This window comes from Vipera ursinii (assembly GCF_947247035.1).
Source record: "Vipera ursinii genome assembly, chromosome: 4".
NCBI lineage: Eukaryota > Metazoa > Chordata > Lepidosauria > Squamata > Viperidae > Vipera > Vipera ursinii.
This window is the reverse complement of record NC_139514.1, coordinates 38398221-38513090: the sequence shown is the minus strand read 5'-3', so window position 1 is coordinate 38513090 and position 114870 is coordinate 38398221. Positions and strand designations below refer to the sequence as shown.

Below are 114870 nucleotides of genomic sequence, written 5' to 3'. Positions count from 1 at the left end.
AAAATAACACTGGCAAATCTCTCCGTTTTCTTTTCCTTGATAAAGCTAGCCTGCATTATGCCAGCACAGCTAACGCTGGAGGAGCTATGGCTAGTGACAGCAAGAGAAAAACCCCACTTGTTTTTTCTTTTTCAAGCTAAAATTAGCCTTAGCATCACCAGGCTAACGCTAGCACAGAGGACCTCTAGGTCTACGTATCATGCTACAACTCCTGTTTTGATGTGCACTTAGTAGTTCTTGCTGCCACCATCTGTTCTGTACCAGCTTGCTACCGGCCCTGCAGAAAAAGCAGGGACAACCCCTTTACAAACGGCAAGAGGCTGGAATAAAGCCTGCCAAATTTATTAACATAAAACAGACACCAACCATGAAACAGGAGCTATGAAACAGGACTATTCAAGCGGTTGCCTTCAGCAAACCAGCCCTCCCACACATTCCCCTTTTATACAGTTCAGGGCGTGGCTTCTCTCTGCCTCCTTCCGAGGTGCCCCATTGCCTTCCTCTGTTTATTCCTGATTGACTGCCTCCTGCGTCGGGCGTCCTTGAACAGGGCCAGCTGTGGGTCATCTTCATCCACGCTGTCAGGCTCACACAGCTGTGTCTCTGTCGTGACCAAGTGGGAGGGGCCTGGCTGAGGGCTCTGCGGAGCCTCAAGGCCATCATCAGCAAGCTCTTCAACACCCCCCTCCTCCTCCTCTGAGTCGTCTGACCCAACTGCCGAACCCACAGGCTGACCCTGAATCACAACAACCATCTTTCTTCTAGGGTGGATTTCACCCGGCACCCTCCTCCAAACTCTGATATGTGGGATAGGCTTTTACATTCTGTATAACTTTTTGGCCAATTAAAGAAAGAAAACAACAACAACACTATCTCCTTGCTCTGTAGTGTTACAGATATCAGCCTTTTCTCCCCCCCTCCCATTTTGGGGAAGGCTAACTACTTTCACAAGAGATAAATAACATCAAACTTTTTTTTGAAAAAATGAAATTAGAGTATAAAAATCTTTTTTTTAACAGGCACAAGCAAAATTCAGTGGCAAAATTGTACACATCTTAGAAACTTAATCTCACCTTATAAATATATAAAGGAAAATGTAAGTTCCTAGATACATCATAAAATGATGTTGTTCTATTTCTAATTTAAAGGGAACTTTGCTATAAGAGATTGCATAAAGTCCACAAGTACTCACTTTGCCTGGAGAACATAAATACCAAAGGTATTAAATTAGACTAAACACATGAAGACAATGTAAAGAAATACCCAAACATATGCAATATTTCTAGTTGATTGTTTTTCATGTATTCTTTCAAAGATAACTTTTTTTAAAAAACAGACTTTTCTTTGCCCCAAATGTTTCTGAATTTCTCTTCCAGATCCCTAAGAATTTTAGTCATTTAATTCTGAGGTAGTTGGGAATATATAACAAGTTTCTTTCTCTTGTTTTGATTCTCAACTTTTGCCTTTGCTTTAAAATGACAGCTTTTATCCTTAGGAGAAAGGAAGGGATTTGGGTTAATCCCCATTATCCAGTTCTCAAATCATACATTTGGTTAGAATAGGCTTTGAAACCCAGAAACTGCTGGCAAACAATGGATGTTGTGGGTAGGGTTACAGTATTAATGTGGTTTTGATATGTTTTCTAGATAGGAGGTCCCCAACCTTTTGGGCATCAGGGACCGGTTACACGAGAGAGGTTTTTCTGCGGACCGGAAGGGGCTGGTTTTGTGCGCTGCCAGCACCCTGCGGATGGGGTTTTGCTTGTTTGTGCGGACTGGTTGCTGGTATGCCGCGGCCAGGTACTGGTCCATGGACTGGGGGTTGGAGATCACTGTTCTAGATTGCCTTACCCCGTGTTGAAAAGTGAGTGATATTGTGTACGTTTTATGAATCTATCAATCACAGAACAAATCACAACAGCACAATGATTGTGGCCTTATGCATAAAATACACTACCTCAGTTAATTAAACCACGATTTGCTGGAATTAGCTCAATAATCTGCACTTCAGCAAAACACTAAATAGTAAACTAACCACAGTAGCTGGATTCATACAGCACACCAAATTAAGCAGCTACATTTTAATCAAGAGTATTATGTAGTGTTTGATGAAGTATTTTTTAATCGGGACATTTTAAATGTGCATAACAACTCTATAACAAGACATAATATAAATAGTGTCACATACTAAAACTCAGGTGTCCCTTTTCTGTTGTGATGCCTGCCTTCTGGAACAGCACATTCAAGACTTGGATGACCTTGATCCTGTTGACCTTCCATAAGGCCTGGAAAACCTGGTTTTTCTCCTGGTATTAGACCAGAATAATGGATGAGCCTGGATTGAAATTGAACTGATTTGGGGCTGCCCTTGTTTTCTTTTGTGCTGTTTTTCTTGTGTTGGTTTTGTTTCTTTTTAATCCTACATTAGCTGCCCAGAATTGTAATTTATGAGTTCAGTGGCTTTATATTTTGATTAAATAATTAATAAATATACAGTTTTTAATCTTGCAAATCAAACTATTAACAGTTTTAATATTTTCAACACTTGTAATAAATGGTTTAGATTTCACATTAATTTCTATATTCTCTCTTCTGGTAATCCTTTTGGGCTAGGACCACGGTTAGCTGTAGAAAGAAGCTAACTTTAGTTTGTGAATTCTTAAACTACACTGAATTCCTTAGCTTTTAAGACACTGAAAACTTAGTTTTCTGCATTATCTGGGACTATACAGGTGAGACAGAGAACAGAACCTGGCTAGGATGTAGTAGAATAACAAGAAAAACAGAATTGGATGAGACCTTCGAGGTCTTCTAGTCCAACCTCCTGCTCAAGCAGGAAAATCCATACCATTTCAGACGAATGGCAAAAAGAGAATATATTTAAAATAAGGTGGTTTTTTTTTTAATAAAAAAACGTATTTGCAAACCCTTTGCAAAGGGCTAAAAAATAAAGTCTCCGGAGGGGGTGGTGGTGCATTTCATCCTAAATCTGAGTATCTTCTTGAAGAGAGCATCTTTTTTTTTCCCTAGCCAACCACGGAAAAATGTATTGCCATTGTTTTTTCCGGGATATTTTTTGACTACTGGCAAGCTGATGGTTCCATCCAATACTGACCATTTCCAGAAGAGCGAAGGACAGGTCTACGTCGAGTTTTAAAAGGCAGAAATTCAAGTTTTAAAAGGCAGAAATTCCACCCGTGCTGGTTCTCTAAGCTAAAGAGCCTTGGTGGAGCAATGGGCTAATGCCTCCTTAAGTAACACCAGCTGCCTGCAATTAGCGCAGGTTCGAGTCCCACCAGGCTCAAGGTTGACTCAGCCTTCCATCCTTCCGAGGTAGGTAAAATGAGGACCCAGATTGTTAGGGGCAATAAGCTGAATTTGTAATAATGCCGCTGGGGGGGGGGGGGCGAAAGCTCTAATAAGCAGGCATATACATAGAATGAAGGCTATTGCTAAGCACATTTGATTTGTGCTTAGATTGTAAGCCGCCCTGAGTCTTCGGAGAAGGGCGGGATATAAATGGGGATTAAAATAAAAAAAATAAAGAAGGCGTGGCATAAGACAACAAGGCACTCCCAGAGGTCTTCAAACTCGGCCCTTTTATGACTCATGGACTTCAACTCCCAGAATTCCTCAGACAGGGTGCCTGGCTGAGGAATTCTGGGAGTTGAAGTCCATGAGTCATAAAAGGGCCGAGTTTGAAGACCCCAAGCCGAAGCTCTCGGTGCCACAGAAGACCGCGAAGGCGTCGCTCTCCCATCATTTGTCAGGAAAGCTAACGCCCCGCCTGGTCTCTTTGATAGGCGGGTAAAAGCAACAAGTCCGCTTCGAGTACGGGAGGGCGCGTCCACGCCTCCTCCTCCTTCCGAGCAGCGGCCTTTGCCAGCGTTTGCAGCCCACGTGGCTTGGCCGCCGGCGCCCTTCCATAGCCGAATGCTATAAGCGGCTCAGGTCGGGACGAAGTGGGCGCGAAGGGACCAGAAGCGGGAGCTGCTATTTTTGCCCGCTTCCCGAAAGGGAGGCTGGCGCTTCCTTCGTCCATTGCAGCTTGTGTGAGTCCGGTCCTTTTTGTCCTTTCCCCTGCCCCCCCCCCCACCCCGGCGAATGCTGCCAGACCTTGCTGTCGGATCGAGCGATGTTTTCTGCAAAGGGCCTCCCGCGCTTCTTTACCAGTTCAAGCCTCGTTCTTGAAATGGGCATGTTCGGAGCTTCCCGGGACGCCCGTGTTTCGGAGGGAGTTGGGAAGCTCCGAAGCTTGCTGTCCCAATTGGGGGACGGGAAGCGGCCTGCCAATCGACGTGGAAATCTGTTCTTCCCGGTAAGCCAGCGTTTCCCAACCTTAGGAACTTGAAGATGCGTGGACTTCAACTCCCAGAATTCCCCAGCCAGCTATGCTGGCTGGGGAATTCTGGGAGTTGAAGTCCACGCATCTTCAAGTTCCTAAGGTTGGGAAACGCTGCGGTAAACGTCGGTACCTATTGTAGGAAGGAAAACATACCTTTTGCTCATTCGGAGGAAGAGGAAGGAAAGGGACCTGGTGCAGAAGAATGAAGTCTGTTCTGCGAGTTTGGCCCTTTGCAGATCTTAGGAGTATTGGAGCCTAGGATATGAGGACGTGTCGCTCCCAGTAAAAGGGTCTTCCAGACTGTAGTATCCACCTCTCCCCAATCTTTGGGGTGTAGATTTCCATTAAAAGCAACACTGCTGCTGTGATTATAGTAGAAGGATAAGCCTAGGTGTTTTTTTTCGTTATTACTCACATTTAGTCTCTTCTCCATGAATTTGTGAGAAGCATGCTTGATTGAAAATGGAATACGTTCCTGCATTATTTATTTATTTATTTATTTATTTATTTATATATTTGATTTGTATACCGCCCTTTTCCCTAAGGACTCAGGGCGGTGAACAGTGACATAAATAACAGAATGCGCAAATACAGATATTGAAAACAAATTAAACCCTAATTTTGCCCAAATGCAGAAGATAGTTATCTTAAAACAATAATTAAAACAGAACCCCTCAGCCACCGACGCACTTATGGGGATTAGAAAAAAAAATGTTCTGATACCATTTCAAAATAGCATGCAGATCAGGTAAGATGATCAACAAGCAGGGGGGGTGGGAAAGGAGAAAGCCAAGGTCAGGGGTAGACAACCTCTGCTCTTTTATGACTCATGGACTTCAACTCCCAGAATTCCTCAGTCAGCTGTGCTGACTGAGGAATTCTGGGAGTTGAAGTCCATGAGTCATAAAAGAGCCGAGGTTGCTTACCCCTGGCCTAGGTAAACAGCCACTTTCCCCTCTCCCCCCCTTATCGATCATCTTGCCTGACCTGTATGCTATTTGGAAATGATATAAAAAAAATTCTTAACCCGATAAAGGTGTAGGTGTGTGTGTGTGTGTACTTTTCTGATGCACAAACTTGTTCCGTTTTCAATCAAGACAGCATGCCTGTCACAAACTCATGGAGAAGAGACTGGATTTAAGTATTAATGAAAACAACACTTAGTTTTATGTAGACTGAATGTAGCTGAAGTGAGTCTGTCTTACTTTACTACTGGATTAAAGCCATAGCCACTTCTTGAACCATCATAAAGCAACACTGGAATTTGATCCTAATTGCCAAACTGCTCTGCTTCTGTTACATCTGTGAGTTATTGCCAAATAGTGATTTTCTGATCTGTACAAGTGCCATAATTGGTTTTCTGGTTTTACTTCAGCATATCATCAGCCATCTGGAGTCCTCATCTTGCATTCCATATGGCATCTTATACTGTGAAATAAACAGATTGGAAAAGAGGGCAGCAAAAGCCCAGGAGGAAAGATACAGCCTCTGCCATGATTATGCAACTAATAAGGACCTGTATACTAGAACTATAGAAGCTGTATAGCTGTTGGGAACCACATATTTTTAAGGGATTTGTGAGAAGATGGTTGAAACTGACAAATACAGGGAACTTGTAAATAATGAACAATAACCAAGTTTATGTTTCTTTGTTATTTTCTTGACCTTGCAATAAGGAAAAGGATTCATTTATTTATGTAAAATATTTATATAGCCTCCCATCTTATAACTAACTATGGGTAGCTCCCAATCAAAAATTGTTCCATCTAAAGTTAACAGCCCAGGGTTGCCATTTCAGGTACTCTTTAATACAGAATTATGCTGATGTATTCTGCCTTTCTCCTGAGATTAAACAGCAGGGGTCTGCTGTTTTAATCCAGTGCCTTGTTAGAAGCCTAAAAAGGACTGACTACATACAATTACACACACATTCCAGTTCTTTGGTTTCTGAACAGGTAAGACTTGTAGGCTAAATGAAAAATACTGGTTATTACTTATAAAGCCCTTTATAACATTGCTTTGTGCTGTGTCAAGGACGATTTCTCCCAGAATGATTTTGCCGACCCTTTAGGTAATCTTGAGAGAGCCTGTTGAAGGTCCTATCCACTGGGTAAGTGAGGGAACTGTGGGCACAAAAGCAGGCCTTTATGCTAGCTCAGTGATGGCGAACCTTTTTGAAACCGAGTGCTCAAAACCCGCCCTGCCCCCCACCCTAACTCCACCCCAGCCACCCGCAGGGCCACTCATAGCCTCCACGGCCCGCTGTGGATCGCCGAAGCGGCCCAGCAGTACCATGGCAGCCACGCCCCGCGCCCTGCAGCATCAGCTGCATGCAACAGGGCATGAGGGTGGAGTCTTGACCCCCCGACAGGCTGCCATGTCCTTGGCTGCGCTGCTCCTTGTGCACAGGGGCGATTCTCCAGGGGGGCTTCTGGTGAGGGGGCCGCAGGGGGAGGCAAGGCTGGGGCGATGGCATGCGTCCCCATAGAGAGGGCTCTGAGTGCTGCCTCTGGCACGCGTGCCATAGGTTTGCCACCATTGTGGTAGCTAAAGTGTTGGTAAATGTCCCTGACACTTTCTCAAAGCTCTCAAAACAATTTTACTCAAGTGGGCTTTTGAAGCTTTATGTTACTGCCCTGTTTCTTATTTTATGTGCTTTTATGCTTCAAAGGATTTGTTCTCTGTGGTTGTATTTTGTGATGTTTTCTGCATTTTTTAAAAAAATGTTTCTATACACTTCCTTTAGTGGTAGGAGCAGTGTAATAATGATAATGATGGTGATAAAAATTAACACATATTTTTCTGCAAGCTTTTTTTCCCCTCTGTGGAGTATCATTCCAAAGAAGTATGTTTCATACAGCAATCTGTCATCACCTCTGTTAATACCTGGGATGATGACGTACTTTTAGATTAGTTGCGGGGTTCTCAGATTTGCAATATTGGGATTTCTGGTGATAAGTGAATTGGTGTGAGTGATTCCATGTGAATAAAACTTAAAGATTTCTTGGGGGGGACTAACTGGTTTTACAGATGTTGATACTATGTTCTAAATTTTATAATTAGGGTTTAAGTTTTATAAGCCTCCTTGTAGTTACATTAAAGGAACAACAAAATATAAAGCCAAAAAAAAATGTTGAACAGAATCTAACTGCTGGAAATTGAATCTAGTAGTGCGGCTATGCTTCCTGATCCTAAGCAACTTTGCACAGAAATAAAATCCACTGGTTTCAGTACATTATGTTATGTCATCCTATCTATGTGGAAAATTAACTTTGAATGTACTTGTTGGGTGTATTTTGTTGAAATAAGTATAAAATCAGGTGTTTATTTCTTTGTTTCTTGTATAGCATCATGCCCAAGAAAGGAGGAAGACGAGCTAAAATAGAGAAGGAACCAGATTTGCCAAGCAAGCAAGCAAGAACAGAAGCAGTTGGTCCTTTGCTTTGGAAATATGATAATCCAGAGAGCTTATTTGAGAGTTTGATTGCTCCTGTCAAAGAGGATGAATTTTTTAGAGAATATTGGGAACAGAAGCCACTGTTGCTTCAGAGAGATGACTCCTCCGTGGCCTCATATTATCAGTCTCTCTTTCAGTTAGCTGACTTGAAAGACCTAGTCAAACTAGGTTTGTATTATGGAAAAGACATCAATATTTGTAGATGTATGAATGGCAAAAAACTTATTTTTAATAAAGGTGGAAAAGTAACTTATGCACAACTGAAGAAACATTTCGATCAGAAAAAGGCTACAATACAATTTCACCAGCCACAGAGATTTAAGGTAAATAAAGAACAATGGTTTGCATTGCTGAGACTTATCATTTCACATTACAAGTAGTCCTTGGGTTATGATATCAAAGGGAACCCGGATAGCTGTTTTTAAGTAATGTAAAGTGCAACAATACATGAATTTATCATGTAATGACAACAATCCCAGCAGTTCTATTTGCCATCATAAGCCCAAGAGACATAGATTGTTAAGCAGCAGTTATCCTAGGGAAGGAGTATGAGGGTGCCATGGGTGGTGGGAGAGTCCTTGACCCAACACATGAGCCATGGCAAGGGGAAAGAGACCATGGGCTGGTGCAAGGGAGGTAGGGGGAAGGAGATCACAGTGCTGCAACAAGTGCAGAGAGGCCACAGGTGGCTGTGAGCACAGGGCAACTGAGGGAAAATGGCTGTGGGTTTGTGTGAATGCAGGGAAGCTTCATGAAGGATGCCTAATACTTTTTATGAATGAGAACCTATTTGAATTTTAGGATTGGTTAAATATAAGTTCAAAATTATAACCTCTGTATAAAGCCTTAATTCATTTCCAGTAGAGCTGAAGTAACTATGATATCATTGTTTCAATCCTTGGGATCCACCATGTAACATGATGTGGAGGGATCCTCTCCATTGTGCCCAGCCAGTTACATTTTTCCTTCTTATTCCAAAGGCATTCATTAATCTATAGCTATTATCTGATTTCGTTGGAATTATTTGCTGATCAACCTTTTCTCACAAGTAACCTTGTCATACACAGATCTTAGGTTTTCCTCAAATATGCTGATATTTCCATACGCTGAGGCTTCTTAGTAGCCTCATAACGATGAGGATAACATAATTGTATTAGGACTTTCCTTTCTTTAACCATTCTCAGTTGCTGTTCCTCGCTTGCTCTCTAGCCAAATGGAGTTAGATTGGCCAAGTCTTGGCGCGGTATATTTAAATGTCAGAAGAGTTTTGTATTGCCAGGGTCCTGAAAATGACCTACACAGAAGTTTGCTAAAGAAGATAAAGTTTACTATTTTTGCTTTAATTTTTGCTTGTTTGAACATTTGATTTGTCTCAGCTAATACAGGTATTGGTGAGCTTTATTTAGGCTCACTTCTCCTGAGTAATACACAATTTTTGTCTTATCTTGCCATATTTGGAATAGTAGAATGCAGATTTGTATGATAAATGATAGTTGCTTTTCCATTGTTAAAGTTATTTCTTTTGTATTAAAATAAGGATTTGCTCTGGAGGATACAAGAAAAACTGGAATGTTACTTTGGCTCATTGGTTGGATCTAATGTTTACATTACTCCTCCTGGATCTCAAGGCCTACCTCCACACTATGATGATGTTGAGGTAAAGAGACCCTTATTTGCGTGTAAATTTTCTGCTCAGGTATTTTCAAGAACAGAAATTTTAGGGGAGTTGTCACATATGCTCTGGACTGAAAAATATGGAAGTTGAATTGTAATAAATTAGATAATCTTCATGATAAAAACTGATATTGGATGCTGAGCATATGTCTACAAGCACATTTTGCTTTAAATGAAAAATTCTTGCTGTCTATTAAAATTTCCTTGTGGAATTTGGCTGCCATAAATGTGTATTCTTTAGAAAGAATAGGTAAAGGTACAATTTACTGTAGGGTATTCTGATGTGTGTTGACTTATGGCACTTGTAGGTGTTTATCTTACAACTTGAAGGGGAGAAACACTGGCGACTCTACCGCCCAACTGTACCTCTAGCTCAAGAATACAATGCTGAACCTGAAGAGAGAATTGGAACTCCAACTCATGATTTCATATTAAAGGTAGCATATGCAAAATCTCTCTTTTTATTCTTAAGCCATAAAAAAGAGAATAGACTTAATTTAATGTTTTCAGAATACATTTATACTCATGTAACAACATATCCCATTACTGTTCTTTTTCCTTTGCCTGTCACATATGTTCAGAGGATTTTCTAATTTCAAACATAAATTGAAAAAGCACGTTAAAAAAAGAAAAGGAATCTGTTCTGTATGTCCAGTGTAGTTAAGATGTAGAATTTGAAATCTGCTTTTATTCCAATATAGCGCTGCATGAAATGAGAGCTTATGTCATGACAAAAATATATATTCACCGTTTTGTTATTGTCAGTAGGTAGGCAAACATTACAACTTGGACATCAGCACTTACAGTTCCTATTATAACTACTATGCTTGCATTTCCTTTCAGCCAGGAGACATGTTGTATTTTCCAAGAGGAACAATTCATCAAGCTGACACTCCTCTTGGGATATCTCATTCTACTCATATTACCATTAGCACGTATCAGAACAAGTAAGCATCTTGTATTATATTTCTAGTATAATTTGGTTGATGATTTTACTGAAATTAAACAGTTGTTGGCATGTTGATACTGTAGTCATACCAGAAAAGTGTTAAAAACAAAACTTGGTAAGTTTTGCTATTATGTGCAGAAATTGCTTTATTATGTTTGGGTTTGTGTAGTACCCAGCAGCACAGGAAATACTGTACCATACAGGTGGTAGGAAGAATGGATTCAGCTAAGCATCAATGTATCCTAGAAGTTAGTGTCCCATGGTCATTGAAGAAATGGAACCTGGAAAGTGATTGGATGTTTCAGTAAGAATTACAGCCTGAAAAGTACCTCCAAATTATTGATGAAATAACTTTTGGAATGGACTTCATAGTCCCTCAGGTTGAATATTTCTGAAAATCTACGGGGAGACATCAGACATGTAGCATAGGCAAGAACACTTCAGAACATTTATTAACTCAGTTGTTTTTCTTGGGCCTTTCCTTGGCTTTTCATGTTCATGTACATTGAAAAATTAATTTTTTAGTGGGATTTGAGCACTTCACCACTTTCTATTTGGGGTCCCCTTAAAGGTCTCTTTGAAATTGCAAATTAATCGAAAGTTCGGCAGTCTGCCTCTTACGGAAGGAGACAACCAAGTTTTTAAGAAAATCACAAGGATGTTTTAACATTTTAGAACCATTTACAATACTTTGAATCTGGGAAACTGCCATGGAAGGTGTCATAAAATAGTGGCAGGGAGAAGTTGGACATGCACAAAGCATTCATTTCACAGAAAACTAAAATCAGGAATCTAAATGACATGAAGGTGCTCAAGACCTTGAGTACAAGGTAGAGGTGGATCCAGACAGTGCTGGGAGCCATAGGTTCGATGTCATCCTTTCTCCAAAACATGCTATCTGATACAGTCCAAGCACAATGGTAAAACTGAGTTCACTCTGATGTCAATGGGACTTCTGTGAAAGTCTGAATGTATGGTGTGAAGTTCTGAGTTTTGCTAGTTTGGCCCCTATGCTTTAGGTACATTTTATCTTCAATAAGAAACATTTCTGTAGATTGTTAATATCTTATTTGTTCTTAATAACTTTAATTTGTTTTGTGCATGCCAGCTCTTGGAGAGATTACTTACTGGACATGGTTCCTGGACTTCTTTTAGATATAGCAAAAGAAGATGCTGAGTTTCGAAAGAACATTCCAAGGCAATTGTTAATGGTAAAGCTGCGAGGCTAAAGGAAAAATAATTTGTTTGTCTGCTTTTAGAAGCAAATTTCGTAGCCACGGTGTCAATTGTAAAGTAATTCCTTTTAATCACCACTAAGAGTTCCATGATGCTATTTTTGTGAGAACTGTGAGCTTTGACTCTTAGCAAAAGATCTTAAAAATGTTTTTATTTTTAAATGCCTTTATGTGAAAGCAGTATGTTAACGAGTCCTCCATATTTCTAATGGGATATTTTTCATGCTGCTTTGTCAGCTTATGGCAGGATCATAGAACAATTATGTTCCAAATATATTTCTTACAAAAATTTAAAACTTAAAAATAATCTAAAACTGAATATGAAATGTACATTTTCATTTTAAAAAATATGTTGTGTTCTTGGATGTATGTATAAAGCATTCACAAGTCTCCTTTATCATTCCATGAATGGCCTCTGTAGTAATTAAGTTCTCATTTCAGGTTTTTAGCAAGTTATTCTTGTCTTTTTGTTTAGAAAATGGATTTATCTGATTCATCTAAGCAGTTAAGTAGCTTCCTGAAACGCCTTGAAGTCCATTTGAAAAATGGGAAGAAACTGAGATCATCCTATATGAAAAAAGATTTTATTACGAGCAGATTACCTCCGTTTATTGCAACTGATTTTGATTTTCTCACTCCAGGTGACATTTAAATTCCCTATGGATATATTTTCAAAAAATAAGGGGACAACTTTTATTGTGATCATAATTATAAAATATTTAAAAACCAACCACATGGAAGCAGCTTGCAAGAATTCATACTTAAAGAGACAACACAGTTACTACATTAAAAAATCCATGCTTCAATTTATATTTATTAATAAGGAGATTTGTGGAAGATTGCATTAGCAGCCTCTTGAGTCTCCACTACTCATCCAGGCAGACCACCTGAAGAAGACATTGTCTGTCTTTGTGGTAGCTGCAGCTGCTTTTCTTAGTTTGAGTGTGACAAGTAGTTAAATGTTGCCTAACAGCTTTTCTCTTCCAAATAATGTGGATGCTGTTTGTTTTTTTTAGATGGACCTCTACCAAAAGTTGATAGCACAATCAGGCTAAGGTTTAAAGACTACACAATAATTACAACAGAATTAGAACAAGATCTTCTGGTGAGTACAAAGGAGGAAGACAGAAAACATGTTTTCCCATGAGGCCATCTCTATGGTCAGCACGCTGTTCTTTGCATGCATAGTTGTGCCCAAAATCATCTAATTGAGCTGTGTAATTGTATTATAGTAATACTGTTGCTCTGTTCCATAAATAGAAAGTGCTAGCATTTAAGAAGGTTAAAAGGCTACACAGTGTAAAGTTGAATTATCAACTGAGATAAGGTCAGAAATCTCATTACATTTGTAAAAAATAATAATAATACCGAGTATAATTAAGAATCACCACAAATAATAAATGAAAGTTAGTTATTCACCCAGCCATGAAGAGGAGAAATGATTGTATGAAAATGCTTTTACGTTATATACTAGCTGGCTAATGTATAAAAACATATTTCTTATGTTTTTTCAGAATGATTCAGTCAGAGAAATGGTTTTTGTTTATCACTGCTTAAAGAATAAAAGGCAGATCCATATGATGGGGAATGACAATATGAATAAAGAAGAAACAGCAGAGGTTGGTTTTATTTCTGTTTAGCAGATCTAATAGTGCTACAGTCCATTTTTTATTATTTTTAAATCCTAAACATCTCTTCTCAAGTGGCATTGTTGTCTATATTTTCTCCTTTGCAGTTGTCAGGAGTACAGATAGTCCTCGACTTATAACCACAATTCAGATCAGAATTTTTGTTGCTAAGCAAAATGCTTATTAAGTGAGTCATGCCCAATTTTATGACCTTTTATTCCATGGTGGTTAAGCAAATCGCTACAATTGTCAAGTGAATGCAGTTGTCAAATGAATCCAGCTTCCCCCATTGACTCTGCATGTCAGTAGATGGCTGGTACGATTGCAAATGGTGATCATTTGACCCTGGGATATTGCAGCTGTCATAAATACATGCCCATTACCAAGCACCTGAATTTTGATCATGGGACCGTGAGGATGCTATGATGGTTGTAAGTGTGAGTTTCAGCTATAAGTCACTTTTGTCTATGCCATTGTAACTTTGAACAGTCACTAAATGAATGGGTTGTAAGTCGAGGACTAGCTGTACATACATCTTTTTACAAATTTCATATAGTTCATTTTTCCTCATTTTTCAAATTGCTTGAGATTCTTCTTCAGCCCTTTTTTGTAGATAAATGTAGTTCATAGATGCACCTTCTTTATGTTATGTGTGAATACATGATCTCAGGACGAATATGTAACCTTTATTTATACGTTTTGATTTATTTGGCTACCCTTCTTGCCAGAGTGACTTTGGGAGACAAAGTAAATTTATAATTGGAAGAATAAAAATAACTATAAAGCACTGTGTATAATCAAAGATTAAAAAAGAGATGGCAGCCACAAAGCAATGACAAATCACCCTGGCCTCATTAAGGTCTGACTCCTATGCCTGGTCAAACAACCACGTTTTCAATGCTATTGGAAGGCCAGCAAACTTGGGACCAATATAATTTCAGGAGGTTCTAGAGGGTGAGTGCCATGACAAAAAAAGAAAGTTCCATTTCTTTTTTAGAGGATGAGCATAGAAATAATAACTTATTTCAGGCTCAAATATTTAGGAGTATGGTTTTGTATATGCATTTATGTACATGTGTATATCAGTGTATGCTGGTTAGCTTACATACTGTAGCAGTTCTTAGAAGTCTTGGTAAGTCATATCTTTGGATGCTAATTTTCTTCTTAATTGAAATGGGGAAACACCATATGCTACCCAATCTTCTTTGGCATAAGGAGCAAACGTAATAAATGAAACTATAAGAATATTGTGTAAGTAATTTGAGTTGGGAAAGAAATTTAGTGTCTCTTCAACCGATTGTTAAACCCCCCCCAAAAAACAAAACAAAAACCCCCCCTCCAAACTCCAGGAAATAAATTCTCATAAACATGCTACTATATCATCATTTTGTGTTACCATTCTGCAAGTATGTTACACATTTTCTCCTCATTTGGAATAGTTTTCTAGAATTAGATCTATGATTGCATACTGTATCCTAAACATAATGGTAGTTTGATTTTGATTTGATATGTTATATGGATGTAGTCTTTGTAACTTGATTTATGGCTTGATGCAGTTTGTGATTCCAATGTCTTCAACTGTTACTTAGAAAATTGTGGTTTAATGTACTTCGTATGGACAACACATATATCATATAGTTCTCTTCCACTATAGCTTTATAAATTTTATGGGATATCTTGATACATGACACTTGGGTTCCTACAATAATTATAACCAGCATGAGCCTTAGCCAACTGAAACACTAGTTATACTAATAATTGTGTATAGAGTTACTATTAGGTCAGAGCACATATTGATATGTTCTGTAAATTTATATGTAACTAATGTTTAATTTTACTTGATTTTTTTAACAAGCATTTTTCTTCTTTAAGAAGGCACATGGATTACGATTTCCTCTTTCTCACATGGATGCACTGAAACAAATATGGAGCTGTGATGCTGTTTGCGTTAAGGACCTTAATCTTGATTCAGAAGCAGAAAAAGAGAACTTAGTGATATCATTGTGGACTGAATGCCTTGTTGAAGTAATCTAAAGACAGGTTCTCATCACAGTTATGAAACCTTATATATTTTGTATTTGTGTAGAAGAGTCTACTAAATTACCTTAAGGTAAATCACCTTAATGAACAAGGACTTGATAACTAGGCAAAGCATATTACATAGAAATTATTCCTAAAAGGCTTTCATACAAAGTCTTAGGCATTTAGTAAGATTGTGAAGCATCTGATGCTTTTCAAAATGCCAGATAGTTATGAATTTAGGGATGAAAACATATAAATCTGAAATATGAGCAGGAGTCTGCCTGATTTCTTAATGTGCAAAATAAGAACACATTTAAGGTAGTAAATATATAATTGGGGTCAGTGATGACTTTATACAGAAAGTTGTTTATTTGTGCTAATTAAATTTGCTTCCTAAAGTGTCATCTGATATTGTGAATAGTAGTGTGTTCTTTGAATGAAGCCAAGACATGCAGTATAATAAATTTAAGTGAAGAAAATTCTACAATTTGTGTAGCATCTTATCTTGTGTCCATGAATATCAGAAGCAGCATGTTGCTAACCATGTAAGCTTATGAGCAGGAGAATGAAAATTATGACTTTTAGTATCTTTTCCTTCTTAACCCAGTGTGGGAATAGTTGGAGTGTGTTTGATTGCTTTTTCATTGAGTGGAAACCTTTTGGCCGTATTCCCTATGCAGTTTTGAATCTACATATATTTTAGTCTAAAGTTCCAAGCCACCAATACGTCTCCCTTTTTCTTCTTCAGCATGTGTGTTACTTTGGTGACAAAGTTGGTTTGAAAAATATAGTGCAACTTATGGCATGGATAATTACTTATACATCCCATATATGAAGTCATTTGGAGGTAACGTTTGTAAACTAGCCTATTGATCTTTTAAAAAAATAATAGGAAGTTGTCTTTATAAAAACTCCCTTTGTGCTATTTTAAAGGATTATTTCATTTTAGCATAGAACAAAATGAGAAAATTCTTTTTAAAGTTCTGCATAACAGTAGCAAATAAAACTTCATAAAACCTTAGCATAGTTTAATTGCCATCATAAATATAGGGCATGAACCTGTGACAGTTCCCAAATGCCTTTTAAAAGCATGATGGTTCTTGTTCCCAAAAATCAACAGAAAAGAATGCCATGTTGAACTAGAACCCAACTAGTCCGCCCTGAGTCTTCGGAGAAGGGCGGGATATAAATGTAATAAAAATAAAATAAAATAAAAATAAAAATGCACTATGGTAGATTTCTTTCAAAGATAATTTTATGATAATCTCTTGAATAGATATCACTTCATTGTAAGGCTATAATCCTCAGCATATCCAGAAAAAACTAATTAAATAGTTTGCTTCCATAATCTGCATTGATTATGCTGAGTGTACAATCTTGCAGATATTTTCTCAGAAATAATTGTCACTGTATTTATCTAGTCTTTCTTATGTTTAGGATTACAGCTTTATGTAGTAATGAGTTTCAAGAAAGGAGACATAGGATTGGAGCTGTAGCTATAACATTGATGAATCAGATGATCTTATCAGAAAGGGAGTAAGGATAACTGCTGGAAAGAACAATTTATTTAAAAGGTGTGTTATCAAATATATCTATTGTTTTTAGTATACATATAAATCCATCTATTAAATGTTTTAGATTAAAATATCAATACCTTGGTTACATCAAATAAATGCAAAAAGTAAAAACATGATTTATTTTACAACAAAATGCTACAGGGTTGTAGCTCGTAGAGCTGAGCAGCATTGTACCTCATACTTTCCCTGGCAGCACGCATCAAGGTTTACTTTAGGATCTGGAACTTGATAGCTGTTTTTATTGATAGGACATGTGGCAAAACAACTTCTGGCTAGGAGGTAGAGACCCACGGATGTTATGAAAACGAACTGTTCTGAACCAGCCCTCTTCTCGCACCCCTAATCAAAAGAAGAGTCTGGAAAGCGTCCAAGACCAAAAGGCTTCTGCCAAGTTTTAATTACACTGTTACAAAAATACAAGAGCTTGACTTCTCAAACGGAAAAGTTGCTTTCAGCAACCAGCCCCTCCCCAAACACTTCTTTTATAGAGAGCTCAGGGCGTGGTCTCCCTGTGCCTCCTCCCGAGGAGTCCCATAGCCTTTCTTTGTTTGTCCCTGCTCGTCTGCCTCCTGCGTCGGGCGTCCTTGAACAGGGCCAGCTGTGGGTCATCATCCTCCGCACTCTCGGGCTCACACAGCTGAGAAGAGGTTCCCGGCTGAGGACTCTGCAAAGCCTCCAAATCATCATCAGCCGGTTCGTTTCCCTCCTCCCCCACATCTGAGTCCTCCGATACATCGGACCCGGCTGTCGGACCCACAGGCTGGCCCTGAGTCACAACACTATCCCGCACCGCAGGGCCCTTCCCCCGGGTCTGCCGATCCGGATGCGGTCGGGATGGGAACTGTTCGTGAAAAGCAGTCACCAACGCAGGGGCATGAACGGCGGTCGCGTCTTCCCATGTGAAGTCCTCCGGCCCGTACCCTTTCCACTCGATCAGGTACTGGAAGCGACCTTTCAGCCAGCGGGAATCCCTGATGCTGGCGACCTCGTACTCGGGGGGGCTGTCGCCATCACGAGGTCCTGATGGGGGAGGTTCCGCTTGGCGAAGTGGACAAGCCGGTTGTTCGGGGACCAACAAGGACCGATGGAAGACGGGGTGTACGCGCAGGGAACGTGGCAGAGTTAAACGATAGGCGACCGGGTTGATGACGGCCTCGACTGGGAACGGTCCAAGGTAACGGTGGTCCAGCTTCCTCGCCGGCCGAGTGGATGGTAGGTTCCTGGTGGACAACCAGACCCGATCCCCCACCGATAATGGAGGCGTATCCCTTCTCGACCGATCGGCGAACCTCTTGTAGTCGGCCTTGGCCTTCTCCAGCTGCCGTCGCACCAACCGATGGATTGCCTGTAACTCCGCCATGAATTCGTTCGCTGCCGGCTCCGGTGAGTCCACGGGAGAAAGGGGGAAAAACCGAGGGTGATAACCCACATTGGCCAAGAACGGTGTCATCTGCGTGGAGGTGTGCTGCGAGTTGTTAAAGGCAAACTCGGCTATGGCCAAATAGTCCACCCAATTGTCCTGCTGCAGGTTAACGTAGCAGCGCAGATACTGCTCCAAAATGCCGATGACCTTCTCGGTACCCCCGTCGGTCTGAGGATGATGCGCGGACGAGAGGCAAACCTTAATGTCCAACGCCCGCATCAACTCCTGCCAGAAGCGGGCTGTAAACTGGGCCCCCCTATCGGAGACGACTCTATCGGGAAGGCCGTGCAGCCGGAACACCTGTTGGATGAACATGCGACTAGTGGCGCGAGCTGACGGTAAGCCGCGACAGGGGATGAAGTGCGCCATCTTGGTCAACATGTCCACCACCACAAACACTGTCGTGAAGCCGGAGGATGGGGGTAGATCCGTCAGAAAGTCCATGGACACAGCCCCCCAGGGTCTCTTGGGCGTTGGCAAAGGCTGCAGTAAACCAGGCGGGGCCCCTGTCGCTGACTTGGCCTGCCTGCATGGGACGCAGGAGGTGACATAAGACTGGACATCGTGTCGGACTCGGGGCCACCAGAATGTACGGGAGACCAGGTTCAGAGTCTTGAACAGGCCAAAATGCCCCGCAGCCGGGTTATCATGACATTGGCTGAGGACGAGTCCCCTGAGTGGCCCTCCTGGAACATAGAGCCGGTCACGATAATAAAGGAGTCCATCCGTGACCGACCAAGGCGAATCTGGCCCCACCTCTTCCTTCCGCTGAGCCACCCACGCCTCCTGCTGCTGCGCCTCCCGGATCCGAGCCCGTATATCCACCGGCTCCCGCACCGCAGCAAAAGACTCGACGGGGATCACGGTCCTGGGCGGAAGCTTGTCTTCCACTCGGGTGTACTCGGGCTTCCTGGACAGAGCATCCGCTCTCTGGTTGTGCCCGCTTGGTATGTACCGCACCCGGAAGTCAAACCTCGCAAAGAAGAGGGACCACCGGATCTGGCGTTGGTTCAAATTCCGAGCGGTCTGCAGGCTTTCCAGATTCTTGTGGTCCGTCCGGACCTCGATTTGATGCCGCGCCCCCTCCAGATGATGCCTCCAAGCCTCGAACGCCGCCTTGATGGCCAGCAGCTCCTTCTCCCAGATGGTATAGTTGCGCTCCGAGGGATTCAATTTCCGTGAGTGATACGCGCAAGGGAAAAGGGTACCGTTGGGCGTCGCTGCCTGGAGTAACACGGCCCCAATGGCAATGTCGGAGGCGTCCGCCTCCACGACAAATGGCCGTTGCGGGTCAGGATGCTTCAAGATGGGCTCCTTCATGAAGGCGTCCTTCAAAGCTTGGAACGCCTGTTGTTCGGGGGCGTTCCACTGGAACCGAGTCTTCTTCTGCAGGAGCCGGGTGAGGGGGGCTGTCAAGGCAGCAAAGCCAGGGATGAATGTCCGATAGTAGTTGGCAAATCCAAGAAGTCGCTGAATATCCTTCACGCGACGCGGGGGTTGCCAACTCTGCAACGACTCAACTTTACTCGGTTCCATGGCGATGCCCTCAGGAGAAATGCGGTGACCCAAGAAATCAATGGTCACCTGGTAGAACTGGCACTTCTCCAACTTGGCAAACAGCCGATGTTTCCGGAGGCGCTGCAGGACCTGACGGAGATGCTGATGATGCGCTTCACGCGACGGGGAGTAAATCAGGATGTCGTCCAGGTAAATCACAACAAACTGGTCCAACAGATCCCGAAAGATGTCATTCATAAAATGCTGAAACACAGCGGGGGCGTTGGTCAGGCCAAACGGCATCACCGTGTACTCGAAATGTCCATAGCGAGTACCAAACGCCATCTTCCACTCATCACCCGGCCGAACCCTGACGAGGTTGTAAGCTCCACGCAGGTCCAGTTTCGTGAAGATCTTAGCCTCCCGGAGTCGGTCCAAGAGCTCGGGGATGAGGGGCAGCGGGTAGCGGTTACGCACCGTGATAGCGTTGAGTTTCCGGTAGTCACAGCAAAGCCGTAACTCGCCCGACTTCTTTTTGACGAAGAGCACGGGCGCAGACACTGGCGAGGACGAGGGCCGGATGAAACCACGAGCCAAGTTCTTTGTCAGGAAGTCCCGCAATGCAGCCAACTCGGGCTCCGACATGGAGTACAAACGCCCCACTGGGAGAGGCGCATCAGGGACTAGGTCAATGGAGCAGTCGTAGGGCCTGTGCGGGGGTAATTGGTCCGCCTCTGACTCGCTGAACACGTCAGCAAAGTCGGACAGTTCGGGAGGCAAGGAAACCCCTGGGGATCCCTCCACCTGGCCGGCACAGATATGGCGGGTGTGGTCCACGCACTGCAAACTTGGGAAGGTGACCAAGTTCTGAGACCAATAGATCTGTGGATCATGCGCCCGGAGCCACGCCAGTCCCAAGACCACGGGGAAGTGCAGATCCGAAGTGACGTAGAACTGAATGGCCTCCACATGGGTACTGATGGCCATACACACGGGTTGCGTGGCGGCCGTGATAGGCCCGGACAGGAGCACTCGACCATCGATGGTCTCCACAAGCATGGGCGGATCCACTGGACACTGGGGAACAGCCCATTTGGCCACAAAGGCCGAATCCATAAAGTTAGTGGTAGCCCCAGAGTCAATCAAGGCATGGACCGGAATCCCCTCTGGCTTGCCAGGGAGGATCAGTCGTGCCTCCAAAATCAAATGCCGCGGAGGTTCACAGGCACCGTCGGAACGGCGTCGCTCGGCGTGATCGTTGTGGGTCGCCCGATCTGTCACACCGTCTAGATCGGGCTCGGGCCGTTTCCCGATAGCAAAGCAGGGGACTTTCTCGGGGCAGGCTTGGTCACTGACGCCCGCTGACGCTTCTTCGGGCAAGAAGCAGCCAAATGTCCAGGGTCCCCACAGTAAAAACACAACCCCTCCGATCGTCGTCTGTCCATTTCCGTCACCGATAGACGGGACCTGGCGGCACCCAGCTCCATTGGCTCCTCCCTCTGGACTGGGGGCTCACGCACAACAGGGGCGGCAGGGGTCTGTGGGGTGGCACGGCGACTCTTACGCTGCTGCAGCCGGGCATCGATCCGCAGACAAAGATGGATCAGCCCATTCAGGTCTGAGGGAATGTCCACGCGAGCCAGCTCATCCAACATCTCCTCTGACAAGCCATCCTGAAAGGCATCCACGAGCGCAGCCTCATTCCAGGCGGAATCCTGGCTAAGCAGCCGGAAATCGCTGATATAGGCCTGTAGAGGGCGCTGACCCTGCCTCAAAGCTTTCAGGCGTCGGGTGGCCGTCTGCGCCTTAATCGGGTCCTCGTACATGAGGCGCATATGGTCACAAAACCCCCCAAAGTTATCCAACAAAGGGCTAGGCTGTGCCAACAGAGGCGTGCCCCAACGAGCTGCATCTCCCGACAGAAGGCTCAACACAAATCCCACCTTATCTCGGTCAGTGGGGAAATCAGCTGCTCTCACGCTGATATAAAGCTGGCATTGTCCCAGGAAGGCAGGAAACAGTTCTGGATTACCAGCAAATTTATCCGGCATAGCTATCTGACATTTCCTCCTGGGTGGGGGGGCAGCATGTACCTGAGCCTGCAGTTGTGCCACCTGAGTGGCCAGCAAGGTGAGTTGCTGGTTGAGCTGGGCATGCTCGGCAAGAAGCTGCTCCATCGTAGTATTAAGGGGTGGGTGGCTGAAAGCAAACTGTTCTGAACCAGCCCTCTTCTCGCACCCCTAATCAAAAGAAGAGTCTGGAAAGCGTCCAAGACCAAAAGGCTTCTGCCAAGTTTTAATTACACTGTTACAAAAATACAAGAGCTTGACTTCTCAAACGGAAAAGTTGCTTTCAGCAACCAGCCCCTCCCCAAACACTTCTTTTATAGAGAGCTCAGGGCGTGGTCTCCCTGTGCCTCCTCCCGAGGAGTCCCATAGCCTTTCTTTGTTTGTCCCTGCTCGTCTGCCTCCTGCGTCGGGCGTCCTTGAACAGGGCCAGCTGTGGGTCATCATCCTCCGCACTCTCGGGCTCACACAGCTGAGAAGAGGTTCCCGGCTGAGGACTCTGCAAAGCCTCCAAATCATCATCAGCCGGTTCGTTTCCCTCCTCCCCCACATCTGAGTCCTCCGATACATCGGACCCGGCTGTCGGACCCACAGGCTGGCCCTGAGTCACAACACGAACATAAGTTGCAACCGCTGCCTTTGGTTGTGCTTGAATAGCTGTGAATATTTGGACTATTCCAGTATTTTATTTTGAACTGCGGCTAAAAACTACAAGGAACACTTTTTTTTGTTATGATACTAGAAACTAAATTAAATCATATTCAAATTATGTGAAACAGTATTATTGAAGATGAAATGATGGATAGAAGATGAGGTTGAAAAAAGAAGAGAAACCCTAATCTGAATTCTGTTTTGACTAGGTTTCTTTTACTAGATAAGGGACACGGTGGCTCAGTGGGTTAAGACGCTGAGCTTGTCGATCAAAAGGTCGGAAGTTTGGCGGGTCAAATCCCGAGTGCCGCGTAACAGAGTGAGCGCCTGTTACTCGTCCCAGCTTCTGCCAACCTAGCAGTTCGAAAGCATGTAAAAATGCAAGTAGGAAAATAGGGACCACTACGGTGGGAAGGTAACAGCATTCCATGCGTCTTTGGCATCTAGTCATGCCGGCCACATGACCACGGAGACGTCTTCGGACAAGCGCTGGCTCTTCGGCTTTGAAACGAAGATGAGCACCGGCCCCTAGAGTTGGAAACGACTAGCACGCATGTGCGGGGGAACCTTTACCTTTTACTAGATACTGTAGATCAGGGGTGTCAAACTCAATTTCATTGAGGGCCACATCAGCATTGCGGTTGCCCTCAGGGGGCCGGGTGGGTATGGCCTGGGTGAGCGTGGCCTACTGGGTGGGCGTGGCTAGAGTGCGTATGGCCTACTGGGTGGGTGTGGCCAACTCTACATCGTTTGCATCAAGGGTGCCTATGGGGGCCTGGGCAGGAGTGGGACAGATCTGAGGGTCTCTGGCAGGAGGAGGGGCTCTGGGCGAGGGGCTCTGGGCCAGGGCCAAGGCAGTGCGGGTCGTTCCTTCACTGTTTCCAGGATGGCTTCGCGGGCCACATGAAACCACTTCACGGGCCGGATCTGGCCCCTGGGCCTTGTGTTTGACATGTCTGCTGTAGATATTTTGAAGCTCATATATAAAGATTTTTTTTAAAAAAAACCTGCATATAAATATCAGTTGTATAATAAATAATTGCCTATGGTTCCTTAGTTGTAGGTAAACAATATGGTAAATTTCCTGTGATACAGTGCTTCATAATGTTAATGACAAGATTTACCAATTCAAATTGCTAACTTTAAGCAATATTCAGTTGTCAAAGGAGAAACCAGATAAGATTCCCAACTTCTTGTTCCTTTCTTGGAAAGCAACTCTAGGGCCTTCCATCAGTTTTCCAGAAGAAGCAGTCCTAGGAGGAATCGGTTTTTTATAACCTCTTTCCCTATGACACTAGAATTTTGAATCCACACCAAAAAAATGGGCCTTGCCTGTGTAAGTTTGACATAATTTGGGAAAATACTAAGTATAGAGTTAATCACACATCATCACTTAGCCAGTTTTGGCTATTTGTAAAAATAAATGAGATCAATTACTTTTTTGACCTTTTGTTATTTTTAACATGCTTGTAACTGTTTTAATTAGAATTATACAAAATTCATCATGTTAAATACAAACTGGATTGACAAGTAATTTCATCCATTTTCTTAATCATTTTAGAGGGACTGTATCAAAGTATAGTATAAATTTCTAATATTTCAATGCATCAGTTCTGGAAAGTAATGATCTATAAAGTTGCATTTTAGGTTTTGGTTACCAACAACCCAAACTTGTTAAGAACATTTGGCATAAATTACCCTGCAATATTTTATGAATAACAATACTATTGAAAGTAGAAAATTAACAGTTTGGTTAAATTTAAATAAGCTGTTTTTTATTCTTTGGCAGTCTTGGTCAGATCTTTAACATATACCAATACTAAGGGTCTTCAGAAGTTCAAGTGTTTTCAGACAATTTAATGCATATTTTCAAATTAGTTTATCTTCAGAACATCCATTCATAATATTTCAAAGTTCCATTTCTGTGTACATTCACTGATGTTAAGTTGATTTACAATAATGTGGTTTCTGTCATAGTAATCTCCTCCTATAAGAGAAGTTTAAGAAATAAGTTACTTATTTTGTCCTAAAACACTGTACCTTAAAAATGTTACAAAATTATCACTTTAGGTTCACTTTTCAGCTTTAAAGAAAAAGAAATTCTACTTCAGAAACAGGAGGGTAGGCAAGAGAAATCAATTAACCATAACAGAATTTCAGGATTTGAATGACATTTTTTTTGTTTTTACATCATACCTTTCCCTTTTCTAACTGCATTGAATATCTTCCCTCTTTGACAAGCATTTGATGTAAAGTTTTCTTTATGAATGCAGTTATTTTGAAATTACAATATATTTGGATGGGTTAAGATGATATAGCACTAGCCAATTCAATGTTGCTGTAAGCCTCTTGGCAGCCTCTCAACCAGTTTCTGCTTTGTTTTTTATCAATTTTGAAGGAACATCCAGTTCTTGATAATGTCCGTGTTATGCCATATTTTCTTCACTTGTAGTGCTTTGGAAAATTGTGTGTACCCTTATCCTGACTGATATCTTCCAACAGGGATATCTCCCTGATGTTTTGTAAGCTCTTTGCAGACCATAAATTTTGATGTAAGAGGCAACTGTAAATTACAAAAAACCTGCTAGAACAGCTGAAGTTTATATGGGTTTGATCAGACTTCAATTATAGCAGGTGTGTACTGACTACTATTTAACATCAGTTTGAATGTGATTATGAACACACCCACATCCCTATTTATAAGAGGATGTGAACAATTATGCAACCATATTATTCTAGTTTTTATTGTTATTTTTTCTCCTAAAATATTTCAGTTCTTTTTTTCAATTGAAATGTGCAGCTTGTATATTATTTTAAGGGGGAAAGAATTCTGAAGTGATTTATCTTGGTCTGATTTTTTTTACACCTCAAAAACCTGGCATTTTAATGAGTGTGCAGACTTTCTATGCTACTACCTTTGATATCAAGAACAAGCTGATCGCTGAGATAAGTTGTGATGGTTCCATCTTTATTGAGTGTCCATTTTTGTCTTGGTTTTCCATGTTCTGCCCACAGTGCAACTTTTGCTCCAGGTATATCCCTGCCTCCAATGACATCAAGACAAGCATCATTGACCTAGATAAGTAGAGAGAAAAAATGAATTTGCTTATTGCCTTAAAAGGCTTAATTATGCATACACTTCTATCAGCGGTCTAAATTTGACTAGTTGTATTAAGGGTTAGGTATAAATTATGCCAGAAATTAAAAAAAAATATTTTCAAAAACATAATTTACCCTTCATACTCCACTTACAAGAACAATACTTTTCATGAATGACTGCAACAATAATTTGGATCCTGCAACAATTTTAGACAAGCATTTGGTGAAAGAATATTCCTTCAATTTGTGTAGCAGCAAAGGATAGGCAGAAATTTGATTTGGTCCATAAATAACAATTCCTACTGTGTTTTTTAAGAGTAAACACATTCAGAATTCCTAATAATTTGCCTAGTTTACCTTTGAAATAATGGAATGTGTGTGTATAGTAGAACTGATCACAGATTTTTAGAGAGGTGAAAGTGTTGGATTAAGAGTGGCGAGATGAAATTCAAGTCTACATTTGGGTCTCTACCTCACAGCAAAATCTCATAATAGTTTTGAAGAAACATTAGAGGACAGCGAATTGAGGACAATGACATGTATTATTTAGAGGATATAGATCTAACAGATAAAATATTCCTAGAATATATAAAAAGAGTAAGCACATGTAATAGGTTCTTGAAATTGCTTCAAATCTGCTTTCATGTCAGACTGACCGGCTGGTAGGGAATTATAGATAAGCAAATTCTCATTTTGAAAAAATACCAACAATTTAGGGAACTTTTTAATCTAGAAATATATCCATTATAATGATGATCACATTCAGAATGAATACTTCTGAAACTCTTAGAAGTGAAATAATTTGGTATTCCATGAAAGTTATTATAAACTCTCTAAAGATTTATTTCATTTGCTTTTAAAATATGGGCCATTTCTATCCTAAAGAACTTGCAGTTAAAAGTCACAGCAGACTGTAAGTGCAATGAAACATGGGTTTAAAACATTCAGTAGATAAGAAGCTAGTAAATAAGGAGGGGCTGAAAATCAATTAATCACCCTGCTCTTATTTAATTTGTCTGCTGCTTAGAAGTTGAGATGGGCGGCTATATAAATTTGATAAGTAAAGAAACTACCTTGGACTTGATGAGTCCACGAGTGTAATGCCAGATCTGAGTATTCTTGCCATTTTGTGGGAACAAACATACTGACATAGCTCTTCCGTCCATTAAAGTGCCAGCAACTGTCAAGTATTTTTCTTGCGATCTGTTCTTTATTTTGAAATACACTGCTGGCTGAAATAGAAAAGCACAAGTAACTAATACTTCACGAAGAAGCATGAATCCATATGATAAAAACTTGTATAGACAGAACCTTTTCCTCTAATAGTACAGACAGTCCTTGACTTACAATGATTGGTTTAATTAATATGAAGTTATGACAGTGCTGAAAAAATGATTTAAGACCTGTCTTCAAAGTTACAACTCTTACACCACCACTGGAGTCATAGGATCACAATTTGGATGCTTAGCAACCTGTTCATATTTACAGTGGTTGCAGCATCCTGCCGTCTTGATCACATACCTTACCAGCTGGCTTCCAACAAGCAAAGTCAATGAGGAATCTGGCAGAGAAGATTACAAATTGTAATCATGTGATTTTTCACTTAACTGCAGCAAATAGGACCATAAAATTAGGTGTGGTCAGGTGATGTCTCTTAATGACCATGTTGCCTAATGACAAATTTTCTGGTCCCAATTGTGGTCTCAAGTTGAAGACTATTTGTAGATTCATATTCAAATTTCATATATATGAACAAATGGGATGCGATGGGTAAAGTAGTGGATTAGTAATGGCATTTGAACAACAGGGATAGGCTTCTATGACTCAGGAATTGTTTCAATTCATTCTGATAGTTATTCTGAATTTTCTAAAGAAGAAGTAACAAACTGAGTGTAAAGAGTGATATTTGGGATTAAATTAGAGAAGTAACTGCCAGTGGTTAAGGCACCAGGTTAGAAAGCGGGAGACTGAGTTCTATTCCTGTCTAAGGCAAGAAAGCTGGCCAGGTGACTGGGTCAGTCACATTCTCTCAGCTCATCATGTCCGATTTAGGTGACAAGCTAGTTGATCAATTCCTGTCACAACCAATGGGTTAATACTTGCTTGGTCTGAAAAAAAATGGACTGTACACTTGTGGAAAAAAATTGTGGAAAGAAGAATTTGGAGTCACACTGTTTTGCTGATTGAAACCTGTAATTATGGTTTCTTACTACAATATTTATGAGATAGATATCAAACTCTAGTTATACATTAATCAATCTGTACTTTAATATAGTCCATATTTAATCATAGTACTACACCTGAACAGTACTGAAACTTTTAATTTCATGCTTCCAAGTGTACGTAAAATGCTAATGTTAGCCTTTGTAGATAGATCTGTGTATTTTTAGCCTTAAAACTGCAAGAACTCACTTTACCAATTTTCAGGGGTTGTCATCTAAGAACCTCAAATTCAGGTTTAGGGGAAAAAAATCACTTTTGCTCTAGTACCTGCTTTATGGGACGAAGAGAACCAATTGCTTTCCATCCACTAAATTGTGTCCAGTTTGAAATCTTGCTTGATTCAAGAAGAAACTGTTTCCCCAAGAAATTGCATCCTTCATAAGCAATCCATCTGTTTCAAAATGGTATATACATTAAATACAGTATGCTGAGTTCCAGAAACAGAAAACACAAAACAATTTAAACGTTCTAGCTTATGTTCATTTTTTGTTATGGCAAAGATTCATACACAGTGCGAAAGTTTTATTGTTCTAATTACAGGTAGTCCTCGACTTAAGAGTCATTCGTTTAGTGACCATTCAAAGTTGCAATGGCATGGAAAAAAGTGATTTATAACTGTTTTTCACACTTATGTGTGGCAGTATCCCCCTGGTCACATGATCAAAATTCAAACTCTTGGCAGCAGATTCATATATGTATGATGGTTGCAGTGTCCTGAGGTCATGTGATCACTTTCTGTGACCTGACAAGCAAAGTCAATGGGGAAACCGGATTCACTTAACTGTTACTAACTTAACAACTGCAGTGATTCACTTACTGTGGCAAGAAAGGTCATAAGATGGGGCAAAATTCACTTGACAAATGTCTCGCTTAACAACAGAAATTTTGGTCTCAATTGTGGTTGCAAATTGAGGACTATTTGTAGTTCTTTATTTTATTACAGCTGTTTTTACAAGTTTCCCCTACTTGTGTTGAGAGGAAAAAGTAGTGGCAAAGATACCATTTAACTCTGGAACTTTTCTTTCATATATAATTTCAAAGAAAATCATTTAGAAAATTCTAGACTCTAAATTTCTTAAATGTATCCAAGCATTGGTTATGGTCATGATTAGTTAAATATGAAGGCTCATGTTACTTAACACTTTTAAATATTTTTAGGCAAACTGCTTGTATACAGATGTATGAGACCATACACTTAAAATCAGCATATCTGTATAATGTTGTACAGTCTCTTATGTGAGTTAAAATACTGTATATGGTAATATTATAGCATAAAGGCAGAAAATCACTTTTTGTACTGTTTCTTTAATTCATAATATTTCTAATGCACAATAAGGATATTATGATAAATTATAAGTTCACAATTTATTTTACTGCTTCCTGTGAGGCTGCTAAAAGGCACCATAAATACTGTAGCAGTTGCAAATCAAGTTTTACTGTATTGCACATCATTAAGATTATCCTAAAATAAGATTGCATACTTCATGCTTTTCAGGTCAGAAGCTTTATTTAAAGCTGCAATTTAACTACACTTTTGCTAATTCCGCCTTGCTTGAAAGATAAAACAATTCCACATTATTTTTCATTTTTAATATTTCTTAATGTATTATCATGAAACTATCATATCTAGTTACATATGTTTTACTGTGTGTCAATTCATTTTTTGGAAAATATAATAATATGAAGTTGTCTCTACTGGAAAGTTTATCACTTTAATCAAGTACTTTAAATAACACATTATTCCTGATTCAGAAAATAATTTATTTTTATGAATTCTGTTCATTCGTAATCATAGGACACAAATACCCAGAGCAATTTTGTGTTAAACTTTCAATCCCAAAAATAATGTCTAGATTTTTATTTTAATATGAACCAAACAGTTTTGATATTGATATTTTGCAAAATAAGATAACTTTAGTTTTGAAACATTATTCTTGTTGCTTAGATCAATGGAAAAGAAACATAGAATGTATATCAAATATGAACATCTAGTGCAATGATGGGTCATATATTTTATGTAAATATCTTGAAAAGATAAATACAAAAATGTACCTCTAAACTGAGGTAAATTTTAGGTACCTCTAAAATTTAAATTGCCACTATAGAATAATTTTTTGAGTTCAAAATGGTCCACATAGGTATATTACATACATATTTGCCATATATAAAAACAATCCATATATTAATAAAATATTGTAGTATGTTGACAATTGTTTTGAAAAGATAAAATATACTGTAAATATAAAACCTGTATTTTGAAAAATAACAGGAGAAGATGAAAATTAAGGACAGGAACAGAAGAAAATATTGACATGTACAAAAATAATGTGGTTTAGGGTCAGGAGAAGTCTCACTGGTTGGAATGCTGAGGAGCTACTTATGTACTGATTGTAAGGGAATAAGACTGAAATACTACTACTATGAACAAGTAAAGCTGTTTGATGAAAAGCCTATGTAAAGCCAATCTGAACATTGCTTATTAATGTATAATTGATATAGAAATTAATTTAGAAAGAAACAACATCATGATTTTCAGGAGGAATTTTATGATAAAATTTAAAGAACAGTAAAGGAGAATTGGGTTCATTCTCCAAATAAGGATTCACACATTTCCAACCAGCTCAGCTATCTCTACCTATTTACAAAGCTGATAATGTTAACCAAATAATAGGGATGTATAAATGCATTGATTTGGCAATATAACAATTGCCTGAAATATTTTGTCCCACCCTACTGGACAGGATCAGATTCCCAGGATTGTCATTGCCATTTTATGGGATCCAGGAAACTGCCTTATTCATGGCAGCTCCTGCCCTATGGAACACCCTTCTGCTTGAAGTTCAGCAGGCCTCTATCCTCCTAGCCTTACAAAAAGCACTTAAGACCTTGTTTTTCCTCTAAGTGTTGGGATGTTGTTTTAATATGTTATTTAAATTATTGGTTGAGAGACATCTAGATTGGAAATAAGATGGAAAGCTATATAGATGTTTTAAATAAAAAATAAGTAAATATATTCACCTAAGTATGTGATTTTTCCATAGTGAGTAAAGAAATAAAACTCTCAGTACTTTATCTTATTATTATCATACTTACATGCCACTTTTTACCCATATTGACTGAGTAAGAAAGTGAAAATCTTTATTCAGAATTGAATTGGTAGCTTCTTGCAAGTGCAGCTCTTTGCCTTCACAATTCTCCAGTGCAAAAAGGCTGATCAATGGCTCAGCAAAAACCTGGAAGAAAGAAAAAGATTAGTTATATTTAGATTTTCTTTGGCTCTTCATCTGTGATGAAGCTTTTCCTTGATTTGGAGATGCTTATTTAGAAAATAACTTTGGCTTCATTATATTTCTGAAATTTTAATCAATAAACCAAAATTAGCATCAATCATGGTAACCGAAATCAGTACTTATCTACTTGCCTATTTAATATTATTTATTGAGTTCCCTAATCAACTACCTCTAGGCAATTTACTGTAAGTGATAAACAGATACAGATAAACAGTGATTATAGTTGCTGATCTTGAAATCTTACAAAATGAACTTTCATACATCTATCTCTATAGTGTCTTTAAAATAATACAAGGATGGGACAAAGACCCTAATCTTCTGAAGTAATTCAGAACATACAAGTCCTAATTAGTTACATTGTTTAGTACAAGGAAATTGAATTTAAAAAAAAACAATGCCCCAAGAAAAATTATCTCAGATCCAATAGATTTAAAGATAGGGATATAATAGTCAAATGTTGAATTTCAACTCTTAAAAACAGCTATGAAGGCAGAGAGTTGTGGGAACTAGCATCCAAGTAGATATGGAGCCAAAACATCTTCATACCAACAGTCGATAAGCCAAACCAATTAAAAGTTGGCTGTAATCACAGAAATAATTAAGTAATGTGAATTCCTTGTAAGAGGTCAACCAATAGTCATCCCTATTAAATACCTTGACTGAATGAATTTTGTTTACAAATGAACTCCATATTAAGTAAATTCAAATAAGTATACAGACTGAAATATTATATTTTGTTTACCTTTTAAATTTTGTACAAAGACACAGGCAAAAGAACCAATTTGCCAACTCCTTAAACAAATAAGGGTAATATTTTATATCTACATTGACCCAGATTTGGTATAATTGTGCACAAAAGTTTTTCATTATTGCTTTGAGTGTTTAACATCTAACATTACCTCCCTCCCACCTGAGAAAAAACAACAACCAAGAACACCATTCCGATAGACTAGTTTTGGAAGTATAATATGGAAAAATACATCCTTTACCCAAGGGACTTTATTTTCCATTACAACCTCCCCTAACCCTTTGCCAATTTCTTCGCAGTTTTCAGATGTTCTAATACATTTTCAAGAAGAAATATGAATTTACGCCAATTGCAATAGCAAAATAAATAGAAGGCCCAGAAAAAAAATGCTTTCTTTTAGAGAAAACAGAAACTATCGTGCTCTATGAGCACAGGCATGATTACAGATAGTTCTTTTTTGACAACTGTTTTGTACAACAACTGTTGGTAGTTATGGTAAAAAGTCACTTTGCAACCAGTCCTCAGATTTATGACCTTTACAAGTCTGTAAAACAAAGGAAAGCTGAAGTAAGTTCATTAGTACAGCTGGGGTTTCATTCAGCAACTGCTCTGCCTAAGGACCAAGCAACGGGTCCCAATTGCAGTCGCTAAATGAGCACAACCTGTAAAAAACCTAATTTTTCAAAGTGATCATTATTATCCCCTTTTATCTATGCTCTCCAAAGTAGATGCCCTATGTATACACAAAGATGAAATAAGGCAAATTAACTATTAATTTGTGAAAGTTAAAAAAAATTCAAAATATTTTAAAATACAATAGACAATATTAATATAGTACAATGGTGAAAACCAAGGAAACCATTTTCACAAATCTATATACCTAAACTGCCTAGTTTAGCTTAATTTATGAATCTGTCCATATTGCTCCAGTGGTTATCATTTCCTTTACAGTAAGTAAACTATCCATATAAGAAACATGAGTCAGGTAGTTCCTTCATAATTTTACCACAGCTTATGTGACCCTATATATGGATAGTGCAGAATGCGGCCGCGCGAGTTGTAATGGGGGTTTCCCGATACTCCCATGTAACACCTCTACTCCGCGAGCTGCATTGGCTTCCGGTTGCCCTCCGGGTGAAATTCAAGGTGCTGGTTATTACCTATAAAGCCCTACATGGCCTGGGTCCGGGGTATTTGAGGGAACACCTGCTGCCGGCTTCGAACGCCCTTCGCCCAGTGCGCTCCCACAGGGAGGGTCTGCTCAGGGTTCCGCCGGTAAGAGATTGCCGGCGGGTGACACCCAGGGATAGGGCCTTCTCAGTGGGAGCGCCTGCCCTCTGGAACCAGCTGCCGGTGGAGCTGAGGACTGCCCCCGACCTCCGATCATTCCGCCGGGGCCTGAAGACCTGGCTCTTTGAGCTCTCAGGCCCAGGCTGAGGAGAAAATTATTTTAATTGGGGTTTTTAATAGTACAGGGTTGATTTAATATTTTTTAACTTGGTTTTTAACTTTTGTATGTTTGATTTTTAACTCCCTGTAAACCGCCCTGAGTCCTCAGGGAAAGGGCGGTATATAAATGCAATAAAATAAATAAATAAATAAATAGTATTTCAGTATAAGATCTCTGTCAAGTTGTGTAAATCCTTTACTGGACTGCTTTTCATTTAATAAAAAGTTTCTTTATATGGATAAATGTGGCTTCTTACTAATATCTGTTAGAGGTGTATGGCTCAACTCTTGTAAAATTAAAAATATATAAATCAGAACCACAGTTGCTTGGTTATATTCTTTTGAGGGCACCACATTTTGGACTGTATAAAGCTTTTCTGAATATGGCTAGCTGGTAAGTTCTTACATGGTCAACAGGCTTAAGGGATTGGACTTTAGTTGCTGAACAGCCACAGGAAGCAAGGTCAGGATAGAGATCTTCTTCTAGCACACACTGTTCAAGAGCAGTTTTTCCCTGATAATAAAGCAACCAACTGAAAGACAAGAAAAAAGAATTCCACATGAAGTTGTATTGGTTTTTACCAAATAAAATAGCATAGCATAGAAATGTAGATTTATTATTATGAATTACAACTACACGTTGATGGATTGATGTGTAGAAACAAAAAATAAATATGGTAATGGATAGCATTCATCTCCAAAAGCCCTTGGTGAACTTCTCAAATGGCCTTGTTCCTAGAATTCCCTATTTCTGGTATTACTTCCATTCAGGAGATGGAACAGAGAAAACTGCAGCAGTTGTGAAAGTACTATTTTAATCGTCATCGTATCTCTAGCACTGACAGAAACTTGCAATTCAATATTATGTATTTCAGTGACACTGACAGGGTTGTTAACGATTGCATTGTTATCTGCAGAATCTCAAATAGGCTGTTTGAAAACACAAAAATTGGCAGACTGCCCTTAGATCTGAACTTTTAAATTAGCAAAAAGCAGTGAACTGGATTCCCTATAATTGCTGTTATTCAAATGCAATTAACAGACTACTTATAGTTTTAAAGGGTTTGCTATTATTAATTAAATTAAAATCATTCAATAATGATCTTCAGACTAAAAAAGTCAGATTTCAGTTTTCTGGAGCCTAACATGCAAACACATACCAAGCAATTTTACAAATTAATTCAACTGATTAATTAATCTAGCAGGATCTTCTCTATCAAATGTGTCAATATTATTTTACAGCATCTGGAAAGTGAAAAATATAGCAGTTGCAGCAGCCCTAGCGGCTGTAATACCAAATAGACTAGGGAAGCTCTTGGCTAGCCACAATTTCTGAAGTTTCCATAGATTTCTTGCTGACCACAAAAAAGCATTAATTTTAGTCCTTTTTAGGCAGATGGTCACAATACATTGAACACATATAACTTCAGAAGAAATAATCATTTAGCCTCAAATGTCTAAATGCACATATACATACTTGTGCCGCTCTTTCCTTAGAAGCAAGAAAACTTGCATTCTCTCCTTAGAAGCAAGAAAACTTGCATTTTAAACAAGACAGATAAATCATGTAGGGCATGACTTTTGGAAATGCTTATAATCCTTCCCAGCAATGGCAAAAAGAAGCACCTGAATATTATTCTATTTAACAAAATAATATCTTGCAGCTATCTATATGTGTACACTGCGAGTAGAAGCCTGCATACACTTTATTCTAGGCCATGTAGGCATAGAATAGAGCTTGTTCCAAAATTCTGCCCAACTGCCTCTCCATAGAGATGTTTGAAGAATTTGTTATGAATCTTTACCTCTGCAATTCTTGATTTTATCTGGCCTCTTTTTTTACCTTGACTTTTTGTTTGCCTGACAGGTACCAAGTCTGGCCTTATTCAGTTTTCAGGGAATTACTGTGCTGATGGCCATGTAATAAATCCTTGTATAACTCTTTACACAATATTTTTCTAAAAGTATATTGAGTTATAAAGCATAAAAAGAAACCAAAAATAAAAAAGCCTGCTCTGCTGTCTCATAGTGGCTGTTTGCCAGTGGGATGGTGGTGCTGGTGGTGGTCGGGGGGGGGGAGTTGTCCCTGGAATGTATATACTCCCAGCAACTTTAACGCATTAAAGTTATTCCGGCTGCCTAGTTAAGGCAAGCAGCCACCTATTTTGGGCAGCAACAATACAGGAAGATGCTAGGGACAGAGGATCACTTTAGGGACGGTGGAAAAGGCATAATTTCTTATTACATGCAGAAGACAATAATATACAACTTTTGTATTTTACCACAAAAACCTCCTGGATAGAAAATATAAAATGGTTGATGACATAGTGCTGCATTATATGCCCCTCAAGTTGGATGGCGCTCAACATGCCACTGAGGAAGAGTATAAATGATGTTTATGATGTGGCTAGATTAAAGTCCTCATGATATCCAAATGAAAATCTAAAGAGCAAAGATAGAACTACACTAGGAACATGGATCTTAAGAAGCTCAACACAGTGAAAGATGAAATAAAATATTACAAATCTTAGGAAACAACAACTTGAACTGGAAGAATTGGAAACTTTCAGTCAGAAGATCACTTTGTTTACTGCTTATATCACAAAACAAAGAATGGTGTGGCTTTCAAAGTCAGGAAGGATTATAGCAATACTTGGCTACAACTCACTCTATGACTAAATATCAATTAGTTTTTGCAGGCAATCCTTTAATACTATGGTTATTCAAATTTATGATTCAACCACTGATAGAAAAAGAAGACTGTAAGTTTTTTTTATAAGTTATCAAGTTAACTGATAGAATGTACAAGCAAAATGTGCTGTTCATGGCTGAAGGGTAGAATGCCAAAGTTGGAAACATTAAGAAGGGAAAAGTAGTTAAACTATATGCCTAGCAAACAGAAATAAAGCAGAACAACTTAGAAGTTTCCAACAAATCAATTATTTCTTCATTGCTAACGTAATCTTCATCAAACCAAAATACTATAAAACCTATAAAACTGCCTATGTTATGGTCACCACTAGATGGAATACACAGTAACTATATTATTGGTACATAATTGGTTCAAAGAAGTTTCAATCTTTGATTTTGAAAACAACAAAGGTGAAAGGAATATACTGAAATTGAGTATGGCAGATATGTCAACATCTGAGGTACTTTTGAAGACATTTTTTTGGTTATGTCTAATACTAATACTCCTTAGGGAGAAGGACGGCATATAAATTTGTTGTTGTTGTTAGTTGCGAAGTCGTGTCCGACCCATCGCGACCCTATGGACAATGTTCCTCCAGGCTTTCCTGTCCTCTACCATCTTCTGGAGTCCATTTAAGCTCATGCCTACTGCTTCAGTAACTCCATCCAGCCACCTCATTCTCTGTCGTCCTCTTCTTCTATTGCCCTCAATCTTTCCCAGCATTAGACTCTTCTCCAGTGAGTCCTTCCTCCTCATTAGGTGGCCAAAGTATTTGAGTTTTAGCTTCAGGATCTGGCCTTCTAAAGAGCAGTCAGGGTTGATCTCCTCTAGGACTGACCGGTTTGATCGCCTTGCAGTCCAAGGGACTCGCAGGAGTCTTCTCCAGCACCAGAGTTCAAAGGCCTCAATTCTTTTGCGCTCAGCCTTTCTTATGGTCCAACTTTCACTGCCATACATTGCAACTGGGAAGACCATAGCCTTGACTATACGCACTTTTGTTGACAGGGTGATGTCTCTGCTTTTTAGTGTGCTGTCTAGATTTGCCATGGCTTTCCTCCCGAGGAGCAAGCGTCTTTTAATTTCTTGACTACAGTCCCCATCTGCAGTGATCTTGGAGCCCAGGAAAATAAAATCTGTCACTACCTCCATTTCTTCCCCATCTATTTGCCAGGAATTGAGAGGGCCGGATGCCATGATCTTGGTTTTCTTAATGTTTAGTTTCAACCCAACTTTTGCACTCTCCTTCTTCACTCGCAACAAGAGACTCTTCAGTTCGTCTTCACTTTCTGCCATTAGAGTGGTATCATCTGCATATCTTAGGTTGTTGATATTTCTTCCAGCAATCTTAATTCCAACTTTTGATTCATCTAGCCCTGCCTTTCTCATGATGTGCTCTGCATATAAGTTAAATAGGCAAGGCGACAGTATACAGCCTTGCCGGACTCCTTTCCCAATTTTGAACCAATCAGTGGTTCCGTGTCCAGTTCTCACTGTTGCTTCTTGGCCCGCATATAGGTTTCTCAAGAGACAAATAAGATGTTCTGGTACTCCCATCTCCTTAAGAACTTGCCACAGTTTGTTATGATCCACATCATAAATTTAATAAATCCTAAATCCTAAAAAATGAAATTAACTTGCCACTCTGGTTTTCACCAGGTCAGATGTTGCAGAAATCATTGGAATATTTATAAAAATATGGTAAGCAACAAAAGAAGAATTTGCACTAGGCCAACAAACCTGGAAAATGATAGTGTCCAACAGATTTCAGGAAATCAGTCTACATACTAATACTATAGAAAGAAGGTTTAACAGTTTGTACAAATTATTGTACAGTATCTTTTATTTCACATGCTAGTAAAATAGAGGATAATCATCTTACACACCTTACAGCACTATATGGAAAGAGATTTTAGATGATTATGCTGGTTTTAGAAAAGGCTGAGAAACATTATTGCTGATTCAGCTGGATAACTGAAAAAACCAAAGAACAGCAAAAATAATATATGCTTCATTGATTCAAAAAAAAAACACCTTTCAAGGTGTGTAATGCACTTGGGCAAATGACAATTCCAGAATAACTCACTCTTATCATGTGTAAATCCCTAACAGGATAGGAAACCACAATCTGGATGGAACATGATGAAAGACTTATTTCAGATCAGCAAGGCAATAAATACACTGTTTCCTTACTTATTCAACCTATATGCTGAATCTATATTGAGGGCGGCTGGAGTGAAAGAAGATGAATGTGTTTTTAAATTGGAGGAAGAAACATCAGCTTTGTTGAAGACATTCTGAAAATGCAAATTATCTGCAAGGTTTAGCATATAAAGAAGCACAATGAAAAAATGATTAAATATAAGGAAAAGGGAGCTAATGACAACTGATACAACTAACAGCTTTAGAAATAACGATGAAAATATCAAAAATATAAGACCAGCTATCAACAATAAAGGAACCAGAAATCAATAAATATTTTACAGACTAGCACTTTGTAGGATAGCAATGAAAAGCTTAGAAAAGATAATTCAAATGCTATGATGTATCCCTGCTAAGATCAGAATTGTCTCAGTAATGATTTTTCTTCTGACAGTCTATGGAAGTGAAAGTTGGACTTTGAAGAAACAAGACAGAAAGCCTACTGACATTTCTGAACTTTTGTGTTGAAGATTCCTGAGAATACTATATGGATAGCTAAGAAAACAAAAGGCACAAGTGACCAGGCTTAATTTTAGAGACCTTATGTAAAAACCCATCTTCCTTGTTAAGTCCATAATGTTGAGAAAGATAAAAGAGAGAACCAGCAAAATGGATGGATTCAGTTACAATAGCGAAGAATATATTGACACATAATCAACTATATAATCCAGTGTTTGGGTGGAAGGCACTAATAGTGACAACACGGAATTCTGTTATGCCTAACAATTTGTCTGACCATGTTATGTGTTACATCAGGCCTCATTATGACGTATAAGGCTCAGGGTTTGTAGTCATATATAAGACCACTACACAATCTGCTTCTTAAATATGGTACAAATTTGACTGCATGTAAGAACAACTACATATAAGACACTTATCGGTTCTCTCTATTGTAAGAGAGAAATACTTCAAACAGTATAAAAATGCATAAGAACTAAATCACAGAAACAGATTGAAATAGTTTTCCAAAATGCTTTAAAAAGTATGCATAAATCAGCTCACCATCCCCGTAAAACCTTAAATGAGAGTGGCATGAATGATGTAAAATCAGCAGCTTCTTTTGTAAAATCAATACATGATCCCTGGAAGTGTATATTATCAAAAGCTTTGATCTGCAAAGAAGCAAAACACTGGAATAAAAAATGTATAAGAATCAGCTAGAAAACAAAACTATATAATGGAAGAGCTTTTGTCAGGTACTTCTCAATCAAACTAAAGTATAAAACATTTTTTTGTGTGTAAACTGCTAAATTTCTGGATTGTGGCAGGATAGAAATATGGTTAATAAATAATAAATTGTTCATATATGGTTCTGCCAAAAAGGTTGTTACAAGCACACACACATTGATCTAATAGCCTGCATGTTACTATTTAATTACTAAGATGCAGAAATCATTGCTAACTAAGGTTAAGATATTGCACATATAACACAAAACATATTATTGCTTTTCAGGAAATTATTTGTCAGCAACATAAAGATCTACCCTAAAAACTGATACAATGTGCAAGACTTTCATTACTAGTAAATTTAGCAGCAACTACAGAGGAAGGCATGGGTGGCAGGGGTGGGGTGTAAAATGATCTGGTGTAAAGTTTGCACGCACATGCAACTGAGATGTAGCTTGTAGCAGAACGCGACAATGCTGCTTTTGTCATTCTGATGAAACAGTAACTGCTATGATTAAAAAACAGTAGTTCTAATGAAGTTGGTAATACATTACTTCTGGATATTTGACAGATGAAAATTGTCATCTTGATCCATAGTAGCAAGAATATCTATCAAACAAGTATTTTTCAACTATCTCATCCTCTCACAAATTTAGAAGGTAGTGGAATTTATTCTAAATTCCTATCCAGAAAAGACAATTCCTACATAAAAGAAACTAAAAAAATTCAAGGATGGTTTCTTTTCAGAATTCTTAAGAATGCATTCATGGACTTTGAAACTGCCTAATAACCTTGAAAATTTTAAATGTCCTTCCACCCAGTGGGGAAGAAACTCTATAATAGAAAAGAGAAAATTATTAATAAAACAATATTTTAAAAAGTTGTTTTTAGAGAGGAAACCTCCAAAATTATAATAAACAAAATTTTAATATTTGAAATATTTTGCATGTGAAATTGATTAGACATGTTCAATCTATTCTAATCAAACATCCTGAGTTTGAAGAAGTTCCATTTTGAGTTTGAAACCCTTCTGTATGGTTAAAATTGCAATTTGCTATTTGTTCAAACTGTTTTGAACTTGAAACAGTTTGTTTGAAACTTGAAACATTTCGGCACTGAATTTTTTGCATACTACTTTCCAATATTAATAACCTGTGGTTAGGAAAAAATAACAGCAGAATATAGCAGCAACATGTTGTACCACAAAAGTATGACAAATATGTTAGATATGCCAAGATTCTACGTTTCAGGTATATAATGAAACTCAGATGCTACAATTTTCAAATGGCTTTAAATCATAGTCTTGGCTTGATAGGGCCTAGAGATAAACCTACATAAATTCATTTAGCAAAAAGGTTATAGCTGTCCAGTTTATGTTCTACAATCCAGCAGTAAATTGCTTCAGGCATGGTAGTAACAAATTGTTCTAAGACTATATATTCAAATGCATCTTGAAAAGTCTGTATTTCAAGAGACAGCAAGCTGTCTAGTACAGTTCAAGATGACCTTCCTCTAATTTGAACCTATATTATCCTTGGAAACAGTTGCTGATAGGCTCCAGCGTGGAGGTTCAATGGTTGTTGTATTGCAGCCCATATTAATTTATGGTCAGAATTCATTTAGGGTAGAACACTGCTAAGGACTTACAAGGCCTTCCCAGTTAGGTATGGAGGCAACCAAATCACCCATTCTTCTGGGCACCTATATCCTCATTCTGCCAGTTTTATTTTTAATGTGAGGCTGTGAAAAAAAGAAAGTTCTGTATTGCAGAGCTCCAAAATAGCTGACATATATTTGTGGAGATTCTGTCATCCAAGTCATAGTTTTCTCCAAAGGAAACTAGACTTTTTTTCCTTGAGGAAGAAGAAGAAAACATTTGGCTTTTCATCCAAGAAGCTTCATCAGTTCTGATGGAGGGGGATGGAAGGATAGGCACTGACAGTTGAGACCAGATGTTGGGAGGATGGAAGGATAGCTTCTGACAGGATGGTGGTAGCGGGGGGGGGGGGGGAAATGGAAGGATTATATTTCTTTGCATTCATCTGGTTGTTAGCACTCTCTTGAGAGCTGTTGAGGCAACTTGGGGGTTTATTGGTGCCCTCAGGTTCCAATTGGTTATGGAATCCTCTTGGAACTTCTGCAAAGGCTGCGTTGTAAACTAGAGATAGGTGGTGCCTTATTTCTTCTCCTTTGTTGAGGAAGGGGTGTTCAATTCTAACATACTGTAGATGGACTCTTTTACCCCTCTTTCAAATCAATAGTCCTCATTTTGGATAGAGTCCACATTTTGGCTACACAAGGTCCACATTTTGGATAGAGAGGACCATGTTTGTACCCCATGGGCACAGATAACCTCAACAGCTCTCAGAGAAACGACTACAAATATATAATATATATAATATAATATATATAATCCTTCCATCCTCCCCTACCATTCGATCAAAACCTATTCTTCCATCTCCCCACTATCCAGTCTCAGCTGTCAGTACCTATCCCTCCATCTCCCTGCCATGAGAATTGATGAAGCTTCTTGGATGAGAAGCGAAACATTTTCTTCTTCCTCAAGGAAAATACAGTCCAGTTGCCTTTTGAGGAAAAAAGCATGTTTCTGATAAGCTGATACATGCTATTGAAGCCTTTGCTCCTAATATGTGCTCATCTTTCTTTCTGATGCCTTGCATGTTTGTTTCCACCAGCATTGTTCTTCATCATCCTGAGCTTCTTGTTGTTATGCTGTGGCTTACAGAATGTACACAATGAAACTTACTTCACTCTTCTCAGCAGTCCAAATGAAGAATTTTGAAAATAACATTCAAAATACAACATTTAACCAAAGAAGTAAACTAAATAAATAGAAAGTGTTTGAGGCTCATTCTCCTGCTCTTGTACAAACAGTCTAAGTAAGTCTTTCAGCCTCGGCTGTCAGCCTATAAGTAATTCCTTACTTGACTGGTCTCTATTCCTTTCCTTACCTTCAGGGTTTTCAGCATACTGATCCTGCTGCAGCTTATACTCACGGGTAGCTGTTTTCCCGTCACCAAAATGAATAATATCTTATTACAAGAACTTACCCAGTGTATAGGTTGATGAACTCCTAATGGTTCCTGTAAAAAGAATATATATATATATATATGTGTGTATATATATCATAAACACAGAAATATGTTATTAAAGAAAAATCCAAAACACACAGAGAGAATAATTCAAGAACATCTAGTTTGAAGGTTTTCCTGGTGAGCTAAGCTTTGTGGAAGTTCTCTAAGTACTGAGGAATAACTGAAGTTGATTCATAGATTTTAAAAAATGACCTGGAAGCTCTTTGATAATAATACAGCTATTATGCCTAGGATAAATGACAACTTGATTATGCCTTTTATAAGTTGAATAATTGACTGTACTTCAATTTCCTATTCAAATAGCTTTCTTTAAACAAAATATATACATACATCCTTGGTTATAATTGTATGTTGTGTTCTATTTCAAATAACACTTTTTGTATGAAATTTGTTACAGCACTGTTTTTTCTTTTTCTTCTCTGAAATGTTTTCATAGTACTAATTAATTGTGTGTATTTATTTTGATGATGCTAGGAAGCAATAATAAAAATCCTAACAGATTTATAGAATATATTGTAAATGTATTTAAAAGAATAGGAAACCATAATTTCCACGCATGATTCAAACAGTTTATATAGGATTGTTTTACCACTTTGGGCACTGATTGATAAAATATTTATTTTATGTATTTATAAATATTACTAAAAATAACTTCGTTTATCGCACAGCTTACCAATTTAATGGGGCGAATTGACATAATAGTTTCACTGGTGCCACCCCAGTCCAAAAAACACTTATATTTTCCTTTCTCCAATATATATTGTTCTCCACAGAAATACTTCTGTTGATAAGCAACCCACCTAGATATAACATACAACAGATGTTTTTAAGACAAATCAAATATATATAAATAATCCATAAAACACCATAAAAGAACCATGAATTTTTCATCTGTTCAACTTTCATGGTTTTTTAAAAAAGGTATTAGGTAGAATGGAATGGAATGGAATGGATTAGGATAGGATAGGATAGGATAGGATAGGATAGGATAGGATAGGATAGGATAGGATAGAACAGAATCTGGAAGGACCTTGGAGGTCTTCAGTCCTCCTTATGCATCTCCTTTGACCAGGTTGCTCTAAAAGTTTCTTGCTATACTCTTACTTCATCTTGAAAAAGGAATGGCTGAGACATCCCAATTCTGGTTCCCTAGGTATAATGTAATGTGAATTCCCAGAGCTTTAGGCTGGAAAATGGGAAATGTAAGCCAGAAATGGCTGTTGCCAAGAAAACAATATAATGTCCATGTAGTTACCAATAGCCAAGCTACACTTGAGAAACAATTACTGAAATATAACATATACCATACATGGTGTTCCTATGATATATAAAGTGTTTCCAGATTCAATGAAGTTATAAGCATAAAAAGTTAAAAGAAAACCAGGAACTCGTATCAAACTATAATACTGAATTCTTAGTTTCCAAGTGTTACATTTCAGAATAATGGGTTAATTGTTTGACAAACATTTCAGTGTCATTTATGAAGTATGTAAGATTTTATATCATGGCTGAATGTTTTACTAAATCTAAGCTGTTTTTCTGATAAAAAGGGAGAAAAAATATTCTGTTCTTTATAAGTTTAAGACTACACCATGTACTCAAGTTCATCTTCTTAATATTAGAATCTATATATTAGCACATTAGAATCTATATATGCTATGCGTATGCATGTGTATGTGATTTATGTTTTTATTACTTGATTGTTCTGTGACCCTAGCTAAGCCCAGTCAGTCTTGTCTAAGTTAAGCAGGGATGGACCTGTGCAATACCTGTATGGGAGGCATCCCCCACCCAACATCCTAAGTAATTAATTTAGATTAGAATGGGAAGTTGAAAGTTAGAATGGGGAGTTGAAAAATATTTCTGCAGAGGATTGTGGCAAACCACTGCATAGTTGTATCTACAGGTAATCCCCAAGTTACGAGTGTTCACTTAATGTTTGTTCCAAGTTACGGGATAAGCGCCCCCTAGTGCTTACGAGAAAGTCCCAAAATTTTGAATATTGCAGCACCATGGCAGTTGTTTGCCCTTACAAGTGACCACAGAGGCTCTGCAACATTCACCCTGGTTATTCCTTCCTCCCCACCCCTGCCCCGGGTCTCCCTAGACACCAGGCCTTCAATACTCACCCTGTGAAGATAGAGATCCTTTGCTTTCTTGGCTGCTCCAGGCCTTTGGTGTACTTGCAGAGAATGGAGGCCTAAAGTAACATGCAAGATCAGTGGGGCGAGATCTCATGCTACTGATCTTTTGTGATCTCATGGTACTTTAGGGGATGCTTCCATGTGACTCCAGAGGCTGGATTGAGGTGGTGGAGGCCTTTTCCAGGCCGCTGCTGGCCAGATCTGAGGACAGGGGATGTTTCTGCGGCCCTCCAGTGGCCCAATCTGGGCGCTGGAGGCTTTCTCCGGGCTGCTGCTGCCCAGATCTAGCACCCAGATTGGAGCACCAGAGGGCCATGGAACTGTCCCCTGGACTCAGATCCGGGCGGCAGCAGGCACCATGGCAGAGAGGAGACAGATCTTTTCAAGGTGAGTTTGGCGCAGCAGGAAGAGAGGGGGAAGCATGAGGTATCTTACTGGGTTGGGGAGGCCTTGGGGGCCTGTTCCATCACTAGGCCCTCCATGGCCTTCCCCACTCTGAAATACCTCATGTTTACTTAACGAGCCACATGCGTCTTAATGAGCAAGGCAGTGATCTCATTCGAGGTATGAGATTCACTCCCACAAGTTTTCGAGTTACAAGTGGAATGGGCAGGCTCCATTACATTCCTAACTTGAGGACTACCTGTATATGGTCATTAGAAGTCAAGCTTAACCCAAAGGCAACTTTACTTTTAATTACTTATACCTTTTTATTTAATTTATTTATGGAGTTAAGACCGAAAAGGAATGATAACACAGGAAAATCAGGCAATTCATGCCACACAAAGATTTGAAATTCAACTTACACTCCACTTTTCACATTAACTGATCTTGTCACTAGGCCAAACCCTGCACATTCTAAATCAGGAATTTCTTGATTTACAACATCCAAAACTTTTTCATTTTCCTCCTCAGTTTCGAAAAGTTTTACTTCAGATTCCATAAAATCCTGTAATTTAAAAATTAAATTAGGAATATCTGTTACTACTAAAACTATCCTTCTGTTTGTAATCTTCAATTAGCCTGAACAGTGCCTAATAGTACAACTATTTTGGAATCAAGGTACTTCAATCTGTTAACTTAAAGAATGCTACAAAATGCAGGACCCATTATTCCTTGGGAATTGAAATTTCAAGGCTCTTCAGGCCTGTTGGATTTGCAAATTTGTGGCTGTTGCTGCAGTCAGCTGCAGTCACATGACTGTTTTCCAATACTCCCTGCATGTTTCCCACAAGCAAAAGCAATGGGGAAGCTGGCAGGAAGTTGGAAGTCACTCCTGCTCCCACCTATAGCCAATTCTCTTTATCTGTTTAGGTAAGTAAATACTGCTAAAAGGATGACCCAGAAGATCATGGGTTATGTGGTGCATCCACAAAATTCTTCAGCTAATAAATATAGAGATATTTTCCTCAAATTATTTGATTTGTTCTAGCCAAAATACTGGCATACGTCAATTCAGTATGCATATAATTTAATTCATTATTACAAAGTTTAGGCCCATCCAAAGTTAACATAAAGTTGTCTATCCTGAGAAAGTTATAATAAACAAATGACTACAATTATTTATAGCTGAATAGTGAAAATTTAATAGTGCTGCTTTTCTACATCCAGTACATTTTTAATCTGTTTTCCTTTGTCATAGAATTTAAGTAAAATAATCTGTAATATTCCCCCACTTTCCTTAAAATGTTGTGCTTAAAGGTTTGTCAACCCATCTGAATTTTCAATATGTATAAATATGATCTAAAGCATGATCTATTCTTCACACAACTCCTAAAACAAGATAAAGGGAATCCAAATAAACAAATGAGACAAAAACATTATATCTTGTTCATTTATATATTATGGAAAATGATTCAAAGATACTTATTTGTGTGTGGCCAAAGTTGTGTGAACTTCTAGGATTATTAGTTCATTTGAAGGAGAGATTAGAATCAGATGTTTCAATCAATGAGATGATTATTTGGTGTGAGTATGGGAGTATTCTGCCTTAAAGAGGAATTGAACTGACAATTAACAGCTTTTAATTTACTAATACATGTTCAATTCCAATTAAATGGAGAAATAAAATGTTGAAAAGTTATTGGCTTAAAGAATAAATTAAGTACTTACAGCTTGCAAAAATCTAACAGAGAGCAAAACGCTGCTGATTCCACCCCATGATTGCCAGTGTTCATATTCTCCCTCCTCTAGCAAGTATTGCCGGCCTTTATATCGTTCCTTGTCATAAGCAACCCATCTACAATGTTGATAACACAAATTTGACAAAGTTAGAGAATGAATGAATATTACAAATGTATTGATAAATATTAAAGCATATCATTTGGCACTTCTCCTCTATGGCATAAATTTAGTAGCTTCAGTTATAGGAGGCAAAACACATGATTCTCTATAACCTTTGCCCTATCCTTAATCCAAGCCATTCAACATAATCCACTGCAGTATATTCTATTAGAATTTCACTGCAATATTATTATACGTGTAGTTAGACCATTTATCTGTTGAGAAATCAATTCTACCTTTGGCAAAGTAAGTTTGGGGCTCGAGCATTGGCCAATGTTTTGAGCAAAAACAACTCCCCTTCAGGTTAAATAGCAAGGAAAGAATTTGCTGAATTATTTGAATTTTGAATTTCAATTTTCCCTGGGAACAGAGTACCTGTATGCTTCCATTTGTGGGATTCAAGGGAAATTCTCTAAAATATAACATTGTTTGTTACATATCTAATTTAGGATCCACCACTGCTTGTACTTTATTGGACTGAGAACAATTAAGCTGCCAATATTTGGTTTTACAGTACATATATTTGGATTCTGATTCCAGAATCCTGCTGAATTCTCTTCAATGAGAATTCCTGCTGAATTCTCTTCAATGACTTGTGAATACTATATATTTAATCTTCTCTGGAACAAATAATTAATGCCTTTCTACAAATAATTAAATTTTACTCCAATAGTAAGTTTAAACTCAAAAATTATTTTTTTGAATGTATAAGGTAAATTAATTAATAAGGATATTAATACATAGAGTTGGGCCCCTAGATGTCATTCTTTATTCTTGAAAAAAAAATCAATAATTTTATTAAGGATTATATTATATAAGTAAAATGTATACAACTGCAAAATAAAGATTTTTTCTCCATCGAAGAAAATAAAAAAGCAAAAAAGCAAAGAAAACTAAAACAGAGAAAAATCCCCAGCAAGTATAATCAACATTAAGAACATATCACTATATCTTAAAATAAAACCAAACATATCTTAATTCTATATCGTCCCCTAGTTTCTAAAAACCAATTCCTAAAACCTCATCATTCCCTATTAAGCAGAAAAGTCCAATAAGGCTTATCAGAAATGACAACAAAAGTATTACAAATTTTATCTACTATATCCAATCTGAATCCACCCATTTTCTTTAAATAAATCTCCCTTTTCTTCAAATAATAAAAATTCAGTCTCATTCAAAAATAATTAGACATCACCAAAAATATTCATTGTCATCCAGTCTTAATCAAGAAGCCATTAAATATTGCCCCAAATAACAGCTCTTTATTTAAACCTTGATCCAATAGATTAATTTTGTATTCTTTTTTCTTTCTGCAGAATGTCTTTAAAATCCTATAAGAAACTTCTAGCATCTGCTTGCTTATGCTCTTTTTCGAAGTTTTTTCTTCATCTTTTCAAGCCCTCCTTATACTTCTAACTTAGCAATTCCATCAAACACCTCTTGTACAGGTAGTCCTTGATTTACGACAATTCATTTAGTGACCATTCAAAGTTACAACAGCACTGAAAATAGTTACTTATGGCCATTTTTCACACTTATTGCAGCATTCCCATGATCATGTGATTTACATTCAAATGCTTGACAACTGGTTCATATTTATGATGGTTGCAGTGTCCCGGGGTCATGTGACCATCTTTTGAGAACTTCTGACAAGCAAGGTCAATGGGGAAGGTCAACAACTGCAGTGATTCACTTAACAAATGTGGCAAGAAAAGCTATAAAATGGGACAAAATTTCTCAGCAACATAAATTCTGGGATCAATTGTGGTCATAAATCGAGGAATACCTATAATTTTAGTATAAAGAAATAATCCAAATCACTGATATGGTTTATTATTTGTATTTCGTTTTCACATTTTGAGTCATCATTTGTACGTCCATTATTTCCATCTCCTTCTTGTAAACTGTGATTTTAAATTCTACCTCTTCAAGGTTGACTCAGCCTTCCATCCTTCTGAGGTAGGTAAAATGAGGACCCAGATTGTTGGGGGCAATAAGCTGACTTTGTAAAATGCCGCTTGGGGGGGGCGAAAGCCCTAATAAGCAGGCATATACATAGAATGAAGGCTATTGCTAAGCACATTGATTTGTGCTTCTTAGTTTGTAAGCCGCCCTGAGTCTTCGGAGAAGGGTGGGATATAAATGGGATTAATATAATAATATATAATATACCTGTAGTTTTATTCAATGAAACTTGATACTCTGTAGTTACACCAGTTGATGGTAATAAAGAGTTAAATAATTCAAAAATCTCCAGTTGCTATGAGTCAAATGTTTTTTTTTAAAACAGCCATCTGGTACCCACTAATGTCTAATCTTCAAATCTTTTCGTCATTATAGAGTGTAAACAGGTTTTTTTATAGGGTTTTTTCCATCCACATCAAAATCTTAAATCAAATCCATCTGAGCACCAAATCTGTGTGAAACTTTCCAAAACAATAATCATCCTCTTTGTTGTATATTCCAAAAAATAAAATCTTTACAAACTTATGAGGCTCACCCAGTGATTTCAATAAAATTTTCCAATCTGAAGGTTTTAATCTTTATAATCAAAGAATAAAAAAAGGAGTCCAAAATGGTTAAGAGGTGAACCAGTCAAACTCACGAGTCCATATAAGTGGCATTATTGGCTATATGCACAATGGAATCCCACAATTCTCAGCCGATTGTAAAAACACAGCTCCTGCCGTCCTTTCACAAACATGCAGCTGTATGGAACACATGTGAGTAATCTGACAATCTGTCTTTAACTCCAGAGAGATTAGCTGCCTGATTTCTGCAACTGGATGCTTTCTTGACCACAATACGTTTGTCTCTTTTAGAGAAATGTCAGTTTGTCATTCGGCTCACCAGAAGTGTGCTTTTTCTTGAAAGAATTCAATCCAAATTTTTGAGATCTATTCCTCAAGCACCTCACTATGTTCTGAATATGGTGCATTGCTGTAAATCTGGACTATTTAAAATAGAAACTTCTGCCAGGATTTTCATTTTCTCCTATAGGCTTAGGCATTCCTTTTTTTCCAGCCAGTTTAGCTCCTTTAATTATGATTGATAGCTTTTAGTCTTCCTGGTGCCAAGCAATACATGTCAGACTGCAGTTCTATGGCTTTTCATGGCTGGACATAACCTTGATAGGCTGATTTGCACACTATCTGATCTCAAACAATGGGTCTTCATTTAGAGTTCAAGCAAATTTATCAGTTGTACCTAGAAAAATGTTCTCGAGTCACTTTTCACATCTTCTCCAGCCAGCCAGACATCTTAGCTATATAATAATTCCAAGATTTACAGGGGTTTAACCTTGGCTATATTCAACAGATATTACTGAAGGGAGTTATTTAAGATCCCTTTTTACAGAGACTGTCCATGTAATGGAAGAATAGTTGGACTGCTAGAGTGTGAGGAAATGGTGTTGAAACTGTTGTCTGCTCTTTTCAATAGGAGCCGTGGTCATGCAAACATATTCTCTCAGGCAATTGTCCATTCCACCAGAACTGTACTCAGAGGCATTCAAGCTGGTGTTCCAACTGCCTGAATAATTGTGCAACACCTTTGTGTTTTCAAGTACATGCTGACAACAGAGGGATAGAATCAAGATCACGTGAAGTACTAATACCACTTTACAATGCCTTGTAAGGCCACACCTGGAATACTGCATCCAGTTTTGGTCACCATGATGTAAAAAAGATGTCGAGACTCTAGAAAGAGTACAGAGAAGAGCAACAAAGATGACAGAACAACTAACCAGTGGAACAACCTGCCTCCAGAAGTGGTGAATGCTCCAACACTGGAGGTTTTTAAGAAGAGACTGGCCAGCCATTTGTCTGAAATGGTATAGGGTTTCCTGCCTGAGCAGGGGGTTGCATTAGATGACCTCCAAGGTCCCTTCCAACTTCTTCTTCTTCTCTTCTTCTTCTTCTTCCTCTTCTTCTTCTTCTCCTCCTCCTTCTCCTCCTCCAGAGGCAGACTCATCCCACCTAGTCTTTTGAATGCTAAGACAGAGTAAGAAGAGGGGTAGGTCTAACAGAAATGATAGCAAATGGCATGCAGTTAAGGAAGCAGAGATGAGGGTCTGGAGACTGGCAGCTACCGGTATTACAAGTAGGCAAGAGGATTTTCATTGAATTGCTGGGATTACAAGCTATTGTGATCTGCATATGTGTGTTGTGCAATTAGCTCACACGGTGTAACAAGATGGTGGGTTTGTTGTCACTGTGAGTTGTGGGGGGGGGCACGAAGAGAGACTCAGCCAATCTCAATGTATACATAGTTGTACTTTTGACAATAAAGATTCATTCATTCATTCATTCATATTCTGGCGGGAGTCCTACCTGGATCTTGAAGTTTTTCCTGGAGCTCAGCAACAACTAGAAAAGGAGCAACCACCTCATCCCAACAATTACAGGAATATTTGGGAAAGGCAATGGTTATATATTACCTTAAAGACTCTGAGACTTTAGTCTGAACTGAGTACTAAAAGAATAATTATTAAAGGATTGCATATCAAAGATATAGTTATGTGGCAAAGTCACCTTGCAAAGTCATAGAAATGTGGAGTTGACCCAGAGCAATAACCTATTGTTGGGAAAGGTGTGTGTTGCAATAAAGGATGTGTATAGATTTGCCAGTCCTTAGAGAGCAAAGAACCCTCAAATGGAACACATTTTGTATTATCCCCTATACACAGAGGCTTGCCAGGAATTATGTATTCTTTACTGAACATCGTGGTCATTCTGACTTGTTTTAACTTGTTACTATCAGATCAATCTGATTTTATTTCTTTGTCCAAAGCTAAGTATTACTCTGTAGTTTGTGCAGTACGTTATAGTGTATCTTCTAATAATAACAATTATTATTTTCTTTTTATCCTAATTGTGATTTTCTTGTCTTATTTGTTGATTTATGACCAGAGGTAAAATGATTGAGCTATTTTCCTTTAATTTTTCAAAACAGCAAAAAATGATTCAAAGGTTTGCTACGTACATGACATATCTTTATTAAAAGATGCTTTAGAATGGATTCAGACTATGCACTCATACACAAACATGGAGAGATACATTCATCACCAACAAAAGAGCAAGAAAATAATCAAGGAAAACTGCATGCAAAGTAGAGTTAATTTATAATATTTGGTTATTAAGCTGGCTGTCTCTCTCTCTCTCTCTCTGTATATGTATGTATATGAATGCATCATCAGAAAACATTTTAAAGCATCTTTTAATAAAGATGTGTCATTTACATAGCAAATCTTGGAACCATTTTTTGCTGTTTTGACAAATGTGAAGGCATATTCCCAGCTCAGGCAGCTTTATGACTTGGGAGTGACATACGTAAATTACTCCCATTACACTTCACAGAAAAGGAATAAATTAAGGGAGAATAAACCAAGGAATGGCAGACTTATTTATAGTTGTAGCTGACATGAAGTTAACTTTGGCCACAGTCTATATTTTATCTTCCTACTGTCAGTTCACATAACATTAACATACTATCAATACAAAATATCTAGTTTTAAAAATTCTCTAGGGAATTCCCCATTCTGAAGCTCCTGAGATTTGTTTGATAAAAATTAGAGTTGTTTTTTTTAAAAAAGATAGTACTTGCACTTAGCTTTTTCACTGATAACTATCAACTAATACATTTATACAACCTTCTTTTTTATACAAGTTTTATTGATTTTTTAATATTTACATATACATATATTTGTGAACCAATACAGTGATTGGGTAGTCAAAACAACAAATAACAAGTTGTAAATAGTTCAGGTTGCATCAACAGGGATTCCCTCTCTAATTCCCTTAGTTATCACGTAGTCAAAATAGTCAAGTTAATACACTTCTAGTTGTAATCTAGTCAATTAACAAAATTTGCAATATATTTTCACTAATGCATATCAATATCCTGTTTTTAAATTTTATCTAATTGCAATAGAATATTCTAGAATAGCCTATAATATACAAGAGAAAGCTTAATTTTTGGGTAACCCACAATTCCCTATTTCAATAAAGAATAATTCTCTTGTCTGCAAAACTTACATTGTTCATTACAAAACATTCTTATATTTTACCATTAAAGTCTAGTTTTCATGTTAACAAATCACCATTAGAAAAATATTTTTGTCTTAACCATTCAACAATTATTAAAATACTATCTTTTATATATAAAATTCTAGATTCTGTAATATAGTTCAAAAGTAACAACTAGTATATTCTATAAGTCGTCTTAACCGTACATCAATTGTTAAAATACTATCTTTTGATGTATCATTCCAAATTCTACAATATAGTTCAGAATTATATTCTAAAAGCTTACTTTTGTTTTCCCTTACAGATCTAAAACCTAAATGTAAAATCAGTTATATTTTTTAGAGATTCCCCTTAATCCATTGAAAGGTATTTTTATACTCTATCTTTAGGAATCCCCCCCCAAAAAAAACCAAGTTCAGTTTTTTAAATCTAACTCTTGCCTTCCTTTTGTGCCAATCAGGCTTCCCTTTTGGTATCTTTAAATTCTCAAATGTATCTCCCTTTCTTCCTATACCCCTTATTTGAATCCAGTGAGCATATCCAAATATCAATTTTGCAAGGAAAGTGTCCCCTTTGTAACCATTGTTGTTTTGCTTTGATAATTCAGTTTTTGATGATTGATGTAATATAGTTGTCATTAGATCAGTCAAGTCTTTTTCTTCTTCCAATTCTATCTGGGTTAGGTAGAAAGTAGTAGCTGGTGTTATGGTTGTCATTTGATTAGTTGAATTCTCGATATAGTGTATTTGAAGGCCTTTAGTGACTTCACTCTTAGTATTGCTTTCTTCAGGTGCTGTTGCTTTTTGAGTTGTAAGTTTTGTAGTTGCCATTGAAGTTTGGACTTTAAGGTTTTCTGTAGGTTGCATTTGTTGTTCTTTGAAGTCTCCTATTTTAATGTTAGTTTCCACTTCTTCTATTTGGTTTTGGATTATCTTTTCCTCATTTAAAGTCAAAATTTGATTTGGTGGCTTTAAGTTGTCAGATTTTTCTTGCAGTTTGGCTTTAATTTGCTCCTTCATTGCCAAAATCGTGTCCAGTATCAGTTTATAGTCAAGTGGTGGGATATATTCATCCATTTTGTTATTGTTTCCAGCTAACTCTTCCATGGAGGCTATTTTAACAAGAGTCAAAGATTATCCACCTCCGAAAGAGTTGTTTTCAGTGCCAGGTGTTCCCACACTTATCTTTAAAAATAATGTCAAGGACAGCTCTGTTATTCAGTAAGCTCTCACAACAGAAAAAAGAAATTTACTTGCTGTACCAGGTTTCCCCACAAGATGTCATCAATAACATATAAAATGCAATGTAAAAAATTTCTTTCCCCCCCCCAAATATAGCTTTTGTAGCATTAAGTCCAATTTTTTCCTTAATTCACAGCATAGAGAGAAAATAGGATAATGGATCCTCAGCAAAAAAATAGGAGCTTTTTAGTAAATACAGATGAAATTACTTAATTTCTTTGCTGAATTACTTGAGTTTCTTTTAAAGCGTTAAGGCTTTAAGATTTGTTCCCAGAGTAGATATTCGCCGTTTTTTCAAAAAATGGGGAAGGATTTTCAGAAAAGTCCCACAGGAAGATGGTTAAGGGAATAGGAAAGGTAAAGACTCACCTAGGTCCTCCAGATTGCTTCTTAGTGCTAGGTAGTGCTTTTGGTTTTCAGCAGGGAGCGGCTTAGTGATCGGCCATCTTTATGGCCAGTCTCTTCTTCTTCAGGCCAAAGGAGATTGTCCCAGATTCAAGCGGAGGGCTGCTGCCCTTCCGCAATTGCAGGGAAGGCCTCCTCGCAGTAATTGCCCCTCCAGGGCGATTTTTGACCCTTTTCAGGGTCCTCCAAAAAAGAAACAGACGGCAGGAAGCGGACTGTCCCCTGTGTATCCAGAAGCGCCATGCACGCAAACTGGAAGTCCATTTATACAAGCTTCTGATTAGCAAGCTAAGATACTTATAGTGGACTGGTGTGGGCTTTTTATCTGTTTTAATGAAATACTGTTCTTTTTTTACCGATTTAGTTTCCAGTGGACAGGTATTTACATATTTTAATATTCTTAATAGTCTGTAAATCACAAAATTATACTTACATTCCACCAATGACACGTATTGATCCAATTCCCTGGAAAGTATCAGCATTTTCAAAAAGTATTGGAATGCAATCAGTATTTTCAGAAAGTTTTTTACACCATCCTCCAAAGTGTGGCCTTTCATATATTATCATCTGCAGAAAATGGGAAAATTGGTCTTTTAAAATACATTTCTTATCCTCTATTTGGTAGATTGAAAAAAGTTTAATTATAAAAGGCTAAAGAATTATACAATTTGAAGAAACTACAAAGCCTGTCTGATCAGCAGCTTCAGCTAGCATTCCATACTTATGATTTCAACCAGTTTCCTAAGAGACATTCCCACTGGAAGAAGGGCAAACAAGAACATTTTTGTTGGAATACTTCCCTCTGCAGAGCTGCCCCCTCAAATCTAAAAAAAAGCAAGAAAAGGAGATGGAGAAAATGTATTCCTGTTGCTGTTTTTTTTACTAGTTACTCTGATTTATATCATTTTAAGAAAGCATGCCTGAAATCAATGAGAACTTTAGTTTTGATTTTCCTAAATGTCTGAAGAGAGTTTTAAAGGGAAATTATGGATGGGATAGTAAGATTGGTTTAGTCAACACATATCTACTACAATTAATACTTCTAAAATAAATCTTAAAAAATTAGTGGTAAAGAAGACCAACGTGTTGTCTTTCACCCAAATAAATTCCTCTCCCTAAAAGGATACTGTGCTTACCATAGTATTCATAGGCATCTGCACCTTTAGGCCACCCTAAAGTACAAAATAAAATAAGAAATATGAAAACATACTTCCATATTAATACATAGTATAGAGTTAAGATGTATTGATTCTATGATACTTTATAAATTAATCAATCAATGAGTCATTCTTTACATTTCTTCTCTTTACTTTTACTGGTTTTAGGAAGCTGGTTTGATTTCATGAGTAAAAAAACTTCATCAGCATCACGGCTGACTAAATTAATTTGTTCTCTAATAGAGGACAGATATCCCTCGGATTATTTTTCTTTTAGTTTCTAATTCATAGCACCAACTTAAAGAGTTACTAAATACTAAATATTAAATACTTATAGGGGTTTAGGCAGTTCCAGATATGACTGTTATATAAACATACAACTACTTGTTTTCAAGGCAACAAATTTCTGTACCCATTAATTTGGATGGATGGGAGAAACGTTTGAGAATGTAGTCCTTACATCTTTACCCTAGTAGTAGGCAACCAACAGCCATGTCTGGCTTCAGTTTTGTTGCAATAACAATTTCAATTTAGTCAAATTGTACCTGAGATTTTCTAGTCTAATCAAGATAAACTGAACTAAACTGGTTAGGAGCCAGTGAGAGCTATATTTTATTACCAATTTTCCTAAGGGAATTGGTACTTCTTAAGAACCATGAATGCAAAATTTGTAGTGACATAATACTCTTTTCTTGATGTTTTTAGGGAGGGAGGAAACTGAAAGTGGCAAAATATATTTATACAGGTTATAAAGAAATATATTAGTACCAATCCAAACTGATTTTGCAGATATAGATTTCTACTATAGCAAAATCACTTCTGAGCACCTCCTGGAAATATTTATAGAGACATGGATTGATCTATAATAATAAGAGTATCAAGCCACTATGACTTTTTCAATCCTGATTTAGCAGACAGCATCCTATAACTAAAGCTGATAATGAGAGTTATTTATTTTTTCTTCAGTATTTCGACTTCGTAATATCTTCTAAGTCAAACATAAGTCCCTTTGTCAAGTCACTGGAAGTTTAATTTTAACAGACACAGATCCTTCATCAAAAGGTTAATTGCTTATTTCTGAACTCATAATAATATGACAAAATAAATACGAATTTTCAAGAATGGGCATGTTCAGACCTAGACTCAAAATTACAAAAAGACAGAATGGACTCTAGCAAATTAAATTGATTATGGGCATTAATATCACCTTACCATTTTCAATGGTCGAAGAGATTTTACATCAGTGGCTGAAAGTTTACATGGGCTTTGATTTTCTTCTAATACTGTTTTTTCTCCTTTATAATCAGTATCTGAATAAGCAAGCCATCTATTAAAATGAAGAATTAGCCTATTAACATGGTAATTAATGTGCAACTTTATTCATATATCTTGGATTAGCATTCATTATTCAAGGAGCATATGGTCTTTCAAAATATGGTATTTTATTTTGCTATCATAGGTTATAGGCACACCACACAAATAGACATAATTTTTGAATACATGGGTACATTTGGAATTTAAAAAGTATGGAAGTTTTAAAATTTGGCAATCATGGTAGGTTTTGCTAGCATCCATTTACCAAAAGCAAACTAAAAATATTGCTCTTAGTTGCTCTCTTCCTCCCCAAATGCTTTCTGCCATCTGGTTTTACGTTTTGCTTTTTTCTTTCCAAGCGAACATATTTATAAAGAACAATCATGGAATCCTAATAGGACACTCTTTAAATAATAGCCTGATAGCTTCCGATTTTTGTTTTTTTAATTAAAAGAATCTAAAAAGAAGGATCACCAAGTGGCATACTTTCCTCTATTCAGTATTAGAAGAATATCTATTATTTTAAAAGGTACTGGAACATGGGTACAATTGAGTTACAATTAGAAATGATGACATAAACTTTTGAGGTAATTGCAAAAATAAGCAGAAAATTTTCAGATTCAAAATAGTGAAATAAATATTTCACCTTTTTCTGTTACTTGTTACACATACAAGTATCATAGGCATATACTAGATATAAAAGTTCTAACATTAAAACTTAATTTTAGTAAACCATTTCATTTTATAGTATTTTGATAACTTCAGAAAGTCTAGGAAAGCTATTATTTGATAAATAGAACTGTATCTTGTGGATAATAATCTTCTGATAAAGATAACTTTGAAGGCATTGCAAGATAACAATTATTTTGCTTACTTTTTGCATGATGAACAAATAGCTATTGTTAACCTTTACTTATATAAGGTTAAATAAATATTTACTCACACTCCTGCTTTCACAGAGATGATAGGATTTTCAACTTCCAATTCATCTAAATTGGGTATGCCAGTCTGAATGCAGATTGGAAAATGACCTCTACTATTGTGTGAGCAAAGTTCAATTTCAGGAATACTACAATCCTATGAAGCAAATTAAACCAGAATAAAACAAATCAGATAAGAAATATTATATACATGTGGACATTAGCTCTCTCTGCCCCTGTCAGTTTTACAGGAAGAATGGCTAAATGAGCTAAACCTACTTGAGCTAAACCTACTTATTGTAAGATTACATTAACAGAATCTTGCGAGTCTGAAAGTACATTTCTCTCTTTATTAATATTGATAAAATTAGCATTAAAAACTTGCAAAAATAAAATATTTCCATACTTCTTCTTAAAAATAGTTGAAGAATTTAGAATATAATATATCTCTGGTTAATTAAAGGTATCTTAGAAGTAGGATGTACTTTTGCATAAGCATGCATCTAAGCATTCATAAATAGGATTGTATTCACAGATTTTAAGAACTTTTTTATGACAATAACTTTTCTAGACTGGAACCCACTTCATCATTGTTATTAAATATATCACTTGTTTTGTTTTCTTACTCTCAAAGAGTAATAAGAAAGGAAACAGTAGTTCTGTTTACTGTTAAGATAACCCCAAATTGCTAAATAATTTAACTTGCTTGTAGCACTACATTTCAGTTATTATTGTGAATTTATTTTATTTAAAGTTGATATAGTCATCTGAAGTTTCTCTTTAGTAGAAATTTTGAGAGGCTGCCTCATATTTTAAGAGCCAATTTATCTTTTTCAGAAATTTGGCACTTAAAAAAAAGCAAAGGTAGCATTTTATGGTTATACTTTAATTCACAACTTTAAAAATAACCTTTTGGATTGTTTAGAGTTAATAAAGCTAGGCAAAAATGCAAATTGAGAGTTGACGTTAAATGCCTGCAATTTGTTCTCACATGAAATCTATGAGTAAAGAAGAATTTCAACATTAGCTAATCACTTCCCCCTTTTCAACAATATTTTTGCTATTTTTATGGCTCTATTTTGCTGAATTTGATACCATTTGACCACATAAGCAGCACAATATGTAGCCAAGTCTCATGTACGTAGTATGTTCTAGTTTAGCATTCTTCAATTATCAAACATTAAACAAATGATAATACAGTGGTGTTTATACACTTTGATCTCATTCTGCCATTGTCATTATAATGTCACTCTTGCTCATTTTTAAAAGATTGGTAAACATTTGGTTTGTTAATAAGCAAAATAAAATATGATGATTAAAGCTTGCTATAGGAAAGACTGCTAAGCTTGTAAGCCGCCCTGAGTCTTCGGAGAAGGGCGGGATATAAATGGAATAAAAAAAAAAAATCTGGGACACAGAAGTAATTTCAAGAGTTACCAAAAACCAAAATGAAAATAGCTGAATCTTTGATAAATTCAACTATAATGTGTCAAACTGCTGGCCTGTGGGCCGGACACGTCATCTGGAAGCCGCGCCCACCCCATTGCCAGCAATGGCAAAACCGTCCCAATACGTTGCGCGATGTAATGTGATGTCGCGAGTTTGACATGTCTGCTCTAGGTAGAGAAACAAATAAAACATTGAGGAAAGATAAAGTAGAGTGACAGGGAAATATATATAAGGATACCCATTTGGTAACCACAAGTAGCATCTGATTTTCACAACAATAAACTATTCATTATAATTGTTATACCTTCATTATATGCCTGATGGAACCAATTGTGATTTTTTCTTGAGCTTTCTCTCTGTGAAGATTCAAGATGTCAGTCAGCATCCTTTCTCCTTCTTCTAGAACATATTTCTGACCTTCAAATGTTGGTTTCTCATATAAAATCCAGCTACATTAATGAATATATCAATATAAATATGCCACTCACATTGCAAGCACAACACCAATACTAATAAGGATCCATGTTTACAGTGATAATTATTTGCAGCCTCTCACATGTGTAAAATGAGCACACAATGCACACTGATGTATAATATGAGCAATGGCTTTTCCAGCAAGAAATTTCTATTGCACACTGCTACAAGAAATATCTGCCACTTAGCTACATTATTTTCATTTGTTAAACATATATGCCCTATTTTTAAAGATTTTAAAAATCAATATAAAAATATTGTAAGCCAATCTTTTTTCTTTTAGTTTCATATGGATTTTAAATTTCCCCAACATACCATTTTTAAATACTTTAGCTTGTCATTCAGAACTGGTAAGGGAATATATATTATTTTTCTAATGTTAGAATAACATAGGTTGGCAACAATGATCACAAAAAAATAATTTCATTCTAAATAAATAGAATAAATAGAAATAAATGATCTAGTGCTTGTCACTTAAACATTTTCTACACTTTGACTACTTTCAATATTGTTTAGAAAGCTTACATAATTGCTTATTATGTAAATTATTGTAGATTATTTATACTACTTGTCATTTGACTTTGCACCAGTGATTCTTTCTTCTTAATTCACCTCACATATTTGTTGTGGAAAATTGGAAGCAGGATCATTATGCATGCTGCCTTGAGTTGTATAAAATAAAGGTGCTATATAAAACTTACAATAAATATTATTTATTTTCTGATATCACAATTATTATAGACTGCCTGGAAATTACTTTAAACAATTTTTCCTGAACATTAAACCATAATGTTTCCACATCTATGTACGATTATTAATTGAGATGTTATGTCTGTAGTCTTATTCCTAATAAAATATATTTTCTTTGTTTTCTGTTTTTTTGCAATGAATATATTCTTTTAATTACCAACAAATACAGATTTCTGAAAAGTATACATTTACTTGCTTATCTTGTGTTTCAGTCTTCTTAAAGCTCTGACAAAATAGTCAAACTAAGGAAAATGCAAATTATTACTGATAAGTATTATATGGCCAAAATTATAGTGAATAAACTTTGCATAGTGTGTTGTCTTTTTTGCAGTTTCACATATATCTATTATCAACATTGTCATGATATTAGTCAAATGTGATTCCTGCTATAAGATATATTTTTCTTACCATCCTCTAACAACTCTGACTGATGCTTCTTTTGAAAATACCCAGACGGTAGCATCTACCACATCACGATAAATTTCTACCGGTAGTTTATTTGTGTTCCCATGAAAATCACAAATAAGCATCTGCAATGACATGCAATGGTTTAAAGCAAATTTGGTACATTCATTTTCTATTCCTTTTATATCAATTATACTGTTTTTGGCACAAACATAACATATTTGCATGACATAATCATTAAGCTAGGTTTGATGATTTGAATTTTATGGGTCTAGGCCAGGCTAACTTATCTAGCTCTTAAAATGAAACCATCACAAGAAGACTGTCTCAAAATTATCAACCTCTTTACTGCATTCCATTGTTGTAGCAGACAACTATGCTAGTTATATTAAGGAAAATACAGACGTCTTCATATATTCCACACTTTTGAGAAATGTTTATGACAAAGCAGACAATACTGAAATCTTATTGTCTTACATAAAATCACACTCACTTTTCCGGGTCTTGGACTGCACTTGTGTCTGACCCTATCAACAGGGCACTATAATCGGAAAAAAAGAAATAATTTTAATATTACAATAATCCAAGAAAAGATATTTTAAACATGTTTATGAAGCAAAACATAGCTTTTTAAAATAAAAGTCTATAAATATACTAACAAGCTAGTTCTGAGAATCTTAAAGACAAAAATCAAACTCATGGAAGAATACATTTTGTGTCTTCATTAAAAACTATAAGCAGTACATTCTGAGTCAATTCTTACAATTTCTATTAAAATATAAAAGGCTGTGTATAATACTACTTTTCTCATACTATTCATCAGAAGAAGATATCAACTATTATGTTTTAAGCAAATTTGGAAATGTGAGCATATGTGCTAATTTATCAAACATCACTGCAAGAAACAGAACTATTATATCAGCCTGCCTGATATCAAAAGCGATGGTAGCGTTTCAGCTAAGAATGTTCACTCTTCTCCACTTACAACTCATTTATGAAATAACTTTTCCTCACATCCGACCTAAAATTCCAGGAGAAAAAAATAGTAAAGGAGAAAAGTACTTTTCAATTCAAATTCTGCTAAAAATTGTGCTTTTTTTCATTTCATCTGCCTGGTATATTTTAGACTGTACAATATACAGACTGTATATTGGCTAAAGTACATTGAAAGAGTTGTGTACCAAATTATCACAGTAAATTAAGCAGAATCAATAGATTCAACATTTTGTTTATATGGGAAATTTATCACCATAATATATTTAGCCTAAAGAGGTGTGTATAGAAGAAATAAAATGTATAGATTATGTTCCTACTGTATATAAATTTAGTGAAAAGAATTACCTTTTGAGAGTTTACCAATTTCAGCAACTTTTTAGATTTAGATTGTGGGTCAGCTAGCAATGTCCTGTTTCCAAGGGTACTTCCTTTTTCAACTAAATAACTTAAGCCAGGCAGATTTTCAGAATATGTATACTTTAAAAAAGGCTTTATGCCAGGGTCAGCTTTTTGAATAAAATGAACTGCAAATGTTGAATTTAAAGATGAGGTCTCTTCCAAATGAAATACTTCCTTAGAAATAAATTGTCTACAAAAGTCTTCTGAGAATTCAGTATTTTTATTGTCTTGCCAAGTACTAGAAATAGAGGTTTCTTTTTCTTCCTCTTGATTTTTTCCTTCATAAAGTTTGTCTTCTCGTTCATCTTCATTATATTGATTACTAGACTTTAACTTTTCAGACACTGATTGCAAAAGTGATAAGACAGATAAAGATTGGTTTTCTCTTGGTGATCCACTATGGTGATTTCCTGGTGAGATATCAGTGGAAGGCAAGTCCTCTTGGGAACCATCATCTTCATATATAGGAGACAAAGCAAAGGGGTAAATCCTGTATCGCTTTGCTTCCACAGTCATGAAAGATTCTGAACAAAAATCACCTGGCATCTCATTCAACTGCTTGCTTTCATCATAAGAAGGAAAGAGCTCATCTTTGAATCTGGATGTTTCATGCATCTCATTACTGTTATCCAAGGATAAATCAGAATGGGATAAGGTATCCATTATTTTTTCTCCTGAAAGAGAGTAGCTTTCATCTTGAAGACTGTCTTCATACAAAATATTATAGGAAGAATTGTGTTCCCAGTGTTCTGGTGTATGAAAGGCAAAACAATTTGGGGATTTCTTTTCATTTTCACTGTCACCATCCAGATAATAATCCATTAGTACATTATCTGCTGTTAAACATGGGTCCTCATTTACGTCTTCTCCATGGACAAAACCAATGTTTGATGAGTTGCTCAACAGAGATGATTCAGATATACTAAAAAGGGCATTGAACCTAGTATCTTGCGCTATTTCTTCATTTCTCATTTTGCTACTGTCCCATTCACTATGTATTTCATAATATTTTTCATGTGCTTCCTTTCTTTCAGCAGTAATAGCTTTGCTGTTTCTTATCTCATAGTTTGGAAAATCATTCTCCATATTATGTCCAGGTGAATATAAGGATGTAAGTTCATCTTTATGTTTATCAGAAAAGTTACCATATGTATTGTTTGAGTTAAAGGGTAACACGTTCCTTGTTAAAACTGAGCATACTGAAAAATGCTCATAGTTCGTAACAGCCTCTTTTTTTACTAAATTACATTGATTCTCACATGTCCAGCTATTAGTGATATCACCAGCAATTGCCATATTTGTTGCACAATCATCATCTTTATTGTATTTGGAATTATTTTTGTCAGGACTAGAATCTAGTTTAGCTATGTCATCATACCATTCTTCACAAATTGTTTGGCCTGAACAGACATTCTTTGGCATAATTTCTCCAGAAACCTCTTTACTGTCTTTTTTGAAGTTAAAAGGAACTGAGACATTTGTTACACTCTCAACAGGGTGCTGCTCTTCAACTGGGGATACTGGACTTAAATTTAAGGGTATTTCAATTATTTCAGGAAGTTTAGCTGGTAATTCTGCATCCGTTATAGGTACCTCTGATGTTTTAGTGTAACATATACTATTTGTATTTTTAGAAAAATCCTTACTTAAATGTTCCTCATATGGCACAACTGTTGGATTTTGTTTGCCTGTTTTAATAATATTGTCAGTTATTTCCTTTGGTTTTACCAATACTGAATTGTATAAGTCAGTTTTCCCTGTGATATTCAATGGTTCCTTTTCATTCTGAGTAGCACTGTTAAATTTATCTATCCCCTTAACTCCAGAGAACTTTGTGATACAATTCCCATTAAAGGGCTTTAATGAAGAGTTCCTCGACTGTATTTCTTTAGATTCTGACCTCATTTTTCTATTATTCTGATCTTTTTGAAAGCTAGGACCTAATTCATTATTCTTAGTGTCATTATTTTGATAGATGCAAGCTGTTTGCTTTGATCTAATTTCTTCTATTGCTAAATGAAGAACTTCATCTACTATTTCATCTGCCTTTTTAAACAAGAGTGTTAAGTTTTGAGATTTAATTTGCAATTGCTTTCCTGTTTCAACATTTTTCAACAGTTCCTTAAAAAACTGGTTGTTTGATTTAGGAAATAAAGCAGCAATTGTTTGTTTATTCATTCTAGTAGCAATTTCTGAAGGCATAGCCATGAGGCCATTAGAATTCTGCCCTGAGGGAGTTGTATTAATTTCTTTGCTCTGCTGGGTAGTAACAGGCACTTCTGACACTATCTTTGAAGAACGTATAGCATCCATGTAATAGGAAACTGAGGCCAGTAATGGAGGTGAATAAGTAGTATCTGATATTGATTCAGAAGATAGACTACCTAATTTATCTTTAGATGACAATTCCACAGTATTTTCTTCAGAATTTATAGGAATAGAATTGGTTTTGTCAAAAACAGTCTCTATTGCTTCACATGCCGGAGAATAAAGATCTGAAGTATCTTTAAAAGAAATTGTAGGAATAGCAGACTTGGGTGCATGTACATTGTCAGATGTAAAATCAGGAAAGGTCTCTTTTATGAGAATGGATTCAGAATCCATTGAATAAGAACTAGTCAAATATTTTGTTTCATTAGAATGTGGCAAAGTCTTATTTCCAGAGTTATCTCTGTCAATAGTATCAGGGATAATCTGGGATTTAAAGTTGTTTCCAGATTCCAGAAAAAAATGTGACTTTAAGTCAGCTTTAGAGTTTTCAGACATAGAATCAGAGTAGCATATTTCACTAAAGTCTGTTTCTGCAGAATTTGCTCCAGTGGTGACTCTTGTAGGCTGCAAAATATTTTCCTGTTCATCAAGCAAAAAATATGAACCCTTCAAAAAATTCTGATCTTTTGCATGAGATGAAGATTTAGCCATAGTATCCAAATGAATATTATCTTCATAGATGTTAGCATTACTGATCAATACAGGTAAGAGAGAGGAAGCATTATCTGGTGGCGAGTTAGTTTTTTCAGGTTTCACAGGTAGAGAATTGTGAGTCAAGCACTCATTGTTGGAAGAAGAAATAAGAGACCGACAAGAGACTTCTTTATTTTCAGGATGCTTGACATGATTTCTTATGCTACTGAGCAATGAATTGCTTGTATTCTCAGAAATAATTGAAGTTTTAATTGCATCACTTTTTGTAGTTTTAAGAGATGACATATCTGTGTTATTTACATGTCTTACGTATTCCAATTCAAAGAACTTATTTTGTTTCTCAAGAGGAGATGGAGAAATATTTAAGTTGGTTAATGGCTGGATCAGAGTTTTATTCTCATCTTTCTTGGCAGGATGACAGTGACAATCATTTTCAGTTTTGAGACTTTGAGGGACATTATCTATATCTGGTTTGAAGGAGTCAACACATGTATATTCAGTATCTGACAAAGAAATGTTGGCTTCATTTTCCTCTTTACCCTTAGACAAACCTTGGACAAGTTCCACAACAGGTATTCCAACATTCTCCTCAATCACTTCACTAGTCCCAATATTAGACATTATGGATATCCTGGAATTATTTTGTACATCTCTAAGTAATAATGGCTCAATAGTTTCTTTACTCTCTAGGCCACTCTTGCTGCATAAGTGCAGCCCAGATCCATTTTCTGTGGAAAGGGCTAACATTCCTGATTTGAAAACTAATGGCAATTCTTCACTCTCTGCTGGTTTATGGAGAAGCAAGTGAGAATGATTTTCAGTCATCATATCTGTATTTAATTCTTCCTTGCCGTTTGTTCCATTATTTACTTGATCACTACAGTTATGGCTATTCATGTACAATAATGGATTAACTGATTCTAATTTGAACTGATCGTCAGTCCAAGAATATTTATCTTCTAACAATTGACCATTATTAGTTGACACTATTTTGGGATAAGATGAAAACTCGTTTTTTATTGCCTCTTTTGTTTCTGTGTTAGAAAAAGCACATAAATGTGTTTCTTTTTTACAACAAACAATGGAAGCAGTGTTTGACTGTAGCTGCATTTGTAGTTCTTCTAATGATTTTCTCTTTTCACCTAATCTACTGTTTTCTGAATTGATTTTTGCAGAATCTATATTTTGGTAGCTAGAACTGACTTGATTTGGTATCAATGCTGGTAGCTCCAACAAAAGCTTCCCATTAATTTCTGATTTGTCTGAAACTGATACACATTTTACACACTCAAGTTCTTCAGTGCAGTTTTTGATGGTTTCAATTTCTGTCAAAAAGGTAATTTTGTTGTTTAGTTCATTGTGTTCACTATCACCCTGAACATCCTCCTTCCAATTCATTTTTGACAAAAGCATGTTTTCTTGTGCACTTTGTCTGTCATCTTTAGTTTCAGGTTTTCTATTCTGCAGTAAGGATTTTGGTTCTGTTGTAGTTTTTGAGCTTAAAACATTTATGATTTCCTCTTTTTTGCTTTCCACAGGACAATTGCTGGTTCTGGTTACTTTTTCTTGCTCCAAGTCTGCTTGTTTCTTAAGCAACTGCTTAATTCTTGCAGAACCTCGGTAGGTTGCATAAGTAATTGCATGGGGCTCATTTTCTGTTTTTCTGGAATAGAAACATTGTTAATGGCATATTAGCAAATGTTTCTAGCTATACACAATTATAAATATACCTACTATTCAAATAGTTAACCTATATTATATAGAGAGGGAATGGTACTAAAAGTATAAGATGTGTAATACATTTAATAGTTATCTACATAATAATTGTAGAACTACTGAAAAATAATTATTTTTGGATTATTAAGGTCAAATCCCTGAACTAAGGAAGAATCCTAAGCAGAATATATTTTTGCCAAATACATGTGTATTAGAAATCTTGACCTTACACCCCACAGAAGGAGAGGCAAAATGCTACTTTAAAGCTGGAACAACTAAGGATGATTTTTGGCTGCCTTGTGTAAATGCTGGATATGAGGCAAAGGCAATATCATGAGAAAATGGCTGAAAAATATGGCATGCTTATACAGTAGATAGGTACAAATAAGGAAGAATCTTTGGAAAGATTTCTCTCCATGGGAATAAATATGTTAGCATTGAAACTACATTATTATGCTAACATGAATCGCAATAGCCAATGCTATTAGTGGAATGATGGTAGTTATATAACAAAACATCTGGAAGGTATTAAAGTTAGTTCTCAACTTATAACCACAACTGAGCCCAGAATTTCTGCTGCTAAGCAAGAAAGTTGTTAAGTGAGTTATTCCCCTTTTTATAACCTTTTTGCCACAGTTATTAGCAAATCACTGCCACTGTTCAGTGAATTATGCGGTTGTTAAGCAAATCTAGCTTCTCCCATTGACTTTGCTTCCCGGAAGCCAACTGCGAAGGTTGCAAATGGTGATTACATGACCCTGGGCCAGTGCAACTGTCCTAAACACATGCCAGTTGCCAAGCGTCCACGTTTTGCTCACGTGTCCAGGATGGTGCAACAGTCCTAAGTGTGAAAAACAGTCATAAGACACCTTTTACAGCGTCATTGTAACTTTGAACAATCACTAAAGAAATGGCTGTTTAGTGGACAAATGGACTACCTGTACATTGATAGAGGTTGTTTTACTTTATAAAACAGTGTACAAAATCCTCATATGCACTATTTTTAAAAATATGGGAACAGAAAATTCAAAGGCTAAGTATCAGCAATTACTTAAATTGTGCTTTAAAACAACAATTTATTATTAGACTTGGAAACAGTTTGAAAACTTCTTTCTTTTGGAGCAGTAGGACTTGAACAAATATAAGGCAGCCTACTTTCTGCTCATGTATTTTTGATTGACTTTTTTAAATATGAAGGCTATATTGACTTTGTGCCAATAAACTATTATTTACAATTCAATGAAGCTCAGTGCATAAATGCATGGATACCTCTTAGCATGCTTCCTCTGTAACATAATGTTCTATGATTTAAACTGAATATAACTCTACCTCCATTAAAAGCATTGTTAAAGCAATGAACCTTTAGTATTTGATTTATAAAACAGACAAGATTATTAGTAAGCATAAATGAGATCTAAACACATGTTGTACAAATGAAATTAAAGGCAGTTATTGACTGTAAAATCAGGTATGTAGATCATGTATTAGGCTACTATTGGGGTACAATAAGATGACTATGTCTCACTAGGAAGGTTGTATGATTCAGGTTTTAAAAACCTATAAAATATGGTATTGTGTCATGAATTATATATAATTTGGTATAATCTCTGCCTTAAATGTATTTTATAGAACTACAAGTGAATAGAAACTAAATGAATCTAAAATAAATACAAATTCTCTTGCACTTAGTAGCCTACATAATGCTAATGGAAGCTATAATAATGTTGCCAGGAGAGATTATTCTGATGCCATCCTTATTTTTATTTTTTTTATTTTTTGGGTGGGGAGGAAAGCAGATTATATATTCAAATAGTTCAATCTGGTATTTCAGAGCTCCTGATATGTTTGACAAATACTTTAATCCCTGTAACAGCTTTCACTGAAATAAAATATTTAGCATTTGAGAAAAAAAGAAGATAACGTTGTATAATATAGTATTGGCATGTTTGCTTTATATTTACAGAATTAATGATTTAGTTCACAGCGTATAACCCACTTTATTTTAAAAATTGTAATGGTAACAGAGAAAGTTTAGGTCAAACTAAGCTCTTTATTTCTGTTGTAACTTATAAAATTGTAATTGACTTCTTTTACTCAAATCAGTGGTATACTGACAAATAAATTACTGAAATTCTTGTAAAGTACATTTTTCTGCTTGCCTTAAGACAACTAAAATATAGAAAGCTAAATATGCTTACACTGACTTTATTTCCTAGAACATTTTACACTTAACAGTAGGTACAATCAATACCTGTTCTTGTTTACATTGTGGACTACAGTTCTATCTACTGAAATTGTTTCTGAACTTCTAAAAGATGAAAGAAGATAAAAGTTATTTCAGGCATGTGAAACAAATGAAATTATTTTCTCTCTCTCTAGCTCTGCAGTCCCTATTATTTTTATATTTTTGGCCTGGTTAATCCATAATATCATGAAAACTTGATCAGAACTTCTCTGGAAAGGAATGTGTAAGATTTACTTAAAATAAAATCTGCTTTTTTCACTTCAAGTATAATTAGTATTGATGAACATGACAGAAATTGTGCAGCTAGAGATATCTATGTCTAAATACGTTTATGCACGTTTATCCACAAATAGGAAACACATTTAATAATAGTATTGGAATCATACTTACTGTCTTGTAATAAAAATATTACCAAATATCTCACAGACATATTAATTTTATATCTTTCAAATATATTCTCAAGTTTAATAAAAAACTGAGTTCTGAGTAGCACAATATATGCTTACTGGAATCTGGCAGGAAGTTGTGAGGATTTCCTCATTTAATGACCTGTGATCCTTGCTTAATGATACCAATGGCTAGGATTACCATTGCTAAGTGATGTGGTCATGGGATATCATGCTTTATGATCTCACTGCTGAGTGACAGAAATTCCAATCCCAATTATCATCATTAAGTGAGGACTACTTGAAAGCACAAAAAAGACATATTTGAAAAAAACTGGTCATCCAAAACACTGTACTGAATTTTCTCAAAGCCCTTAAATTTATCTGCATAAAATAAGCCACTCACATTTCTCTACACATCTAGATTTTCATTGTGCAAAATGCATACATGAAGAAAAGGGATGTTCCATGGGAAGTCTAGGCTCATATTCAGATTTCATGTTTGTGAAACATAAAAGGATGACCCAGACATGATCAAATATAGGTTCCAATCTGCTCACTCTGTAGTCTGACTTTCCACTGAATAGCTATTACTGTTTTTATGTACTTTGCATTCTGATTGGTTTCATCTTTCTCTTCCTGCTATAGTAAAGGTGCTTTTTTGTTTCCTGTAAAAGGGAAACTGTTTTGTAATGTCAGTGATGTTGCAGAAGTAGATTCATTTGCGAATGTCTATATGTGAGACACAATTTGCTTTAAAGTCTAAGATGCTGGATTAAGATTGGGCAGATCTGAGTTTTAGTCTTGTCTTAGTTTAGTCTTGCCTGAGTTTTAGTAGCTTGCCAGTTACTTTCTCTAAGCCTTAAGGAGAAGGCAATGGCAAATCACTTCCAAAATGATTCCCTAAAAACTGTATGAATTTTCTCATGTAGTCTGTAAAAATCAAGACTCACTAAGGGCAAAAATAGATAGATAGATAGATAGATAGATAGATAGATAGATAGATAGATAGATAGATAGATTTGTGTAGCTACTGGAAGGAATGACATTTAATTTCCAGCTCCAGGATAATAAGACCATCTTAGTCCAGCATTTTGTTTTTCGCATTCACTAAATCAGATAGTAATATTTACCTCTGCAGAATTTATGTGATTCTCTTTCACTGAGGCTAATTCTGCTATATGCTTACTTCATTTTTTTCTTTTATTACTGTTTCTACAATTTGCCTGATAATGACATTAAAATGAGTGACATATAATTTTTACAAATTGGTATCATGCTAGCTACCTCTCCATCTTTTGATACATCCTTCATTATTAGATTCAACTGATAAGGAATATGTAAAATGTTTATAATCTCTCCTCAATCTTTGTTTTTAATTTTGTAAATTCAAAATTCTTACATATAAGACTATATATCTTTTGCATGATTCTCCCACTGATGAAAACAAATACATCATATAGGATGATAAGTAATTTATGTACATTGCACATTTTCAGTATGAATAACACTGAATTTTTTTTTATGATTGTATGAGCACAAATGAAAATATATATTTAGATACTATATTTGAACTCACTTGGCTGTTTCAGCAGATTCCTCTTGAGGTTTCTGTAAATGTTGTGGACTAGATTTCATTCTTAAGTTACTTTCTTCATCTTTGCTTGAAATTTTCTGTTCAGTTCCAAAATTTGAAATGACAAATATTTTTGATTTGAGATGCTCAGTGGGTCTTTTGTCTTCATGGCTATCTTGACTTGAAAAGCCTTTTTTAGTTTTGCAATGTCCATCTCCAAAATTAGAAGGTTCTTTTTCTTTGTATGATGATTTAGAAGAAATACCAAATAAACTCCCAAGATATTGGAAAAATCCTTCTTTAGACCGTTTATTGTTACTGTTTGCTTTGCTTTCATGAATCAAACTAGGAAGACTATTTGCTTTCCTTAATTCCTCTTGAGTGGTAGATCTATTCAGGTCTTCTGTAGAGAAATCCTTATTTTTACAGACTGAAGCCTACAAGGAAAGAAACAGATTATTTTATCAATTGTTGAAGAGAAAGCAAGATTTTACTCTTTATAGGAGGAATTGAATCACATTGTATCCCATCTTTCCTATGAGAAGCACAAGGTAGCACATACTCAGTTCTTTTCATTTTATTGTTCCTATGAGAGTATTAATGAGGCCAAGTCAGTTTCTTAACAGATGAAGATGATGGTCTTCCCAATCTAAGGCCAGAGCTCTTTCTGCTTAAGCATACTGGTTCTCATTAAGTGTACTGGAATACATTAATGTACAACTTTAATGCCAGTGCTTTACTCCAGGCATACATAATATGGATTATCTAAATCTACAGTACATTAAGCATGGCTCAGTATGCATAGCACTGATTCCATAAACGTGGAAAACTAGCTCTTTTACTAAAAGTTCACATGATAAAGAACCTCTATAAAATATGCCTTTTATTTTTTGAAATATATGTTCTTCATATGTAATGGATGTAATAGCATTACATAAAAATAAACAGTTGCAACATTAGCAGCTATTTTTAGTTAATAAATCTTTTTCCCCCCAGGAATGATTAATGTGGCATGTCTGGCAGGCTTCCTCCCCAAGAAAGCCTTTAAAAAAAAGTCAGTCTTTTTTCCTCTTTCTTTTTACCTATGGGCAGTAAAGCTGACTATTGCTTAGATAAGATGTATCTATTTCACCAATTCCTCAGACTATTAGTCATTCATGCAGAGTTTTTCCTTAGTATCTCTTATATAGTGGCTTTCTTTTCCCCTTACTCCTTGCAGGGAATTTTGCCTTAGTTCCCTGTGGAGAGTTTTTTATCCTTACAGTCTAAGGGAGAATTGTACACAAAGTACTAAGAAAGAAAAATTTATGTAACCTTTGCAGAAAGAATTCTCCCCCTTCCCCCCCAATCCCTTATGGACACTTTTTCTCAAGGATTAAGAAATGTTTTTTCCTCTGTGCTCCGTGAGGAAAGAGGTTTTTTTTCCCTTCCGTAATCCTGAAGCCCCATTCAGACCTATGTGGAACCCTATTCTAGACTATAACATTTGTGATGAGGTCAGAACAACAAAGATTATTCTCATCAATTTATGGCTTCTACTTGCAGATCTGACTTTCAGGAAGTGCTAACAGAATTTGTTGGTCTTTAATTCTTGCCTTGATAAAATACGAGGGCAATTCGGAAATAAACCTCCATTTGGTTATCAATGATTATACACATTAGAAAACTACAACATTACATTACTTTTTGACATAATCGCCATTTAAATTGAGGCACTTGTCATAACATCTTACAAGGTTTGAAATTCCTTGTTGTGATTCAGGGTCAGCCTGTGGGTTCGGCAGTTGGGTCGGATGATTCAGAGGAGGAGGAGGTGGGTGTTGTAGAGCCTGCAGAGGACAGCCCTGAGGCTTCACAGAGCCCTCAGCCAGGCCCCTCCCATCTGGTTACGACGCAGACCCAGCTGTGTGAGCCTGACAGCGTGGATGAAGATGACCCACAGCTGGCCCTGTTCAAGGACGCCCGACGCAGGAGGCAGTCAATCAGGAGTAAACAGAGGAAGGCAATGGGGCACCTCGGAAGGAGGCAGAGAGAAGCCACGCCTTGAACTGTTTAAAAGGGGAATGTGTGGGAGGGCTGGTTTGCTGAAGGCAACCGTTTGAAAAGCTCCTGTTTCATGGTTCGTGTTTTTATTTTGCTCTGTTTGCTCTGTTTTGTGTCAATAAATTTGGCAGGCTTAGTTCCAGCCTCTTGCCTTTTTGTAAAGGGGTTGTCCCTGCCTTTTCTGCAGGGCCGGTAGTAGGCTGGTACAGAACACTCAGCGCCAAATCTGGGCTATGTGTGATCAAAAACATCCCAATGGAACTGCTTCAAAAGTTCTTGGGTGCGTCTAGTGGTATGCGGGCGACCATTATCATGAACCAACACCACACCGGAGGTGGTGCGATAGAAATTCCCCCAAATGTGAAGATGCCAAAGGAATACTGCTAGAGAAGTTCATGGAGTGTGGTTTGACCATCAGTTCAGAAGTCTACTGTAAAATGTTACAAAAACTCAAATGAGCCATCCATAACAAGTGTTGGGGCATGCTGTGGTGTTGGTTCACGATAATGCTTGCCCGCACACCACTAGACGCACCCAAGAATTTTTGAAGCAGTTCCGTTCGGATGTTTTTGATCATCCCTCCAATAGCCCAGATTTGGTGCTGAGCGACTACTACTAAGGAATTTGAAACCTTTTAAAACTTTATGACAAGTTCCTCAATTTGAATGGCGATTATGTTGAAAAGTAATGTTGTAGTTTTCTAATGTGTATAATAAAAGTTCTGTATCTGTGAGCATCTTTCATTGGTAATCAAACGGAGGTTTATTTCCAAACTGCCCTTGTAGTTCCATGTAGCTTCCATTTCTTAATTTATGATTCTCCAATTAAAAATGTTAGTTGCAAGTATTTAGGGATTTTTTAAAAAATAGTCTCTTGTTTTGAAAGAATTAATTATCTTTATTTTCAAATGTGCAGACAAACCTTAGAAAAAATAATGGCATTTGAAAATAGACAGAAAACTTACAACCTGACAAATTAGAAGGACTGGAATATTTGTTCACCCATGGGCATGTTTTATCTAAACTATAGATTTAATTAGTCTTTGATTCTTATTAACAATTTTATAATAACAAAAGTGACACCAAATCAACAGATGAGTGTCCTGAATTATGTACGTGTTATATTTATGGTTTTCTTGGTTTGAATCTATAAAGAACTACACATACAAAGAACATACACATATGCTCAACATTCTACCACACAGAGGTTGTGCCACATTCCATTCACTATATACTTTGGCTGAAAATACCTAAACTTTTGTATATAGCAGAGTATATAATATATGACTAGGAAATATTTTCAAAATGACGTCTGTCAGTTGTGCAAAAAAATCCCAAGTTTTGGGAAGTGATGGGAGATGAGGCCAGAAAACACGTTTTTTCCATCATGACAGTTGTATTATTAAACAGCCTTTCTTCAAAATCCAGAATGGCCCCATCGTGATAGCTTTGCAGAAGGTAGCAAAGGCAGAGGACTATGCATCATCTGAGCCTGGATTTTTAAAATTAATGTATTATCTTATTGGCATTGTGTATTATTTGCACTAGTTTTATTTTATACGAATCTGTTGATATTCTAGTGGTTTTTATTGTGCTGTATGTTAGAAGTCACCATGAGCATATTGTGATTCTGGGACATTTAAATTCTATAAATAAATAAATAAATAATAATTCAAAAGGCATTTCATCTTCTAAGTATCATTACAAGCATACCTTAGATATAATGTATAGGCAAAACAGAGTACAGAGAAGTCCTATGATTTATAGATGCCACAATGCTTTACCGAAACGTGCACATTGTATAGCCATGTGCATATTTTTCTTATCTCATTATAACATTTAGTTTTGAAAAGCTAGAATTGTTACTCCTGGCATAATATATATTAATTCTATTTACGCTTGAATCATATCTAATTTCTTGCTTTTAAGTTTACATTTCATGCTATTAAACCTTTGAAATAATTATTTTATTAAAAACTATGTATAATTAAAAGATAACAAAGCCAGGGATCTTCAATTAGTCATAAAATGAATACTGTAATGATAACTGACTCTAATGTCATTATTTACAATTTCTATTCTCACAATCACATACGAATACACACACACACTAGTATTTCAGAACATTTACTGCATATAATGAAGCAGTCAAAAATACAGGAAAACCTAAATAAAAATAAACTGATAATTTTTAGAAAGTATAAGACATAATTCTGGTTCCTATTATAATAATAAATAGAAGGACCTTTAACAATTCTGGAAGAGGACTGCTTTCTTTTCTTGGACAAATCACATCTGTAGATTCATCTTCCTTAATTTCAAAACTGAAAAAAGAGAGAAAGAGATGTAACCTATTTGAAAGTCCAAGTTTATTTGAAGCATTTTTGAAAGAAAGTTCAGAAACCAAATGCTTTTATTTTGCCTGCTTGCTTTCTGTCATCTTGGCATTTCTTGTGTTTAGACAGCTTTTCTAAATCTGATCAAAGCGTTTCCTTTATTGTCATAAACTTTCTAAGTTCATTTTTTTAAACTCCAATATTTTTTCCTATCTATTTTTAACACAACTCTTCTGTAGTATATTTTCGAAACTAGTCAGTTAACTTGATTTTTACTTAAGGTTACTATCTGTTTAGTCTAGAATTTTGTCCCTTATCTTCACATAAAGGTAGCTGTAATTGTAACTGCCTTACAATGTTTTTTGCTTATTGATCAGATTTCTAGGCTACCTACCGTAATATCCAATGATACTGGATGGCTGATATAAAATGAAATTATAAATAAAGATGAATTTTCCAATAATCCTAAATCTTTGTATTTTAAGCCACGTATTTTAAATTATATAAAATTTAAATATCTTGATTTTATTGAATTTATTATAAATTTAGTATAAGATCATTTCTAAAAGTCTCTTGATTTTATAATTATAGAGACAGACACATGAGAAGTTTGTTTTTGCTCAGTTAAAATGCAATTAGCTTAACTAATTTCCAATTTAAATGATTAACAATTTATAATTTGAATAATTAGTAAAGAATGAGTTGAATTAAAAGATTTAATATGCTAGAAGGCTCAGATAACATTTATGTGTAGAGATAGTTGTTGAATATGCAGAATTAATAGCATCAACATGAGAGGAAATCAAGAGAATTTTGTCTACCTGGGAGCAACTCTATGTTATCTTTCTCAATAGGCAATTTATATTTCAATAGCTTTGGACCAAAAAGTATTTTTGGAAACTAATATGTAGTTTCAAATTCTGCTAAAACAAATTCTATGCTGGATTTCAGCTAACCTCCAGTGTATTTCCTCCGAATTTCCTCCAAAACAAAAGCATTGTTTTCAAATCAAGATCTTCCATAATGAAAGAAAACACACAATTATTAATTTTGTTTATTTATTTAAAATACTTATATGGCCATCCATTTTAAGAAACATAAATGTGGGCTCCACACAGCAATACCAAACCAACACACACACACACACATGCAAGAAGCTAAAATCTGGTGCCTTAGCCATTTTTCTCTGATGCAGTCAGATATAGGCTTTAAACTCACCCTATTCCAATACTTGATGACAAACTAGCTTTCTATAGCCTTCTCAAAAGTTAAGAAGTGAGGGCCTACTGGATATCAAGGGGAAGATGTTCTATAGGACAGGGACTACTATGGAAAAAGGTCGCTAGTTACCCACAAGATTCAGGGAAAGGGATCTGGAGTGTGTTTATTCTATTTGATCTGATGGAATGGGAGAGATGATCCCACAAACACTTGGTGTAGTTATACCTAGTTAGTAACTGATGCAAGAAGAAAGATTCAAAATAATAGGTCTAAAGACAAACAGTGTTTGGGAACTTGGGCTCATCTACTGAAAGAGAATAGATGTGCTCAAACAAGTTTTTGGTGAAGATATACATAATATAATACTATTGCTGAGGGAAAGATTGGTATACGCAGAGGAAAAAACAGATATGAGGGAAGTACTTAATCTTCTGCCATTTGATAATTCTTTCTCTAGACACTTTTCCTAGTAAACTCCAGGATGTGAAATACATTCACTCTCAAGACACTAGGCTAGAAAAGAAGATTGCAAATCACTTGATCTTCACTGAATCTTTACTTAAAAGAAAACTGTACATCACTGTTATGTAAATGCATTCTACAATAGGAGTCCCATCCTGTTCAAACTAGTATGGCAAAATAGAGAAAATACAGTGTTTATTAATATAGTTATCACATAGTCTTCCTAAAGGATAGACTTCATACTGGCTACATGTAAATAAATGTAAATAATTCAAAGTCAAAACTTAAATCCTTAAATGCAAATTCTAAATTGTTAACCTTTGTTCAAATTAAAAAACACCTCAAATCATTACAGATTACCTTAGACAGCAACATTTGAGACACTTTAATTTCAATCCCACATGGAAACATTTTCATTCTCTGTAAAACCTATATAACAGTATACAGTTAAAAAAATCTTCAAAGCTCATTCCAGCATCATACTAAGTGTATTTTCTTATCTCTACTCTTTATAAAAAATCCTTTGGATGTATTAAGGAAAAAACACAAAACAAAACCTACCGTATTTATCGGACCATAAGACGCACCTGACCATAAGACACACCCAGTTTTAGAGCAGGAAAACAAGAAAAAAAATATTCTGAACCAAACAGTACCAGTATACTAAAATATTTATTATAATAAAGCAAAATACCGTAATGTTTAACAGTGTAAACTCAACAGTGGTGTTAAGAACCATCATCATTTCCATTAACAAATGAGGAAAGACTTAGAGGCTCAAGCACTTTTCTAGTTTCCTGGAAACCCTAAAAACTCATCATCACTAGTGTCAGAATTTATGAAGCTCTGTTGCTCACAATCACCTATATCGCTTTCTTCGCTATCTTCATATATGACATTATCTTCAGTTCGATCTAAGGCATTGCTAATGCCACGTTTTTTGAGAGAGAGGAAGGAAGGAAGGAAGAAAGGAAGGAAGGAAGGAAGGGAGAGAGTGAAAGGAAGGAAGGAAGGAAGAAAGGAAGGAAGAGAGAGAGTGGAAGGAAGGAAGAAAGGAAGGAAGGAGGGAAGGAAGAGAGTGAAAGGAAGGAAGGATGGAAGAGAGAGTGAAAGGAAGAAAAAGAAAGAAAAAGAAAGAAAAGAAAGAAAGAAAGAAAGAAAGAAAAAGAATCCGTCCTGCTCTTTTCCGCTGGAAAAGAGTGAAAGGAAGTGAAAGGAAGAAAAAAAAGAAAAAGAAAGAAAGAAAAGAAAGAAAGAAAGAGAAAGAATCCGTCCTGCTCTTTTCCGCTGGGAGCCCGCAAATGTGTGAATTACCGGTAGCTCTCCTCGAACGCACACTTCTCCCGTGGCACGAGAACAACCCTCATGATTCTTTCTCTACGCACCCTGCCCTCGCCACGTCGGGAACCTGCATTTCTATTGGCTGGTCAGCAGCTCAGCGTGCCGGCTTCCCCACCCTCACCCTCCACCCAGTGGGTTGCGTGTCTCGGTGCACGTGTATACGCAGCAGGGCTGCGTTGAGAGCCGAGGAAGGAGGAGAGGCGAGGAATGTGGGGGGGGGGCAAAGTGCTCGGGGGGGGAAGGAAGAAAAGATGCATTAGAAACAAAGAACTTATTTGCCGCCCTTCCCCCACCCTGCCAGGATGAGAAGCTGCTTTCTTGCAGGGGTTTTGAACGCACTTCAGCTGCTGGCCAAAATTTAAGGTACCAATAGTTTCTTTTCCCTGAATAGGTTTTCTAAGACGCCAAAGCAATTTCAAACAATTATTACTCTTGCAAATGGGAAATCACTTCCGATAAACTTTGCCGAGAAACCTGCAGGGACAACTCCTCACGGCTTTGCTGGGCCAAGTCGCCAGCAATATGAAACCGGAGAATTATTGGGATTTGGCCTATGAGGTTGTTTAGCAAAAACTATTTCTTTAGCGGCGAAGTAAAAGGAAGAAAATGGGCGCGCGCGGGGAGAGGCGGAGAATTCCACATCTTCATTCAATCACATCTCTCCAATGGAGCTGATGGAAGGCGTTGACTGAATGGGAGACAAGAGTTTTTGCTTACCTTCGGACCATAAGACGCACCTCGTTTCCCCCCCACTTTTTGGGGGGAAAAAGTGTGTCTTATGGTCCGAGAAATACGGTATCTTCCTTTCTTCTTTTAATAAACTATCCACCCACATTATGTATACGAAAGTTTATTTGCAGCATTAGGCACTAATAATTGGAAAATAAAAGGAAACAGTGCTGGCAGGAGAAAATAAATATATTAGTTTTGGCAATGAAATTGGCTCAGTTTGGAGGGAGTCAAACAGGAAGATAAGGCTTCTCAAATTGGTTTGAAAATATCCAGGCTACATAAAGATACTGTCATTCTAAGACTGATATTCAACAGCAATATAACTTTAGTTTAGGCTTAAATAAAAATCGCTCAGAATACAGGGAGTGCAGAATTATTAGGCAAGTTGTATTTTTGAGGATTAATTTTATTATTGAACAACAACCATGTTCTCAATGAACCCAAAAAACTCATTAATATCAAAGCTGAATATTTTTGGAAGTAGTTTTTAGTTTGTTTTTAGTTATAGCTATTTTAGGGGGATATCTGTGTGTGCAGGTGACTATTACTGTGCATAATTATTAGGCAACTTAACAAAAAACAAATATATACCCATTTCAATTATTTATTTTTACCAGTGAAACCAATATAACATCTCAACATTCACAAATATACATTTCTGACATTCAAAAACATAACAAAAACAAATCAGTGACCAATATAGCCACCTTTCTTTGCAAGGACACTCAAAAGCCTGCCATCCATGGATTCTGTCAGTGTTTTGATCTGTTCACCATCAACATTGCGTGCAGCAGCAACCACAGCCTCCCAGACACTGTTCAGAGAGGTGTACTGTTTTCCCTCCTTGTAAATCTCACATTTGATGATGGACCACAGGTTCTCAATGGGGTTCAGATCAGGTGAACAAGGAGGCCATGTCATTAGATTTCCTTCTTTTATACCCTTTCTTGCCAGCCACGCTGTGGAGTACTTGGACGCGTGTGATGGAGCATTGTCCTGCATGAAAATCATGTTTTTCTTGAAGGATGCAGACTTCTTCCTGTACCACTGCTTGAAGAAGGTGTCTTCCAGAAACTGGCAGTAGGACTGGGAGTTGAGCTTGACTCCATCCTCAACCCGAAAAGGCCCCACAAGCTCATCTTTGATGATACCAGCCCAAACCAGTACTCCACCTCCACCTTGCTGGCGTCTGAGTCGGACTGGAGCTCTCTGCCCTTTACCAATCCAGCCACGGGCCCATCCATCTGGCCCATCAAGACTCACTCTCATTTCATCAGTCCATAAAACCTTAGAAAAATCAGTCTTGAGATATTTCTTGGCCCAGTCTTGACGTTTCAGCTTGTGTGTCTTGTTCAGTGGTGGTCGTCTTTCAGCCTTTCTTACCTTGGCCATGTCTCTGAGTATTGCACACCTTGTGCTTTTGGGCACTCCAGTGATGTTGCAGCTCTGAAATATGGCCAAACTGGTGGCAAGTGGCATCTTGGCAGCTGCACGCTTGACTTTTCTCAGTTCATGGGCAGTTATTTTGCGCCTTGGTTTCTCCACACGCTTCTTGCGACCCTGTTGACTATTTTGAATGAAACGCTTGATTGTTTGATGATCACGCTTCAGAAGCTTTGCAATTTTAAGAGTGCTGCATCCCTCTGCAAGATATCTCACTATTTTTGACTTTTCTGAGCCTGTCAAGTCCTTCTTTTGACCCATTTTGCCAAAGGAAAGGAAGTTGCCTAATAATTATGCACACCTGATACAGGGTGTTGATGTCATTAGACCACACCCCTTCTCATTACAGAGATGCACATCACCTAATATGCTTAATTGGTAGTAGGCTTTCGAGCCTATACAGCTTGGAGTAAGACAACATGCATAAAGAGGATGATGTGGTCAAAATACTCATTTGCCTAATAATTCTGCACTCCCTGTATAGGGTAATTCTCAATATAATTTGTATTATTTGCACTTTTAAACATGGTAAAAGCTAGCACAAATAGAAAGTAAGAAAGGAAAAAGAGAAAAACAAAAAGGGCAAGAATAGGGGAAAAAATAATAAAGAAAAGAAAAAAGCATAAAGAATTGGCTTCCAAAATTCTCCACAGCCCTAGAAATAGATTTTGACCTCTCTTTACAGTTACATCATATATTTTTATTTGCATAATCTAGCCTGTCTAATTAGTAAAACTGTAAGTCCCAAGTTTTTTTTAAATATATTTTTATTGAAAAAGTCCCAAAGAGGCTTGCAGTCAGCAATAAATAATGTTTATTCTCCAATCAGAGAAGCCCAGTGCTTGGGGTAATTAGCAAGAAGAGAATTAATCTTTTTATTTACATTCATTGGAGAGGAAGGGATTACAAGAGAATAAGCAGGTACACACCAAAAGGAATGTGCTAGTCCAGAAGGAATATTACTACTTTTTAGGGACATGCTGAAAAGAAGCTCAGGAAGAGATAGCTAGTTTAGGCAATCTTTCCATTCTGTGGGGTGGGAGGAGAAAAATCCTGTTAGACACAGACCTTTATTGACTGTAATGGTGAACATGTGACTGAGAGACAGAAAGTCACTGTAAAAGTTGTAAATATGGGCATAGTCATAAAATTACTTTTTCATTTTCTGCCTGCTTCAGTCACTAAATAAAGACTAACTGTAAATCACGGGTGTCAAACTCGCCGTGCCACGTGACGTGTCGTGACATATCGTGACTTTTTTTGCATTGCCAGAGCTGGGGTGGGTGTGGCCTCTGTATGATGCAATCGGCCCGCGGGCCAGCAGTTTCACACCACTGCTGTAAATCAAATACAAAATTCAAAAGCATTTGAAAGATTAGGATTGACTAGCACCGATGTAACAAACCAAGAGAATAGCTACTTGCATACTCACTATGGTCAATGTTCTGCTTTTTGTTTTGGCTTATAGTTTAGGCCTTTAGCCCAGTAAATGAGAGTGGGGAAAGTCTTTCTCTAAAAAGCACAGGGTTTCTTAAAAATTTATACAATCTAACTTGGCCCTAGAATTTCCCAATCCAGAATTCAAAATCCTTATTAAAGATTTTGTATTTCTACTTCTGTTGTTCTTTGTCCCTTTTCCTTTCTAAATTAGAACCCAATAATTGCTATTTAATAAGTGCTAACTTCATCCTCACAATTGTGCTTCATCTTTCATATCCAGAGCTCATTCTATCATCTACCAAGTTAACTATTCAGAAACTACTGTACCTTTTCTGAAACCTTTTCAACCCTATCTCTTGAGTTCATGTGATTTTCGCATTATTGGCTTTTTTTGTTATAAAGTCTTTGGTAAAAGTTTGCTTGTGTGAGTGTAATGGTTCAGGAATTTGTGTATACACCAGTCTTTCCAGTCCTTCAGCTTCAGTTCTGTTTCATATTTGGTTAGCATTTTAAATGGCTCCTCTCCTATTACTGTGAAGATTTCAATGGATATTTAATTGGTGCCTACTTTTTAATTTGACAACTTATTTACTGCTATCATACCTCATTTTATTTATTGCAAGACTTATATCCTTATATCCCTTCAAAAGACTTATATTCCTTATGCCTGATCATAGTTTTTAAATTTGGTTTTTTATTGGTTTAAATTGTTCTTATTTCTTATATTGTTTAATCCTCTTTTAATTTTTGTATTTATATCTTTTAACTTTTTATTGTTGTGAGCCGCCCTGAGTCCTCAGGGAGAAGGGCGGCATATAAATTTAATAAACCCTTAAACCTTATATCCCTTCAAAAGACTTTGGATGGTTCATAAGCATTAAAATATTCTAATAAAACAATACAATAAGAAAAGCAAATACCTAATTAAAGGTATTTCACTGTCTTCATGAATACCACCAATATGGAGGCCATCTATCGCAGTATCTCTTGACAGGATGCACCTCAAGCTCCCCTCCCCATCCCAGAATATTTGACAGGAAACCCAACTATAGGAACTAATTCTACTTTATTGTATTGTAAAGTTAAATTAACAAAATCTGACAAAGTACAACTTCCTGTCACCACTTTTAATTGCTTGATCAATTAGGGCGGATTCTTCCTAGGTTTCTTTCTCTGACATTTAAGCCTCTTGAGGATCCTCCCTTTCCTCTGATTGTTTCCTAGCCAGTATCTCTTCCCCTAGTCTTCCAAGGTCGTACACACGTACACACACACACAATTGCATGCAGAAATCAGGCAGTTTCTGCATAGAAAAGATAATTCTGAAGATACTGAAGAACAAAAGCACAGTTTTATAGATCAAAAACAGTACTTTAAATTGTGCTTGGAAGATGTTTCTGTATGTGTGTGTGTCTTCAAGCCATTGTTGACTCCTGGTGAACAGGAGCCTGTGTAGTTAGAAAAGTCTGGGTAGTTGTCTTGGCAAGATTTTTCATAAGTAGTTTGTCATTGCTTCCTTGAAAGTGTATAAGTGGCCCAAGGTCACCAAGCTGGCTTTGTGTCTAAGGTGGAACTAGAACTCACAGTCTCCCAGTTTTTAGTCCAGTGCCTTTACCACCACATCAAACTGGCTGTCACTTGGAAATATATTGGCAACTAATGCAGGTGTGATATTGCTGAAACAATTTTAATTTGCTGCATTCTATACCATTTAATTTTGGAGTAGTCTTGAAAAGCAGTTCTAGGAAAGATATATTTCAGTTTGGAGGAGATGGATAGATTATATTCAGAATAAATATGGGACTAAAAAGTTCCATTTAGCTTATGAGTAGATTTTAGAGGGATATTGTTATTGGTACTTTGTATGTAGTTATGTTAAAGGGGAGTTAAAGCACATTATGAATTTGGTTAATTGTATATTATGCATAATTCTTATTTAGAATATGATTATTATAACTATAATCCTGTATTTAGCTCTGGGAAGTGGGGGGGGGAGTGGGCGGGTTTGGGGTGGGGGGGATTTGGGGTTATATTGTAAAATCTTGTTTTTGTAAAACTCTTTAATAAAAAAAGAAAAGAAAAGCAGTTCTAGGTAGAGAGTGTTGCAGTAGTCCAGTCTCAAGATAATGTGGGCATGTGTGACTCTTGCCAATGTCTCACATTCTAAGTTTTCCCTTGCCACACCTAGCATGATAAAATTGGATAGTTTTATTACAGCTTTCCTCTGCTGATCAAGCAGAAGCCTTACATAGAGGGAAACCCCAATGTCACTTTAAGTAGAGTGCAATCTGGTCCAGATTTGACACATGATCCAATGAGGAGACAAGATGTTTTTTGAACAAATGGTACTTCCATCTTGTTGGGATTTGGTTTTAGCTTATTTTGTTCCAACCAATCCAATTAGCCAGGGTAGAAATGTATAGCCAGATATCCATTCATTGTTGATACACCACCCCAAATTGATGAATAATCTCCAGCAGTTCAATACTGATCTTAAAGAGGCCTTTGATAGGTCAAAAAATATGAGTGAAAACCTCATATGCAAATCCTCCTTTGCTACTAAATGGAATTACCTATTCAGAATAGACAAAAATACGTGCCACTCAACCCAATTCTTATAGGTCAGGGGTGTCAAACTGTCAGCCTGCGGGCTGAACACGTCACCAGGAAACCACGCCCACCCCATTGCCGGCAATGGGGAAAAAGCTCCCATACGTTGCGCAATGTCATGTGACGTCATGAGTTTGACATGTCTGTTATAGGTGGTACAAGAGAATGCCATGTTGAGAGGTCTAATGGGACCAGAGGGGCTCATTCTCTTTCTCTAAAACCCAACGAAGTTCATCCCCAGGACTTTGTTATGGTTGAAATAAATGGAACTTTGTTCTGGCACAGCAGATCTCTTCTTATATTGTATACAGTTAGTCCCTGACTTACAACCAATCTCTTAGTGACTGTTTAAAGTTATAACTGATTCGCCGAAAGGGATTTACAAGCCAGATTTGAAGTTCTGACAGCCAGCTTCTCTCTGAGGTCACGTGACTGAACTTCAGGTGCTCAGCAACACACACACATGTATGGCCATTTGCATTATCCCACAGTCAATTGTGTTTTATCATGGTTTCACTAAAAACCCAGTATTTACTTACACTTTTTGGCAAAACTGCACCCATAGCATAAAGATTTTAAATTGGGTTGGTCATGTGACTAACCTGTTTTTTAATCATCATGACATATGACTATAGTGGGCATGTTCCATTATGCCCCTTATGTTGAGGACTACCTGCAACTATTAAGTGTGTGTGATGCTTTCTAAACAAATAATTTTATGTCTACATTATTGAATAATCAGAAAAATTCCATAATACTGTTATATCTTAATTATTGTTAAATAAAAACTAAAAATACCAAAATGCTTATAATTCCCTGTAATGTGCAAACTGAAAATAAAAACATCTCTCTATGAAGTAGTTATACTTTTAATTAAAACAAAATTAGATTTCAATTATGGCTTATCTAAGAAACTGATCATTTCTTAAACAACCAACTTTAAGGCACACAATTTCTTATTCACCAGATTATACAACATGGAAATGTCTTAACCAATACTGTGGTGCGCTAAAATTTGAAAATAAAAACCTATTTTTAAAAAAATGTTTGGTTCTTATTTTTGCTATCTAGAGTTTATTAATATTATAATCTTGGAAATAAAAGGCAGATTATTACATAATTTTAACTTTTTGTTTTTGCCACATATTATATGACCGAAAACCATTCTTACAATGGGATTTCCTCTCATTCTTTCCCCTTTCCATTTCAGGGTGTGCTGAAGGGAAAGGAAGTTGGGTTTTTTTCCCTCAAGAATGCATTATGTTCATAAGTACTGCTACTGGATACAATATTGTTTGTTAAGTTTTGGACCATTAAGATTATCATCATACAATTTGAACCACGAAAGCAATTCAAAATGGATTGTTTCAACCTCACTGGATTTGTTCTGATGCTTTTTTTCACGGGGGGGGGAGAGATTTATCTAACTTACAGAAACTTTAAGAATAGATATATTAAATCACCACAGAATTATCTTAGATTACCAGAGCGTTTATTAACTGCTACTTTTACCTTGTACTTTATATAGTACCCATCATAGATCCATGCAAAATGTGCACATACACAGGGGCTGTTCATAATAAAATGTAGAATAGGATATAAAAAGTGAGAAATATATACACCGCCAGTCTCCCTAGACCAGTTGCTTTTACTACCAGAACCATCCCTCAGAGTTTCCATTCCTTCCAGAAGAGGTTTTGCCAAAAGGCTCTCCGAGGGTAAAAGCTGTAATTCCCCCGAATGTAAAAAAAAAAAGCTTGAAATTAGTATTTGAACTTAAATGATGCAATTTTGTTTACTGGCTAAGTGTAACGAACGGGAGGAAAAGAAAGAGCCTAAAAGAGTAATACCTATCTAAAGCCTGTCTTCCTTGAGGGACAACAAACTGTTCCGAGACCTAATTTTCTGCACAGTTCATATGCCTTGCCCCGCGTGAAATTTACAGCACTTATAACACCGAAGATGCTCTTAGCTTCCGAGGCCTTTTTTTTTTTAAAAAAAGACTCATTTAAAGAGAAAACCACCGCCTAGTGAACATTACAAAGGCTGCGTTCGCATTATACATTTTATCCGGGGTTAACAACAACAACAAAAAAGTTTCCTCAACCCCATTTTGCGGATTTTTTTTTTTTTTTTGCGTAACGCGCTCAAGCCTCCACGGAACGACTCTTGGCTGAGCTCGCGCCAGACTAACAAGCGTTTGGCAACTTGGCGGCTCTGGGGTTTTGTGGCGAATTCAGCCAAAAAAGAAGGGACGACGCCAAAAAAAAAAAAAAAAAGTATCGAAGCGCAGGGCGGGGGAGAAGGATGGCGAGGAGGTGAAGGGTGTGTGGGGGGGAGGAGGAGGAGAAGAGAAGAAGCGCCGGAGGAGACGAGGCAGGAGAGCCCCGGCCAAACCTACTCCAGCCAGGAAGGAAGGCAGGCAGAGTCGCCGGCTTGCTGCCTTCTAACTTTTGCCCCGTCCCTACCTTCGTGCGCAGTGCGGTTCAGGGGCTACTTTGCTCTCTTCTTCCTGTTCCTTGGAAGAACTTCTCGTAAAAAGTCGAGAGAAATTGTTGTGCCAGGGGGAAGCGGTTCTCCTCCGGCTACTCCCTCCAGACATCGTCAACAGCCAGGGAAGCGGCAAGGCTACTTCTTCTCTAAGGCTGAACAAAACGGGGGGGGGGGGCGCGAATCTCTGACGCTTCTCCTGGGGAAACAGAAGCCCTCGTTCTGCCTTAGCTTTCTAGTCCATTATTTGTCCCAACGGGACCGAACCCAGCCGAGCCTGCCGCCGAGCCCTTCCTCTACTACGCTGTGGAGGCAGAAATAGTTACACGGCACCCTCAACGGCCCGGCCCCAAAAGGCGGGTCCCGGCCCTGACCAGCACGGCCCCTTTCTCTCCAAACCCCGCCTTTTCCCAACAGGAGCATCAGTTGCCCCGCGCGGGTTCCGGAGTTTTCGTTCGCCGCTCTCGCCTTTCCCCCCCGCTCCTCCCTTGCGCTCTGCGGCCGAGAACTTCAGGTTGCTCAAGTTTTGCCTTTCCCCCGAAAATAAACAGTCGCCACCAATAGAGAGGTGTGTTTAATTTCTCGAGAACGGTCTGGAAGGAATCTTGGAATGGCTGCCACAAACAGGTCTAATTTAACCTGCTGTAAACCTGTTTTAGAAGTATTCTTAAAACGGTTTTAAAATATAACTTCTTGGCCCTCCCTTTTCCTAAGTCTTATGTATGATAGCTAAAACCATCAAAACCCAAACAATAAAAGAAAACCCAAAAAATAAAAAGTAAAGGCAGGAAAACTTATGTTCGTGGAGATCTGGAAGACGGCTATGTTGTGGAATACATACTCCTGAGCCTTAAGCACACTAAATTTATTAATAAATTAATAAATTAAATTAAATTTAATGCAGAATTTAATGCAGTCAAAATTGCTTAAACCAAATAAGGCTTATTCTTAGGTAGGCATAAACTGATTGCCCTATTTTAGTGTTTAAGTGCTGCAGGCATTCAATTTTTCTTTAGATTCCTCATAAAAAGTATATAATTGGGCTGGGTTTTTTTTATTACTAGTATTAAAAACTGGTGTAACTGGGACATACCAAGGCCTGTCTTTCTACATAATCTTAAATGTATTTATTATTCTTCATCCATTTTCTCCAAGACACTTCCTTTTCCAGAACAAAAAAAAAATGCTCTAAGGCATGTACACAGAAGGAAGCTCTCTGAATAAATGAGTTTGGACTGGAGCCTAAAATAATTGCGTGCCATTGCATAAATCAGTTTTCTTTTTAAAGAACATTTCAATGTATTATCTTCAAAATAAAAGCCCAAAATGTGTGTAAACAATTTGTAACTACATTTGTACTGTTTTGAATATTGTGTGGACAGAAAAATATACAAATAAAAATTAAAATAACACTCTGTTACAATAATTCTATAAATGCCAGTGGGAATGTTAAGTAAGTACAAGAACACTTCTTTCATGCTGCAGAGTGAACAACGCTGTGTGTGCTTCACTTTCTGGTTACAGTTTTGAGCCATATTCCTCCACCACAAAGGGAATACTGTGAAAGTATAAGAAAATAATAACACTCACCTGCCAATCAATGCAGTTACTACTCATGCTCTAAACAACAGGCTTTGCTCCAGACATCCACCTATTAGGACAGCCAGAAACTTTCTGAATAACAACTTCAATCTGCTTCAGGCCTGGATGGAAGAATGATCCTTTATTGCTCCTCCAGAGTGTCACAACACTCCCTGCTTTACAGTTGAAACCAAAAGGATTCAATCTATCCCTTAAGGCAGGGGTAGGCAACCTCGGCTTTTTTATGACTCGTGGACTTCAACTCCCAGAATTCATAAGCCAGCTGTGCTGGCTCAGGAATTCTGGGAGTTGAAGTCCATGAATCATAAAAGAGCCGAGGTTGCCTACCTCTGCCTTAAGGTCTGGTCAGTCCACAATAAGATTAGGACTCAACATGACAGGTGTGCTAGCCTATTCTGTAAATGGGAAAGCTCTCCTTTTTGGAATGTAGCTGTGGTGCTTCAAAGCAGATGGTGCAACACATTGTGGAACAATGCCCTTGAGCATGTGTCAGGGAAATTCCAGAGATTTTATGTATGCAACTATATAGTCTACCTTTGAATTTTTAAATAAATAGTTTCATATTTGTTCTTTGAGCATATAGTTGTGATATGCTTTTTAACATTTTTGCCATACGCTAAATAAATAAATTCTGCAAAGTTAAATCCAATTTTGAGTAAGCTCCTGCTTCTAGATTCATGGCAAAGATAAGGTAAAGGTGTCCCTGCGGATTTTACTCCACTAGTCATTGCAGGCGTGCTCATCTCCATTTCGAGGCCATGGAGCCAGTGCTGTCTGAAGATGTGGTCATGTAGCCAGCATGATGACATCCCAGAGTGCTGTTACCTTCCCACCAAAGTGGTACCTATTTATCTACTCTCATTGCATGCTTTCGAACTGCTAGGTTGACCGGAGCTGGGGTGAGGACAGCTCACCCTGTTGCATGGCGCTCAAGTCTCGAACCTGGGCTTTTGGTTGTCCAGCTGCCAAGCCCAACATCTTAACTGCTGAGCCACTGCATCTCTTCTTGGCAAAGGACCACCTGTGAAAATCACTCCAGGGTATGGGATGAAATTTAAAAACCCACTTCCTGGGTAAAGTATCCTAATTACCTTAGAAGGTCTTTGACAAATACTATGCTCCAAACATATGAAACACTTAAAACTACTTACAGGATCACCTGCTGCCGGCGTCATCTTCCCTTCGTCCTGTGCGCTCCCACAGAGAGGGCCTCCTCAGGGTGCCGTCGGCCAGAGTGTCGGCTTGCGGCCCCCAGGGGGAGAGCATTGTCTGTGGGTGCGCCAGCCCTTTGGAATCAATTACCGGTTGACCTCCGGATGGCTCCCAACCTTTGCTCTTTCCGCCGGGATCTGAAAACCTATTTATTTGAACAGGCCGGCCTGGTTTAAGGGTTTGGGGTATTTTTAATTATTTATTGTTAGGGCTTAATTAATTTAATTTCATTTTAACTTTTGTATGTAAAGCTTTTACTGCCCTGTACACCGCCCTGTCCTTCGGGAGAAGGGCGGTATAGAAATTCAATTATAAATAAAATAAATAAATAAAATCAAGTTATTTGATCAATGGTGGCAATCCCAGCACAGTACTCTTGCTAGAATTACTTCTATATATTAATTGAATATTACATTGAAATTCTGAGATTAAAATGGTAAATTGTAAGTAGTAGTTAACCGACAACTGGGACTTTATATTTTTATTCTGCCAATTTTTGTTAACTCAAGGAAGTATACATACCAAATTTTCCCATCTCATATTTTCCCCATAGCACCAACCCTGTGAGATGGGTTGGGCTGAATTACTGGTCCAATATCACCCAACTGGCTTTCATGCCTAAGGGAGGCCTAGAACTCACAGTCTAGGCCACCACCCTAAGCCCTACATCAAATAGGCCCATCCCATTGATTAGGTGGCTAGGTAGGCATATTCTGAGGCCTTGGCAGCTGTCCAAGGGACCTTATGCTTGAATAATTATAGCTTTTCCTTCTAGGGTGCAGTAAAATAACCTACTTCTACTTCTGGTAAGGTTTGTATCATTTAGATGATGATTCCCTCTCTCTAAGTGTACATAACATCAAACATTTACCCAAAGCATCATGACAAAGGTACTTTAGCAATATACATTTTGGGATTAGCCTTACGTTTTCCCAGGCCTTGAGATTGAAGTAGTCGTGGTGTCCCCTTTAGTTTACTTTTGCTCCTCTGTCCTCATTTTTAAGCTGCACAAAATCACCCAAGGACTTATGTAGCCCCAAAATTGGAAAACAAAACAAATAATAATGGAATCCCAACCATTCCCTTCTCTTGATGCAGCCCAAAGATGTGGAAGTTCTGTCCTGCTAGCTTGGTTCACCCTCCAATGAAAACCTGTTCCCTTCAACTTTTAACTGGGAAAAATATTAGTCCAGGTATCTGATAATATCTTGAAGCAATGCTTTCCAAGTGTTTTACCTGCTTTGCATTTTTCCCAAGTAAAGCCTGGTCTCTGGAAATGCTCCCTACAATATTTCAGACTATTTCATTTCATGAATGCATTTGTCATCTTAAAAGATACAGAATTCATCATGTCAGTTATGTACTTTTATTTATCAAAATATTTTAGCTATTACAGAAAACAATATAATTTAGCACATAAATAGCACGTCATAAGCATCCAAATAACTTGTAAAATCACAATTCACATCTAACTAAACCTTGTATGGCATAGCTGATTTCTGTGCAAGTTAAACTTATACCAAAATGTCTACTGCAGTGGGCTGTTTTACATGATAAACATGGTCTACTAAGACATGCAAGATGTCTATGAGTGTTATGGGAGTACAGGTATGCAAAATAGAACAGTCTGCTTTAGAAATGTTCAATTTCCTTAGCCTAAGGGGTTGATTGAAATGGTTTGTGCCTTTTCAGAAGTGTATCATCCAGAATACCACACTTCTGAGATGTTAACAGTTCCAAACATGTAAAAAGCTCCCTGCAATGTGTGGATCAGCCTATTCCAGAAGAAAATAATATTCTTAGAGAAAACTGAGTATTTTAGGGAAAAAGCACTGATTTTGCTTGGAGTAAAACAGTCTAGCTTGGTGCTTGTACACCTGTCATCTTCTTCTCTTATCTGTCTACAAAAATAACCTTCCATTTTTTCTTAACTCTTATTTATCTTCTTTCCCAATGCTTTGTTATATAAAACAGGTTTATAGAGTCAAATTTCAAACTATGGTTTGAAGTTATTTTATACACAAGATACACTATGATCTGTGGAGCTAGACAATACAACATGATGATAAAAAATGAGGGATGCGGAAGAAAAGTGACAAAAATAGTCTTCCCAGCTGGAGGAAAAAAGGTTTGAAAGAACAAGAAATGCACTAGCTTAAGTTTTACAGCATTTTTTTTCTTTCTCGTGACTTTAATTTAAATCTAATTTTAGTTCAGAAAGAGACATGGCCAGTGTGAAGTTTTGAATGTAAGACACTATGCAAAGCTTTTCAAATATCATTTTTGTCAAGATAACAATATGCATTTCCCTAAGGCATCTAACTAAAAATTAAAATATAGCTAAGGTTTTTGAATAATGTACAATTACTTCATTGTTTTATTTAACCACACCTAAATTTCTGGTCACATTATGGCCATTATGAACTATTAGCAAAAATACTATTTTATTTTTAAAGGCTTTTATAAAAACCAACACAAGAAAACACACAGGCCTAAAGTTTTTGTCTCCAAGGCCTTCAGTATCTATAAATTATCTTTAATATTTCCATTAGTTCATTAGCTTTTCATGTCTTCATTATTTGGATCTGATCTAGATAAAAACAAATAAAAATTCACATTAAAATACAGTTTTCTTATAGGATACCATCAAAAAAATTCCATCACTGTTGTTACCATTCAGAAACATTTTAGACTACTAAGGAGTAATGCACATGTTTATAGATTTTGTGGTACCTGCACAGAAATGTCCAGAAGCCTAGTTTTTGATTGATAGTTCTGAGATACTATTTCAAAATTTTCAATATTTACAGAGTTTTAAATTTCCATATAATGTAGTAGTTTAGGAGGTTTCTCTACATCTCAGTCTTCAATCTTTGCTGACATCTAGTGGTGTTTTTTACCATAAAATTCTTGACTGGAAAGTTTTAGAATAAAGTGTTAACCAACTATATGAAACTGTTAGTTGCTGTCCAGTTATTTTATTTCAAAAAGTGTGTATTTTTATTGCCAAAGCCAAAACTCATTTTTTTTTTAATTCCATTTATATCCCGCCCTTCTCCGAAGACTTAGGGCGGCTTACAAGCTTAGCAGTAGCCTTCATTCTATGTATATGCCTGCTTATTAGGGCTTTCATACACCCCCCAAGCGGCATTATTACAAAGTCAGCTTAATTGCCCCCAACAATCTGGGTCCTCATTTTACCTACCTCGGAAGGATGGAAGGCTGAGTCAACCTTGAGCCTCGTGGGACTCGAACCTGCACTAATTGCAGGCAGCTGGTGTTATTTAAGGAGGCATATCTTCAATATCTTATTCTGTTAAATCTTTTAACAGAGTGATGTAAAGGGGCATAATGATCTCTTTATGTAGATTTATCTGCTATCTTCTGCTTGCTGCAGGAAAAAATAACTTGAGGTCCAGTGCCTGTTCCTGAAAGCTACTTTTGAGAAAAGTGCCTCCAGCTGCTCTTTTGTTATGGCAGCTCAAGCAACACTGTTGCTCTGTAGGTAACATTAAAGCAAGCAAACTTCAGATAAGGCAGGAGTAGCAAAATCATCTTCCTTGAATTGCTTAAGTACGGTACATGGATTATGACAACTAATGGAATGGCTAGACTTATAAGTGATGTTACATGAAATAATTCACATACAGCATATTTGTAATGTGAGTATGAACAATTATCTTGGAATGAAGTTCTATAGATGGCTTCTGTTTCAGCATTTGTTGTTCCCTCCTCTTTTAACTGCTTTTGGTTTTAAATATGTTTTTCAACTTATTGTTTTTTTAGTGTGTTGCATTCTGCAACCCATTTTAAGATGCTTTTACACAGGAAACAGTAAAAACGCATCTTAAAAATTGTGATAATAAGAACTTTTGTGTGTTGTATACATATACATATATATGTATACAACAACATATACAACAAATATATATATTTACACAAATATATATATTCACACTTAGACCAGAAATTAGAACTGTTATTGTATTATTTACAATGAATTTAAATGACGTAGGATTTTTTTTTAAAAAAGGAAATGAGTACTTTTACATTATATCGACTTTAATCATAGGAATAAAAGTATTGCTGATATATTAATCAAAATGGGATTTTTAAAATGGAGGTAACCTTGTTTGAATGACAGTTTGTCACTGAAAGAAGCATCCAAATAATTGTAAGGATACTTACTGTGTAATTTGATCTGACAGCAGAAATAGGCAGGAAAAAACAAAATGAAATGATGGAAAAATATTTTTTTTTAAAAAGGAGGGCTTATGGAAAGAAAAACAGGAAAGAAAAAAATAAAGACATACCTTGCAGCCAGTCCACCCCTTCTTGCAATCCTTCTCCTTTAAGAGCATCACTAGCACTGAAAGAACACACTCTTGTAAGTGATAAAAGCAACTGAAGAAATATTTTTAAAAGTAATCACCCTCAAGTGAGTCATACGCATACACAATGGTCTTTACTTATAAGATCTAGTTTCAAACATAGATGGTATCAAATGTGAAATTACTTCCTGCTTTCTAATCTGCTGAAGATGTTAACACACTGGATTTTGTCTACATGCCCACATTGGTACATGCCAAGTTATCTGCACTACTTTATACCTTAACGGCACTTTTTAAAAAGTTCCAGAAAACTGGCATCAAAGACATAGCTGCCAGTGTCCTTTTTTTATTTCCAAGAATGGCTCTAGGCCTCAGACAAATCCCCTAAATTTGGGGGCAGTTGTAGTGCAATGCTTTGTTTGTAATTGTGTCATCTCCCCAGAAAAAATGGCAGTGATAAAGCAGGGGATTAAAGGAGAGATGGCAGAAAGCTTTCTAGTAAATTGATTATTTAACCAATATTTTTAACCAATATGCGTGGAGATGCATGTTTTGTCACTATGCAAGATCTTTCTCCCAGAAGCCATTTTGGAAGAGGTCTTAAAATTCTGAAAATTCTGACTATGCCTACACAGGCCTGTCTCAACATGCTATTCAGAACACAGTATTCAAAATGTGGTTAGATATAGAGGAATATATGTGCTCTTTTTATAACAGTGTTTAGCAGGAATTAGATTTCTACAGCATTCACATCAGACTAAATATGTATTTCTTGTGCTTTTATATTATAAGCCATTGCAAAAATTTCAAAAAATATAAGCAGATAAAAGTAAAAACAACAACAACAATGCTTGGTGGCTGCTATTATAGAATTGTTTCCCTTTAGATATTAAGTTACCTTAAGACATATCTTTTCCAACAGGCCGACCTGGACTGATGATAATGGGGTTTTTAATTATAATTTTAAATGTTTTTATTGGTTTTAGTGGGACTTTGACACAATTTAATTCTTTTTTAATATTTGTATTCATTTGTATTTTATTGTTGTTAGCCGCCCTGAGTCCTTTGGGAGATAGGGCGGCATACAAGTCTCATTATAAATAAATAAATAAATAAATAAGTTAGCTCTGACACTGATGGTCCCTCCAGAAAGCAGTAAAACTGAGCTTTTCCCAAGTGCCATTCATTCTGAAGTACATTTTCTGTGTTGTTGGAAACTACTTTCATAAGTTTTATTAGGGATCATTTCAGTGTAATTATATTAATATAATTGTTTTTTCTCCGATGTATTAGAGTATGGTGTATTAGAGTATGCAGCAACTATGGTGCTGGAGAAGACTCCTGCAAGTCCCTTGGACTGCAAGGCGATCAAACTGGTCAGTCCTAGAGGAGATCAACCCTGACTGCTTTTTAGAAGGCCAGATCTTGAAGTTGAAACTCAAATACTTTGGCCACTTAATGAGAAGGAAGGACTCACTGGAGAAGAGCCTAATGCTGGGAAAGATTGAGGGCAATAGAAGAAGGGGACGACAGAGAATGAGGTGGCTGGATGGAGTCACTGAAGCTGTAGGCGTGAGCCTAAATGGACTCCAGAAGATGGTAGAGGACAGGAAGGCCTGGAGGAACGTTCTCCATGGGGTCGCGATGGGTTGGACACGACTTCGCAACTAACAACAATAATTAGAGTATTGTTATGGATTTCACAAGTTAATTTTAATGTTTAGTTAGTTGCCACTAACATTTTATTGTTTCACATTTTAGACTGTATTATGGATATTTATTCTTGATGGGGAAATCCTTGTGAGGTCCAGCAGCTGGAATGTGTATCTAGCTGTGACAAAGTCATGTTGCCTGGGTGCACCACCAGGGGGCTAATCTTGCACTCCAGGAGACTGCTGTCCAATGGTTAAACAATCTAGATATCTGGCCACAGGTTGAGTAATCCCAGTAGCTGCTTGTACATAATTTAATTTTATTTGTAATTTTATTCATCACTCGTGCTATGTGCTTTATACTGATGTTTTATATTTTAATACACATTTTATGTTTTTGTGAATTTTTATGCATTAATGCTATTTTCTGAAATAAAATAAATAAAATTCTATAGTTAAATGTAAGCCACAATCAAACTGTTCGAATTTGGACACACAAATTGAAACCAAAAATAAAAATAAAAGGTAGTGTGTGTATGTGTGTGTGTGTGTATAGAACATTCAAAATCCAAATACAAAATATAATTATGTATTTAATTCATATTAAATATTATTTTATTTATAGTTATGAAATCAGAATTTTACCAGATTTGCCATGGCTTGTCTTTGATGTTCTCTAATGTCAGTAAATGAGAGACTTTAACAGAGGAAACAGCTTCTCTAAGATCCATCTTATTTGCAAAGAACAGAATTGGTATTCGGCGGTGTTTAAGATCTAGAACATAATAATTTGTTAAATTGTCACTGTATATATGAAAACTGTTTTAAATAGAAACATACGTTGTTCACTGGTCAGTATCTTCCTTGAAATCTACAACTCTCAAGATGAAAGACTACTAAGAATATCTATTTCTGAAAAAATCTCTAAATAATCCTCCAAACTCACGTTTAAGCACAAAAACTATTGCAAATGAAAACTCATTTCTAAATGCACCACCATATCCTGTTTATTTATTTAAAAAAACTTTAAAACTCATCTTTCAAAACAAAGCCAAAATATATGAGATTGATGGTTTTTTTCTAAACAACAGTAAAGTATCACACATAGACCAGAATAACTATTAGAGAATATTTGCCAACTGTGAAAAGCAAGGATTAATTGCTTAAAAAGGTATGTTAGGTTGGGAGCATGCAAACTATGTGGCACATTCACATTATGATTTATGTTACACTAAATAGGTACAGCGGTCAGCCTTAGAAGGGACAATTAAGATACTGAAGTAGAGGATAGCCTCTGTCTTTCAGGATCAACTATTAACATTAAAGGAATCCGCTGCCAAGAAATACAGTCCAAACTAGTAGTAGGTAGGGTAGCAAAGCCATCTTAGAAGAGATACCCAGATGTTGCAATTTACCATTGTGCAGGCAATGGTTTTCCTGTGACCCTCTATGGAAATGATAGAAAGTTCAGATTCTTTTGAACTTTGGTCTTGGAGTAGACTCGTGAGAATGTCATACAAACAGAGTAAACAAAGTACAAATAAATCTAGAATTCTCACTTGTGGCACAAATGACCAGCCCAAATTATCATGCATAGATACCCTGTGCAAAGACCTAGTTCTATTAAGTAAATCGACAATACTGGGAAATGTGGAAGGAAAGACAAGAGAACCACCAGCAGCAAGGGGGATGGGCTCTATTACAGCATCAACTGGTGCAGTGTTGAAAAACCTCAAGGACCAAGCTGGGGACAGGCTCTCCTAGAGGAAGTTTATTTATTCTGAAAAAGGATCCTAAATGATAACAAGATTCCTTACCTGGATGAGTCAAGAGAGTGTCAAGTTCTTCCTTGGCCACAACCATTCTTAATACGTCACTGCTGTCAATGACAAAAATAATGGCCTGACAATCTCTGTATAATAGAAAAACAGAAGACACGAATTACATTGTGTGAAAAACCTGAATAGTAAGGTGGCAAGAAGCCATGAGGCAAAAAAGTATTGTAGCCTGTGTCTCAGAATTACACAAAATTATAGAGAAAAGCAGCATACTGGTATGTGCTGTTTAATTGCCCTTACTTGAGTCCTCTTGCTAATAAGAACAACTAAATAAAACGACGCTTCTGCAAATTGTTTAGGATTACCAGCAACCCTGGTTTGTTTCTGTCTTAAAGGACCAGAACCAAAGGCCATGGTTTATTCTTACCTTTTGATTCTGGCTTGTTGGGAAATGAACAAGTCAGAATTTCTGGTTTTCACATAATTCTCAAAAAGGTTTGGTCCTTCTAGCAGTAGAAGCCAGGTTGAAATGATGGGCAGTGTGCACTAGCAAACTCTTTGTTCCAAGGAATACAGTAATCCAAATAAAGTCAAGGATTTGGAAGGAAAAAAATCCTATTTACATTAAAATTCAGGTTTTTGTAAATAACAATGATAATAATCTGTATTAATACAAGTAGATTTTTAAAAGAGTATCTAATTAAATGACTGGCAAATTTGTTCATGATACCACTTCATTATCCATTCATGCACCATGCTGCATTGAACAATTCATACAATTAAAGGTAAAGGTTCCCCCGCACATGCGTGCTAGTCGTTTCCAACTCTAGGGGCCGGTGCTCATCTCCGTTTCAAAGCTGAAGAGCCAGCGCTTGTCCGAGGACGTCTCCGTGGTCACGTGGCCGGCATGACTAGACGCCAAAGGTGCACGGAACACTGTTACCTTCCCACCGTAGTGGTCTCTATTTTTCTACTTGTATTTTTATGTGCTTTCGAATTGCTAGGTTGGCAGAAGCTGGGACGAGTAACAGGTGCTCACTCTGTTATGCGGCACTTGGGATTCGACCCGCCAAACTGCCGACCTTCTGATTGACAAGCTCAGCGTCCTAAGCCACTGAGCCACCGGGTCCCCCTGATTCATACAATTACAACAGTTCTAAAAAGTGGGAAATGAAGTAAGTCTGAGAAAGTTCATTTGAAGGTGCTCTAGTGCAGGGGTGTCAAACTGTCAGGCCAGTTGCATCATGCGGAGGCTGCACTCACCTCAGCTCTGGCAATGTGAAAAAAGTCGTGAACGTCACGTGACATGGCGAGTTTGACAACCGTGCTCTAGTGCAATAGACAATATTAAAAAAAGTCTCAAAAACTAGCTTGAATGCCAAATTGCAATGTGTACTGTAGTACAGAAGTTGTAAAATAGCATTTTTACATTTCCACTCCACAGCAGCCCTCTCTGCCCCCAAAGCAGGAGACAGTCACGTTCAATATGTGATGTGCTGCAAGAATGTAACAGGAGCTATTTGTAAAAATGAGATAGGCATTTACCTCACTGAAATTCTGCTTACAGAAATTTAAATCCAGGCTATTAAGAGCCTTTTAGAAGCAGTATGGTAATTTGATAAATCTGTAAGGTTAACTACTATAAAATCAGTTTAAAAGACAATTCTGTATTTATGCACTCATACATTTATAGAAAAATAGAGTAGAAAAGTAGAAAAATAGGGACCACTACGGTGGGAAGGTAACAGCGTTCCGTGCGCCTTTGGCGTCTAGTCATGCCGGCCACATGACCACGGAGACGTCCTCGGACAAGCGCTGGCTCTTCGGCTTTGAAACGGAGATGAGCACCGGCCCCTAGAGTCGGAAACGACTAGCACACACGTGCGGTGGAACCTTTACCTTTACCTTACATTTATAGAGCTCAGTGTGATTTATTCTCAGTAAGTATGCGAGTATAGCGTCAATATACTTTAAAAACAAAAATAGCAACTTCATTTGAAATTGCAATGGGGTGATGTTTTAAAGTTTCTGTATTTGGAATCTTCCAAAATAAATAAATAAATAGTGTGGAATAGAAGCTTATATGCTTAATGCAGCAGCCTTTTATCTAATTTTTGCACAATTAATTAAGCAGTAAACTCTAGTGTTTCCAAGATGTGAAATGTTTAACTACCGGAGAAAGGAGACATAACTCAATCCATTAAACAGCATATCAATCCATAATATATCAATCATTTTATATTATGTCATGTAACTATTCAAGGAAAATTTTTAAATTCATGTTACATAAAATTAATTCCATAGGCACTCAAACATTCTTAATACAAGAAGAACCAAAATCTTGTATCTTAATTTGGCCATTAATTTATTCTATATATTCAACAATTAAGGAGCTATAACTGTATTGAGTATAAGGTCCAAGCTGTGCAACTTGTAGCCCTCCAAAAATTAATGGATTGCAATTCCTGTAAATTGCTTTACAGCCAGCTCTTGACTTACAATGACAATTGGGTCTAGAATTTTGGTTGCTCTGTGATGTGGTCATAAAGCATGACAACATCACTTAGTGATGGCAGTCCCTGCAGTGCCAATTGCCATGGTTAACTGAATCCCAAAGACCAGTGGAGAAGCCAGGCGGAATTTACAAGTCCCAGGCCAGCAGGCAGGCAAATCATTGCTGTCAGTGGGGGAAGAATAAGTGGATGCAAGGGCTGGGTTGGGGAGTGTTTGTAAGGTTGCATGAGACGATGGGGGCATGGGGTGTGTGAAAACCATCACATAGGTTGGGAAGGATGCACAAGGAAGTGTGAAGGGTGCCATGTGGGTTGGGGAGGGTGCATGGAGGTGTGGCATAAGTCAAGAAAGATGTGCAAGAGGGCACTGACTTTCTGGGAAAACCAGCAGGGAAGATTGCAAATGGCAATCACATGATTGCAAGGGTTAGCATTAGGGTGAATGAGTTACCAAGTGCCCAGATGATCATGTGACCATGGGGGCAGTGCAATGGCCATAACTTTGGGGACCAGTCGTTGAGTCCTTTTGTTCTGTATTGTAACTGATGAATTAATAGTCATAAATCAAGGACTATGTGTACCAGCCAGGACTGCTAGAAAATAGGGATTTAATTTGGGCATTTTAAAGGGTGATGATTTAAAATGTATCAAAACTATCTAAAAGGTAGTATTTGCTGCTATAGCAATAATTTTCACAGGATTAGATAATTAACATCTTTCATATATTACCTAATTATTTTCAGGTTTGAGGTTTTTATACAGTTTATTATATATATTTATATTATTCCAATTAATTCATCATTCCTTCCCTTTGGTTCATGCTTGAGAATACTGCAGACAAGTCTAAGAAAAACTGAATTATAATTTTACTGTGCAACTATTTTAACTAATATTTTAACTATTAACTATTTTAACTATGTTCATAAATTTAATAGAGGAATGCACAACTAAGACTTACTGTTAAAAATGGACTTACTTGTAATAATGTTCCCAGAGATTTCTGTATCTACCTTGACCTGACATATCAAACACAGTGAATGATAAACTGTAAAGAAACAATAAAATAGAGCATTAGATCTGTGACACATTCCGGATTGCTATATTGTATAAATTATATTGTGCTAATTCAGTGTAATAACAACTTTCTGACTGGTACACATTTTTTAAAAAATTAACATTCAATTTAATATGATGCATGAGTTTTATTGACAAGTGTCAATCTAAATTAAGAATATAGTTTTATACAAAGAAGTAAGCCATATTAAACAGAGAAGAACTTAATTGGATCTTCACACTGCTGTCTTACTCAGTGCCGGGCACTTCTAAATATAAAGAAACCTACTGCTCATTATTCTCTTTTATTTTTCTCCATGCTCCCAAAATTTGCCCTGAAGAACATCTACCTCTGTAAATTTGTTAAACTGCAGTCCAATATATGGTTATATAGCATTGCTTCTAATCTGAAATGTACAGGATCTATTTCCAGATTTCTAAGCTGCTTGAATACAACAACTTAACTATTAAAAGCTAGTCAGTAGCTTTAACAGTCAATTATATGGTCAGGAAGATGAGCCCAGCTGTAAAGTATTTTTCTGATTATGTCTGTAACAGAAAAAAGGGGAGTGTTTTGCTTGCAAGAAAGTTAGCCTTCATTTATCCAACATCGCCTATTAAACTATGAGAATAGTGTTAGAAATAGAAGAAGCAAGGTGGGTCTGCCTAAGAGCATCTAAACAAAATAGTCACATGATTTCTCTCCAACTAGTTTCTCTAAAACGATCTCAACATGTCTTGAATCCAAGATCTTATTCAAGAAGCAAGTAACTAGTTTAGGTAGATACTACTATAGCTGTGCTGATTTTATCTGAAAATGTGTGTATCAAAGCTGTCTTTTTCAATAACCTTTTCTTCCTATAGATTTGGGTTCATTGATTGAAACTTTCTTCACAGGTGTGATGCACAATTCAGAGTTACTTATGTGTTTCAGGACATAACATTTTCAGAATAAAAATATAATTTAAATGTTACATCTAAAACATTTTCTTTAAAGATTTAGTGCACAATTATATATAATATAAAGATATAATATATTGGAATAAAAGCACATTACCTTGATGTTTTGAATTTCTCTATACTGAATCCTATTGTAGGAACAATATCTTGAGCTTGAGCCTGTGCAAAAAAAAAATCTGAGTTAAAAACAAATTGTTATTTTAATATTTAAAATCAGTAATATATATTCTCTTAATTGAAATAATAGTGCATTGAAGCTGTAATAAAATTATATTATCAAAACGTATAACAAGCAATGATACTAACACTTATAAAAGAATACATATATTTTTGAATAAAAAAGAAATATTTATCATTTAAGTTTGCCCCTAATTTTTACTTTGCATAATGGTGGCTCTGCAGGTTTTTTTGATTTTATTCAGTCCACTAATATATATGCTACCTACATTTAGTTTTACTTCATTTATTAGTACTCAACAATGTGTTGTCGTTATTCCTGTTATCTTGTAATGTGAGTTGTTCAGGTGCTATATTAATTTGGATGAGCCCCTTATTGGTTATGTTTTGTATATATCTTTATGTGTTGTTTGCCCCCACCTTTTTTCATTATTATATATTACTTTTTTATTGTGTTTTACTGTGAGCTGTCAACAATTGATCTGGAGTTAGGTGTTATGGAAATCAAATAAATAAATAAATAAATAAATACATTTCTTTCAAGCCTAAATATTTGCCTATAACTTCTGTAACAGGTATTCATCAGGATTGACACTGATGTTTATCTTACGATAATTCAATTACAACATTCAATGTTACTCATCAATACTGTAGATGTGGATCCAATATTTAATGTACATTTTCTGTGTTCCTCAAAAAACTATATGGATTAGGTCTGTTCATGCAATCTAAGTATACTGTGGAATCTCCTAACTTTTGAGAAACACATAGAGAATGAATGATGTACCAGTTAAGAAAGATAAAAATATTTATGATCTATTCATGATTTATGATTTATTTCTTAACTGGAAGATGAATTACTCGTAAGAAACAATGCAATGTTTAGGAACCAGTAAATCTCAACTTTTTTTGTATTTTGCATTTAAATACAGTACATGTATACCTTCTATGTTTTTGGTAGTTATAAAATTGCCTCTTTAAGAAGTCATTATTTATAATGATATTAATCATCTGAATGCTTTCATGACTTAAATATCCTTTTACAGAGATATAATCAAACAACAAAGTATTGCTCATTTAAATTGAAAAAATATTATAGAGGTGATTTATTTATTGTATTTTAAGCTACAGAAAAACAAAATGCTCTGGATTAATTACACAGAAAAGTAAAAACATAAAATTCCACAATAATCAGGATGTAAAACACAATATAAATTGTACAAATAGTATAACTTTAACCCAAGGCATTACAATTCTTTATAAAACATAGGGCTGAAATCCTAGACTGAAAATAAGATTTGGGATACCAAGGCAAAAAAAAAAAAAAAGCTTACAAGGACATGCTACAATATATATATATATAATGTTTTCTGAGGTTTTCGCGGGTGTTTGTATGTGGATCTTTGGTCATTCGGGTTTTTTCCCGCGTAGAATTGAAGGTGTAGGAGCAACGTTTCGACGGAATCCCATCCGTCATCCTCAGGCTGGTGGCTTCAGCTTCCTTCTCCCTGAAGAAGGAAGCTGAAGCCACCAGCCTGAGGATGACGGATGGGATTCCGTCGAAACGTTGCTCCTACACCTTCAATTCTACGCGGGAAAAAACCCGAATGACCAAAGATCCATATATATATATATATATGTGTGTGTGTGTGTGTGTGTGTGTGTGTGTGTGTGTGTATATATGTGTGTGTGTGTGTGTGTATGTATATGTATATGTGTGTGTGTGTGTGTGTGTGTGTCTTCCAATATTCATTGGGATTTCATTCTACCCTATAATTAAGGATAATAAAACTGCAGATAATGAGGCCTGGAATCTATAAGGATTAGGAAAGACCACTGACTGATTGGAAGTTTGGGGGTTATTTTGTGAAAAAAGTCAGGGATGAATGACCTGGTGGGAAAGAAAGGCACTGGAAAGCCTGGCAACTGTGCATGGGAAGATAAGGTGGGAGTGCTGATGAGAGGTGAGTGGGAAGTACTGAAAAGATACAAGATTGATAAGATTGGCAGCAGAAATGGGAAAATGTATTTGAAGCCTAATGAATACTTTTACAAATATACAAAATGGCAGACAGATAAGAATCACATCCTCAAACCTACAAATGTGCCAAAACCTTTACTATAATTAGTTCTGGTCCATATATATCAACTGCAAATACATAAAATTGCATACAGGGAGTCCTTGACTTACAGCAGATCATTTAGTGACTGTTCAAAGTTATAACGACACTGAAAAAAGTGACTTATGACCATTTTTCACAGTTATGACCATCGCAGCTTTCCCATGATCATGTGATTTACATGCAGATGCTTGACAGCTGGTTCATATTTATGACAGTTGCAGTGTCCTGGGATCATGTAATTATCATTTGTGCCTGACTAGGAAAGCCAGATTCATTTAACTGTGTTACTAATTCAACAACTGCAGTGATTCACTTAACAAATGTGGCAAGAAAAGTCATAAAATGGGCAAAACTCACTTAAAAATTCTCACCAGCAACATAAATTCTGGGCTCAGTTGTGATTAAGTCAAGGACTACATGTATAACAAAGGCCCCATGTATGTACAGTAAATAGCATTAACTTGCTTTAGTATGTAACACTAGTTTAAAATTCATAAAACCTCTAATGGACCAAGGCAAAACTGACATATTAGTTCTTGTATGGTTCACTGTTAATACTATTTCTTTTATCATCTTCTTTAGAGGATAAATTAAAGAAGTAGCCAATATTAACACTGAACCAATGTGTTTGAGATCATTTAACAGAATAACAGTTGGAAGGGACCTTGGAGGTCTTCTAGTCCAACCTCCCGCTCAAGCAGGAGACCCTACACTATTTCAGCCAAATAACTGTCCATCAAACTGTGCATCAAGCTCCCTGCGCCCTGTGCGTTCCCACAGAGAGGGCCTCCTCAGGGTGCCACCGGTCAGAGAATGCCGTCTGGTGGCCCCCAGGGGGAGATCCTTCTCTGTGGGCGCGCCGGAGCTATGGAACCAGTTACCGGTTGAGCTCCGGACGGCGCCCGATCTGCGCTCCTTTCGCCGCGATCTGAAAACATACTTGTTCGAGCAAGCCGGCCTGGCCTGAGGGGGGATTGGTGGGGTTTTTTATCATTTTTAATTGGGGTTTTTACTATGTATCAATTGTATTTTAATCGGGCATGCATTTAATTATCTTTTAATTTTTGTAAATTTCTGTGTTTTATTCTTGCCCTGTACACCGCCCTGAGTCCTCCGGGAGAAGGGCGGTATAGAAATATTAATAAATTAAATTAAATTAAATTAAATTAAAAATCTCCCAGTGTTGGAGCACAACTTCTGAAGCAAGCCTTTCCACCGATTAATTGTTCTTTCAGGAAATTTTTCCTTAGTTCTAGGTTGCTTCTGTCTCTGTTCAGTTTCCACCCATGGCTTCTTGTCTTGCTTTCGGGTGCTTTGGAAAAATAAATTGACCCCCTCTTCTTTGTGGCAGTCCCTCAAATATTGGAACACTGCTACCATGTCACCCCTAGTCCTTCTTTTTGTTAACAAATCCAATTCCTACAACTGTTCTTCATATATTTTAGCCTTCAGCCTCCACAATCATCTTTGTTTCCCTTATGTGCACAATTTCTAGAGTGTCACCATATTTGCACCATATGCTTGGCCAGGTTAGGGAAAACTCTGCCGGGGCATTTGCCCAAGTGCCAAGCAGGTATGGTTCCTTCTTTATTTAGTCATTTGGGCACTATTTCACTTTTTCCTCCAAAGATTGGAGAGGTTTTTGTGATTGCAGCAGTCTGGCCTCCAGTTTTATTCCTGCAATTGCCAGCTACCCCCAATTGGAGTGAGGAAGAGGGACTGGTCCAAACGCACCAAGGAAATGTGCATGAAGTAGGTGGGTTTGGGGATGGGGGTCCCTACGTCTATGGGGGAAGAGGATGGGAAAGTCAAGATGGCAGCCATAATCACACAATGGAAACTCTGCCCTTCTTCCATGAGTTGCTGTGCATATAAAAAAATGGGTAGGGTTTTTAATTGAATGGTAAAGTTTTGAGTGTTATGAAGGGAGGGGGCTGAGTGAGTTGGGAAATACATTCCATTTACTTAATTGTTTGAATTGAATCATAAACTAAGTACAATTAACAAGTTACCTGACTATGAATTAAGGTATCATAATCATAGTAATTAATACTTTCACAATGTTCCCTTTTGAATTCTACTGTATATTGAGCTATGTTATTTTATTTCATTAGATTAAATTTACAGTCCAACAAATACTTAATTTTTAAATTCTGAGTTACAAATCTAAACACAATTCCTATTTAGCATTTATTTTTGGAACGATAAACCATATTAACATTAAAAGTTTACTTAATTTTACTCCTTCTCAAAGGAGTAAATTTTATCTTGAAATTAAATATTGCAATTCCATGTTTCCACAAATATCTACAATGATAAATGTCAGCTTTTCAACAATATAAACCAAAATGGTAGTAAACTAAAAATGTCTACTTACATTATATGGTTTTAACTTGTTGATAATTGTTGTTTTACCACTGTTGTCTAATCCAAGGCACAAAACATGAACTTCTTTCTTTTTCAGACCAAGCCAACTTGCCAGTTTATCAAATAATCCCATAATTTTGATTAAATGGCACAATTTGGTGTTTCTGAAGGCTGTAGATAGATAGATGATAAGATAGATTTAAAAATTGAAATCACTATAGATGAGCATGAAGGCAAAGGTTCTAAGACAATTAAATCAGAAGCATCTTAAGAGAAGAAATAATTGCAAATCATGTCACAGCAGGTTGGTTAGCTTAAGGAACAAATAGATAAGCTGCTTATTTGAAAAGTCTTCTGGTCAAAACAGGCTAGGTACTTATCTTCCTGTTAAAGCACAATATCTTTCTGTCAATGTATAAATGTGATTTTACAATTCATAAAAGCATTATGCAATGAGGTTAGTGAAGTAGATCTATGTTTACTGTTTTACAGCTTAACCAAAATCAGAACATTCTGTACAGTGCACTATTAAAAATATTCAAGGACCCAGTAATTATATCATACCCGCAAATAAGAGTTTCACACCTAATTTAAAAGGATGTGAGTTCTACATTACAATATCTATTATTATTTATTTATTTATTTATTTATTTATTTATTTATTTATTTATTTATTTATTTATTTTAATTCCATTTATATCCCGTCCTTCTCCGAAGACTCAGGGCGGCTTACAAACTTAGCAGTAGCCTTCATTCTATGTATATGCCTGCTTATTAGGGCTTTTTCACACACACCCAAGCGGCATTATTACAAAGTCAGCTTAATTGCCCCCAACAATCTGGGTCCTCATTTTACCTATCAGTAGTTTAGCTTTATAAAACCTTTGCATCTTTATATATAGTGGGACTACAGGGGCCTTTGGATACAACTGGATGATATTTTCAGTCAGATGCAGCGAACATGGGGAAAAAAAATCACATTTATAACACTACACAAAGAAAATACACTCAGCCTGTTTCTTCTGAGTAGGCAAACAGATTTCCAAATAAAATATTAAGCTGAAACCAATGAGTTTTTTCCCCACTCAGTGTTCCTCTGAAAAGGTCTAAAAGATGCATTATTGGAAATCTGGATTACGCCTGAATTTATCTTCGTGCTAATTTGCCATTTCTTCTTTTTATATGAAATTTACAAATAATCAGGCAAGACAGGTATTTAAGGATGTAGCATCTTAGCATCCCCCCCCCCCACACACACCAAGCTGTAAATAAATTTTTCTGGTTCGCTTTTCTGGTTCCACCCAGATATCAGAATTTTTAAAGGGTAACCAAGAGCACTATTTCCCACACTGGTGCTTTCCAAATAGATGGATTCCAAGGCTGGAATTCCTTCCTGGAGAACGATGCGCCTTTAAATCCTACGCATCTGGGGAGCCGCTTTAAGAACGACACGGTTAAACCCGGATTTAAAATCCTCGCTTTGCCATGATGAAGCTGGCTTGGGTTAGCGTGAGTCGATCACGCTCTTTCGGGATAGCTGATCCTAATCCTCTTCGTCCAAAGGGGGAGGCTGTGAAATCCAGGCGACCTCATCTTGCCAAGAAAGGCTACATCACTTTAAAAATTAAATTGAGAAGATTGTTTTTTCCCCCCGCTGAGATGAAGCTTCTGGGAAATAGAAGATTTTTGTTGAAGAAGATGTTGGATATTGGTTGTGCAAGTGTCTCACAGCTGTAGACCCGCAGTGCTTTTTAAATACCTACTAACCAACCCTCTTTCAAAATGCATTTTCTGTTGTACAGGATTTAAAAGTCATCTTGAAATTATTTGTTAACAAACCCAGAAATTTGTTTTATTGTCTCAGCTGAGACGCGTGAAGAGACTGGACAGCCATTTGCCTGAAATGGTATAGGGCAGGGGTCGGCAACCTTGGCTCTTTTATGACTCGCGGACTTCAAATCCCAGAATTCCTGAGCCAGCTATGCTGGCTCAGGAATTCTGGGAGTTGAAGTCTGTGAGTCATAAAAGAGCCAAGGTTGCCTACCCCCGGTATAGGGTTTCCTGCCTGAGCAGGGGGTTGGACTAGATAACCTCCAAGGTCCCTTCCAACTTTTATTATTATTATTAATTATTATTAATTATTATTATTATTATTATTATTATTAATTATTATAAAATGGGGATTGTATCATTTCAGATGTAGCCAATAGGCTTATCGTTAGAAGACAAGACTTCTGCATGAAGTAGTTCACTGCGATGGATTCATTTGTAAAGGTTTATTTCCCTACATATTTGCAAGTTGCTGGCTGTTTCACTGAAATTTTTTTTTAAAAAAATGATATACTGTGGGGGGGAAAAAAAAATACCAGAGAAGCACTCAACCCGACGCACCTCCCCCCCACCACCACCTTTTTTTTTTTAAAAAAAAGGAGCAGGAATCCGCGCGGCTACAAGACTCACCAAAGGAAAAAGCAACCGACGACAGCGGTCCGTCGGGCCTCGACCCAGCGAGTGGCTCTTTCTCTTCTCCCTCCCGCCCCGCCCACACTTCCCCGACGCCTACGTCGTTACCTCGGAAACAGAACCGTTCTGTAAGGCACGCCCTCCTGGAGGCGGAGCCTTGTTTTCCCAGTCCCAGGGTCGGGGGTGAAGTTTTGTGTGGTTTTTTTTTGCTGGTTCTCCGCTAGGTGAAAAAGAGTCGCTGTCGCCTAAAGGAGAAAGCGGGGCCGACCCGCCGTAGAAGCGCTTACCTTTTGCCCTGCGTCTTTTTCCGTGGCGAGGAACGCAGAAGGAAGTATTCAAAAAGAGGGATTCAGGGTTTGAACGTGAAGCTGACGAAGACGTGCTTTGGGCAAGGAACAGTCATCCGGATAGACTCCCGCCTTCCACGTTTGGGGGTTTCGGCAATGTCTTCTTTAAATTCAAACATTTTTTTTTTAAAAAAAAGCTCAATACATCTGCGTGTTGAGGTGAGGGTTGGATCTTGAGAGGGGTGTGTGTATCGAGAGATCTGATTGAGAAAGACGACTGCCTGTTAATAACATATAAAGCAGGGCTCTTCAAACTTGGCCCTTTTATGACTTGTGGACTTCAACTCCCAGAATTCCTCAGCCAGGAATGCCTGGCTGAGGAATTCTGGGAGTTGAAGTCCACAAGTCATAAAAGGGCCGAGTTTGAAGACCCCTGATATAAAGGCACCCTGGAAACGCAAATTAACCTCACCCGTCCTATTAACTCGGAGTATTAACCGACTAAACCAGGGGTAGGCAACCTCGGCTCTTTTATGACTCATGGACTTCAACTCCCAGAATTCCTGGGTCAGCATAGCTGACTCAGGAATTCTGGGAGTTGAAGTCCATGAGTCATAAAAGAGCCGAGGTTGCCTACCCCTGGACTAAACTATATTGCACGCCTATTTGCAGCCCCTCCCTTTTCTGCTGTATATTAAAAGAGTTGTCAGTTGTTGCCTTGATGAGTTAACACAGGGGTCTTCAAACTTGGCCCTTTTAGGACTTGTGGACATCAACTCCCAGAATTCCTCAGCCAGGCACTCTAGCTAGGGAATTCTGGGAGTTGAAGTCCACAAGTCCTAAAAGGGCCAAGTTTGAAAACCCCTGAGTTAACATGTTTTAAGACAACAAGGATCCGCATCAGAAATTAAATGAGCGTTTATTTTATAATTCTGTTTCTGATTCAGTGTGCGTAGGATACTTCCCCAGTCATTCCTGTATGATTTTATTGATCTTTGCTTGTACTTGTACCTGGATTAATATATGATTGTATTTCTTGTCCATATCTGCAGTTTGCTAATGCATTTCTGAATAAATAGATTTTAAGTAGACTTTTAACAGTCTGGGTTTGTTTTGTTTTTTTTAATTTCCTCACTGAAATTGAGGATTGGCTAATGGTAAGGTATGTGAATTGTACTCACATAGTCTGGAACAGGGGTAGGCCACCTTGGCTCTTTTATGACTCATGGACTTCAACTCCCAGAATTCCTGAGTCAGCTATGCTGACTCAGGGATTCTGGGAGTTGAAGTCCAAAGTCATAAAAGCCTAGGTTGAAGAACCTTCCCCAAAACGTACTTAGAATTTCTATAGGAGGTATACATCTTTTCTAGCTTTTGTACTTCAGGTAATAATCAGCCATTTGCTGATATTTTGCAAGTTATAGATTATAAAACGTTTGAATTATTTTGTGCCTAGAAAATGTGATATTTTTTTCCTCTTAGTTTTGTTTTTTTTATTAAAACCAGGATGCAGATTGTCTCTGTTAACGTGCTGCTTTAATGCAGTCGCTCTTGAATTGTCTTATGGCAACTGTTCCACCAGTTCAGTTGTATTGGAAGGTTTACTAATAAAAGAATGAAGCCCTGGTCAGTTTAATTGCAGTTTATTTCTAGAGGTAATACCAACATTTCAGATTGTGCTAGATTTATAACATCTCTTTCTGTAAAAGAACTAGAGAAAAGTTAAGCTTCTTATCTATATCTCCCAACTTAATAGTTGTGAGGAAGGATTAGGGCCGCCCCCCACAGCCAATCTAGACTTCGCTCTACTCTTTTGCCTTTAAATCAGTATTTCAAGGTCAAGAAGCAGTGCATGCTATTGACTACATTTTATGTGAAACAGATGGAATAATACAGTACAGGAACAATGTCTCTTGGCTTTGCTTTGATCCAGTGCATATATTAATTTTTTTAAAGTAATATCTAGGCATTTTCATTATCTGGTTCTAAAAATTCTGAGTTTCAATTATTTGTTATGTGTGCATTAATAAAAATAGCTGGTTTTTCTAATCTCTGATTTTTTAAATTACACAATTTAGGCGAACAAACACACTCAGAAATAACCACGAGTACTATACTTTTATTTGCTAATAAATATCTTAGTAAACAGGCTTATTCCATTTGTAAGACTTTGATAATGCCTCTTAGGAAATCATAGAAAAATAAAACAATAATAATCAGTAACTTGTACTTTGTACAAATATCTTATTATGTTGCTCAGCATGTAGCTTTGCCAAACCCCATACTCTTTCTGCAAATAGATGACATATGAATGCAATTCACCTTAAAATGCCCTCGTTATGAGAGCTGAGCATTTTATTACATTGCTAACTTAATAGGCAAGTTAGCACATGAAAATTCACATGAAACATATTATCAAAGTAGATTTCACATAAGGAGAATAATTCAGCTCAAGTAAAGTTATTAATTTTTAAATTAAAAAAGAAAATGGGAATAGATGAAATTGGAATTCCAAATATATTTACTAACCTTTCTTTTGAACAACTATTCTCGATTTATTACTATAGCTAAAAAAAGAAAATGTGAATGTAATTTTAATTAATTGAACAGCCTCAAGATGGATACCAAGCCCTTCTCTTCAAACATGGTACCTCGGTTTTGCAATTGGCAGTAAGACAAAATATTAAAAATTGGTAAAAGGTGTAGTTTTAATGCAATGAGCTTAGGCATCCAAATTATTCTATATACATAGAGATATTGCAGTGAAATGGGAAATATTGTCAGATATGTGAATCTATGACATGAGTTTGACGCTAACTCAAGTTCATATATTAGAGGACAACATTTTTTGCCATTGCAACTTGGAACAAATACAAATATTTCTTTATTAATTTTACTTCTTTAAAAGTAAAGCAAGGAGTAATTAAAAAAAAGTTGATTTCAAATGATGGCTTGAAAGAGTTTAGATTTATGTTGCTGTCTGTGCTCCAGGATTTAATCCTAGAAATTTTAAAAGTATTTTGCATTTCCATATCTATCAGTGCACCTGATCCACTGGAATAGGTGTCCTCATTTCTATGACAGGAATCTTCACAGCCATTTCTCCTCTGCCATGGCTCCTTTCAGCAAGGACTACAGAATGTATTCATGGGTGTGGATTGAGGTCAGTCTTGAATTTATAAGGTATGCCCGATTTAAGATACAGTGCTAAATTATGTTAGCAACAGAGTATATGTATTTATCCCATTCTAGTGTTAACAAATCTCCAGACTTCTTTCCTGATTGATGTAATTGCTATAAAATTTAGGAATAATAATTTACCGTACTCATTAAAGTTTTTCCTGTGAGCACAGGATTCTTGTTATTGTTTTAGAAATCTCTTGTACTTGGACATTGGTATTTAAAATATAATTTTACACTTAGTCAAATACATGCCTGTGCTAGCAATGCAAACATAGCAATCATATAAAAAGGAAAAAAAGTACAATTCTATTAATGTTTCAGGATTCATTAATGTGCTGTATTAGTTAGACAGGAAGACAATAGAAATAGAAATAGCTCTTCTGTGTTGCTGTATTTTTCATTAAAATAGTTGTTTGGATTGGGAAAAATTTGAAAATTTATAAAATTTATACAAAGCTGTAAATTTGTTAAAAGGCATGTTATACATTTTTTTGTAGTTAATGATACTTAACACTAAAGTAGGGAATAAATACCTGAGCTTATGCCGGTAGCATAATCCTGTATCCTGACTAGTTCATATCTTATGAATCCAGGTATAAATATAAACTTTATTACAACTTGATATTATCTGATTGTTTTGTATTATTGAAATTATTTGATTTCATTTTGTTCTATGTAGGAATGAACCTGATCAGCAATGTAGATTTGTTTGTGCCACCAGTATTTATAATATGCAACTGGGATCAAGTTCTAGTTTTTGTTTTAGGCTTATATTACATTGCACTATAACAGCAGTTTTATATTTCCAAAAAAGATGTGTTTTTTGCAGAACATAGTAATGGCACCTATCTGTCACTTCTAGGAGTTAATTTTTGTTTTTTGATGGATACTATACATAAAGCAAACAACAAGCCCTTCTAGGACTATTACTGTAAGTTTACAAAGGTTACTATCGAATAGAAGTACATTACATATTAGCTGTATTGATTTATTAATTTATTGTTGGTCATAAATTCTTTTGTATAAAAAATTGGAACATTAAAAATATTACATGAAAGCTTATGGAATCGTAATGATGAATAATATTTATATTAATTATTAATAGTTATTAATTATTAATTAATTTTGTTTAATAGTAACAAATGTTTCAGTATTAAGGAGAGGCTCTTGGAAAACCTCTCTGTTTGGAATGAATGAATTTTATTTTTAAGCTATACGTGCATATCAATTATAAGAGTTTTCCACACTGGAATGAGCAGCAGCAGCAAATCTTCTGAAATTGACTATTTCTCAAGGAGCATACTTAATATTAGTGTTTTCTAATATTGCAATCTGTTTTAAAACATACTGATAGTATTCAATTCTTTCTGATAATATACTTTCCAAAGCGCAAAAGCAAGTTACTTATAAAACTACATCTTGGGAGATAAAAAACCCTGCTCTTATTGCCATGTTTATCATTACATAGTTTCTTATCTGACTATCACATGTTAATAATTCAGTAACAAAATGGCAGTTCTTGTAAATAACTTACTTAAATGAAATTAAGGTGTAAATGTCCAGTTTACATTTGTTTCAATCAATATCTATGAAAATAAAAAGAACAATCAAGATCATGTGCCAGGCCAACATCAATTTTTGTTTAAACATAAAAACTTGAACTTCAATTTTAAAATAACAAGGCAGAATGTGCTTGTTAATCAAAATATTATACTACATAATCTTGAAGCTTTAT

The 114870-nt window shown here is 36.9% G+C and overlaps 3 protein-coding genes across 4 annotated transcripts; 1 reads left to right on the top strand and 2 right to left on the bottom strand.

Moving 5' to 3' along the window:
• The first annotated feature begins 3867 nt into the window (after positions 1-3867).
• RIOX2 (ribosomal oxygenase 2) lies at positions 3868-15773 on the top strand. Of its 2 annotated transcripts, none has more exons than XM_083361610.1 (10): positions 3868-4051; positions 7692-8124; positions 9339-9458; positions 9784-9912; positions 10319-10422; positions 11533-11635; positions 12135-12300; positions 12676-12764; positions 13174-13278; positions 15163-15773. In XM_083361610.1, the coding sequence occupies exons 2-10, from the start codon at positions 7696-7698 to the stop codon at positions 15319-15321; spliced, it is 1404 nt and encodes a 467-aa protein (XP_083217736.1). In that variant the 5' UTR covers positions 3868-4051; positions 7692-7695; the 3' UTR covers positions 15322-15773. The 2 variants fall into 2 exon arrangements, with proteins under 2 accessions (XP_083217736.1, XP_083217735.1); XM_083361609.1 differs by having other exon boundaries at positions 15160-15773.
• Positions 15774-22904: 7131 nt separating this feature from the next.
• Positions 22905-88295, bottom strand: CRYBG3 (crystallin beta-gamma domain containing 3). Its single transcript, XM_083361259.1, has 23 exons — positions 87413-88295; positions 75605-75683; positions 71321-71754; positions 62416-67057; positions 61568-61615; positions 61078-61199; positions 59750-59894; positions 58020-58153; positions 56975-57089; positions 55742-55777; positions 55039-55172; positions 46763-46889; positions 45457-45599; positions 43180-43306; positions 42462-42494; positions 39226-39335; positions 33739-33865; positions 30939-31078; positions 28113-28236; positions 26696-26854; positions 25439-25598; positions 23476-24510; positions 22905-23102 (listed from the first exon to the last, which is right to left on the bottom strand). Exons 1-22 carry the CDS (start codon positions 87544-87546, stop codon positions 24422-24424), a joined length of 7362 nt encoding a protein of 2453 aa, XP_083217385.1. The 5' UTR covers positions 87547-88295; the 3' UTR covers positions 22905-23102; positions 23476-24421.
• Positions 88296-91600: 3305 nt separating this feature from the next.
• ARL6 (ARF like GTPase 6) lies at positions 91601-109736 on the bottom strand. The gene is made up of 8 exons (XM_083361411.1): positions 109663-109736; positions 107213-107373; positions 102633-102694; positions 101499-101567; positions 98049-98143; positions 96877-97006; positions 94562-94617; positions 91601-92838 (listed from the first exon to the last, which is right to left on the bottom strand). The coding sequence occupies exons 2-8, from the start codon at positions 107333-107335 to the stop codon at positions 92813-92815; spliced, it is 561 nt and encodes a 186-aa protein (XP_083217537.1). The 5' UTR covers positions 107336-107373; positions 109663-109736; the 3' UTR covers positions 91601-92812.
• Between the last annotated feature and the right edge of the window lie 5134 nt (positions 109737-114870).

Bases quoted from the DNA above. Each gene is read 5' to 3' on its own strand.
- RIOX2 (XM_083361609.1), top strand. From the start codon at position 7,696: ATGCCCAAGAAAGGAGGAAGACGAGCTAAAATAGAGAAGGAACCAGAT. The intron at 8,125-9,338 runs GTAAATAAAGAA...TATTAAAATAAG, and splicing joins ACCAGCCACAGAGATTTAAG to GATTTGCTCTGGAGGATACA. The intron at 12,301-12,675 runs GTGACATTTAAA...TGTTTTTTTTAG, and splicing joins TTTTGATTTTCTCACTCCAG to ATGGACCTCTACCAAAAGTT.
- CRYBG3 (XM_083361259.1), bottom strand. From the start codon at position 87,546: ATGTCTGGAGGGAGTAGCCGGAGGAGAACCGCTTCCCCCTGGCACAAC. The intron at 46,890-55,038 runs GTAAGTATAATT...TCAACATTGTAG, and splicing joins ATACGTGTCATTGGTGGAAT to ATGGGTTGCTTATGACAAGG. The intron at 42,495-43,179 runs GTAAGCTGTGCG...TTCTTTTTACAG, and splicing joins CAATTCGCCCCATTAAATTG to GAACCATTAGGAGTTCATCA.
- ARL6 (XM_083361411.1), bottom strand. From the start codon at position 107,335: ATGGGATTATTTGATAAACTGGCAAGTTGGCTTGGTCTGAAAAAGAAA. The intron at 98,144-101,498 runs GTAAGTCCATTT...TCTATTATACAG, and splicing joins CTCTGGGAACATTATTACAA to AGATTGTCAGGCCATTATTT. The intron at 94,618-96,876 runs GTAAAATTCTGA...GTGTTCTTTCAG, and splicing joins GACAAGCCATGGCAAATCTG to TGCTAGTGATGCTCTTAAAG.